At 43.9% G+C, this 137168-nt stretch overlaps 13 protein-coding genes, 1 non-coding gene and 2 pseudogenes across 22 annotated transcripts in view; 9 read left to right on the top strand and 7 right to left on the bottom strand.

Annotated features, from left to right (window-relative positions):
- LOC143338769 (PDZ domain-containing protein 7-like) overlaps positions 1–6303 on the bottom strand; it is a 7667-nt gene extending 1364 nt beyond the window's left edge. The window contains exons 1-17 of one of the 2 annotated variants that reach the window (XM_076759423.1): positions 6169–6303; positions 5583–5663; positions 5222–5456; positions 4698–4835; positions 4431–4605; positions 4173–4349; positions 3939–4086; positions 3012–3072; positions 2711–2888; positions 2349–2575; positions 2106–2270; positions 1873–1988; positions 1707–1798; positions 1241–1332; positions 1062–1133; positions 289–888; positions 19–119 (exon numbers count right to left, since the gene is read on the bottom strand). In XM_076759423.1, the coding sequence (XP_076615538.1) occupies positions 19–119; positions 289–888; positions 1062–1133; positions 1241–1332; positions 1707–1798; positions 1873–1988; positions 2106–2270; positions 2349–2575; positions 2711–2888; positions 3012–3072; positions 3939–4086; positions 4173–4349; positions 4431–4605; positions 4698–4835; positions 5222–5393 (2514 nt within the window). In that variant the 5' untranslated portion in view covers positions 5394–5456; positions 5583–5663; positions 6169–6303. The remainder of the gene's footprint in view (positions 1–18; positions 120–288; positions 889–1061; positions 1134–1240; positions 1333–1706; positions 1799–1872; positions 1989–2105; positions 2271–2348; positions 2576–2710; positions 2889–3011; positions 3073–3938; positions 4087–4172; positions 4350–4430; positions 4606–4697; positions 4836–5221; positions 5457–5582; positions 5664–6168) is intronic. The other variant, XM_076759424.1, reaches the window with a different exon arrangement.
- Positions 6304–6554: 251 nt separating this feature from the next.
- Positions 6555–8785, bottom strand: LOC143338771 (peroxiredoxin-like 2A; annotated as a pseudogene). The gene is made up of 6 exons (XR_013079270.1): positions 8681–8785; positions 8039–8212; positions 7621–7712; positions 7151–7291; positions 6891–7058; positions 6555–6811 (listed from the first exon to the last, which is right to left on the bottom strand). The product of XR_013079270.1 is annotated as a peroxiredoxin-like 2A (transcript).
- Positions 8786–8916: 131 nt separating this feature from the next.
- Positions 8917–11228, bottom strand: LOC143338772 (peroxiredoxin-like 2A; annotated as a pseudogene). The gene is made up of 5 exons (XR_013079271.1): positions 10863–11228; positions 10650–10741; positions 9910–10050; positions 9552–9716; positions 8917–9395 (listed from the first exon to the last, which is right to left on the bottom strand). The product of XR_013079271.1 is annotated as a peroxiredoxin-like 2A (transcript).
- A 183-nt stretch (positions 11229–11411) lies between these two features.
- Positions 11412–14754, bottom strand: dydc2 (DPY30 domain containing 2). 2 transcript variants are annotated; one of them, XM_076759810.1, is made up of 8 exons: positions 14374–14754; positions 13522–13644; positions 13196–13366; positions 12826–13092; positions 12544–12696; positions 12113–12262; positions 11738–11917; positions 11412–11631 (listed from the first exon to the last, which is right to left on the bottom strand). In XM_076759810.1, the coding sequence occupies exons 1-8, from the start codon at positions 14518–14520 to the stop codon at positions 11602–11604; spliced, it is 1221 nt and encodes a 406-aa protein (XP_076615925.1). In that variant the 5' UTR covers positions 14521–14754; the 3' UTR covers positions 11412–11601. The 2 variants fall into 2 exon arrangements, with proteins under 2 accessions (XP_076615925.1, XP_076615924.1); XM_076759809.1 differs by having other exon boundaries at positions 13196–13393; positions 14374–14727.
- An 8280-nt stretch (positions 14755–23034) lies between these two features.
- scn4aa (sodium channel, voltage-gated, type IV, alpha, a) lies at positions 23035–36137 on the top strand. Its single transcript, XM_076759808.1, has 25 exons — positions 23035–23289; positions 23608–23726; positions 23876–23965; positions 24058–24186; positions 24481–24572; positions 24713–25003; positions 25096–25159; positions 25285–25426; positions 25556–25753; positions 26040–26229; positions 26381–26500; positions 27051–27289; positions 27392–27565; positions 27670–28026; positions 29964–30380; positions 31433–31565; positions 31704–31858; positions 31975–32148; positions 32279–32401; positions 32692–32973; positions 33090–33143; positions 33739–33876; positions 34032–34136; positions 34457–34727; positions 34852–36137. The coding sequence occupies exons 1-25, from the start codon at positions 23035–23037 to the stop codon at positions 36135–36137; spliced, it is 5598 nt and encodes a 1865-aa protein (XP_076615923.1).
- A 5087-nt stretch (positions 36138–41224) lies between these two features.
- On the top strand, positions 41225–47035 carry cd79b (CD79b molecule, immunoglobulin-associated beta). Its single transcript, XM_076759807.1, has 5 exons — positions 41225–41386; positions 42879–43184; positions 43335–43453; positions 45361–45414; positions 46466–47035. The coding sequence occupies exons 1-5, from the start codon at positions 41335–41337 to the stop codon at positions 46553–46555; spliced, it is 621 nt and encodes a 206-aa protein (XP_076615922.1). The 5' UTR covers positions 41225–41334; the 3' UTR covers positions 46556–47035.
- Positions 47036–49093: 2058 nt separating this feature from the next.
- ifnphi4 (interferon phi 4) lies at positions 49094–50165 on the bottom strand. Its single transcript, XM_076760298.1, has 5 exons — positions 50034–50165; positions 49830–49922; positions 49550–49699; positions 49286–49363; positions 49094–49192 (listed from the first exon to the last, which is right to left on the bottom strand). Exons 1-5 carry the CDS (start codon positions 50163–50165, stop codon positions 49094–49096), a joined length of 552 nt encoding a protein of 183 aa, XP_076616413.1.
- A 1677-nt stretch (positions 50166–51842) lies between these two features.
- On the top strand, positions 51843–52909 carry LOC143339186 (interferon a3-like). Its single transcript, XM_076760282.1, has 5 exons — positions 51843–51974; positions 52086–52178; positions 52309–52458; positions 52645–52722; positions 52811–52909. Exons 1-5 carry the CDS (start codon positions 51843–51845, stop codon positions 52907–52909), a joined length of 552 nt encoding a protein of 183 aa, XP_076616397.1.
- Positions 52910–55430: 2521 nt separating this feature from the next.
- On the top strand, positions 55431–66144 carry plekhm1 (pleckstrin homology domain containing, family M (with RUN domain) member 1). Of its 2 annotated transcripts, none has more exons than XM_076760514.1 (12): positions 55431–55652; positions 56492–56581; positions 57504–57745; positions 58018–58692; positions 59071–59617; positions 60742–60889; positions 62050–63027; positions 63455–63600; positions 63769–63962; positions 64041–64104; positions 64189–64346; positions 64446–66144. In XM_076760514.1, exons 2-12 carry the CDS (start codon positions 56528–56530, stop codon positions 64552–64554), a joined length of 3315 nt encoding a protein of 1104 aa, XP_076616629.1. In that variant the 5' UTR covers positions 55431–55652; positions 56492–56527; the 3' UTR covers positions 64555–66144. The 2 variants fall into 2 exon arrangements, with proteins under 2 accessions (XP_076616629.1, XP_076616631.1); XM_076760516.1 differs by lacking the exon at positions 55431–55652 and adding an exon at positions 56321–56399 and having other exon boundaries at positions 64446–66131.
- Positions 66145–66779: 635 nt separating this feature from the next.
- On the top strand, positions 66780–74285 carry LOC143339280 (kelch domain-containing protein 1-like). The gene is made up of 13 exons (XM_076760448.1): positions 66780–67047; positions 67709–67779; positions 67993–68110; positions 69176–69288; positions 69989–70079; positions 70281–70379; positions 70472–70546; positions 71180–71238; positions 71354–71466; positions 71898–71970; positions 72154–72238; positions 73018–73097; positions 73966–74285. Exons 1-13 carry the CDS (start codon positions 66946–66948, stop codon positions 74099–74101), a joined length of 1215 nt encoding a protein of 404 aa, XP_076616563.1. The 5' UTR covers positions 66780–66945; the 3' UTR covers positions 74102–74285.
- A 128-nt stretch (positions 74286–74413) lies between these two features.
- LOC143338588 (LIM and SH3 domain protein 1-like) lies at positions 74414–84261 on the bottom strand. Of its 2 annotated transcripts, XM_076759059.1 has the most exons (8): positions 84073–84261; positions 82753–82847; positions 81928–82012; positions 79614–79721; positions 78266–78373; positions 75893–75962; positions 75696–75781; positions 74415–75092 (listed from the first exon to the last, which is right to left on the bottom strand). In XM_076759059.1, exons 1-8 carry the CDS (start codon positions 84139–84141, stop codon positions 74919–74921), a joined length of 795 nt encoding a protein of 264 aa, XP_076615174.1. In that variant the 5' UTR covers positions 84142–84261; the 3' UTR covers positions 74415–74918. The 2 variants fall into 2 exon arrangements, with proteins under 2 accessions (XP_076615175.1, XP_076615174.1); XM_076759060.1 differs by lacking the exon at positions 79614–79721 and having other exon boundaries at positions 74414–75092.
- Positions 84262–85005: 744 nt separating this feature from the next.
- On the top strand, positions 85006–85077 carry trnac-gca (transfer RNA cysteine (anticodon GCA)). Its single transcript has one exon. It is a non-coding gene; the product is annotated as a tRNA-Cys (tRNA).
- Positions 85078–85365: 288 nt separating this feature from the next.
- On the bottom strand, positions 85366–100487 carry LOC143338896 (plexin domain-containing protein 1-like). Of its 2 annotated transcripts, none has more exons than XM_076759761.1 (13): positions 99924–100487; positions 93282–93451; positions 90658–90801; positions 90482–90551; positions 89641–89763; positions 89442–89560; positions 89199–89298; positions 88693–88788; positions 88521–88602; positions 88376–88436; positions 88167–88290; positions 87312–87472; positions 85366–87208 (listed from the first exon to the last, which is right to left on the bottom strand). In XM_076759761.1, exons 1-13 carry the CDS (start codon positions 99997–99999, stop codon positions 87155–87157), a joined length of 1380 nt encoding a protein of 459 aa, XP_076615876.1. In that variant the 5' UTR covers positions 100000–100487; the 3' UTR covers positions 85366–87154. The 2 variants fall into 2 exon arrangements, with proteins under 2 accessions (XP_076615876.1, XP_076615875.1); XM_076759760.1 differs by having other exon boundaries at positions 85366–87185.
- A 6372-nt stretch (positions 100488–106859) lies between these two features.
- LOC143338898 (dickkopf-related protein 3-like) lies at positions 106860–109554 on the top strand. The gene is made up of 3 exons (XM_076759764.1): positions 106860–108802; positions 109093–109267; positions 109349–109554. Exons 1-3 carry the CDS (start codon positions 108650–108652, stop codon positions 109552–109554), a joined length of 534 nt encoding a protein of 177 aa, XP_076615879.1. The 5' UTR covers positions 106860–108649.
- On the top strand, positions 109428–116340 carry tectb (tectorin beta). Its single transcript, XM_076759763.1, has 12 exons — positions 109428–109550; positions 110331–113080; positions 113169–113244; positions 113412–113602; positions 113733–113884; positions 113993–114065; positions 114232–114335; positions 114442–114525; positions 115148–115310; positions 115641–115719; positions 115908–115937; positions 116211–116340. The coding sequence occupies exons 3-12, from the start codon at positions 113178–113180 to the stop codon at positions 116282–116284; spliced, it is 1017 nt and encodes a 338-aa protein (XP_076615878.1). The 5' UTR covers positions 109428–109550; positions 110331–113080; positions 113169–113177; the 3' UTR covers positions 116285–116340.
- A 2008-nt stretch (positions 116341–118348) lies between these two features.
- Positions 118349–136955, top strand: acsl5 (acyl-CoA synthetase long chain family member 5). 2 transcript variants are annotated; one of them, XM_076759758.1, is made up of 23 exons: positions 118349–118441; positions 121305–121559; positions 128437–128524; positions 129215–129374; positions 129511–129622; positions 129799–129863; positions 129949–130050; positions 130167–130266; positions 130645–130823; positions 130902–130934; positions 131026–131077; positions 131535–131608; positions 131693–131770; positions 131880–132014; positions 132110–132244; positions 132332–132427; positions 132872–132944; positions 133117–133205; positions 133762–133878; positions 134520–134663; positions 134748–134849; positions 135294–135365; positions 135855–136955. In XM_076759758.1, the coding sequence occupies exons 2-23, from the start codon at positions 121367–121369 to the stop codon at positions 135990–135992; spliced, it is 2337 nt and encodes a 778-aa protein (XP_076615873.1). In that variant the 5' UTR covers positions 118349–118441; positions 121305–121366; the 3' UTR covers positions 135993–136955. The 2 variants fall into 2 exon arrangements, with proteins under 2 accessions (XP_076615873.1, XP_076615874.1); XM_076759759.1 differs by lacking the exon at positions 118349–118441 and having other exon boundaries at positions 121423–121559; positions 128432–128524.
- The last annotated feature ends 213 nt before the right edge of the window (positions 136956–137168 follow it).

Here is a 137168-nt window from a genome sequence, read left to right as displayed (position 1 = left end):
CCCGGTGACTCGTCTCACCTTGAGCACTTCGCAGGTGGAGGCAGCTCCTCCAGGAAAGATCTTCTCGATCTTCACCACCGGCTGAACCTTCGACTCCATCCCGCCGGATATACTGATGCCTGGAGCGAGGAAACAACACGAGCGGCGGTCAGTCATGGCTTTAGATTTGTGTTCCTGCAGCGCTGGTTACTGCAAACCAGCAGGTTTTGGAAAACTTTAATCCCACAGTGTTTAATGATCTTTAAATGATGACAAAGTGTAAAATCAGACCTGATCGAGCACATTTACCGAGTGACTGTTTGGTCTTGGAGATGCTGACGGTTTTGAGCTTGAACTCGTGTTCGGGCTCGGAGCCGTCCACTCCGTTCTCTGATGGAGCCTGATGTCCGTTCGTCTGCTCCGTCCCCACCTGCTCACCTGGACCTGGACCGAACACCTGCGACAACAGAGGCCGAGTCCTGCGAGCGGCACTCTGCAGCGTGAACACACCGTCTTGGCTCCTGCCTCCGCTTCTCTCCTTTTGGCTTTGGGAGTGGCCGTTCCTGAACGCCGCTCCTCCTCTGTCCGAAGCCGAGTGCAGAGAAACTTCGTCAAAGTGGACGGAGCGAATCGTGCCGATGTCCGTCCGGAGAGGAGGGCGGGGGTCATCGCTCCGGGCCAGCAGCCAGTTGGGGAGCGCGGCGCTGGCGGAGGGGGGCCTGAGGTCTCTGGACTCCGCGTTATAGCCGTCCACCGGTATGTCCAGCAGTGGGGTGAAGGAGGAGGAGGTGTGGAGCCTCGTCCGGGACCCCCTGGGCCCTGACAGACTGAGCTTCTCCAGTTCTTCCAGTAGGTGGCTCTCCTTCTCCACCTCCTCAGCAGCGTGGAGCTCAAAGCCTCCTCTGTAATCTGGAGGGAAAACACAGGACGGATCAGCATCTTTGAACTGGTTAAAAAACAAAAACAAACAAAGCGATATGCATGATAACAATAAAAATACCCATCAGGAGTCAAAATCAACGGACAATCCCAGATCTGTTTGTCAGAGCATATTAAGGTTAAAATAACGAACAGGTACTGACCCGGGATCGGAGTGATGAGGCGCCGTTTGGGCGCTCGACCAGATGTGGGAGAGCGAAGAGGAGGAGTTCGGACTGCGGTGCAGAGGAGAGAGAGCAGAGCGTCACTACGACTGTTCAGAGCTGATTACTGTGAACATCACATCACACACACGTCGACGTTCAGCGAGCATCAGACGCACCTGAGCGATACTTGAGGATGTCGTAGGCCTCGACTTCGATGGGGGTCACCGTGTTATTGAACACGCTCAGGTCAGGAGGAGGAAGCAGCATCCTGACAAACAGGAAAACACTGATCAATAAACACTTTTAATTAGTCCTCAGTGTCTCAATATCTGGAGTTGAGATTATCCTGAAAAATACTTCATCCCCTTCTGACGGCATTTATTTGTGGTAGCACCGTTTATACCACGCAGGCAGTCCAAAGCCCAGAATTATGAAAAATAAATTAAAATGGTTAAAAGGAAAAGCAGCAAATCTTCACATTTATTAAAGCTGAAATCATAAAAAAAGACTAATGACTATCAGAGTAGTTGTCCATTAACTCGTTAATTGTTTCAGTTGTGTTTGTACATTTTCAAATGCTTCTCTGTGAACTGAGGAGGAGTAGAAGGAGAAAAAGGCCTGAGAAGAAATTGCTCTCCTGACCTGACTTCCCTCAGCAGCAGCAGCTTTTCAGGTGTGTCCAGCACGACCAGCAGGTGGCGCATCAGGTTCTCCACCGACCGCTCTGCGACGTACTGTTAGGACAAAAACAATCAACCACTCAGTGACACAGGACGGGGTAAACACTGGAAACGTCTCAGCGTCCTACCCTTCGGCACGTCTTCATCACAGCAGCCACCTCCTCCTCCGTCAGCAGCCTGCGGGCCATGTCCTCCACCACTCCCAGCATCTCTGCATGTGGCATCGCGCTGACGTGTCGTCCCTCTGAAAACAGGAGGAGGGTCAAACGATGGGTGTCCACTGGACCTTAAACACCTGTCTGTTGTGTCTGTCGTCAGGGTCGTGCAGAAAATCGCTGGATAAAACATCTTTAGCGTCTACCTTTACCAGCCTGGTCTGTGGACGGGGACTTGGAGCGCCCCCTGGAGGCGTCCCTCTTGCGTCCGCCCCTGAACAGCAGGTTGACGAGGGTCTTGGAGCGCTGCAGGGTGCTCTTCTCCTCCGCGTCCTTCCCTTTCTGCTTCTTCTCCTTCTTCTGCTTGATCTCTGTGATTGGATAGTGACAGTCGGTCACTTGTGCGGTCCGACCTGTAGATGAACTCCTCATCTCTCCTCGCCTCTCACCTGCCACGGTGACCTGACTCTGGGACCTGCTGATTGGTCGGCTCGGTCTGCCGAGGGCCAGCAGCACGGCCGTCTTGGGGGACTCCTTCCTCCCTCTGGCCTCCTCTGCACGGATGGCCGTGTCTCTGAGCAGCGTGGTCCGTCCCAGGCTGCGAGTGGTGTCTGCGCCCGTCCTCTGGGAGGGGAGGTCCGTCTGGATGGCGGTCTCGGTTCGCTGCGACTCAGACCTGGAGAGTAAACTACCACGATCATGTCTGGTCTGTGAGTGTACACACGCACCTGTTCTATCTGTGCATCTGCGAGGAAAAGTTCTACGAAAAACACCACTGTAGTATCTCTGAAGTGACGCTGAACAAGCTGACCTCTGGTCCTCGGTCGAGATGCAAACATCCACCATGTCTGAAGCGAACGGCAGGCTGGGAGGGAACATGACCTGCGACAGGCCGCTGAGAGAGCTGACCGGCGTCCCAGACGACAGAGAGGAGGCCGAGGAGTTGGACTCTGAACCCTGGGAGGAAGACTTCTGAGCGCCGTTGGCCACTGAGGAAGAGCACAAGATCGTCTCACTCAAACGCATCTGAGCTTATCAGCGAGGGTTTCGTTATTTACAGCTTCACGGACAAAAACACACGCGGAAAGGCTCACGTGACACCTGATACGTACGCTTATTGAGCCACCGGTATTCTGCCACCATCTCCTTATAAGCAGGGTATCGTCCTGCTTCCTGTCAAGATATGACCACAGATATGCAAATGAGATACAGTAGAGAGCTTGAAACTTTTATGGGATGGCTATATTTGATAAAGAGTAACCCTAGAAGAGCACAGAGCCAAAACCACACACACACACACACACACCTCTTCAAACAGAAACATGTTTCCCTTCTTGACTTTCTAGTAACCTCTGATCGCCGCGACGCTTCCTGGGGCGAAAGCGAGGCATCCTGAGGCAAAACACGGCTCTAAGCTTTGATCGGCACCTGATCCCGGCCGCCTGGTGAATAATGCACACGGCCTGGAGCGAAACCCAAGCTCCGACCGGTAAAGTGAGTGAGGAATATTACGACTGCGTGCCAGCTGTCGGCCCTGCATCACATATCCGCTGTGCGGCGACGCGACTCGGCCGGTTTGTACTCGGTTTTGTGTGTGTGAGGGAATTAAAGATGAAAGGTAGGAAACGGGTCAGAGTTAATGCACGTCAGGTCGCGAAAGATGCGACATGCTTTCTAATAAAGAGTGGATATGAAACGTGATACGAACCCTCGTCAGCATCCACACGTTCAGCTGAGCGAACACACCTTTACCTTCATGGACGCTGAGGTTTCAGTTATTTTTCTACCAGACTGGAAAAACTGGCAAAAAGAAGCCGTTTCTGTGACACCACACACGTGTCCTGGAGGCTGAAACTGGCTCATTTTAAATAAAAGAGATTTGTGTCAGCTCATGATTCCACACAAAGCTTCTTCAGATATTTAGTTACACCAAAATTCCCTAAAAACGAGGCAAATAAGGAAACTAATGGGACAATAAATCATCAGTGGGTGGTTCGAGGCCGATTCACGTCCTGCTCGCTGCTCCTCTCCGCTCTCACCTTGATGGTCAGCATGACATGCGTGTGGCTCTTCAGCACCTCCACGGCGTTACTGTGGCTGATGTCCTCGAAGCTCACTCCGTTGGCAGCCAGGATCTGGTCCCCCATCTTTATCCCATTCTGCTCAGCCAGACCGCCAGGATCCAGTCTGAAACAGGAGGACAGGATCGGTTCAGCAGCTCGATAAAAGACGTCAGAGGATCATTTATGAAGACGCGTGTTTTCTTTTCCTACTTGGAGACGTAGATGCCCAGACCAAACTCCTTTCCCCCGCGGATGTTGAAGCCCAGGCAGTAGTCGTCTGAGGTGGTGTAGAGGTGGACGATCCTTTGGAGGGCGCTGCCCGAGCTGCTCTCCGACGGCGTCTGTCCGCTCTCCTCCACCACCATCCGCCTGTGTATCAGGTCCACCCTGGAGGATTTCCCAGCTGGTCAGAGCTTGATATTTTTGTGACAACCCGAGTCAACGTCAGCGGGAATTGTTCTTTCTCACCAGGTCGTCTTCTCCTTGGAGTAGCGGATGCCGGGGACTTTGCCCACACGTCTCACCACCATCCTCAGCCTGTTGTTGCCCGTCAGGACCTTCACGGCGCTGCTCATCGTGATGCTCTCCAGGCTGATGCCGTTCACCTCCACCAGTTTATCGCCTACGAGCAGGCCGGCGTCCTCTGAGAGCAAACACACAGAACACCGTCACAGGAGCCACCGCGGTTACATCACGACACCACGTTGTTCCACAGAGTGGGACGACCACGTCTACCTGCGGTGCTGTTGTCCTCCACCTTGCTGACAAAGATGCTGAGGCCGTGCTCTGAGCCTCCGCGCACGCTGAAGCCGAGCTTTCCGTCCACGCTTTTATCCACCGTGATCGTGTGCAGGTCCTCGCTGTCATCGCCGCCTACAAACATCGCAGATGCACATATCTGAAAGAGCAAAACTTCCACAAAGGTTATCGAGGAGCAGTGATTGAGAGCAAAGCTGCAGCTACTCATCGGAGTTTAAAACACTAACTCCTGTTTAATGTATGCTTTTATTTACATTTCTCTCTCATAAAGTATCAGGTAAGATGAGGTTAGCGTGTTCATAAGACAGCAGTAGTATTTCCTATGCTGTTTCTAATGTAATCTAATGATACATTGCTTTTCTCATTGACTGTTAGAGTCTGAGACGTGCGTATAAAGATGTCGTGTGTAGGACTGAGAGCCAGCGATCGGGTCAGTAAAATGCAGCACTCATGCAGCAGACTGTAGACTGTAATATGCTCAGCAGCCGAACGCTCCTCACCATCCACGGGAGAGTTGATGAGGATGACCCGGCCCATGGGCGAGGAGGATCGGATTCCACGCCGCCGCTGCTGCTGCTGCTCCTTCTTCCGCAAGAGGTTGCGCGTAGCCGTGTGTGACCCTTGGGTCCCGGGGGTCTTCTCCCTGCGGGACGGGTCTGACGAGTGAGCCATGGAGGCTGGCAGGGTCCCCTTTCACACACGCTCCACCGGGGGCTCAGCTCCGGGTGGAGGAGCCTACGGCAGCACACAGCAGAGGGAAGGGGGAGCCCATGGCTGAGACTGGAGCACGTTCAGAGAAATGCACGTTGAACACATGCGTGCATTTTCTTTTCTTTTTTTTTTTTTAATGATCCAACTCACAGACGCAGGCAGCTCTGGGACATGACGGCCGACTCTTTGGTCCATTCCTGCCCATGTTGCATCGCTCTCACCTGTCTGAGTCTCAACACACAAACACAGCAGTGAGACACATGAAATACCAGAGCGTGCATTCAGTCTGACATCTTCTCATTCAGGACATTAGACCAGGACCAGAAGTCCAACAAATACACGGTATTTGTCTGCAGGTGAGCTTGGAAACAGGATTTAATTGGTTTATTTAGCTCGGACTTGACCCACTTAGAGTCAGGGTGTCACATGGTCTGGATGCCATGGTAACATGTCACTAAACTTAACCCGTGCTAACCGTGTGTCCTCATGTCGTCACCTCGGGGTTCCCCAAACGTCTCGCGGAGCTTCAGCGGTGCTAAAAAGTGCGCAAAGTGCGCGGCGGCGTCAAAAAGCGACATTTGACGTGTATTTATCGAAGGGTTTAAATGGCTGTTTTCGTATTTTAACTTACAGCCATTGTTCTGCTAAAATATCTGACACTCGTGTTAACACCTGTAGACTTTCAGCACAATGTGACAAAAAAAAGCACCAAAAAAAAAAAAAAAAAAAAACTTACCAAACATTTTCCGCTTCAGCGTTCAGACACGGCGGCTCTTCTCATGTGTCCTGCTCAAACACTGACAGACAACAGACACTGACAGCGAACCGACAGGTGACAGCAAAACGAGTTAAATTCATCCCATAATTTCCACGTTAATAAAACTAAGCGGGCTCGCGGGTCTACCTGAGTCCATGTTGTGCAAAACGATCCAGCGCACCTGGCTGGGACGTTTCTCTGCGGAAGAAGCCCCGCCCCTGATCCATGACGATTGGCTGGATTGTACTTAATTAGGAGTATTTGATTGGACAATAAAGATGCCAATCAACTGACAGTAAATTCAGGACAACAGTGCGACATTTCAGTGCAACACACTCATGAAAAGACAGGTGACTCCAATAAATCCGTCTTAATTAAAGCTTTTAGCGTCTTTATTGTGGTTTGAGTTGGATTTTCAGCATCAGGTCTGCATCCTCAGGGGTTTAGACACAGACCATCATGAACAAACCAGCATTACCAGCACAGCAGCAGTGAAACATCAGCTCACATCCCAATACTCTTCACTTTATTGGCTTTTATTAATTTTCCTTGCTGCCTCCAGGATGGAACAAAGGTCAGCTTTGTCTCCAAACTCCTTCTCCCTGTGCTCCAGCAGCACACCCTGACGAAGAGGGGAAGCAAATGTGGATCAGTGAAGTCATAAATGAGTATGAATTGCAAATAATGGCCTTCTGTATTACCTGTGTTTCTATTCCAATGACATACAAGCCTCCAAGAATGAAACCCTCTCCATCTTTGTTGCCCTGGTAGCCTTTCCTCTGGGCATGGACCAGGTTTTGAAGAACACCCAGACGAACAAGACCAAGACCCAGACCCATCCTTCTGTCTTTAGGGCCGTAGAAAACTCGCTGCAATGGAAGGAAAAGGGGAAGAGAGCAGAAACTGAGAGGAAACACATGTTTTCGTTTATAAATCCACGTCACACTCTGTGTACAAATACCTTGTGATCCACAAAGATCTCCCCATTGAAGTATGGCCTGAAGTTCTGGACCTCGGCGCCGACGTCCTCCTTCACCACGGCGTACAGCGGGACCCCGAGCTCGTCCAGCTGGGGCTTCAGAGAGGACAGCTCTGCAGCCTCCTGAGGAGAGATGAAAGACACCAACGCGGCGGGACTGTCAGTCGCTGCTGGTCACGCCTCATATTTCTGGTACAGACACCAAACTAGAGCAATGGCTGGCCACCATCATCAGTGACGCATCATCACTGCCGGCTGTCTGGTGTTGACAGAAAAACAATGGCCGACATTTAAGAGACAGATGTATCCTGTTTTTACTTTTCTACAGCTGCTAAAATATCCTCTATGATGCCTTTTTACTTCAAAGCACCTCAACCGACACATGAAAGTGCACTGCGTCACTGTTACCTGAACAATACTCAATATATACACATGTACAGGTACACATGTACCTCTCTGCACAAGGCTCATCCAGGACGCCTCACAGCCAGAACCACTGCTCCACGTCTCTCCCACAGAGTCCGGCCTTTCACTGTCTTCCCATCTGCAGAATCACACAAAACGCACAAAGTTTGACTCCTTTCCTTTGATGGAAATGTGAATTTTGCATGGAAAAAACAGAATAAAGGCAGAGTAAACAATCTCATCACAAGCAGCTGTTCAGTAGCTTTCCATCATGCCCCCTGGTCTCCATCAGCAGGGTGAGTTTTCCCAGTTTTTGTGTTTTTACTGAGAACTTCAAGGACGAAGCTTCACGTGTGTGAAAAGTCCTTTAAAGCGCTCAGAAAAACATAAAGTCACGGCATAAAAGCTTCCAGAACAGCTCTTGAGTGGACCATGTGGTGAAACACATATTTCCATTTCGTTCACCTCCTGTTGTTGTCTGCAGATCAGCGGCACCCAGTTCCTCCAGAGAGGCCGGGGGTGACTTAGTTAGAAATAAGTCAGTGTTGGCGAGGACCACTGCAACCAGCAGTGAGGCCACAACTGCCAGAGCCACATACCACATATTAAACAGCTCCCCCCTCAGGACGAAGGACGTCGCTGGAGAGAGCAGAGAAAATAACTTCAGTTCGGTGGCTGTTCTGTTGTTTTTAATCAGTATTCACAATGTCATACATCATATCTTTAAGTATTAAAATGAGGTGTATTAAAGGGGTTAGAACATTAAGTACATTCTCTATTTGAAGGACTACACCCTTCATGCATGGATCAACTTTATCAGCTGCATGCAGCCGTCCTCTGCGGCAACAGCACTTAGATACAAACATGCTGTATAATGAACTCAAACATTACAGGAAACAGCAGATAAATAACCTTTACTTTTCAAACTTGCTTGATAAAGAAGCTTGTCGGCAGTCACGTTCAGTAGATTTGGTTTTAAAAAAGGAAATTGAAGCAGACTTGTGGGTGAAGCAGCTGAAGCTTCAGCATAAAGTATCAACGCCATCCTGCATAAAACGCCCTGAATGAGCTTCTATTAAATACTACTTAAAGCAAAGCCACACCGACCTGTTTCATGGAAAAGCATCCAGACTGTCTGGTCCAGTCGCTGCGGTGCAAAGACAGCAGACAGAGGCTGGTTTAGTGTGGATGGGACGGAGCTTTCAGAGGTGGAAGCAGACGGGGATGTTGGCTCTGAAAAACAGCCCCACCCTCCACCCAGTGGAACTCATAACTTTCATCTCAGGACGTCCAGCATCCGAACAACTTCTTCCGAGCGAGGGAGTAAATAAAAAAAGACAAACTTCAGAGCATAACTGTGTTTTATTGGTGAAAGGTCACAGGCTCTTGGCTCCAAAGATAACAGCAGTATCACAGGGGAACACAGGAAGGTGAGCGTTACACATCAGGTCTGCTTCCTCTCTCGAGTTTAAAGACAGACCATCACTAACACACTCAGAGCCTCCCACTGCACAGTCACACTGCCAAATGCTTCAGGTTTTCCCAGAGACCAGTACACCAACAAACTCACTCATATAATGTGCTTTTACAAATCATTTTTATATCTGCACGTCATTAAACGGTTCTAAACTTCCTCCGTGCTCTGAAAGGATCATGGAGGTGATTAACTGCTCCACATTTTACAGATGTGAGATTCTGATCAGGGGCACTATTTGCCCTCTAACGGCAGAAGTTCTTGTGATATTCTTCTGGCAGCTCGGATGACGTCTCCAATGTTGACTTTATCTCCAAATTCAATCTCTCTGTGCTCCAGAAGAACTCCCTGTGGGACAATAACAACAAAGAGGGGTTTTAAAAGTACATCAAAACAGATCCAAGTGTGGTTTTTTTTTTTCCTCCTCTTCGATGTGAATTTTATTATTGCAACTGGTTGTGCCTGTTGGAATAACTGCGGCCATCTCAGCCGTAGATGTTTTACCTGCTCTCCTTGTCCAATGACGAAGACCCCGCCAAGGACAAACCCCTCTCCCAAAACGTTTCCCATGAAGCCGTTCTTAAAGGCCCTCAGGCCGTTCATCCACACCCCGACACGCAAGAACGCCAGGAGACCCATCTTCCGCTCACGGGGCCCATAAAACCGCCTCTGCAAAGCAAGCGGACAAACCAGAGGCCTCGAATCACTCATGTAGACCTAAACTGATTTCACACAGATCCTCAATGACTTCAGTGTGTTCATAAGAAGCTGAAAAACTGGCTGCATCTGGTTTGAAGATGGGAAAGACCAGTATCAGGGGGAAACTGACCACACAATACACTCATTCATTAAAGAAAACAACCTTCTCATCCAAGAAAATCTCCCCCTTGAAGTACGTTCTGAAGTTCTGGACCTCGGTGCCGACGTCCTCCTTCACCACGGCGTACAGCGGGACCCCGAGCTCGTCCAGCTGGGGCTTCAGAGAGGACAGCTCTGCAGCCTCCTGCAGCCAAAGACGACAGTCACATGAACAAAAACCTATAAATCTGCCATTGTAAAATACAAAAGGAACTGCACACGTTAACCAGTAAATCAATCCCAGGCCTAATCCAGTCAAACACTTCCAAACGTTTATGCTCTTAGTTGTAGTTTTTACATAACTGTGAAGGCTTTGTTTCGCGTGCAACAGTTATTTCTGAGGACTTAATTTCACATGCATTGCCTATTTTATTGGCCTTATGTGTAGGTGCTGCACTGTTATGCACAGACGGGCTCCTGAGCTATATTTCTGTTCTGTGGTGGCCGTATGTCTTTCATGGGACTCGACAGCCCCACAGAACTTAATACTGAACTGTAGTGGAGATCCGAGGCTTCCAAATATGCCAGGATGGATTGTGCGTGAATGTTTATACAGTGAGGATGGAGCTTGGGGTCATTGTTACAGTAGCTTCAGCACAGAATATCTATGAGACAATGTGGAAAAAGGGATGTTAAAGGGTTAAAAATCCCCTCTAATGAGGCCAGTGACTCATTTCACAGACACTCTGATTCTTAATAAGAGCGCTGATGGCTCTCTCAGACACTGGGCTGTGCTGTCATTACCTCTCTGCACAAAAATCATCCAGGTCGGCGCACTGCCATGATGACAGCTCCAGACTTCTCCCACAGAGATTTAGCTTTAAAGATCCTTGTTTCTGAGCGACGAAAGGAGGGTGAAAAAGAGGGTGAAAGAGTTGAGCAACAGCCTGAACGCAGAGCGGATTCCAGCTAAACAATAAACTCTTTCAGCGCACTCACATCCAAACTGTGACTTACCTCCCTTCAGAGTTTTCAGTTCTGTCTCCTCCAGGTGGTTGAGAGTGGCCTTCAGGGGTGGTGTCAGCAGCATATCAGTGAAAAAATTCATAACACCTGTCAAGAGGCCGCCGATGCTGGCCGCCGCGTTGGCTATGAGCTCCAGTGCCATTTCTCCTTTCTCTCTTCGCTTTAACGCATCTTAGTTTCCACCATGAGAGCAACAGCTCCTGTGACTGCACCGCGGCTACCAGCGCATTTAAAGTCCAGCCGAAGTCCCCCTGCCCTCCTCTGCACCCAGATACTGATCATACGCCTTGATCACACGCAGCTGCGTTTGATCAGCGGCGCCGTCATCCAGTCTGCAGCGAGGACACGCCTGCACACACCGAAGCGCCGAGTCCACCGCGCGGTCATGACGCGCCAGCGCGGGCCTTCCTCCTCCTCCTCCTCCTCCTCCTCCTCCAGTGCAAAGGTCACTGAGGAGCGCGACGTCATCGGCCAAAATATCAGAAACGTTGCAGGCTTACACAATGAAAACTGAAGCAAAGAGGATTTATGAGACTGAATGCATGTTGCAGGAAGTTTACTCACTGAACAGTTCAGGCACAGGATGCTGAGATAAACAGAACAAATAAACTGTTACTGGCGCTAATTGTTTATTTTCAGTTAACACTTTCATATTCTAGATTTGCACATAAGCTATCCACCAAACGTGTGTTATAAAATCCTTTAAACTTCATGTTGGATCAGTGGAGGGTCACATCTGGTCTGCCTCTTTTTCTTCTTCCTGAAAAACAACAGAGCTCAGTCACATCTGATTCACCACTGAAATGCAAATGATCTGAACTGGGATCAGTTCAGTCCGGGCTCTGCTGCCTGTGTGTCTCTCTTACTGCCGCTCGGCCTTCGGGGTCTGCCTTCTCCTGGGGGTCTTGTGTGTCAGGGGCAGAGTTTTCAGGTCCCCCTTGTGAAGCCTCTGGTCTCTCACTCGGCACTGTCTCCTCTACCGTCACATCGCTGCCAGCCGGAGCCGAGCGGTCAGGGGTCTCAGCGGCGTGCTGCCCGTCTGCCCCCTGAGACGAGGTTGTCAGGACAGTTTTGGTTAAGCATTAAACAAATCTTTGCTTTTGTTATCTCTAGATTTTCAAGTCTTCCCTCTGGCTGAACGTCTTCTGCTGCTGTTTTAGACTCAACACTGCTGCCTCCTCTGGCCTCGTTCTGACTTATCTGCTGTGTCAGTAAAGAATGAGACATAAACATTCAGCCACCTTTTCCTGATCGGGCAGAGGTGGAGAAGCTGATTTCTGCGGCTGAGTTTCAGTCGTCTGCTCTTCAGGTGAAAGCGTCTCCTCTGGTTTGAGACCTTCACTCTGTGGGGCCGAGGCTGACTCCAACTGACCGGCCTCATCTTCATCGACCTGCTTGTGAAACGGTGTGAAAGTTAGTAGATGAGATCTGCCTTCCTTCAGCTCCTGCCTGTCTGCGCTTAACCTGAACGAACTCCTGTCGTCACTCAGCCTCAAACGTTTCACCTGTCTTCAGCTCCCTTTTTAAATCCTCCTTCCTGCTCTCTTCATCTATCCATTGTCCTCTCTCTCTTTTCCCTGCACCTCTTGCATCCTCAGTCTGTACACACGGCTGCCTAAATCCTCATGCAACCTAAATCAGCTTGGTGTCAGCTGTACTTCAGCAGCATCACCTCCTCTGTGCGTTGACCGTCCGGAGAACGAGGGCTTTGTTTGTCTTGCTCCTCGTTGGTTTTGTCTGTTTTTGAGTCGTCGGCGTCTCGGTCGGGGGTCGAATGCAACGCTTCAGTCTGCTCAGAGTCGGCAGCGTCAGCTTGATCAACCACCTGCAGAGCAGTTGTGAGAGAATAAGAAGAATTTTGAACCATTTCAGCATCACAGTGAAACATAAGCAGATGTGCTGCCAGCTGCTCTCACGGTGTTTGACTTGTTCTTTTTGTGCTGAAGTGTCTCACCGCCTTGTCCTCGTCTTGGTCAACGTCCTTCTCGTCTATTTGATTGCTGCTTGCCGTCTTTTCTTCCACGTGGTCGTCGCTTGGCTCCACCTCTGTTTTCTCCCCTGCTTCATCGCCTCTCGGCTCCACTTCGGTTTTTTCCACAGGCGTGTCTGTAGACTCCTCTTTGACCTCGGCGCTGAGGGCCTCAGAGAGGGAAGAGCTGCTGGCCTCCAAAGGCTTCCCCTCTGTGGACTCTGGACTGGTTTCAGTATCTGTAACCTTCACCTGGCAGACACACCATCTCCTTAAACCATTTGAAATCATTTGATGGATGTTTCCACGCCATACGAGGAGGCAGCACCCAGATTTGAGATCTACTTCTCATCACCTCTGGTTCGGCGTCATTTCCCGGAGCTTCGGCCTGGCGCTCGTCTGTGCTCGGCTGGTTTTCAGGATCGGTGATGTTTGGTTCCTCGTCTGTCACAGCCCGGCTGTCCTCAGCAGCTCCTGCTGTGGCTGCCGTGGGCTCATCAGACCCCGCAGGCTCCTCCTCGGAGATCTGATGATGTGGTGATGCTGATATGCTCTTGAAGTATTTTACTCAAAATGTCATGTTAGGTATAAAAAAACACTTTAACACATTACTTTAACTCTTTGTAACCAGACTTGGAAGTTAAAACACACAAGCTTCAGGGATTCTGTCACACAACGTACGTTTTTACACTCTTCCAGGGCCTCACTGATCTTTCGCTCCTCCTCCTTCAGCTTCTCCCGGTGCAACGCCTCCTCTCTGGCTCTGGCCTGCTCCTGCTCCAGCACTGCCAAGCTGGCCTTTTTCTGCAGATAAAAACAAGTTCAACACAACAACAAGGCTTGTGACTGTGACTCCAAAAAAACCCGACCATACTAGGACACATTTTAAGGCTTGTGAAGGGTTTGACCCTCTGACCTTTCAGCTCTGTTAGCAGGTGACTGTGTTTCTGCTGTCACAGACAGCCTCGATTAGCTTTTTAGCTTTAAAGCACTCAGCCTGAGGAGCTTAGACTGTCTAAGTCTCTGTCATCCTTTACTGCAGTTCTCAAAGATCAGGGCTTTGAGTCAGTGGTAGTGGCAGCGCAGGTGTAGGAGGACGTAGCTTAATCTAGCACCAGTGTTTTCCAGGGGTTAGTCATCTCATTGCGGGTGGGGTCATGCTTTCCAATATCAATATCTCTACTACAGCACTGCATTCACAAGATATGCTGTAGCTAATGGGACAAAAAGGATCTGAATCCATTACTAGTAAATGTATCAATACTGCACTATAAGCAAGTGCAATGCATTCAAACTTGGCTTAAATATGTAAGCAGTATTAACAAAATATGCTTAAAATGCATTTATTGGCTTTTATGCTACTTGGAGGCAGTTGAAACAAGGAAAATCTGGATATTTGGCAGCTAAACGCTCCACTATCTTTACATCTTTTGAAGTATGCCATCGCAGTCTACGGGGTGACGCTGCACTGTAACACACGTTATTTTGTGTAATGCCGCCACCTACTGGCGTGAGCGCAGCACAGCAGCTCACCTCCGCCTCGGACTCCATGTTCGAGTTGTACTTGTGGAGCCAGTGAGCGAGGTACAGGACGGGGTTTCCAGGCCGCCGCTCGGCCACTTCAGCGAGTCCTTCCGCCAGACATTTCCCCAGATGTCTTTTCAAATACTCAGAGTCCATGTTTTCCTTTTCTGCCTTTATTACTGAAAGGCCACTTAATCAACTTTAAAGTGACGTAGGCTTCGTACGTCAGTTGGCGTTAAAAGAAACAAACGTTTCACTACACGGTGACTGTTTATTTGTACTGTGTACAGTAAGCTGAATATAACAACTAATTTAACAACAAAACTAAGTTAAAGACGCTCCCGAAACAAACCCTTTTCTCCCGGCGTCCGGATGCAGCGGTGGTGTCTCCTGGGCAACGGTGTCACGTCATTAATGCTCCCCTCTGTAAATGGTTCCGACCACCGTTGATGCTACTCTTACCATCAGTATTACTACTACTATTACTATCACTACTACTAGTGGTAGTAGTAATAATAATCACAATCATAATAAACAACGGTAGTGATGAGTGTCTGGTATTCTCATATTGCTCACTTTAGAAGAGGTACTTAAAAACACAATACTCCTCGTACTACATACATATAAAATATTACGTACATGAAATACTATATGTACGTAAATAAAAACAAAACAAATATAAATAACTAAAATGGTATTGAGACAAATAAACTTAGGAGACACGGGAGTTGAAATAAAAATGAAATACACAACTTGCACATGGAAGAAACTGAGTTTTTCAGTTATTAGACATTATTTTAAGGGCTGAATCTGAGGAGCAAACAGTAAATAATCCTACAGTCCTTAACCTGATCACAGCTCCTAAGGGGAGAAAAGACTGAATATCTTTTTGTTTTAGGTTGTATAAGGACGATTAGCGAAGACTGAGGTAATTTTACTGAAAATGAAATATTGTATCTAATAATCATAGCTGTCTTCAGTGATGTGACCAAGATTTCTTCAATATTCAATGTAATTCTACATGCAGCCTGTCCTCAAACTGGGCCAGTTTGCTTACATGGGAGAGGAGAAGGTGGGAAAATTTGCAGCGGGCTCCATTTCCAAGAAACAGATGACACCCAGTTAACATTTGTAATCACAGATATCATTTTCCTTGTATAATCATACTACGCACCTTTCAGCCAAATATAGCCTTCACGTCGACAGGAGGCCTCATCCAATCAGATGCAGTCCTGGACCTTCCACTGCATATACAGAGATTATTTGACCAAATGTAATAAAAAAGCTGCAGTTGGATCTTTGACAGACACACTCTAATGTCACTAAGTGGATTATTTCTCTGATTTCTAGTCACAACACGAGATATTAGTCCTGAAGCAGTTTTTGGCTGACTTATCTGCCCTGTGAACACGACTGCAGTCAGTCTCCACTTTAACTAATCATAGGAAGGTGTCTGAAGTACTGATATTTTAATACTGGATCCACAAAATTTTCAATATAGATATATATGTTATTCTAAATAGGAGATATCAAGATATGCGAAACAAAAACAACCAAACAAACGAGGATATGTTTGAATAAAAGGACTAAATAGAAAATGGAAAATCATTGTGCTGCCCTCTGATGGTTGAATCAGCAACTGCTTTTGGAGGGATATAAAACAATGGTTTAATGCTTTGTGTGAAGACCTTGGCTGTGGTCTAAGTTCTAGATGGACATTTTATAAACGGGCTTGTTTATCAGAAACCATCAAACACTGAAGAAACCTCTCATGAAGTCCGACACCCTTCCACACATGTCCACCTCATGTCGCTCCACTTCTTTCTGAACAACAAGAAAAGCCAAATTCATCACCTCACAACAATGGAAACTACTTCAATCCTCAGTTGCCAAACATTTTAAAAGCAGCTTCATCAGTGAGTGTCACATTTCTCTCTCTCTTTTTTTTTTTTTTTTTGGCAGTATTTTGTTCTTCTGTATCACTGGCAAACTTTTGGCATCTTATTCAATATTGTACAAACACAACAAACAAGACACCTGCACCGATGAATATTTGAATTATGCATGAATTAGTAAAGTTTCACACCTTATACACGAGTTATCAGCGATTCATGAATTAATAAACACGACTGAGCAAAGAAGTACCTCATGGAACATCATGAGCTCCGGGTCCACGCCGGGCTTCACGCTAACAGTCATTACAACAATAACAGAATTATTGCACGTATTAATCTGTGTGGTCTAATGATTTCTGAAGCAGATCTTGCAGGAATGTGCGCTCGGAGACCCGCAGCCTGCAGCGGGACCACCCCGCGGGCTGCGGCGCGGTTGGAAACGCGCTCGGCGGACGGAGACGCGCGCAGGAGCAACCAGCTGTGTGGGAACGGTGAGCGCTTCCGCTGCTGAAGTGTCAAAGGTCTGATCTGATCCTACCTGGAGCGACTCCTCCGGTTTCACTGCAGGACACCAGTGCGTCAGCAACAGCTGTCCTGCAGCCCCGCGCTGGCTGCCAGAGGGGGAGAATTACGTCCGCAGCGGAGGGCTTGACGGAGGACTTGATTTTTTTTTTTTCCCCCCCCAGTTTCTTTGAATTGTGTGGAATTATTTGCTTTACCGTGCAAGGTAACCGGCCTCCCGCTTTCTGCTGTCTTCCACGAGGCTCAAGATGAGCCGCATGAAAGTCAGAATATCAAAGTTTCCTGTCAGGCTGCAGGTTGAAGTGGTTTTACTCGCAGGTTCCGAATGGCTTTGATGATTATTGATGGTTTGGGGCTGTTTGGCCGTGAGTTTGCTTTTTATTTCCTCTTATTTTCCTTCCTCTGGATGGAGTGGACTTGTGTATAGTGGTTGAATTCCCCTTCCTCTCTCTTTTGGTGGAATTTAAACTTGCAGCTTTCTAACGTTGAACCACTCGGCTGTTTGGAGAGCAGACTTCATGTGAAGTAAAAGTAAGAAAATATGATTATGGCTACTTTATCTTTTTTTATTCTCTTGCACTGCTGGAGAAATGTAATGCAAAGACGCGTTTTAATAAGAGCGCCTTTGTCTAATAATAAACACCAACCTGTAACTGAGCTCAGGTCAAATTTGGAATTGGGAGATTTATGGCTTCTCAGCAGTGTTTTTAAATGTGTGTGCACGAGCAAGTGTGTGTGTGTTGTTGAGGTGTTGAGTGTTTTACTGCGCTGATATGCGTCAGTATCTACAGTATGAGAGGGAAGTCTGCGCATGAGCATCACCACAGCGCCATGTCCTCACCTGCCAGGTGAATTATCTCCCTCGAGGCACATGGCTGTAATGTCCAGCGTGGACGCTTCGCTGCCTTCTCCCTCCTCCCACCGGGGCCAAAGTGTTATTTTTAGTTCATGTCTTCATGGCAGATGAGCAAGATACTGTGATGCTGTGGATGCTCATACGCAAACATTTCTCTGCCGTTAATCCACGTTGCTCAAATCAGAGGTGTGGAACTACAGAGACAGCCTGGCTCCAAGCAGGCACAGCAGAGATCTGGACGTAGTGGAGCACGTAGACCTAGTGCTGGTCAGGTTAGATCCTTTCAAGGGTGGTCTGCAGCTCTTATGTAACAGGATGGGCTCCTATAGTGGAGACCCAGCAGGAGAGCCAGTGTAGTCTCAACGTGGATGAGGCTCATCAGGTGGTGTTTTTAAGTTCTTATACAGAGTTTTGTTTGCACTTTGCATCATTTGTCGTAAACATTTTGAATGGAGAATCTCGTCTGTGCTGCTTTCTCCCCAGACAATCTTTTGGTGTCGTTGCATATGCGGCCGATGGCATCAAATACGCGTTTCTGTGGCTTTCGATGTGCGTAATGTGAAAAGATGTATCTGTGGTCCTTCTCTGCCTGAGAGTGTTTGTGTGTCTCGCGTCACATGTTCTTGGACGCAGAAGGTGTTGGTTTTGAGTTTCTTTCACCAAGTGAGCCCATGTGACTGCTTGGCTTGGCCTCTGTATTTTCCAGAGTATTCAAAAGGTGAAATAAGGTTAAAGATAAGCCCAACTTTTTCCCTCAAAATGCACCATCTCATTGGTTCAGTGGAGCTGCGCTCGATGTGCAGTTCTGTTGTTTTCCCCCATCGGCATATTCTTTAGTAACTAGGTGGTTCGAACATGAGACGCTCCTCCGTGGACGTCTGTGTTTTTAAGGACTTGATTGGTGTTACGAATATGATAATAGCTCCCCCTGGTCCGTCACCAGCTGGATGGAATATTCTCCATATCGCTTCCACATGTAATCGACTCAGATTTCTGTGCAGCGAGCGCAAAGGCCAAATGGGTCAGTTTGAGATGGCAGAAACCTGTTTTGAAAGCTGCGTTAGACTACAGCAAAGATGATATTATTACCTAATTTACTTTGTTAGCCATCTGCTTGTTTAGATCCAAGACTATGTGGCTGTTTATTAGCCCCTTAAAGGCTCATATTGTGTCTTAACCTCACAGTATTGTGCTGTCATCGTCCAGGAGACCAAAGTGACTGTGCTGAAACATTTACTTGGCCTTGCTCACCCAGAGACAAATTGTTTGGCCGCATCCTCTAATAAAAGTGTGGATTTATAACTCAGTAAGCCTATATATCTCCGTTAGCCATCTGACCATCTGGCTGCATCGGGGAGATTACGCTAGGTCTTCACAGCTCCTCGGTATGCAGCAACAGAGGCATACCGCGAATGACAGCCGCTGTCCTTTTAGCAGCAACATAATGCATGTAGAGCTATAATGCAACTGAGTCTACTGTGCACACATCTGATAAAGACATGAAAGGGGCTTGACCCTGAGCAGTTAGTGAGGCCACGGACATGCTGATCATTTTCAGTCTGCTTCGACTCAGCATGCGGCGATTTTCAAGAGCAAAACTGCATCTGGTGGAAACATACAATGACATGGTGGGAAGCAGGATCAGGTGAAGAGGGCTGTTTTAATGCATATGGGGCTGGAAATACAACGTTAACTGGTGGGTGACAGGGTGTTGAAGCAAGCTGGGAGAGAGCGAAGTGCAGTGTTGCGATTTGACCCCGTGAGAAAACAGGGGGAAAAGGAGCATGGCAAATGTCAAAGGACGTGTGGATAAAAGCCCTTGTTTGCTCTGTAAATCTGTTGTTTACAACCTGACCACATTCCAGGGCTGGTAAGTGCCATATAATGAGGGAACTGAGACGTTTGAACCCTCAGCACCTTCAGGACACCAGAGTTGAGTCGAAAAGTCATTGAAATTGATTAAAACATTGGTTCCTTATAACAAGGATGACTTTAATCTAACATATAAAACGTTAAAATCACAGCTATAGAACAGGACAGCTTCCCTTTAGAGGAAAGTTTCTGCTCATCTTTAAGTTATCCAGCGAGACTCAACAAATCAGAAATCTAGCGATCCAAACTTCTTCACTGTTCATGAGGAGACAGCACAACCTCGCTCGCTGCATGAACTCACGCTGCCCTTGTGACAAAAGCCAAAAGCTGGTTCGGTTGGTTTCCGGAGGTGAATATTGGCATTCGCATTCCACGGCCGGCTAGTGTAACGAAGAGGTGTCTACATTACCCCGTCTATATCCTCGACTGGAATGTCACAGGTCACATGGCCTTCACTGACATGCAAGGTGATATATATATTACTGTCGGGGAAGGCTTCTGAAATCTAACATTGGCCCCCTCTTCCTCAGTTTGCCACCTGTCCACGCGATGACTGAACGAGCGTGGTCATGTAATGAGCTGATTGTCTTCAGATAGACTCTTAAAATCAAACCAGTGGTCGTAAGAAATGAAGTAGACTGACTCAAGACCTCTAAGTACAATTTTGAAGTACTTTACTTGAAATGGCTATACCATTTTATACTACATTTCAGAGGGAAATCTTGTACTTTTTACTGCTCTATATTTAACTGATACGGTTACAGATTAAGATCTTAAAAATACGCAATAAGATTAGAAAACACAACACACGGTGGTTCCCAACCACTTGTGCCTCCATGTTTCAGATGTCTGAGCTGTTAACAGATCCACCAAAAGACCCTTTCACACATCGATTCCTGAAACTTTCAGGAAAATTCCCTATGGAGGTGCTCAACCCATAGGTTGGAAACCACTGGACAACAGTACCTGGGTGTATCTAATGTACGTAACGTAGCTCCACTGCAACCAGCTACAGCAGTAAAATGCTGCTTACAGACTGATGCATCAGTATTAACGACGTAATGATGTCGTATTTTTGACTGATACTGAATACTGCACTCCTGCAGAAACACACACTGATAAATGTGGCTACAAAACTTAACACGGTGTCAAACTGTATTATATACCTAACTGACGTGGGCAACAAGGCAACAACCACCTCGAGAGGACTTTTTTGAGATTGGCAGGCTTTCAACTGAGGGACCGAGCGTTTTTAAAAAAGGACATTTGATGGCTTCAGCAGCAACGGCGTGATGTAATGCAATCAGGAAATGATCCCCATAAGCCACAGAGAAACACATCCATTCTCAGGATGTGTATTTTAAGGTTGGCTCATGGTTGAGGGCAGCGGGGCCCACGGCTCCCAGAATGGGGGTTTTGAAATGGGATGATGCAGAGGGGAAACTAGGGCTCACAAGGTAGTGTGAGGGGAGTAGATGTAGGGCTGAACAGGTTGGCACTGAGAAGCTGATATTGGTAATAAATGTGTGTGTGTGTGTGTGTGTGTGTGTGTGTGTGTGTGTGTGTGTGTAGGCAAAAGGAAATACTAAAAAGAGACTTTGTGCTTGTGAGTGATCAGGAATGCAGGCTTTGATGAGTGATAATGTTCAGATGGAATGACTGAAGTCGGCGTTGGACGAAAGAGGGATTTAGAGCCTCGAGTGTCATGTAGGGGGACGGTATGGGTGGCGGGGGGTTGTCTGGTGCGGGTAAGGGTGCAGAGTCGGAAGCTTAGTGTGTTTGGGGCCCTGTGTAAAATAGAAGGTAGTAGAGAGAGGAGTCAGCTTGGTAAGATAAGTTGGCATGCTGTCCTGTTTATCGGAGGGATGTGAGGCGCAGAGCGAAGGCTCGGCCAGGAAGGAATGAGCAGAGTCATCGGGCCTCTGAAACACGACGCTCCGTCTTGATTGCCCGTAGCAGCTGGGCAGCCACCGTATCTGTGCAAACATGTGCGTCTCCTCACATGTGTGTGAATGCATAATTTTCTGCTCGAATGAGGCGGTTTGAGGGGGTGTTATCCCACATTAATGCGTGTGATCAGTGTGCATCAATGTGTGTGTCTCTTGTTGGCACGTTGGTCGCTCAGTCTGACCTCTGTGTCTTCATACTGTATGTGTGAACTCAAGAACTCTTCTCTTTTTACACTCTGTTACCAGCTTGTTTGTCTGTTTTGGTGATTAATGACGTGTCTGTATTCCTTGTTCAGTCTCTGTATCTTAGTTTTAAATAATCTAGACATTATTGCAGATGGTGACGTCACAGCCAAAGTTTGATGCTTTGTAGAATTTAGTTACCTTTGACTGATTTGGGTTTGAGGGGTTTTGCTGCACAACTGTGTCTTCAAACAACTTTCCTTGAACCTATTTCTGTATATTCTCAAATGCATATCAAAGCTAATTTATTCAAATTAAACTCATGCAACATATGCAAAGTACAGAGTGATATTGTTGCTCTCTGGCAAATACAGTTTCCCTCTCAGTCTGTTTTGTGCCTACGTAATTACTGATTAACAGACCTTCAGGTTAAATGGTTATAGAATTACATAATAGTAAACAACTAAAAGTAGTGTCATGATTTGTTTTATATTTAACGTGTTTTAACTATTCCGAAACATATTTTAGTGGATTCCGCACAAAGGCTAGAAAATGTACTTTATTAAGTCACAATAGCAGAAGGCCAACCTTAGCTGCTCCACACGAAACCAGACTGCTTGCTACACACATCAAAGGATGTAAGCAAATGCCACTTGGAACTGATACGGAGCGTCTGCTAAGCTAATAAGTAATATGATGTAGACAAGTAATATCATGGTCTCTTTAGAACGGTGGGAAGGTCCAAGCTGTCGTCCTGAGTGCGTCTTTGTTTCCACCTTGACACTTACGGTGCTCGAGGTGTCGTGAGGGGTGCAGGGTCAGAGATGTAGGGCAGGGGGTGGAGGGCAGGCAGGAACGAAGGAGGGTGAGGGGAGTGGACACAGATCAAGGCAACTTATGATCATTAGCAACACGTATGGACACACACTGGCTCCCAACCTTTTATATAAAGGAGTAAGATTTATCAGATTAATGGTGGGATTTATCAGATTTATCTCAACCCATTTGAGGGTTTTCAGCTCCCAGGGTGGCAACGACTGCCTTATCACACCCGCAACACACCAATGCTCAAGGGACTCGATAAACCGATCATAAGAAAAATAATTGGTGACATTTAATCAGTCACTTAAATTGTGAATTTCTTTAAATTTTAATTGGTCGATTGATTGAAAACAACTCATGGATTAATCACTAATGAAGATAATGGTAATTGTTGATTGAACAAAATACTACATTTCATACAAATTGGATTTGGAACTGTTTCATGTGTTTTAAAGTATTCAAGTCAAATCAAAATGTTAATGATTGGATTGGATGGTCAAAGTCTGTCTCTGTCTTCTCCAGCACCCTCTAGGGAAACCCCGGTGTGGCGGTATCCCTTCGCGATGCGAAGATGGCGACCCTGTTCCCTCCCCCAGGCACCGATGCGTTCCGCCGCTTCACCCAGGAATCGCTGGCGGAGATCGAGAGGCTCAAGGAGGAAAGAAAAAAGGCTGCAGAAGTAGGGGGCCATGAGGAGGAAGAGCCAATGGCCCCAAACGCTGATCTGGAGGCGGGCAAGTGTCTGCCCTTGATCTATGGAGACCCTCCACCTGAGCTGCTCAACACACCTCTGGAGGACCTGGACCCCTTCTACAAAGCACAGAAAGTCAGTCTGAGCACTTCTTCTTCTTCTTCTTCTTCTTCTTCTCTCACATGGAAACACACTCAGCGTTTAATGATGTTGACTCTGTTCTGATGTGACCTTGAAATATGACAGGATGTATTACTTAAATTTCAGTTATTACAGCTGCATACGGTATCCCTTACGCAACGTATTCCATGTCATTTGTGGCATGCATACATTACAGTTAAATGTTAAAGTGTCGTTTCAAAGATCATCACTAAGAATTTACTGCAACGCCGGTAAGTATGTTTGGACAATACGCCAGTTTGCATTTATACAGATGATCTCTGTGTTTTTCAGACATTCATTGTGATCACCAAAGGAAACACAGTCTTCAGGTTCAATGCTGAGCCGGCTTGCTACATTCTGAGCCCCTTTAGTTTGGTTAGAAGAGGAGCCATCAAAATTCTCATACATTCATATCCTTTGTACGGCTGCTTTTCAATCATTTAGTGCATTGAGGTTTGAACCGGACATGAAGTGATGTAGACGCTGAGTGATGAGTGAAGATGGGAAATGTCTGCTTGTACTTATAACGTCCATGTTTGTTTCCTTAATCCTGAATTAAATTATTTAGCATGTTCATCATGATTACAATCCTATCGAATTGTGTGTTCATGACAATGAGCAACCCACCAGCGTGGAGTAAAACTGTTGAGTGAGTACTTCATCATTGTACTTTGGTTTTCAGTGACTCCTCTGCTACATTAAACGCTCCTTACTAACTTGTGTTGCACAATTTCTTCTTAGGTATGTTTTTACTGGTATCTATACCTTTGAGGCAACAGTCAAAGTGTTGTCTAGAGGTTTCTGTGTTGGATCTTTTACATTCCTTCGAGATCCATGGAATTGGCTGGATTTCATGGTGATCAGCATGGCGTAAGTATCTCCATGTACTTTCATCTATGTCTTTTCAGCTATGCAGTTACATTCGATATTAAAAAATGGTTACAGTGTCCATATCAATACACATTTTCCACATCTTTACATTAAATCTTCACATTAAGTCCATAAATTGCTGCTTCACAGACTAAACAGTTATCAGCTCTTATGAAAACTGATATTGCACATATTAGTATAACCTTTTTATATTTAAATAGGAAAATGAACAGATGATATATTGAGCCTTATTTGGCTATTGGCTTTGATGAACTGTATCATTTCTTTCCACAGATACATCACTGAGTTTGTTGACCTTGGCAACGTGTCAGCCCTCAGGACGTTTCGTGTACTTCGAGCCCTTAAAACAATTACTGTGATTCCTGGTATTCTTAATATTTTATTCTATTTTGAATTTTTTATTTTTTTTTGTTTGTGTGACTAAATGTATTGTTGTGCATCTGTTTTTGGTTTTCGGTATCATTCGCTGTTGAAAGCCACTGACATATCAACTGTATGTTGCCAGGTTTGAAAACCATCGTGGCCGCTTTGATCCAGTCCGTGAAGAAAATGGTGGACGTCATGATTCTGACCGTCTTTGCTCTCGCTGTTTTTGCCCTCATTGGCCTCCAACTTTTTATGGGAAATCTGCGCCAGAAATGTGTGCGATGGCCCATCACAACAAATGAAAATGCACCTGAATTCTTCAACACCACCACATTTAATGACACCGTGTCCTTCAACAACACCATGGGGGTCAACGATACAACATATTCCAACAGTACTTTCAATTTCATTGAATATATTGAAAACACAGGTACGTTGAACGGGTTAAATTTCTTATTTTAAGACAACATGGTCCTCAGTGGAAGAGATTTCACTGTTTTTCTTTTTCTTGTTTTGTCATAGAGAATCACTATTATTTGGAAGGCAGCCTAGATGCTCTACTTTGTGGAAACAGCTCAGATGCTGGGTATGTATTATCCACACAGAGACTACCACACTACTTTTTTCTGGTTAATCTGGTTTGGTGTCTTGTGTTGAGTGTGATTTGGAGGCTGGGAGAGCAACTGTAGCATGCTGACTCTTCGTTGATAGAAAGTGCCCAGAAGGATACACATGCATGAAGGCTGGGAGGAACCCCAACTATGGCTACACCAGTTTTGACTCTTTTGGCTGGTCCTTCCTGGCCCTCTTCAGGCTCATGACCCAGGACTACTGGGAGAACCTTTTCCAGCTGGTTGGCATTTCTTTCATTAGTTGCAAACAGATTTACGACCTTTGACTTAGAACATTTAATTTTAAAATCAAAGTTATGAAAAGAAATTTGTCCTTAGTTCTCGCAGCTTCTTTCTTGCTCCAAACATAGATCCTGCGGGCGGCTGGAAAGACATACATGCTGTTCTTTGTGGTGGTTATCTTTCTGGGCTCCTTCTATCTCATCAACCTCATCCTGGCTGTGGTAGCCATGGCTTATGATGAACAGAATCAGGCAACTCTGCAAGAGGCCATAGAGAAGGAGGAGGAGTTCCAGCGGCTACTGGAGCAACTCAAGAATCAGGAACAGGTAACTTTCAAAGGCAATAAAGAGACAGCTAACTATAAACCTATATTTACTTTAATCACGTCTGATCATAACTTCATGAAGAACAGAGTTTTAGATCTGTTTAAACAAGTTAAAGTGTTGAGTTTCATGGTACAGAGTTAGGATATATACTTACATAGTGATAAAATGAATTTAGAAATGTGAGGGTTGGAACTGAATTTGTTATCTGTTGAAAAATAAATCATATCGTTTGAAGTAAAACTGATTCAGCAGTTAGAAGTACTGTATTTATTACACACTGTAACAGGCTCAACTTCTTGGGAGCCGGGCCACTCTAACCAGTAAGAAGTCGCTGAGTCGTCACACCATATCTGAGTTGGCAGATGATGAACGCAGCCTTGAACATGATGAAACAGTGAAGGATTGCAATGGGAGACTCATTCCTCGTCTGCTAATCAGAGCGCCCACCATGGTCGAGGTTAGTCCGTCACCCTCTGGTCTCAGTTTATTTGCCAAGCAATTATTTGTTTATTTGCCAAAATGTCAGTCTACTGATGGACATTCTGGCAACTTATGCAGAGCTGGTTGTTGTTCCACCACAAGCTCGCAACTGACAGATTTATCTGCATGTTTTACAGTCTGCTGTAGATTATGAACTCAGAGAGAAGTCAGAAGGCTCTGTGCCCAGCATGCTTCATCTGGAGGAACCTCACCTGACACAGAGGTCTGCTAGTGCTACGACTGTGCTCACCACAGCTGCCATAGAAGGTACAGCGCCAATGGAGATAGAAACGCAATGTTGATAATGCACCGAATCCCTAAATATCAGATTTATATTCTAGCTTTGATTAAACTAAAATAAGCACATGACACAACATCACCATTATGTCTATTTCAGGGTACTGTTTTCATAAGGGTGTAAGCATCAGGAAGTGACAAGTCTCTCCAGGGAATGACGAAATACACAAGGCTTAGTTGCAGGTTGCTGGAGGAGATGCTCTAATGTGAGCTCTGATTGCTCAGATTATCAAGCAGTTGTTAACATTATACACTCAATTATCTAAGGCCAGTACAGTAGCATTGTCCTGAGCTTGCCATGGTTGGGTTAATCACATTGTGTGCCAGAGAAATCCCTGTCAACATTCAGTGTCAAGGCCCCATGGTGTTAAGCTTTGGCTATTTCAGCTCAACTATAACTTGGCACGGACAAGACATATATTTTAATGCAGCTCGTCATTGCTCTGTTGTAGATGCATCATGCGTATCGCTTAAAGACAACTCATTTGCTTAAAAAAAATAATTGCCTTTTCCTGTCTAGAGTTGGAGGAGGGTCAGAGGCCGTGCCCACCTGGCTGGTACAAGTTTGCAGACAAATTCTTGAAGTGGGACTGCTGCAACTCATGGGTGGTCTTTAAAAAGTGGGTGCACTTTGTGGTGATGGACCCTTTTGTCGACTTGGCCATCACCATCTGCATCGTGCTTAACACCCTCTTCATGGCCATGGAGCACTACCCCATGACCCCAGAGTTTGACTACATGCTCTCAGTGGGCAATCTGGTGAATATGTGCCACGTTACATTTAGCTCTCATTGCAGAAATATTCTCACATCTCAGACCTGATTTTGTCAGTGCCTCTGAAAGAAACATGCACCCCTACAGGTTTTCACTGGGATCTTCACAGCGGAAATGTTCTTCAAACTTATCGCCATGGATCCTTACTACTACTTTCAAGTTGGCTGGAACATTTTTGACAGCATCATTGTCACTCTCAGCCTGGTGGAGTTGGGGCTGGCAAATGTCCAGGGCCTGTCTGTCCTGAGGTCCTTTCGTCTGGTGAGAAATAATGATTGAACTCATTTGTGTCTTTAAAACAACGAGATTATTTCCTACGTTATCATTCACTCTATTTATCTGTGTCTGTCCTGTGTTGGAGATAGCTTCGTGTCTTCAAACTAGCCAAGTCCTGGCCAACACTCAACATGCTGATCAAGATTATTGGCAACTCAGTAGGAGCTTTAGGAAACCTGACTTTGGTGCTGGCCATCATCGTCTTTATCTTCGCTGTGGTGGGTATGCAGCTCTTTGGCAAGAGCTATAAGGACTGTGTGTGCAAGATCGCCTCAGACTGCGAGCTGCCACGCTGGCACATGAACGACTTCTTCCACTCGTTCCTCATCGTGTTCCGCATCCTGTGCGGGGAGTGGATCGAGACCATGTGGCACTGCATGGAGGTGGCTGGAGCCGGGATGTGCTTAGTTGTCTTCATGATGGTCATGGTCATTGGAAATCTGGTGGTGAGTGCAGCTACTATATTATTCATTCGCTGCTGATCATTATCTTAGACAAATAAACAAAGAAAGGGGTTGTGCTAGTGGGTGCATGTTTCTTCAGGTAGCAGAGAGACAATGAAATGCAATCCAGAGAGGCCAGTTTGAGTACTAGTTCAATTAGTCTGAAGGCTTGACAGACATCAAAACACTGCACAGCAATTTATTCTACTATGAGACAGGATCTCTCTCTCTCTCTCTAAAAGTTACTGTTGCAACAATTTGTTCACAAGATCATGAAGTAAACGGCAGAATATAGTACATTCGCATATTTTTCATTCAGATGTTTCACTCAGCGTCTGGGCAAATTTAGATGAAGATGCAGCGAGTTTGTGATGCTTAGTGAAGAACCCTGAGTGTCTGGAGCATGGAAACACTGTCCCTGACATTTTATCTTGGCCTCACAGAACAAGGACGTACATGTGATACAGATGATGTCTCTCAGACATGATTTCAGCATCATATTTAATGACTTGAGCCAAAACGATTTCCTGTTAGGTTATTCATAGAAATGGAAAGGAAATGGCTGATTGTCAAGCTGACAAAAATATTGCAATGGCTGCACGGTGCCAAAGTTATCATGTTTTTGTTGTCTCACACACATCCACCCTTACAACCAGTGTACACTCACCTCACACATACATGCACTGACACGAAGGCAAATAGTACACTTGCACGCTTCACGGGAGGGGGTTTCTATTTAAATCAAATGACTTGAGCCACCAAACAGTGGTTTTGACCTTGAGTATGTGCTAAGATCTGGCTCAAGTAAGTATGCTGCCACTGAGGGAACAAACACAGACAGCTGAGAGAGCAGAGCTCAGGTGGCAAGGGCACTGGGTGTTAAGGAAAAGTCATTTGATAGCAGGGTGAAATGTAATTGATGAAGAGGTAATCATATTGGGCCATCAGCACCACAGCAGAGTAGATATAAGGTGCATTTTCTTGTCTGCATTCGCCATTGACTTCCCTGACTGACTCAAATTCAGCTTTTAATATCATTTTCTGGCTATGACCATCACTATTAAGAAGATGAAGAATTCTTTCTCAAAACTAGAAATGCCACTATCATATCTGCCCATTAAATCTGAGGCTACAGACAACAGTTTGGTTATCTTAGCTCAGCATAAAGACAGGAGGAGGGCAAAGCAAACATGCGTTTTTCCTAAAATTTGACACTTTTCCTTTCAGATAAATTCTGATTTTCTCTTGTCATCACTATAACCGTTCTGACAATTAGAACTGGGACTATTGTTTAACGCATCACTAACACTGACACCTTTGCTACACTTGCTTTTTTTCCCCCTATCAAAAGTCATCCTGTCTGTTTCCACTGCTCCACTATCTGGCTTGTGGTTTGTGCAGCTCATCCTCTCCCCTCAGCCTTCTTTACTGATTCACAGCTCCAACACTGGCATGAGAGATCAGCCTGGCCCGTGTAACCATGATCCCCTGCTAAACCTAAGACACAGTAACCGAGAAATTGACTAACAGGTTTAGAAACTGCAGCTGTGTCTGCAACAGGAGGCAGACGACACATATTTACTGATGTGCCGTCACAGAACCAATTTGACAAGTGATGTGTCTTTGAGCTGATCCAGACTTTTGTGTTTAGTTATGCAGTGTTGGTAGACTCTGACGTAGTGTTCAGTGACGATAAGCTTTGCCACCAGAAATATTACTCAAAAAATATTTAGGATAATTTCCTTCTCATCCATTGATCACATATATAAACTGAAAAAGACTAAAGTGTGAATCTCTGGCAATGCAAAGTCTTTGATTTTCACATTAAGGTACACAAGTTTGCTATGCTTGAAATATCAGATTTACATTTCAGTGCATGATCATTATTGATTACCTCATCGGTCCCTACCTTCGTCACTCCTTCCCGTTTCTTTCATCAGGTGTTGAACCTCTTCCTGGCTTTGCTGCTCAGCTCGTTCAGTGGAGACAACCTTGCACCAGGGGACGATGACGGAGAGATGAACAATCTCCAGATCGCCATTGGCAGGATTACAAAGGGCATCGACTGGTTCAAAGCGTTCGCCATTCGAACAGCCCTGCAGATTCTTCACAGAAAGCCCAAGGAGTCTGAGGAGGCCCCTAGGGATGACAGGGACCCTAAAATGGAGGGAATTGAAATGAACCACTTGGACAACAGTCAGAACTTCAAAGTGGCAGATGGGATATCTAATTGTTTGGTTGAAGGCCGGCCCTCTGGATGTATTGTGGATGGAGAGTTGAGTCTAAATGTGCCAATCGCTCTTGGAGAGTCAGACTTTGAAAACCTGGGCGAGGATGATGAGGATGATGAAGATGATGCTGAGGACTCAGAGATTACAGATGAGAAAAATAACCAACATCTCTCAGTAAGTACAGCAGATTAAAGTTAAATTATCCCTCTTCATGAACTGGCAATACATCATCCATCTACAACATGTGTGTTTCAAACAGGCATTACTTCACCATCAGTCTCAAAATGATAGTTTTAAAAATAAGCAATGCTGCTTACAACGTAGTGTAATACGACAGTGAACAGAAGTCTTTATGCCTCTACGATGGCGACAGCTGTGGCCAGAGGGCTTGCGTTTTCAGGATGTCGTCCTATATGTACATCCCCTTCTTGTGAATGTGATATCTCAAGAACGCCTTCAGAGAGGTTCTTCAAATTGGCTATAAGCATCCACTTGGTATAAAGGATGAACTGGTTAGATTTTGGTGGCTAAAGTCAGTGTGCCCACACCAGCACAATTCAGGAACAGAAAAGGAGATTGTGACCATACTTCAGATTTTGGTCAGACATTCAATTAGTGACACTAATCTTAGGTGTCCACCTTGAAACAATGGTGTAGTGCAGAGTATGAGGGAGAAGTCAGTCAAGCATCGTCAACATATAGTCCCACACAGTCCAGAGGGAGGTCTAATCAAACAATATGAGTCAAGACACCTGGGTAGGTGTTAGGCAGAGCCTTTAAGAGTCTTGTTCACTGGGCAATAAACCCCGACCCAGATATAAACTAATAGTCCAAAGCTAATCACATTCAAAAATAAATATTTTGAGACTTATGTGCAGGAGGTTTGTCTTACCGCTGATGAATGCTTACTAAAGTTTATGCTCTATTCCTGTGCTATTTCAGGAAAATGTAGAAGATGAAAGTAGTTTGCTGGCAAGAGTCAAAGTGAGTAATTCTGTAGACCTACACGAACAAAAGAAGCCTTGTTACCAATTAAAATCTTTGTCTGTAGTATTACATATGTAAAGGTCATTACTTTATTTGGGATCCCGCCTAAAATAACTGAGGATCAGAATCAATAATGTATATATTTTGCATGGTGGCTTTGTAACTGAGCTTCAATTGTAATTCTTGACTAGCTGATGGGTGCTTTGAATGATGGGGATTCCTCAGTGTGTAGCACAGTGGACTATCAACCACCTGAACCTGAACCAGAGGAAGTGGAAGAAGAAGAGCCAGACCCAGTAGAGCCAGAGGACTGCTTCACTGAAGGTATGAACCGCCGCTGTAAAACAGAGTCACTTGACCAACAATCAAGCAGTAATCACACGTTAGTACCAGAGCTAACGCTATTGAAATTTCATCTGACACCTTTTGGATCCTGAACCTTGGTCTTTCCTGTTCATTCAGACTGTGTGAAGCGCTGGCCATGTCTCACTGTGGACATCACCCAAGGCAAAGGCAAGAAATGGTGGAACCTCCGTAGGACTTGCTTCACCATTGTGGAGCATGACTGGTTTGAAACCTTCATAATTTTCATGATCCTCCTCAGCAGTGGAGCTCTGGTGAGTGCTGTCATCAGCGGAACAAATATAGAAATGTTGACTGTTTTATGATAGTGTCATGATACTGTATTACTGTTAAAACATTTATCTAGGTATCTCATATCTTGTCTTGGCAGGCCTTTGAAGACATTAATATAGAAAGACGCCGAACCATCAAAATTATTCTGGAGTTTGCTGACAAAGTTTTCACCTACATCTTTGTCATTGAGATGCTCCTTAAATGGGTTGCATATGGCTTCAAGACCTACTTCACCAATGCCTGGTGTTGGTTAGACTTTTTCATTGTAGATGTAAGTGTTGACATCCTTTTTTTAATGCTGACCTGTATCTGTAACTATCAACAGAACATGTACAAGTGTGTTTTATGTCAGACTAAGTCTGTGGTAACACTTGAATAGGAAATCTTTGATTCTGCCACAGGTTTCCCTTATTAGTTTATGCGCCAACTGGATGGGCTACTCTGACATTGGACCAATCAAATCGCTCAGAACTCTCAGGGCACTAAGGCCCCTTCGAGCACTGTCAAGATTTGAAGGGATGAGGGTGAGTTTTTGGCTATACAACCGCATCTGAGCAACATGCATGCCTAACATTGATTTAAATGAGCTGTGATGTTTAATGCCTACTAATTTGACTGGCTGTCCCCTACAATGTGTGTTAAAAGCATGCTTACACCATGGCTGCTGTAACAGGGCTGACTTAGGTAAGAGCACTGGTAAAACCTGATGGCAATAGCAAAACTGTTGCTCGCTCTAATGAAGAAAAACTTGGAAATAATTTGATACATTTCTACGTGATTCCTTAATGCTAACAAAGTCTTCTCTTTTGGGCAGGTGGTGGTGAATGCTCTTGTTGGAGCAATTCCCTCCATCTTCAATGTGCTGCTGGTCTGTCTGATCTTCTGGCTTATCTTCAGCATCATGGGAGTTAACCTGTTTGCTGGGAAGTTCTACCGCTGCATCAACACCACCACAGCGGAGCTTTTCCCCATGTCAGAGGTCAACAACAAGAGTGACTGCATGGCCATCAAAGAAGCAACGCAGGACGCCCGCTGGGTCAACGTCAAAGTCAACTATGACAATGTCGGGAAAGGCTACCTGTCCCTGCTTCAAGTGGTGAGGATGGCTGTTTCCATGATTGTGGACCTGGAACATCTTGGGAAAAAAAAACAACTGTGATTTGTTTTTTTCAAATGTTGCGTTCACTTCCAAACAATGCTCTGTATTTTCAGGCAACATTTAAAGGCTGGATGGACATCATGTATGCTGCTGTTGACTCAAGAGAGGTAGTTATTATTTACTGTAATGTCAACATCTAAACATTACATTAGGCATTGGTGGCCCTTACATTCATATTTATCACCACTCTATACAAGGCAAACTCTTTGTTATTCTACATTCATGTATACTTTGTTTTCAGTATTAAAAAATATTTTTGAGACAAGTTGCGAGAATGGAGGACTTAAAAGAAATCCTAAATAATTCTTGAATAACTCGAGAACCATTTTTCAAGGACAACATGTAGTGTACAAAGTTTTTTATTTGGTATATGTATAGAAATACTATGAGTAACATTAAGAAACCCATCTGCTTGCCAGGACTTCATTATTATCCCCTCCCTTTCTAACACCACCCTGCACTTTAAGTTAATTGAATATATATGTAACGTATACAGCATGTGACAGATGGTGATGATGAAGTGAGTCTAGTCTTTGGATCAACAAGTGCCAGTCCTGGCCAGTATCAAATTCCAGCATAACCTTCTATCCTGTGTCTTTCTTACTTACTTGTTTTTATTTTATGTAAACATGGAGTGACAGTGAAAAGATGGCTTCCTCTTAAATTTTGAATCTTATGATTTAAATGTTTTGCTCCTTTTAGGTAGAGGAGCAACCTTCTTATGAGATCAACCTCTACATGTACATGTACTTTGTCATCTTTATCATCTTTGGCTCTTTCTTCACACTGAACCTCTTCATTGGTGTCATTATTGACAATTTCAACCAACAAAAGAAAAAGATAAGTGCCACATTTTTCTAAGAGGTAATCTGCACTAATACAAAAGCGACTGATGTTTTTCTTTAAGTTACAGCTATGCTGCATTTTAAAGCACACAAAAGTTATCACCTAATTTAAATACCCATAATGATGTTTCTTTGATGTTTTGTCTGCACTTTGGAGATAAAGACATCTTTATGACTGAGGAACAAAAAAAGTACTATGATGCCATGAAGAAACTTGGTTCCAAGAAGCCACAGAAGCCAATTCCACGTCCAACTGTATGTTATTCATTTACAATTCCATGTTTATTTCAGTGACTAGTATATAGATGCATAGTAATATTAGCAGAATGTGTTATACTGTTTGAGAGAGACTCTAAACTATTGTTTAACTAAAGTGTTTGATGCTCAAAAGTATAAACTAGGTAAGCCGAAGTAATGACACATCAGTTCGGTATTTGAGGCATGGCAATGCCATCAGTGACCCCTGTGCTGACCTTTTCTGCACAGTGCTGGTGTGAACAGACCAAACGACCCTGCTGGATTTGTGTTTCTGTTCCTCACCTTCCCAACCCTCCCCGTCTCCCTTTGACCTGCAGAACCTAATCCAGGGAATGGTGTTTGACTTCATCAGTCAGCAGTTCTTTGACATCTTCATCATGGTGCTCATCTGCCTTAATATGGTGACCATGATGGTGGAAACGGACAACCAAAGTGCAGAGAAGGAAGAGTTCCTCTTCAAAGTAAACGTGGCGTTCATTGTTGTCTTCACTGGAGAGTGTGTGTTGAAGCTTTTTGCCCTGCGACAGTACTTCTTCACCAATGGATGGAACGTTTTTGATTTTGTGGTGGTCATCTTGTCGATAGCTGGTGAGTGCCTAATACTTTATGGGCAAAGCTGTGAATTACATTACTTAGAAACTGCACTCTTTTCAAACATACAATAGGTGTTCATACATTGTCTCTGATTGTAGCTTATCTCCTTTCATTTCAGGTACCATGCTCTCAGACCTAATCGAGAAGTACTTTGTGTCACCAACTCTGTTCAGAGTGATCAGACTGGCCAGAATAGGCAGGATTCTACGTCTTATTAAAGGAGCGAAGGGCATTCGGACACTTCTCTTTGCTCTAATGATGTCCCTTCCTGCCCTTTTCAACATTGGTCTCCTGCTCTTCCTCATTATGTTCATCTTCTCCATATTTGGCATGTCAAACTTTGCCTATGTTAAAAAGGAGGCTGGGATCGATGACATATTTAATTTTGAGACATTTGGTGGCAGCATTATCTGCTTGTTTCAGATTACAACATCAGCTGGCTGGGATGGACTTTTACTTCCAATGCTGAACAAGGAGCCTCCAGACTGTGATCCAGACTTTGAGAACCCAGGCACAGATGTCAAGGGTAACTGCGGAAACCCGGGCATGGGCATGATCTTCTTCTGCAGCTACATTATCATCTCATTCTTAGTGGTGGTCAACATGTATATTGCCATCATCTTAGAGAACTTTAATGTGGCGCAGGAGGAGAGTGGCGATGCACTCTGTGAGGATGACTTTGAGATGTTCAATGAGACTTGGGAGAAGTTTGATGTAGATGGAACTCAGTTCATTGAGTATAGCCGGCTCTCAGATTTTTGTGATGCCTTGCAGGAGCCACTGAGGGTTGCTAAGCCTAACCGGCTTCGTCTGATTGAAATGGATCTGCCTCTGGTCATTGGAGACAGGATCCACTGCCTGGATGTCTTGTTGGCCGTCACACAGATGGTCTTGGGAGACACGGTGGAGATGGCGGCGATGCGGGAGAGCATTGAGGCAAAGTTCATTCTGAGCAACCCCACCTCAGACTCCTTTGCACCGATTACCACAACAGTACGCCACAAAGAAGAGCAGATGGCTTCTGTAATCATTCAGAGGGCTTACCGCAACCACCTACTGAAACGCTGCATACGCCACGCCGCTTTTATTCACCGCTGTAAGAGGCTGGGTAGAAAGGACGAAGGTGAAGACCCACCAGAAAAAGAGGGGATGCTCGCACGAAGGATGGGAGTGCTCTATGGGAGCAATGTGGACCTTGCAGAGGAGATGGAGTGTGTTGCTTTAGAACAGCCTCCCAATCCTGAGACACTGTCATATAACACAGAGGCCCAGTGTGGTCCAGAACCCCCTGAGCCAAATATCATGGTTGTACCTGTAGAAATTACTAATGAGGTTTTATTACATTCTGCCCCTACCCAACACCTCTTGACACTACAGGCAAATCTGAGAGAGTCAATTGTATAACAAACAGCAGAAGACAGTTATGTCCCCTTGTTTTTCACTAGTCAAGGAAGTAGTGTTAGCAGTTAATGCTAAGTATCACTAATGGAGCTGAATTTTCTACATTAGATGAGCTACACTAAGCAAATGAATGTTTAAATTGCAATTTTGAATTAAATGAACAATTCCTGTTTTTTCATGTGATATCTAAGCAGCCTTTTTGGTTGAAGGTGGAATTTGAGTGCATGGTTTTTTTCTGATAATAACCATATTGACATCAGCAAATATAACCACAATTAATACTAAATGGACAGGTGAATAATTAAAAAATATTGCGTGATGCTAAATTTGCTCAATTAATTTGGCTGTAAAACGAGGAAAAAATCATGTGCTAACATGTTAAATTAGCAGTTGTACATGTTTATTGCAAGTCCCATTATAGCACCCTGTTTTCTGTGCCAGTGATGCATTTTCTCTGTATATTGGTGGGGGTAAATGGTACTTTAATTGACATTTCCAAATTAAAGACACTAGCAAATGACATTTCTCAACATTTAAATACACACTGGTTTTCAGAAAACTGCAACACCTACACTTACTGCCATTGTTGGAGGGTGAAATGTAACAATGGAACAGAATCTGTGATGATAGCTCTCTAGGGAAAAAATCATCTTGAAATTACAAAATAGAGTTGTTTTGCTCACCTTGTATTTCTGAAAAATACTATACTTATTTCAATAATTTGCCAAAATTGGCCAAATGACAGAGGTCTGAATATGACGTTTTCCAGTGGATTTTAATGCACCGTATGGTTTACGCCTTAATTTAGGCCAGCAGTAACATTGCTTCTGATATGGATATTACCAGAAAACCAAACCATGCAGCCCAGTTTCTATCTAGAGTAACTTAAACAAACACACATGGCAAAACCTGAATGACCCTTTATAGGATTGTAGGATTTTATGCTGTATTTACATCACACACACAGTATGTACAAGCCTGTAGGGCTGCTTATCATTTGACTCTGCGTTACCTTACAACAAGATGTTCAGTATTTTGCTTCCTCTGATATGGCACAAACGCAGCACTATTATCCAACTCTGCAGAGCAAAATTTGAGAAAAATTAGTAAATCAGTATGCACCCCAAACTACATCATGAGAGCCACAATGAATTGTACCATTTCATGGCTGCAAATTATGAGTCACTTCAATTGTTTTCATTTTAAAAAACTTAAACAGAGGAAAATCCTATTCCTACTTACTTCAAGTCACTTTCATGTGGAATCTCATCTGTGCGAGCGCTACATGCTAATTCTTTCAATTAGACACTTTTCAATCAATTCAATTGTCAATCAAGTCAATTGTCTATGGTGGAGTTTTGTACATGTAGACATTAAAAACAGAAAAATACTGTTTAAGTCTACCAGTGAAACCCTGATCTCTCTTGTTCTTTATTAGTTAACAATAACGTGGGCCAGCTAATGCAGTTAACATCTGTCCCTGGCTCGTTCAGAAAGGCCCAGTTTATATTGCACTATTTATATCCCTTCCAGGTCAAGTAAGAGACTGTGTAAGACTGAGAGACCTTCCTATTTTCTAAGATGACTTCATCACTGATATCTGCATGTCTTATCAATGTCATGTCTATTCCGTATGTTTTTGGTCCTCTCAGGCAGATTTCAAAACTCAAAGTAAGCAGTCGCTTTCCATCGCAGCATTAAGGTTTAAACATGACTGTAAACTTAAGACGTGATATTTATAATTAACACGCTTTCATAACAGAACTGCTCAACTCCCTATGTACATTTTAACTGACGTTGTGCCTCAGGTGGATCAAGTATGCGTTTGTATTTTGACTTGATCTTAAATCAATGTTAAATTCTGAAATGTAGCACACACAGCTGAGTGCTGATTAAGTTACAACATGGCTGTGAAGTTAAAGGAATACCCCACTTATCAATGTGTAGATAATCACTTCATTCTATATTTAGAAAAAAAAAAAAAAAAACAGGGGAAAAAAGAGAAATAATCTAATGCACAGTGGATCTAGTCAGTCCTCATGGAGAAAGGTGGGCTTCACTTGCTGTGTAAGTCTTAACTGAATTAAAATGTCTTACTCTGAATATATACATGAACGACAGCACTTTTACAGTTTTCTAGTTTGTTTTTTTTACAATAGACTCTAGAGGGTTGTCTCTTCTCTTGTTCATGTGTTCATCACTGTCATAACATCAACCCTGGGGGATAAAAAATCCTGAACGCTTCCTCGACGAGGGGTCTCATTGTCTTATCCTGCTGCCACCGCATGGCAGTTATTCCGGTCAGAAGTCTGTAATGTGACCTGCAGCAATCCTATTTGAGACTGACACGCTGCTGCACCACTTAGCTGTAGTCTCTTCTGATGGTACAGTCAAATCCACAAGACACTGTCCTCCTTTTGTTTACATTTCTAATGGAGGGAGAGCCATATGGAGAGCTTTACTGGTATAGCCACAGTCGGTGTTGCCTGTATATACATTTTTTTTCTTTCTGTATTGTATATTTTTATCATTTTCTTATTGTAAAAACTGTAATTATATTGTGAGAATAAAAGACTTCTTGTAGGGAAAAGTAGGCTGTGAGTTTATGTTGTCACTAACTTTATTATGTGTTGCCTGTGAAGCCACGCCGGTTCACTGAGGCCCTCTGGTGGTTGTACGGTGAACAGGCCACACTGCTGATAAACCCTGATAAACCCCCTATTCTGTCACATTTTATTTTTAAACTTGTGGGTGCACTTGAGAAATTGGAAAACAATCATGAGTGTCCTTTTCCTCTGTACAGTCTATTTTTGTGTGAAATATTAAATGGTGGTGTTTGTTGGGGTTACCATTTGCAGCCACAAATGAATACACGTGTGGTGAGTATTTAGAGCAGCACGACGATGTATGTGGGACAGACTCAAAATAAACAGTGCCTGTTGTTCATCGTGATGGAGGAAGTATGGCTCATTGATGTGTTTTAAATCGATAAAAGATAAAAGTACATTTAAAATACATTTTTGGCACAACGGAATAATCCACATGAGGGTTCGCCTACACAGACAATACTTAGCGTGTTCATTTTGGTCATCGGGTTTGCTAACTTGCAGAAAAATACAGAATAATTGTCAGTCTTATCCTTCAGGTTGTCTGTTTTCAGCTCTATTCTGCAGTACACAGCTGGCTTCTGTGTGTGTCAACAGACTAAAATAAGCACCACCTCTTACAAGAAATAAGGAGGTGGGCTGTCTGATTTATTCACATATTTTTGTGGCTGCACACTGAGGTTACTCAAGAGGGACGTGGGCTCAGCTGGAGACTTCTCTAAAGTGTGTGTTGTCTGTTTTGCCTGCCTGGCAGAGTAGTGCCGCTTTACTCCCTGTGACTATTGAAATAACTGCAGATGAATTCTCTGTTCATGGACTCTACTTATCGCTGCAGTTCTACAATCAGTAGTTCCCTTTCATGAGTACTATGTTGACTTGAGTTAGTTTCAGAAGCCACCGCTGCTTATAAACATGAAAGACTGAAAATGAAAAAATAACAAGCCCAAAGCTTGAGACTCGTCCTCTGAGTCACCCATCATTCAAATTCTTTCAAAGGGTGGTACAGTATTTCCTGTCAGGGTTACATGGTTGGAGGCAACCGTACATCTCACACTCACACACGACAAAAACTGATCAAACTCCAGACAGTAGAATTAAGGAAATGTGATCAGCTTGGCTGACCTGAAAGCTTCACTCTTGACTGCACGTGGATGTTTCATAACAGCACTAAGCAGCTCTGTGGGGGTGCTTGAGCAAATACTGACAGTATTAACAGGCTGATGCTTTGCAGGTACAACAGTTAACATGCTCACCACTTCAGTTATTATCAGAATGCTAACATTTGCTAATTTGCACAAAACCCAAAGCTCAGCTGAGGTTGACAGGAATTTCATTAGTTTTGCAGGTTTGGTCATAAACCAAAGTAGGCTGTGGGATAAATGGAAATTTCGAGCTGATGATGTAACCATCAACGTATCATTACGTGCAGTTTGAAGTATCGGATCGGAAAAGATTGATGGAAATGGGAAAATTCAAAATAACTTCCTAAATTTCACAAAAAAGTTTTTACATTTGTTTGAGGCGGTTTTTGGCCTTTAAGAAAAGAGTTAATGTGCTTTTCAAATAAGTTCTGATGGAGTGAATGATGGACTGTTTCCACTCTGAGAGAACAGGTCGTTTCTGCAGATTAACACGTTTCCTCATCGCTCCACACATCAAGACATGAAACAAACACAAATGCCATATTTCCACTGAGTTTTCTACAGAAATCCACTGGACAGGACAGTGTTGCAGGCTTGGTTCTGAAGTCACACAATCACCATTTGTTCTCCATCTTCTCTACATGTCATTGGACCAAAACAATCTCCCTTTTGCCTGAACAGAGGTGCCACAAAACAAAAAGTCCAAATAATTATCAACCTTTTTCTAAAACAACACCCATGTCAGCAAAGAGCATTTCTTTACACTCAAACGCACGAGCTCTAGGAAGCCACTTCTGGTCCCATGCACATACAGTTGCGCAGACAAAACAATAGCCCCTGGACCACTTGTTGACCTTTTCTTCTGTTTTACTCTCTTAAATCACATATTACAGTATCTACTTACTAATCTAATTACTTTGGAATCAACACTAACATGAACCAGGGGGCGGATTCTTCCACAAGTAAACAAAGCAAAGACAATGACAACAGACAAAAGCAAAGAATAAGTATTCTTGCGGTATCATTACTGAAACTTTGGTATTGCATTTGCATAAGTATTGAAAAATGTCAAAGAATGCCAAAACACCAGACCTGATGACAATCTGGTATCACAAATGTTTGTAGTTATCATACAAATTGTGTCAAAAGTCCTCCAAAATGATCTTTCAAACCCTTCTGTTGAGGTTCACCACATTGTTTCACTCCCTAAAAATGTGTGAATGAAGTTGGACAGGTTTTTAAAGTGAAAAGTGTGGGTGTTCAAAGCCATTTTGGTTTGAAGTCACAGTATCCTTCCCCTTATTTGCCTGACATTAAAGCATGAGTAACAGACAACACACCCACTGGTGTCAACACGTCCTCACCTTGTGCACAGCATTTTCGTGACTGCGGGGAGATTTAGACATACGAGCGGACATCAGCGTTGGAAACATTTTTCTTTTGCATGCCATCATGCGCTGGTTGCTGGCTGGATACTGTGGGCTTGCTTTGATCAGTATGTCAGGTAATGTGAACTCTTCCAATACGATCAATTTAATAAGCGACTGAAAAATTAAAACGATGCAAACGACAATTAGAGACTTTGCATTGAACATTAGGGAAAAGCTGAATGTAACCACAGCAATATAATTAGCCAAAGAATTTCAAAATGCTTAATGCAGTCATTATATTGTAGTTCTATGCCTGTTTTAACGCAGCTCCACTGCATACGAGTTTTGCATGTTATTTTTGACTCCACTGTGCCATTACTTCCTGGCCATCTGGGGGGAAAGAGGAAGTTGTCTTCTGAGACAAAGACTGATGTAGTCTTGTTTATTTTTCTGTAAACACGGCATAACTAAGACCAAGTTATCCCACTCAATCACCTGACCATCAAGTCGCTTTATGGCAGTCGCAGTCTGTTGTTAAAGGAAAAGCTCATGAAGATAAATAATGTGAAGGAAAAGGTAAAAAAAAATCAGATAAAAAATAAACAGCACACACTAAAACAAACAATTACATCAGACTTGAACAATAAAATCAACACAACTTTGACGTGGTGCATGACTTCTATTATCCTCTGCCGCAGTGTTTAGAGCTCACACAATCAGTCAATTAATTTAATTATCAGTTAATTTTAATTGATGACTTTACATCAATCACTTAGTGGGTCACTTTACAAAAAAGCTTTAATTAGTCATTTATCAGGTAAGCAGTCTGTGGATGCAGGTTCTCAAATAGAAGAATTTGCTGCTTGTAAATTTTAGATCTATCTATCTAGTTTTTTTCACTTTTAGTTGGACAAAATATGAAATGTGGAACCATTGCCTTGAACTCTGGGAACACATGAAGGGCATTTCTTCCTTTTAACATTTTTTTGTACATGTTAATCGATTAAAAAATAGTCAACACACTAATCCTGAACAAAATCATGAGTTGCAAGCCCCAATCACTAATCACGACATCAACATCCTAATCGCTGCAAGCAAATATAGGAGTGTGAATACTTTTGTTTTTCAACAGGAGTGTGGGAATAAAGAAGCCTAAGATGAAAACACAATCCCATTATTTGAGTACATATGATTTTTGGATTCTAACATGTAAGCCTGAGCGCATCCTTTACAACAATGTGTTCCATCCATTGTGTCATCTGTAAAATTACCCTAAGATGTCTGATTTCACTAATTACTAACTGGGGCTTAATTCTACAGGTCACAGATTTCTGGGGACAGCAAAACAAGCTGATGCTGTTTTAGTAAAGAAGTCAGGAAATAACTGGCCTTTTTCCAGGGCTCACTCTTGAAATAGTACATTTCCGTCGAAGTACATTGCTTTTCTTGGCATTAAATGTGATGTCAAAGTCAGCCATATGTCGTGAGCATTCAGTATACCTTCAACTGCTGAAGACCAGCACTGCAGGGACAAAATACAGCCAAACAATCTGCATACATGTTTGTCTAGAGAGACAGTAACTGCTGCTGCAAAGTGTCATTGTCTCTCAACTTTCTTTTGTGCAGTGGCCCTAAATGATGCCCTGATGGTCACCCAGAAGCCCCGCGCCTTGGCTATGAGACCTCACAGCTTCCTGAACATTTTCTGTCACTCCAAGCAACACCCGAGAAACAATGTGACATGGTACAAGGCAGATGAGTACAATTCTGAACAAAGAGAAGAGATAAAGAGAGGAGACAGGATTCAAGCTTTGACTGATCCGACTCAGGGCCCCTATCTCTACATCAACGATCTACGCATGGAGGACAGAGGGGTGTACTACTGCAAGATGGAGAATAAATGGGGACCTGGGACTGCAGTTCATGTTGCCAGTAAGCACTGAGACAACATATGCTTTAGCAAAACCTACAGACATGTGAAGCATTATTACTTTGAGTATTAATTTAATGTAATCTATTGGGGTGGTCTCTACCAGTTTACTTATGAAAACACATCTACATCATGCATCTTTCCTTTCACAGGACCACTTAGCCATTCCCATGCGCTGTACAGGACCCAGATGAAGGATGCGCTCATTATTCTCCAGGGCTTGCTGTTGGCTGTTAGTATTGCTGCTATACTGCTACGCAAGCGACATGTGGTGAGGAACAAGATGACGACAACACTTCTGTGCTTTATCAGACTGTACTGCTGGTTACTGTAGGACTTGCAAAGGAATAAGATGCAATAGAACTGAGGATGAGCACACCAATATTCATATTCAGTGTGAGGATAAACTAAAATCAATGTCAAAGTAAGTGAGACAAACTTCCTCTTTATCTCATTTCCTTAAAGGAAATCTTAGCTTTTTAGACTACAATAGGCAAAAGGTCTCACAAAATGTCTCCGCTATAGAAATATGAACAGATCACAGCCAAAACACAGGCCTACCTGCATTTGGCTGGTGCTGATACTGATAATCATGAACAAGTTCCCAGAGCCAAAGACAGCAAGATAGAGAGATAGATCGATAAATCAATTGACAAACTCAGTAGAGTCTCTGAAAATAACTGATCTTGGTGGAAATAGATATAAATTACATGAACGTCATTGTCATTTACTAACAACTCAAAGTTCATAAAGGATCAAAACCACAGTTAAAAGTCGTGGTTAATTATAATATAGCGCCCCCTGCCGAACCAAGGAGGTATGGGATCAATATGAGCTGTACAGTACAGTATCTCGAGACAGTAGGAGTACAATTACTTCTGATTTCAGTCAATATCAATGACAAGTTTGACTTTATACAATGATTCACTGCAAGTCAGAGGCAGATATATACTTTTTACTCCACTATTTTATAACTTTTTCAAGTACTTTGCAGATTTGAATTAATCACAACACAAAAACAATAATAAACAAAAATAGATAATAACGTATTATTACATATTATAAGCAAATTTACAAGCTAATAAAACTGCACTACACCAGATAACAATATTGCCAATAAACATAAGCATTATGTTTAGTTATTGAGTAGGTTAGTCATTATAGATAGATAGACAGATAGATGGATGCTAGCCATGCAAGTAAGGTTGAGTCAAAATCAAACAAACAAACAAACAAAAAACCTAACAATTACTGCAATACAAAAAAAGAAACCTGGGAATAGAGACTAAACTAAAACTAGGACCCTGCTCTCCAAATTCATTAGTGCTGGTGGGAAATACACCACCACTACACCTGTAGCATTAGCTGTTAGCGTGGTATCTCCTGCATTGATTAGCTTGGCTAATAAAATCCACCGCAGTACTACCTGTTGCTGTGCTTGTAAAGTCATACATCTAACCACTACTAACTACATATTAAGTGTAGATGGTAGCCGTTTTATGCACACAAATACCGCTTTGCTCACCACACATCATATTGCCAGGACAGGTAACAGCACATAACAGCTAACGCTAGGTTAGCTAACGTAACACAGCTAGCCATAAGCGCGCCGATAATGGTAAAGAATGAATACCAGTGGCCATTACCGGCATGAGCCTTATTTAACATGACTTGTGATAATTCAACAGAGCTACCCAAGCGCGAAGACTCACCCAAATTAGCTGCACATCTGAAGGTCTTGATTTGACAGTAAAAGCACCGGCCACCATGAAGTCAGCGCTCCGCTGCGGCTTCCGCAGCAAAAGGCCTGACTGTCTGTGCGGTTAGCTAAATGATAGCCACTGACAATAAAGTAGCTTACAAACGTATTTTGTCATCCTTCCTCTTCACCTGAGGGTGTCCAACCATTTCCCCAGGCAGATTTTAACGCTGGGCCTTTGGTGCGAGGGTACGCCACTGTAAGAAGTGTCGTTACGACCTAAAACTGCACAACTTTTACCCATTTTTCAATACAGTTTGATTTAGCCCGACTAGCTAGTCTTTCTTAGCATTTAGCTAGTGAGCTAACGTTCATTCCCAACCCAGCGGCAGTCACATTTTTGTATCATATACACTGTGTTTATCAATATCAGGCGCTAACATTCATTTTAATCTTTGTCATTTCTTTTTTTTAAATAGTTTGAAAACACGGACAGCTTATATGAGGAGCCGGAAACTGATCACATCTATGAGGTTTGTCTCTTTTTTCACAGTAATAATCGTTAAAGTCAGGTCATTTCTCTTTGCTATAGCTGGTCATTTAAGTTACTGTTCACGTTTGAGAAAACATGTCACACCTGTGTTTTTACATAAAAATACAAGTGCAAGAAACAGACGGACGCGCACCACTGAGTTCTTAACCACAATTGTATCTTGGTCTGTTTTTTGCATTTATCAGCACAGCGTGTTGAGTAAAGTGGAAGTAACATCACCTCCACTTTGCCTTTTTTGTAAGAACAATTACACAATAACTGTGGAAAGTTGCATTTGTGGATTAAAAATAGATTTTATTGCTGTAGTCTTCATGTAAAAAGTACAAGACAATTACTTCAAAAGGAAGCAGACAAACCTACATACATGGTCCCATAAAGTCCAAAAGAGAGAGAGACGAGTAGACAAAGTATTTAGAACAGGTTGTTTGTCGTCACGTCGCGAAAACATGATGAGCTTTTACTGAGTACCAAATACTGTTGTTCATAAGGGTGAAAATGCAAAAAAACTGACCAAAAAACACAGGCGAAAATGGCTCGTTAACTGTCTGCGGTCCCGAGTCGGCTACCGGTGGAAATGATGTAACATTAGCGACTGTTTTAAATCTATGGTGAAGATTGTTTTCCAGAGTTTGGTCGACGTAGCTGTTTGACTTTTAGGTACAGGCGTCGTCGTTCTGTACGAGCTGTTACTGATTTCTGCACTTTTCTGGAGGTCTGAGGTCTTGCAGGGTCCAAACCTCCTGCCGAGAAAAGCATGAACAAGCTTCTGTCACACAGAGAAAATGGTCAGGACAGTCAGAACCAACAGAGACGTTAATACAAATGATGTGAAAGATCTTTAAATGTCAACTATTCTGCTGTGACATTTAGCAGCTGCATATCTTTATCTTTGAGTCATGTCTTCATCATTATGCAAATTAAAGCTACACCAATATAACCTAACACAGTCATATACTGGGATCATCAAAGCCACATGGGACCGACACATATATATGCTAACTGACTAAAAATGACTTATTTCCGTCTCTCAGGGCTTGACAATCGAGACGTGTGGAGGAGGTCTGTATGAGGAACTGTCTGTGTATGCCCAGGCTGATGGCACTGAGGCCCCGTGGGAGTGAGACTGAACTCACCTCACCTCCCCTACAACCTCACAGTAACTTCATACTTGCAGGGTCTTGACTATAAGGGTCAGAGTCGTTGTCAAGAGTCCTTCGCCGGCTCGGTCACATGTGGAGAACTGTTGTTCTCTCCCAGTTTAAGGTTTGTTTGTAAATGTGCAGCAACATGCTTATTTTAAATTGCTTGATATATGTGCTGTTGATTTTATGCTATTAGTATGATATGAAGTCCAGAGAGGACTGAACAGTTCTGCAATTCAGGCTCATCGGCTGATATTTCAGTTAACATTTTGGTGCTTTTTTTTTCTGTTAAGTGTGTTTGATTTCCAAATGACTTCTCTGACTTGACTTGATTATTTAAGAACATGCTCATCACAAATGTGTGAGAGAAAATGTGTGTCATCAGAGCCTCAACAAAGCGTGACTTGTTCCTGTTATATGTAATATTAAAGAATCTGTTCGCCTTTTTTTATGTAAAGGAAATAAAAACAAGACAAGAAAATGTCCATTTGTGAGAGAATGTCTTATTTTTACTGGCTTTTGCAGTTATCCAGTGTAGGGGAACCAGTTTATTAAACCTCTAAGATAATGTTGCATTCGTTAATGAAATATGGGGCACCAACCTTCCTCAGCTAAGAAGGATTTTATTTATCATGTCTTATAATGCTGATGTAGTGACAACGGATGAACCAACAGTAGATCAGTCTGATAATCTGAAGCGTAAATTCTCAACACTCGCTTATATCCAGCTCAAAAGGACACGGCCTGACCACGACTTGAATGAAAAGGATTATTTATTAAACACAATAATGGGAATGAATATGAATAATGGATAAGATGACAAATGATATGGATAATACCAGGTCACACAAACAACGGCAGAGAGAAACTTATGGCAAAACAATGGCAGAATGAGTTTGGCCATCGTGAGAAGTAGGTTTACAGGAAAAATGGGGACGCAAATGTAACGTTGATTTCTTGAATGGATGGTTGAGAGAATTTAAGCAAACTGGAAAAACAAATATCATAATCTCATGGACCAACTCTTATTCAAACCCGCTTAAGCATGCCTACTTTGCCAGCGACGCTCCTGTAGATGTTTGCTCTGAACTGACACGAAGAGGCTCCGCGCTGCCGTCTGCCGGACGAACCAAGCAAACCACGGTTGAGAGCCGGTGTTGGACAGGGATGTCTCAGGAGCTGAGGATCTTCGGTGTCGGCTACAGGCAAGGAACGGCTTCTGATGGTTGTTTAACCCGGACCAGCGGGTCAGTAGCTGGCTGCAGGTCTTCGGTGCAGACAGTTGTTTGGCAACCGTTTAGCAAAGCTTTTGACTACTAATAATAAGATTGAGAAACTCTTCGATGGCCGGTCGAAAATGTCGACCGGCCAAAATTCTTATTACATGACTAGACTTTAACAACAAAAATATGAATTATGCGCCTTGGCGTGGCGAGCAAAAATTAAAGTTTCAAGAAGAGAACTAGAAAAGTACGTTTTCTGCAGAATTAAATCAAGCTACTCTATGCAGCAACAAAAAGACTGAGAAAACAGACGGAGCAGAAAAATAACTGAAAAACTAAACACAAAGGTCTTAAAGAAACTCTGCGGAAAACAGATGGAAGAGACAGAAGAAAGATCAAGGCACGAACTTACTAAAACAACTCACTTGACTGAACGGAGGGTCTGCTACATGCTGCAGCTGATACACCTGTTCCAGGGCGTGTCTAATCAATAGGCCGTCACACATGTGGGATGGTTCACCTCATAGAGCGAGAATTTATTAATGATTCATACGAGGGGCTCACCTGCTTCTCACTATGGTCAATCGAATATATTTGAAATTATCAATTTTCAATAGCATTTCAACATTGTTTACAGCATGCGTCAGACACCTTGGATGACTAATGACAACATTCAACAATAAACATGATAACATTTCCTAATACTAATCCTAATAAACATGATGACTAAAGGTATGACTTTAATCTGTTTGATCAGTTACAGGCCAGTTCTGCTGCAAGTATATTCATTAATAAAGATCTATGATGTATGAGTCCTCAATCATTAGATGAATAAATAAATACATTAATAGATAAATAAATAGACTGCATGTAAGTAAATAAGTGATCACATTCAGAATGTGACAGATGACAGATGTTAGTTGGTGCTGTGCAGATCACATTGAAACCCCTCAGATTTAGATTCATCCTTTTTGTTAATATAGTAGGAATAAAAACTGTCAACACATTTCTATTTGCTGAAGAATTTTTATTGTCAGTAACATAAGAAAATGTCAAAAATGTCAAATTTTGCTCGAAGCAAATGAAAGAAAATAAGATTTATCAACACCAACAGATGAGATAGATACATAAAGGAGTCAATAATTAGATAAATACATAAATATGTCAATAAATAAATAAATGTGTAGCAATCATTGAATAAATACGCTACTCAATAATTAGATAAATAAATAAATAAATAGACTACATGTAAGTGAATAAGTGATCACATTCAGAATGTGACAGATGACAGATGTTAGTTGGTGCTGGGCAGAGATGAAATCAGCTGGTCTGCTCTCAACAGGTGTTTTTTGACCTGCTGTCTGATCAGCTCCCAGGCCTCTGCACTGTGGCCCTGCAGACACAAGAACAAGTCATTTAAACCTCACAGATACTCCACGTGGATCAATAGATGGATAAAAAAAAAAAAATAGAAAGACAAACTCACCAGTTTCTTGAGGACACTGCGTGAGAGTCTTGTGAAATACCGCTGCAGCTTCATGTTCTTGGGGTTGTGGCTCCCGATCTGAATGAATTGCAAGAAAAACTGTATTTGAAAAATACGCTTTACCTGTTTCACCTGTGATGTGTTCAAAGAAATGTTCATTCCACCGTCACTGGAGCCGTTAACCTGCACATCTGTCAGGACTTCGGTGCAACAGAGGCAGAGAGCCCAGCTCAGCGGTGTCAGTGAAAGTGAGTTTGTACTTACACAGGAGCGAAGGCCGTCAGCCTGCTGCGTTACTACATTGATGAAGGTCTCCATCGTGACCTCCTCCCATGGTGCCGAGCTGTGATCCTCCTCAAACAGGGCAGCCGTCTCGTCCAGAATCTGAACTGTGAAAGCAACTTTATCCTCAGCCTGGAAGAAGAAGAAGAAGAAGAAGAAGAAGAAGAAGAAGAAGAAGAAGAAGAAAGGGAGAACAAATCAATCTTCACTTCTTATATTTTGCAGTTACAGCTGCAGCAGACAAAAGCTGAGGATGACTCACTGCTGCTTCGGACGCCTGGTCGTACAGCTCATTAGGGAAGGCCGCGGTGTTCCCTGCTGCAGCATCCCCAGTGGAGTTGGTGGAGTTATCAGCCTGCATCACACACACAAACACACACGTCACGTGCTGAGGGAAACGCACAGTGAACTCGTTCAATGAGGAGAATTCAGCCACTTGAGACAATATCCAAAGAAGTCCACTTACCATCATGTCCAGCTGCTCCAAATAGTCTTCACTGTGCTCTTTGAATTTATGTGTCATCCATCTGCAGCTCAGCGAGGAGGCTGCGCTGAACACACTGAGAGCCAGGCACACGAAGAGGATCCTGTAGAGCATGTTGAAAAAGGCAGAAAGCGTCTTTGAATGGAGCAGATTGAGATGTGTCTTGATGTTGTACTGAGCAGACCTGCAGCGCTCATTTATGCTGCAGCAGACGCACCTATTTCACTTTCGACACGCATACAACATATATACTCCGTACATATTTCGGATCTGAACCACTGCCCGTTTGGAAAAACTTTCCCACGATAAAAACATAAACAAATTTCACAGCAAAGCTAAAAAAAAAAAAAAAAAAATCACGTCCGCTGCACAAAAGGCTGAACAACAGGCTGCTCTTCTGTTCTACCTCCAATATTTCTATACATTGACACAGATCACTGTTCATGCTGGAATAGTTTATGATAATGAATCTTTCAAACGGTGGGATTATTATATTATTGCGTGTTTTAAGGCAAAATCAGAAAATTAAAGACGGAAAAAATAATTGTTTTTGAATTTAAATCGCCGTCGTTGATAATGTTTTCAGGCTCTTTTAACATTTAATCATCGACTGAAGTGTTTCTAGTGTTTCGTGTTTCGCATATTTCTGAGGAGTCGTCATCACCTGTCACCTGCCATCGCATGAGTCACTGTTGCTGCTCTACCACTTGTTACCTGTGGATCCGTTAATAGTCTTTAATGACTGAGCAGCAGTGCGCCCGCGGTGAGTCGAGCGGGAGTTCCCAGGCGGTGAAACAGAAAGCGGCTCCGCGGCTCCGACCTCCTGCCCGACGCTCATTCACTTCAGCTGCTCGGTGACATTTCAGCTTGTTTTAACGAGAATTTGGCTTCTGCTGCGTCACGAGCACACGGCCTGTGCACGAGGGGATTCTCCTTCACCTTTGGATTAACGCATTAGGGCCCATTTTCAGCCTGAAACGAAGCAAGATGAAAATCACATTTTATTTATTATGTATATATGAGGCCTGTCCGCACACACACAGAAATGAGTAAAGATGAACAGAGAGCATAATGAATAAATAGAGGTACATAAAATAAAATGAGAAACTGTACAAAAGCAATTAAAGACAAAATTACAAGGCAAGAGAGACACTGGTGTGATTAGTAAGTCAACAAGGTGTAAACAGCGCACGCGAGAATAACAGATATTAACTAGGCAACACCTTTGTTTCTGTATTAAAATAGAAATATAATCTAGTATAATGTACTAAAACAGTATTAGCATGTCATATGGGATATAAAATGTAAAATATAAGGGCGCATAGGCCTATTTACAGCATAACATAGTACAGAGTATTAACATAATATCATATAACAACAGTATTTGCTTTCCTTCGGCTTTACTTTTTATTGTATGGTATAAACAGAGAATTTTAAATGATGATAATTAGAAGATTTAATTCAGAAAACGAATTTTCTCTGTGGTGTTAGTGAATTGCAAAACCTGGTTCGGTATTTCAGCTTCCAAGCCTCCATCACAGCCAGCATTGTGTTCCTGTGGCAAACACTCACTCAGTATATCACAAAGACACCGGTTCAAATCCCAAATGTGTGACGTTTCACGTGTGCGCAGAGGTTTAGAGCCGCGTACATGTGGTGGACATGTATGCGTGTCGAAAGTGAAACAGGTGCGCCTGCTGCAGCATAAATGAGCGCTGCAGGTCTGCTCAGTACAACATCAAGACACATCTCAATCTGCTCCATTCAAAGACGCTTTCTGCCTTTTTCAACATGCTCTACAGGATCCTCTTCGTGTGCCTGGCTCTCAGTCTGTTCAGCGCAGCCTCCTCGCTGAGCTGCAGATGGATGACACATAAATTCAAAGAGCACAGTGAAGACTATTTGGAGCAGCTGGACATGATGGTAAGTGGACTTCTTTGGATATTGTCTCAAGTGGCTGAATTCTCCTCATTGAACGAGTTCACTGTGCGTTTCCCTCAGCACGTGACGTGTGTGTTTGTGTGTGTGATGCAGGCTGATAACTCCACCAACTCCACTGGGGATGCTGCAGCAGGGAACACCGCGGCCTTCCCTAATGAGCTGTACGACCAGGCGTCCGAAGCAGCAGTGAGTCATCCTCAGCTTTTGTCTGCTGCAGCTGTAACTGCAAAATATAAGAAGTGAAGATTGATTTGTTCTCCCTTTCTTCTTCTTCTTCTTCTTCTTCTTCTTCTTCTTCTTCTTCTTCTTCTTCCAGGCTGAGGATAAAGTTGCTTTCACAGTTCAGATTCTGGACGAGACGGCTGCCCTGTTTGAGGAGGATCACAGCTCGGCACCATGGGAGGAGGTCACGATGGAGACCTTCATCAATGTAGTAACGCAGCAGGCTGACGGCCTTCGCTCCTGTGTAAGTACAAACTCACTGTCACTGACACCGCTGAGCTGGGCTCTCTGCCTCTGTTGCACCGAAGTCCTGACAGATGTGCAGGTTAACGGCTCCAGTGACGGTGGAATGAACATTTCTTTGAACACATCACAGGTGAAACAGGTAAAGCGTATTTTTCAAATACAGTTTTTCTTGCAATTCATTCAGATCGGGAGCCACAACCCCAAGAACATGAAGCTGCAGCGGTATTTCACAAGACTCTCACGCAGTGTCCTCAAGAAACTGGTGAGTTTGTCTTTCTATTTTTTTTATCCATGTATTGATCCACGTGGAGTATCTGTGAGGTTTAAATGACTTGTTCTTGTGTCTGCAGGGCCACAGTGCAGAGGCCTGGGAGCTGATCAGACAGCAGGTCAAAAAACACCTGTTGAGAGCAGACCAGCTGATTTCATCTCTGCCCAGCACCAACTAACATCTGTCATCTGTCACATTCTGAATGTGATCACTTATTCACTTACATGCAGTCTATTTATTTATTTATTTATTGAGTAGCGTATTTATTCAATGATTGCTACACATTTATTTATTTATTGACATATTTATGTATTTATCTAATTATTGACTCCTTTATGTATCTATCTCATCTGTTGGTGTTGATAAATCTTATTTTCTTTCATTTGCTTCGAGCAAAATTTGACATTTTTGACATTTTCTTATGTTACTGACAATAAAAATTCTTCAGCAAATAGAAATGTGTTGACAGTTTTTATTCCTACTATATTAACAAAAAGGATGAATCTAAATCTGAGGGGTTTCAATGTGATTAAAAGAAGAAAGAAAAACAAATACTTTCTGTCATAAAAATGTAGATTTATTTTTATGATTGTTCGCTATTTTTGTGAAATAAATTACCCTTTACCTCACATGGATTAAAAAACCTCCAAATGAAACAAGTCCCCATGTTAATATTAAAGTCATAATATGTGACAAAAGATTTTAAGTAGATATTACTTCATAAAAAACATCACCAATATGGATTCGACACATACCATCAAGTAATTCTACTGTACTCACATATATTTCACATTACATTTCACTTTACATCTGATATAACATATTTATCCTCTTTTATTATATTAGATGTTATTGTATAGATATGTATTATATTACATTAATATATTACAATGTGTATTATTTCTACTTATTACATTCTAGACTATATTCATTATGGTTTTGGTATAAATATGTATTATATGAATACAGAGAAGCACGTATAGCCTGATATATACATTTGGAAAGTATCATTAAATTATTATACTTTCATGACTTTGAAAGGAAGACGCAAAATTCGTTTTTCTTGACTGAAATCCGTCTCATTCGGATTATTTATTTATTTATTTATTTAAATCTGATAGTTTACCTGTTTTGTATTTTTAAAATTTGAGGACAAAAATTCGTTTTTAGGCCATTTATTACTGCCATTATATTATGAGGTTCGATATCATAACATTCATGATTAAAATTATAAAACTGCATACGTGACTGCAGTGTGTCCACATAGCCAATCAAAACACGAGATAAGAAGAGAAAGCGGAAGTGGCCGCCACCTGTGCTACGTCACAGTGACGTCAACGGATTGTAATGTGAAAATCACCGCTCTGGTAATCAAACACTCTGTAGGATGTTTTCTGTTTTCTGTTTTTTTCCCTTTACAAAACAAAAACCTTTCCCCCCCAAACAATATAAATGATTTCTGACCATTATTTTATCAGTCTCCCTTTTATTTCCTTAATTTGGAACAACAATTAAAGGCGAAGTAAACCTTTAAACGTGCAGAGAGAAAATTCAGGTGTTGCATCAACACCAGGACGTAATTACGCACAGATGAACAGAGAAAAAATAAATAATCAATAACATAGAACATAGTGTATAAAATACAAAGAAAAATTGAAATAAAAACCACGCAAAAGCATATAACACACTGGACTGGATGTTTTATCATGTTTACACCTGTCACTGCCCATGTTTCACCTGAGAAATTTCCTGTGTTTTTTAAGGTTTCGTCGTAACGGGTGAGAAAATTTTAGGATAGAATTAAGAGGGTCATGTTCATTGAAAAACACAAAAGTTTCAGGGGATCAAACTCAGAGATGAAATGCATAATTGGACTATGGCGCCGCCTGTTGAACAAAGACAGTATCTGAGTCGTGAACGTCAGCTGTAATTAAATCACTCATTTCCAGATTTAAGTCTTACTGGAAACGGATTGTTCTCCACAAGGTACAGCCAATTAACATGATATAATTAAAGACTTGTGTGCGTGTTTAAGTAGCCTATTGTGTAAGATTTATTTACTTTCAACTTAATGTAGTTAATAGTTTAAAAAGAAGCACAACAAGCAAACAAGTGATTAGTACTATTTTTATCAAAGTGTGTTGGTAAAGGGATGAAGTTAGGACACAAACTTTTTTGAGCTTTGTTGACATGAGCGCTCGTCCGCACAGGGAACATGAAGTCCTCACATGTCAGCAAAGAGCAACAACACCAGCACGCCTCAAAAGCCGTGATTACTTTAGGTACTACTCGGAAACTACACGACCACTCTAGTACGACGGTTACTGTTCCTACTTCTTGACCTTAGTTCAAGCAATATCGATGCAGCTCACACATTAATTTTACGATAAAGAATACACAATAGATGAGGCCCATGTTTTGTCGCTTACTCGAGTGATTTTTAATCAGATAAAAGAAGAAACAGGCAGCCACAGCAGTATTTCCGCACATGCGTTGTTACAAATGTAGAGAGATACGCTTATTTCTGCTGTAAAAATACTAAAAACGGCAGCATGCGAGCAGGTGTTTAACTGGAAAGCAAGCAGCGTGCAAGTTACAAATGTTTAATGTACGTAAAATCTCGTTTATATGCGTCCCGAACGCGCCACACCATTTTTTCAATATTTCTTATACAACACGAAGGCATCATCGGTCTAGTCAAGTTCCCATGATGCATCGCTCGTCGGCTGGACAGTGACAAGAGCGTCTCAGCCCTAAGTTAACGCAATTTTTTGTACGTGTTTGGTTGTTGGAGCAGACACGATGGAGAGCGACTGTACGGATTAACAAGGCTTTAACGAACATTTGCTGAGTTTATAATAAATTACAGAGGAAACGCCGGTGTCTTTGGATCTTAATGGCAAGTTAGCCAACCTGTTTCGGTAAGAAAGCTAGCTATGTTGCTAATACAGCTACTTAACGTTCGATGCTAATAACATTGATGCTACCTGTCAGGGTCATGTTTTACTGTTTCAGCCTACAAAATGCTATTAAAGTCGTGGTTTACACAGCGTGTTTTCGTTTTCTGTGCATACTATTACGATGTCTCCATCTTCCCTGTCGAGTTTGAATGCTCACACACGCCCAAATTAGAGGCTAACGTTAAAATTGGCGACTTCCTGCCACTAGGATTGTGGAGATTAGAAAGCTATGTTGTCAAGCCTTACTGTTTCAACCGTCAACTGTCGCCATATGCAAACAAAATGAGTGTTAAGCCTTTGTTGGGTTAATACTTAACGCCACTTGTCTGCCCAATGTATTGCTGTTAAGTGGTACTTTTGTTTGTAGCCTGGCCCTAGACGTATTTAGAGCACTCTTATCTGTGTGTGTGATCATGTCAGGGAGATGCCTGTTTCGATCCTGATTTGCTCTCGGTGCTTTTGATTAGGGAAGTCACTTGTGAGGCATTGTGTAGCCACTTCCCTGCAGACTCCCTCTTCAATCAGCGCCTCACATGACTCCGTGGTTACTCAGTGGGAAACCATGAAATCGCAGATATGTCAGAGAGCACAGTCTTGTGACGGAAAATGTAACGATAGCTCATTGGCAAAAATGCTGGTAACATGAAGTGAGGAAGAGGAAAAACTGTTTCCTCACCATCACATGTCTTGTCTTCCAGCAAAGCCGGGGTCAGTGGGGTTGTTATTGGAGGACGTTCAAGTGTTTCAAAGAGCTTCATTTTGCATCTGTCAAAGGGATTGTTTCTGTTTTCGTGTTTCAGTGTGCCATGAGGGAGTAAACCTTCCCAGGAGGTGCCATGCTAGCCACACAGATGCCAGACACACCACCCGAGGCTAAAGATGTCAAACAGGTAAAACCACAAGCGTTCCTCCATGAGCCAAGACCTTGTTACCCTGTAGTTTCTGTTCTGCCTGGTTTCTCTTACTCTCACTGTGATACCTGTGTTGGATGTGTCAGATTGGCTTTACTCGCTCCTGGGATGTTTTTTTCGTTTTTCTTTGCTAAACATTGTCTGGTTGTGTCATGGAGGTAGGATATGTTGTAATTTTACTGTTGTAACTGTGCTCAACAGTGTTCAACCTTGCACCAATTTCAACACTGATGCTGGCGATGAGTTCGCTTGCTTGCATGTCTCATTGACAGTGTCATTAGAATAGCATAGTAAATAGTAATAGTAAATCATCTTATGAATGTGAAGGGTGGACACAGCATTGGAGAATGAGTGCAGACCTTACTTAGTTTCATCGTTGGCAGAGGACTGTACTGTGTGCGTGACTGTTTTAATATGACAGCGTGGCTTTGCAGACCGTGGACAATGTGCTGTTGACTTGCTGAATTAGTGTACGTGAATCAGGAAGCTGGAGGAGCAGGCAGCGATTTGGTTCCCTGGAAATTTTTTAAAGCTGTAAGGTCCTGCCAAGTCAAGCACAGGAAAAGAAGGGTGCTTCAGTGCTCAGTGTCTAGAGCAGCCAGTTCATGGCTTTTTGTGTCAGCCGACGGTTGGTGTCATGTGACAGAAGGTAATCTGTGGACCATGTTTCATAACCACATGGCTACTGAACTCACTCTGTTCCTCATCACAGCGTTGACTGGAATGCAGAAAGTGTGCTGGCTGTATTCTGTACTGCACATTAAAATGTGCCTCTCTACGTGAACAGAGAAGTTATTGTCAGTCTGCCAACTTGCTTCAGAGACACACCTCAGTTGACTGGTGTCCAAAAAGGAAGCTGATAAATTTTCCCTCTGCCACGCATTGTGTCATTGTCCTGCAGATTAAAGAGAAGTTGGCGCAGTCGCTCAAAGCCCTGCAGAAGAAATATGTAACGTCAGATGCAGTGGTCACCAGTGATGACGGTGATGCTAACCTTCTCTGCTGTGCCCTGGAGGCCATATTCATCCACGGTATCAAGAGCAAGTATGTACGCTCTGAAGCTGGGGGCCGGGGTAGGAAGGGAGACCGAGGACCCCTCCCTCAGCCTTTCTTCTGGAGCCTCCTCAAGACCGTCACCCACCGGTAAAGCCCCATTTAGGCTGAAAGGACATAATAAGAGCTGAAATGATTAGTGGATTAAGAGATAAGTCAATAAACAGACAATTACATGGCAAATACTTTGATGATTGGTTATCCCTTCCTTCTTGATGATTTGCTGCTTTTTGTTGTCTCGTGATAGCTAGCTGAATGTTTTGGGATTTTGGATAATGAAAGTAGGTTAAAGCCGGGGATATCATGAAGTTATTCTGTGAAAACTTAGTTCACAGTGTCATAACACTCTGTTAAATCTGCAGCGATGTGATCACAGAGCTGGAGAAGATCAGCTTCGTGGGCACCGACGTGGGTCGCTGCCGAGCGTGGCTGCGGCTCGCCCTCAACCACGGCCTGCTGGAGTGCTACCTTGCATCGCTGTTTCGGGAGGACTCCAAGTTGCGGGCCCACTATCAGCCCAGTGCCTTGCTCCTGAACACTGAGGAGCGGGAAGTTCTGCTCAGCTACCTCCAGGGTCTGGCCTCGCTTACGTTCAGCCTTTCTTACAAGTCAGCTGTCCTCAATGAATGGACCACCACGCCGCTGGCTCTCGCTGGACTCTGCCCGCTGTTCCAGGCAGATGCGCTCGACCTGCCCCTCAACGGCGGCGACCTTCACACCTCCAAGCCCATGCAGAATGAATCGTGGGATACAGTGTCTCAGTCGTCAAGCTCATCAGATGCGCTGGATGTGCAGAGAGGGTGCCCAGTGGTGCTGCTGGGGAGAGGGTCAAATGTGTTACAAGGGGGCAGGACTGCACTCAACTCATCTAATTTAAGCCTGGACACCACAGGATCCTCTCAGCTCTCCTCCAGCTTGAGCTCCGACAGCCTCCTGCAGGGGCAGGACCCCCGCAGCCCGACAGGAGAACAGTGGTCTTCATGTGACCTGGACACACCCATTAATGTCAGCGTCAGCACCAAGAGGCTCCAGAAAGAGTAAGTGTGTCTGCTAGCTGTGTGTTTGGATATGCTGAAGCAGATACGAGTTAAAGGGGAAGGCTGGTGATAGTCTTTATTTTCTCATTGTCAACAACTCCCATAAAAAGACGAAAACCAACAATAAATTCAACCTAAAATCAAGTATTGTCAGTGTGGCCAAGTCAAGCACAGGAAAAGCAGGATGTATCTTATTTATCTGTGCCACAGAGCTCCAAACAAATGAACATTTCCTCCTGTTTAAGTAGCATTTGCTGAAAATGACATAGCTCAGCTGTTTCAGCATTAACCTTTAAGCTTAGAAATCGAAGGGGGCAATGATGAAGTGCTCTCTTGCATCGTAGCCTTGCAGTAAATTGTCATGACTTGTCTCCACAGTTCTCTGGCTGAGTTTCGAGAGAGCGGACACTGCAGTCAGGACTCCATGCGTGAAGACTCCTTTGTGTCCAGCACGGGTCCGGATCAGTTCTCCGAGACGGCCATTTACAGTGGCTCTGACAACGACACCCAGGGTCCTCCTACACCGTCACAAGACCGACCGCTGAACTCTGTGCTACCTGATTCAGAGCCACCACCACCAACGCCCCTCGAGCTGCCGTCGTCTGACGAGGACCATGTAATCTGCTCTCCCTCTGAGGGGTCCATTAGTGCCTCTTCTGGGTCACGCTTGGATGCAGAGATGCTGTCGACAGTCAGCGAGCCCGTGGAGCCCGTGGAGCCCGTGGAGCCCGTGGAGTCCGTGGAGTCCGTGGAGCCCGTGGAGCCCGTGGAGGAAGCCCATGCAGCCGGTGTTCAGGAGAGTACTGAGCCTGTCCAGGAAGAGAAAGAGGCCTCAGAGAAGAGCGCCTCGGAGCCTTCCGTACAGCAAGGCCCACGCCGCTCGACCAGCGTCCTGAGCAGGAAGCTGTCTTCAGATTCTCTCTCAGTAAGTACATTTGCAGACAAATAGCTTTTAGTTGAAACACACACAGATGAGCACAGCCACAGGCATTACCAGGCTTCTATCCATGGAGTCACATCATGTGACTTAGATCCATGTCTCACACACACACACACACACACGCACTCCCATCTGCTTGTGAAGGTTGAGCTTCTTGAGTACAACTTATGAAAGAAATTCCACGACAGTAACAAATAATGAGGATTTTACAGAAAGGGGAAATTCAGAATCGCCCTCGCTCCTGAAATGCTTTCCGGCTTTTCCCTCCTGAGGAAATGACAAACAGTATGTGTGACTCTTGATCCTGGAAACCAAGGTGGAAAATCAACACAAGCGATCCAAGAGTTCATGGAAAAAATTGTGGGCTCGAGCTGTTATTTTTATGTTTTCTGATTAGTCGTGTTATTCCTGCTCTGTTAGGAAAATGCTGCAATAGTGGTGACTGTCAGAGTACAATTGTTGGTTTAAATAGAAGATATAAAGATTGATGATTGAAACAGCTCCTGTGGCAGGATGTTGTGGATAGAATAAAGTGCAGAACGTTCCATAAAATACTCTGTGTACAAATTAAAACCTCGTACACGTGATGTCCAAGCAGGCCCCGCTCCAGGATGTGTCATAACATTTCCTCCAGATCGAGGACTTTCTGTGGTTGCCACACATCGGCCGTTTTAATCAGTCAAGACGAATTTGTACTTGTGTTTAGACGACGCTTAACAGAGACATTCTTCGTGGCTTTTTATGGTTTTCACACTACCAACCCCAAAGACACGTGATGACTGGGACAGACTGTGGTCTGTTCTCTGACTGCACTCAGCTCAGCTCTCTGTGGTTTGGCTCATTGATTAAAAAAAAAAACTCTCATCTAAATCACATTTCAGCTCATCTAACACATCCACCACATTTTTCTAGACTCTAACTTCAAACCCTCAATCCTCTTGTTTTGCTTAAGATGTTTGGTTCAGGATGAGATAAACAAGGGAAAAGCAGCGAAACCTCACATTTGAGAAGGTGGAACCAGAGAGTGGAAGCAGGCACTTCTGCTTCAACAGCGACTTTAGTTGTGGAGTTCAAAAGAGGTTAAAGAGCTTCTGCCGTTTTCTTTGCAGAATTCTCGTTCCTGGATCTCCGAGGATGACATCTACAAGCCCCACCTGGACGAGGTGTCGGACCAAGACGAGGCGCCTCCCTCTGCTCCCGCTGCTGAGCCCGAAGCCTCTCAGTCGCCTCCCAGCGTCGTCCATCGAAGACAAATAGGTATTCTGTCTCCACCATGAGAAAAACTGAAGAATCCCCTGCAACTATTATGAAGATAGTTTGTAGTTTTTGTAACTTTTTATGCAAAAATAGTGAAAAATGCCTCTGAAGTTAGAGGATTTCTTGCATTTCTGTCATACATCATTGTGAACTGAATATGATATTCGAGTTTTGTCCTTTCAAAACATTTGAAGATGTCATTTTGGACTCTTGGATGGTCATTTTTTAACCGTTTTAGACTGAAGGTGCCCTGTGGAGTTTCTTGTAAATGAAGTTCCTGTTTACATTCAGTGTGTCCTTTTGGCTGAATGCATTTCCTTCCATCTGTTTTTTTGTGGCTTCATGGCTCGTTACTGCCACCTGTAGGTCAGTGGAATAGTGACACATAAGTTCATAGCACGGCCACTGATCAAAAACTGCACCGTCAGTGTGAACACACCTGCTCAGTAAAAGCAGCCACCACAGAATCACAGTGAAAGGTAAATAATACTGAATGAGACAGTGGAAGTATCACAGCTCAAACACACCCCGAACAGTGACGATCAGCAGGTGTTTTCCATCAGCTATCAAACTGGAAAACACCTGTTGTGATATCATTTATTGGGACGTGGCCAAATTACGCTGGACTGTAATAAAATGGCATTACTTGCTGTACATCACCTCAGTGTACGCCTGTTTACTGAGAAATGTTTGTGGCCGTGCTTGTTATCAGTAAGGGCAGGATTCCAGGAACAAGCACTGTGAAGTCTCACTACAGCAGATCTACATCAACAGATCAACAGATTTACTGATGTAATCATTTCAAGATTGAAAGAGAGGTCTAAAACTGAATGGTTTTATCACAGAAATGCTTATTTAGAAGAAAGTTTTTATGGTTATTTTGTCAGAACTGATAAAAAGTTGATTCCAGGCTTCATTTTAGTGCTCCAGTTAGGCTGACCTTAGACGAGCTTATGTTTTAACTGCTGTTTCCTTTAAATGTTGTTCACATTTCTGAAGTTTTTCTCGTGATTCAAGGCCAAGTGTAGTTTCAAAAGCAGGTTTGACAAGTTAAGATTAGTCTAGCTGACACTCAGTCTCCACAATGTGAAAACAGGTCAAGTGGAATGACTTACTGACTCATTTCCTTCACTGTCGGTGTCCGTCTGTCTGTCCGTCAGGGCTGTCCAACCCGTTTCGGGGTTTGCTGAAGCTCGGTCATCTCGAGCGACGAAGCGCGATGGGCTTGTGGCGGGACTATTACTGCGAGCTGTCGCCCTTCGAGTTCCGCCTGTATCTCAACGCAGAGGAGCGGACATGCTGCGACAACTGCTCCCTGCTGCGATGCGAGGACGCTCGCATCACCTCGCCCGAGGGCCGCTTCGAGCTGGCCCTCCCCGGGAAGCGGCTGTACCTCCGGGCGGCCAATCGAGACGAGGCCGAGGACTGGGTGGACCGGATCGTGGAGGCTGTCAACAAATGCCGGCCAGCGTCTCGTTTTGACGAGCAGTGGGAGGTGCTGCAGCCCACCAGTGAGAACGGTGTGGATGTGTCGTCCCCGTCCTCCTCCCCCTCCAGCCCTGAGCGAGGTTTGTCGTCCTCTGACTCGGGGACATGTGGAGGCCAGAGCGCACCTCCTCCTCCACAGGAATTCGACTGGACTCGGACGGCTGATCTGGAAACAGACGCCATCAAAGAAGCTGTGTTGTACTTCTCCACAGACCCTGAGGCTCGGACGTGGGTGCCTCTGGTCTTCTCCCTGTCCTTGGAGGCCTTGAAAGGCTTTCGGGTACAAGATGGGCGGAAGTTGCTGCGGCAAACCCACGCTATCGAGGAAGTCCGGGACGTGGTGCCAGATGTCTCTCTGGGCGGACCGGCCTTCTTCAAACTCCTGACCGTCAGGGAGACACTTAGACTCAGGGCCGAGAACGCAGAGGAGGCTCGCTCTTGGAGGGTTTTAATCCGTGGAGCTCTGGACTCCTACCTGGAGAGCGGGGAGGACGGGGGCTCTGGGGAGCCCGCTGTGGTGCACCCAGGGGGGGCTGGAAATCTCCACAGACTGGTGCAGCACCGGCTAAAAGCAGATGGAACGCTTCTGGTTCACCTGTGCGCCGTGCCCTCGGAGAAGGGGCTGGACGCTCAGAGCTTCAAATGTGCAGGTTGAGTTCCTACATAATGATGAAATGTTATGATTTTTAATTAATAATAAGACAGCTGATCAGTGCAGGCTGGTTCAGGTGTGTGTGGTGGTCAAACATTTTTGATATTAACAACTGGAATCAGGAATTTATGAAGGAGTGAGCACAGCGAGCGTACAGCAGACAGTACGAGTATTTTATCATCCTTCCACTGTAGCCTTTAAAGTCTGTGTTGCCATCATCTGTCTCATTCAAATTTAGCATTCTCCTGTGTGTTACTTTCCCTTTTTTTGCAGCATGAATGAGCAAAGCAGACTTTTTTATTAGTCCACCTATTGGTTCAGTTTGTGCTCCTTTCCTGTGCGTCCTGCTGCAGTGATGTTCAGTGTTGTGCCGTATGTGCGAGCCTGAGTGGATCTGAGCTTTGTTCGCTGCGTCTCGCCCTCAGGGTGTCCTCAGCAGATTGGCCCGTCCCTGGGCAGAGCCAGGCTGTGTGAGTTCTCGGGCCAGTACTACTGCGACTCCTGTCATCACGGCGACACCACCGTCATCCCCTCGCGCATGGTGCACAACTGGGACCTGACGCAACGAGAGGTGGGTGCAGCACACGCAGGTCACTTTTGAACTGCGTACATACAGTATGCACAGATACAGATGCTGTTAGCAGGTGAAAGGCCGCTTGAGGCTAGCAGGTCGACGCTACACGGGCCGTCAGCAATCGAGTTGCGACCCGCTCGGTGTGACCCGCGTGTGTCTGTCCAGGTGTCTAAGAAGGCCCTGCAGCTGCTGGCTCAGGTCGAGCAGGAGCCGCTGCTAAACCTGGAGCAGCTGAACCCCGACTTGGTGATGCACGCCGACGCCATGGCTCAGGCCCACAACCTGCGCCAGAGGCTGCGCCTGCTGGGCGACTACCTGCTCACCTGCCGCAGCGGAGCCTGCAAGAAAATCCAAGCCAGGTGTGTGCATGCATGAGCGCTTCACATTTCATCACATTTCACTGCAGCTTCTTACCGAACGGCTTTTTTCTCTGTCAGAATGGAGCAGCGGACGTACCTGCTGGAGTCGAGCCATCTGTACAGTGTCATGGACCTCCGACAGGTATCCTCATGAGTGGATTTTGTTACTGCACCAATCACCCGCCACCTTCAGACATGTTCATATGTGCGTGTTTGTTTTTTTTAGATTGCAGAGGGTGAATATATAACCTACCTGACGATGTTGCTGAAGTACGCCTCCAACCACGTGTTCCACTGCGACCTGTGCACTCAGCGTGGATTCATTTGTCAGATCTGCCACGCTGACGACATCATCTTCCCCTTCCAGTTCGACAGCACCACCAGGTACATTGTCCTTTATTCTAAATGTAGCACAGAACTTGTATTTCTCTCGAAATTGCCATCACATCGCTTTGAAATGCTCGTCTTTTGTCTCCGATCCAGGTGTAAAGATTGTAAGACGGTGTTTCACCTGACCTGCAAGTCTCCCGGGGACTCGTGTCCTCGCTGCCAGCGAATGAGGAAATACCTGGAGAGGGATCTGCAGGACTGAGCGCGGCGAAACCTTTTTTCAGGAAGACAGAAGACGGCCGATGAAGAGAAAAAATACTGAAAACAAAATGTAGCTTTTACCTGAAATAACCTCAAGTGCAATTATGAGTGAGATCTGCCAGCCGAACTGACCTTAATACTGAAGAGGAAGGGCAGAGCCACAGTGCTGCAGCAGCTGACTCCTTTGCACTAATACAGAGGCGCATCGAGCCTCGTGAAGCTGACATAATGCAGCCATAACTGACCAGTGACTTTAATACCTCTCTCATCTCTGATTCAGCCACGGCATCAAGCAAAGGTCTGGACGACGGCGAACGCTGGGTTTTACTCTGTTTGTCTTATAGCTAGTCCACACGTGCACGGGTGTGTTTTAAAAATGTTTTTTTCCTCATTTGTGCTCTAAGAAAGTCTCATCCGCTCAAGCTTCACACACCTCATTCATATGCAGACACAAAAACACGAGCGAAGCGCTGTCAAGCATGCCACCAGCAAGCTGTGCTGGCCAATCAGAAGCCTGGAAAAAAACGCTGTTACCGCTAGAGGTCCGATCCTGCTATGGCAAAAAAGAAAAAAAATAAATAAATAAGGACCTAAGAAGCCCAAAACTTCATTCTCCCTCTCAACACGCCAACACTGCAAACAGCTTCTGAATATCTTCAGGAGACGTTTTCCTAAAGCTTCAGTGACCTAAAATACAAAAAGCCAAAACCCAGAGAAGCGGCTACCTTTGAGAAACACGTGTGTGCTTGTAGACTAGGCGTCACTGTGTGGACGACGTCGTTCTTAACCATCATGTTTACCAAACGTGCTCTGTTGGTCTCAGACGCACGTGTTTAATCACAGCACAGCAGTGAGGTTTGGGTACTGAACATGCAAACTATCAAAAGCAGCACTTGAAATGTTCTAATTAACAGATTGTGACTGTGCCTTTGTTTTAAAAAATAGTTCTTTTTCCTCTTGGTGTGTCTTTGATTCGGGGCCAAAAGCATCGCGTAGGCTGTTTGAGCTCCCATGAGGTGAAATAACATCGCTGCGGCAGATTAGTAAAAACCAGTCGCGGAGACTGTGGAATGTTTTTCTCTCCTGTTTCTGAATCTCACCGGCCGGCTTTGATGTGCGCGTGCTCGGAGCGGAGTTTTGAAGAACACGCACCATCGGACATTTGCATCCGCACAGCTGGCGAAGGAAACAAATCAGAAATGTGCAGCGGAAACATTCTGAAAACATTTCTGGGGGAAATGATTGAAGTCAAAACACATTTTGCACATTTGCACTTAGCTCTGACTGTTAAACTCATATTTCAGTTGGAACTCGTCCAGCTGATGGAACGACCCAGAAACTAACAGACAGGCCCGCATCGCTCACAAAATATCACGAGCTCACAGAAATAAGATGGAACTTTTTCTTTCTGCAGAATCCGCAGAGAGCACGAAGCAGTGAAGGTTTACTGATCAGATCCATGTTCAGATATGCAGACAGATACTGCAGTACTGTTATTCCTGTTTTTTTTTTTATGGTCGTCTCACCTCTGATGTGCGATGTACAAATGACCTTTCTGAAATAAATGTCCGTGTGTTTCGTTTTGAATCTCTTCTGTTTTTGGCGCAGCTGATTTACGGATCGTTAGACTGAATTTTATGGGTGTTTTTCCAATTTCTTTAACTTTCTTATTGTGTGAATCATCAGTGTACTTTATATGAATCTGGTCCATGTGGTTTCCAGCTCAGCCAAGAGGCTTTTTCAAGAGTTTATTTAGCTGAAGAAGGAGAATTTTCTCAGGTCATAAAGAAAAACTTCTCATCAGTTTATCACAAACCTGGAGACGCGTGCGGGTCACTGCACAGGGAGGCTATGAAACACTGTACAAGTACCATCACTTTGTACTTGAGTAGAAGTACTGAGCTGCGTTTCTCCTGGTTTGACCTGATTCAGAGAGGAAACCTCAGGTGCCTCCAATCACTTAATTAATAATTAACTTAATTAGTCACACCCGCGTCCCTCTTTAACTCTCAACTTCACTAATAGTTCACATTAATCACGTTGGCTTTTAACATATTTCACTTTATGAGACGCAACCTGCAGCGGTGATGCGTAAACTAGAGGAAAAACATGGATGAACTCGAGAACTTGAGCGCACCGTGGAAGTGAACTTGCACAACAACAGCAGCTGATGGGAGGAGTGAGTGATGACAGCGAGCCTGTAAAACACGTTCCGCAAACCCGCCGATCCAGTCGGCTTTTGTCCCTGCAGCCGGAGCCGCAGATCAGGTGTCTGCTCCGCGTTCCGCCGCCGCCTCCGCCGCATTCCTCCCCGCCTCTGGGAACAGTTTCAGTCGGGTTTCACTCCAGCGGCGAGTCGCTGCTCAGCGGGCGGAGAAGCGGAGAGCTCGGGATGGATGCTGCTGAGGGAAGCGCCCCGGTGAGCCGGCTGGAGAGGAGCAGCCACACGGCGTTCATAGACAACAACACGCTGTACGTGTGGGGAGGTTACCAGGTGAGATACGTGTACCTGCGCAGGTAGATCCGCGAGGGGATAAACAAGTCTCCATGGCTTTTTTTCTTATGTGTCCTCAGTTACTCCACTACTCTCTCTAATGACATGCTGAAATGAGCTTTTACTCATTTTTTAAAATAAATTCTTCCTTCATAAATGTTAGTTTTTGTTGGAACTTCAACAGAGACTTTGTTTTACGATCATTTTGATGGATGTGCTGTTTTATAATGATGTGCTTCTGATTTTTATTTTTTACCATTATTGTTAAAAGACAACATAATTCATCAGTAAGTACAGCCTCTAAAATGACACCTTTTTAAACCGGGCGTATGTCTGCACGCAGAAAGGTGGTGACCTGAAAAACACTCAGAAATGTTCTCAAAAGCAGCTTGATGACAACCGAGCTGTCTCCGCGTGAGCATGTTTGAACAGGAAAACATTTTTCAGCCACATCTTGTTGCATCCTGACTGTTGTTATGGGGACAATCTCAGCACAGTCTGCAGTGGAGCAGAACATGTCAAACTGGACCAATCCGGTTAGATGTTGATGGATTTGAACTTAAAATCCAGAGGCTGCATCTTTGGTGGCTTCACTCAGCAGATAAGGCCTCAAGAACGCCATGTTTTCAGACATGACTTTATCTCCTCTGTCTCCTCACAGGTGGTTGCTGCAGAGGACGTCATGTTGCCCAGTGATGAGATATGGCTCTGTGATTTGGACAGCGGGACGTGGTGAGATAGAAAGAAGGCTGTTTTATCGGCTGATATGAGCACTGTGTCAACTTGACACTGAGGCGGTGGATGTCAGCTGAGAGCATGTTTGCTTGATAAAAGTTTGAAAATGGAAAACGGCTCAAAGTCAAGTCTCACCATGTTACATTTACGTGTGTGTGTGTGTGTGTGTTCAGCTTGTTTCCTCTTCCTCGGTGTGTGTTTCTGTGACAGGGAGCGGAGGGAAATCACTGGAGACAAACCGCCAGACTTATCAGACTTCTGCGGCTCCCACGTTAACGGCACACTCTACATCTTTGCAGGATGCGACAGCCTCGGGTACACCAACAAGGTGAGCCGCCGTGGACGAGCACCAGCCGGGGCCCCTGGCTGCTGGTCAAAGCAGTGGGCTTCAACTCGGTCTGTGCCTCTAATGTCCCATCAGCCCGTTTGGGTCTCCAAGCTGAGCACTGGTTTTTCTGAAAGACAAAAACACACAAACTTCTGTCTTGAAGGCATTTAAAAATCTCCAGAGACACTTCCAAATCTGTCTGCTGCACCATAAACACTGGTTTGCAAGTTGAGACCAAGTTCCTGTCACAGTAAAGATACTGGAAGGGAAACCATACGATGTTGCACAACTTACACTTGTCTCTGTTATGATGAAGCATTCAGAGGTGTATTTTTCTTTTGTGTTGCATAAAACAAGTAAGAAAATGCTCCAAGCTGAAATGTTTCAACAATTATTGGACACATTGACATGAAATTTCATTCATGTTTGCGCCTCAGGATGAATAATAGCTTCGGTGATCATTAACTTTGAATCCAGCCCCGTCCTTCATCAGGTAAAAAAACTTAGATTCGTCAAATGATTTGGTTCACGACCTGGAAAAACGGATGACATTCCCCGCTTCCACCTGGATTTTGTGTTTGGTGATAATTGGCAATGCTAGCATGCTAACTCGCCAAACAAAGATGGTGAACATCAGCGTGCAGCACTGTCATTGTGAGCATGCTAGCTGACTTAGTATTTAGCTCAAAGCGCTGCTGTGCCTGACTACGGAGCTGTTAGCGTGGCTGAAGTGTGTACAGCACGTTCAGAATAGGCGCCTCTCAGCCTCTTGCCTTTCAGTCCTGTGTGTTAGCTAACAGTCCTTTTATCTGTTTAACCAGGAAGTCTCTTGAAGTACAGTGAGTAAAGGGGAGAGATTGCAGCATTCAAATGCCTGATCTGAAGGTGGTGCCCAGGGTGTGAACTGTAAAAATGCAGTTTTTCCAAGCTCATACCAGACAGGGAAGATTATCCAGTTTGATCATCATCGGACAAGAATGGCTTTAAAGATGAGACAGTATTTTCAGTGTGATTCAGTGATTTGTCATTTGCTGAGCCTGACTGATCTCAACTTCTTTTTCGCAGATGTTCAGCGTTGATCTCACGGAGCAGCGCTACTCATGGAAGACGGTGACCGACACCAAGGGAACGACACCGTCACCGCGGAACAAACACTCCTGCTGGGTGCACAGAGACAGGTCAGTCCCATCTGAGCAGAGACAGGTCAGCCCCATCTGAGCAGAGACAGGTCAGCCCCGCCTGAGCAGAGACAGGTCAGCCTCACCTGAGCAGAGACAGGTCAGCCCCGCCTGAGCAGAGACAGGGTCAGCCCCGCCTGAGCAGAGACAGCTCAGCCCCGCCTGAGCAGAGACAGGTCAGCCTCACCTGAGCAGAGACAGGTCAGTCCCATCTGAGCAGAGACAGGTCAGCCTCACCTGAGCAGAGACAGGTCAGCCTCACCTGAGCAGAGACAGGTCAGCCCCGCCTGAGCAGAGACAGGTCAGTCCCATCTGAGCAGAGACAGGTCAGCCTCACCTGAGCAGAGACAGGTCAGCCTCACCTGAGCAGAGACAGGTCAGTCCCATCTGAGCAGAGACAGGTCAGCCTCACCTGAGCAGAGACAGGTCAGCCTCACCTGAGCAGAGACAGGTCAGTCCCGCCTGAGCAGAGACAGGTCAGCCCCGCCTGAGCAGAGACAGGTCAGCCTCGCCTGAGCAGAGACAGGTCAGCCTCGCCTGAGCAGAGACAGGTCAGCCTCACCTGAGCAGAGACAGGTCAGTCCCGCCTGAGCAGAGACAGGGTCAGCCCCGCCTGAGCAGAGACAGGTCAGCCCCGCCTGAGCAGAGACAGGTCAGCCTCACCTGAGCAGAGACTTTTTTTCTTCCTTTCTTGCTGCAGATTAATCTACTTTGGTGGATACGGATGTAAGACTGTCGGGGAGGTTCGAAACACGTCGTCGACAAGCTTCATCGTAGAAGAGATGTCCTGGGTAAATGATAATAAAAATAAAATAACATCACAACAGCAGCTCATTATCAGAGAAAATGCTTTTAATTGTCTCACAGGAGCTTAATTAACTGATGTTGTGACTCCTCGGTTTTGTGGATGTTGTTCTTTTCTCTCCCTCGTCACCTGTTTTTGTGATAATCCCTTGTTGTTCGCTGACGTGTGGTTACCGTCTGTCTTCTAGACAACAATTGGGAATGCTTTATTACGGTGCTGGGGCTGGAACAATGAAGTCAACGTTTTCGACACGCATACCGCAACCTGGAGCATGCCGAAGACTCAGGTGAGCAGGGCGGCACGATTTGACTTTCTCAAACAAATGGAGGGATGATTGTTGCAAGGCGATGCTTAGACTGTTGTTTTTGTTCTGTCCAGGGTCTTGTTCCGTCCCCCAGAGGCTGCCATGCCAGCGCCCTTCTGGGGAACAAAGGTTACATCTCTGGTGGCGTGGTGAGTCGACTCGACGTCTCTGAGCAGCTTGTATATTAATATAAACAGCATATAGCCAAAATATGTGGACACCCCTGTGCTCATGCTGTTGTGAACGTGTGGTCTGGTTTGTCCTCTCGCTTCCAGTAAAGTTAAAATTTTAATCATTCCAGCATACTAAGATATTCCAGACAATAGTGTGCTTCTAACTTTGTGGTAACAGTTTGGGGAAGGTCCTTTCCTGTTTCAACATCCTTTTCCTGTTGTGACGTGACCATGCACGCACGCACAAAGCCTGATCTCTAAAGAATTGGGTTTGTGCTCAGCCCCGTCCCACCGCTTTGGGATGAACTGGGACACCGACTGTGAGCCAGGCGTGATCACCCAGCATCAGCAGGCCTCCCAAATCAGGTGCAAAGCCTGGAACCAGAAGAATGGAGGCTGTTACAGAAGCCGATTGATGCCCATAGATTTGTAAAGAGATGTTCAGCAATCACACACACGGGTGAAATGTTCGGGTGTCTACATACTTTTGGCCATAAAGTGTGTCTGCGTAGCAGCCTTTTGATTGACGGCACACACTCGGGGTATTTTAATGAGTGAACACGTGAGATGAACCGCTTGTAGGACTTAAAAACGAGCGTATGTTTGCAGGAAACTGCAGAGTTGGACCTGTTCTGCTTGGACCTGGAGACCTGGACCTGGACTCAAATGTAAGACTGCCTTCACTCCGTCACTCACACAGCAGGAACTTCTTCATTATTGGTTTGATTTGTACAGCTTTTCACTCCAATCATTTACTGACCGCTGCGCTCCACTTTCCTCCAGTGACCTCTCCCAGTCCTGCACACCTCTGGGTCGCTCTATGTTCACCATGACGGCCATATCAGATGACGCACTCTTCATATACGGAGGACTCGGCACAGACGGAAACACTCTGAGTAAGTCTCAGCCACAGAAGAAGCAGCAGTGTCTCCATCCATGGGTGGATTCAGAGACAGCTGTGCAGAGATGACCACAAAGAGGAGCTGGAGGGGGCTCCAAAGAGACACAAAATGACCACAAAACGATTCATTTTCTGTGTCTTTGTGCTTGTTTTGTGTCTTTCTGTGTTCGCTTTGCATCACTTTGTAGTCATCTTGCACCTTGCTTCTCTTTGTATTGGCTTCATTTACTGTCCAACAAGAAATATTAAGTCACTTCAAACAAAACTTGTTGAAGCTATCAGGAAAAACATTTTGTACATATACATGTATACTGTCATAATCTGCCCAGTTTTCTTGAATATGACTCTAAAAACAGAAGTCGCCTCTGTTGCTCAAGTGGTTTGTGCAGCTTTTTGTGGCTTTAATCTTTAATCTCTTTCTGTTAGATGATGCCTGGCAGTTTAACACTCAGAGGAGAGAGTGGACCAAGATGGCACATCCACACACGGACAAGCCCAGGTAGTTCAAAAACACTAAAATGACAGATTTTTTTTATCCCTAGAAATTCTTCGCTAGTTTAAATAAGTTGTATTCCTGTTGAAGTGTCTCATCACATTCAGCTCTGACAGTCTGGTGTGTCAGAGGTGATTGTGGCTCATAGTGAAATCGGAGTGTCATTACTTCCTTGTTCGTCCTCCTCAGGGTGTGTCACACAGCCTGCCTGGGAAGAGACAATGATGTCGTTGTGTTCGGAGGAAGCAGCAACATGCGAATCCTCATGGACTCGGTACGTGATGGGAAAACATTTTCATGAAATTCTCGTTTTTCCTGACTGTACTCGTAATAGTTAAAGCTGTCATTCTGAAAGCTTTATTTTTAGCTCCACACCAACGTCTTAGTGAGTAAAACATAATGCAGCATAATCTTTTCCCTTTCGGATTGTGCCGACGTCAGCAAAGCACTGCAGCGCCTTTAAAGCCCTCATTCCTTCTGTGATATTTATCTTATGCAATTTGTTGAGGGAACCAATTATAGCTCAGTGATTAAGTGAGCATGTTGCATAAAGAAAGCTTAAGTGGTTTAAAGAATCAAAGCGTGGAAAAAAGAAACTGCACAGAAAACTGTATTTTTATGTCTTGAAGTTCAGAGCAGGATCAGATTAGTGAAAATGCTCGAACCTTGAGAAAACACTGCAATAATCTGCTCAGCGAATTGTACAGAAATGCTAACATGCTTATGTTTAGCATGTTCTTGGCTTCGCCTGTTAGCATTTGCTAATTATCAAAACAAAAACGCACAGACGGCCTTTGTGGCTGAAACACGCCGGCATGTTCTTACCTGTATTTTAGTGGAACAGTCGTTCTTCACTGAAGCTTTATTTTCATTCATCACCTCAGACTTCACATTGAAAACACACACACGTGAAGAACACCTGAGGCTGAGAGCAACGTCACTGTGCAACGTCAGTGAATGCTTTGGCAGAAGAAATCAGAGTGAAATGGGAATAATAATAATACCAGTATCTGACCTGTCGTCCATGCTCATGTGATTGTCGATCCTCACCAGTTAACGGTCCTGAGGGCTCCGTCGCAGCATCACTGCAGGGACGTGTTGATCTTTCAGAGCCAGCCGTACTCCCTCTTCAGGTGTGTTCCCATGTTTGTCTGACGATGACCTAGAGTTCATTATGCACCATTTGACATGTTAATTTTGTGCTTTCTGCTGCGTTAGCGGTGGATCACGTGCATCTCTTGTTAGCACGCTGCATTACGTACGGCGGGGCAGCACGTGAGAGCGTGTTTGCATGTTTTTGTTCACACACGATTAAGCAGTTTTAATTAAGTCTACAGAGATCCTTTAATGACTTGGAGCTATTTACACTCACACTGTTGGACCTGTGAGCTGAGGCCACGGTGTTCCAGTGAGCTTTACATTATTATGTATATGTAGGAAGGTGATAGGCAGTAGCATGTTTGTATATGAAAGATTAAAATGACACCTTTCAGGATTAAGATGTTAGTGAGCTGCATTGTGTTCATTTGACCCTGAGAGCACTTGGTGATATGAAAGTTAATTTTCTGACAAACCAATGGAGTAAACGTGTTGGTGGTTCATTCAGTTCTTGATTAAAAAGTCATTTAAAAGGAAAGAATTGCTTCTACTGTGGTGAATGTGCTGCACCATACATAGCGGAAAGCTAACCTGCAGCCGTTCTAGCCGAGCAGCTCTGAGAGTCTGCACTTACACTTTGAGCTAAATGCTAACATCAGCATGCTAACAGCCTCACAAAGACAATGCTTTTTTTTAGCATGTTAGCATGCTAATACTTGCTAACTAGTGCTAAACAAAGAAGGTTGTTGGAAATACCACAGATTCTGCAGCTGTTTGGTACTAAACGTTGGACAAAGTGAACTTTTGGCGTGATGATGTCGTTAGAGGATTGTGAACCCAAGTCCAACTTGAGATGCTTGAAGATTAGCCTCTGAGCAATCTGTGTGTTTCTTTGCTGTGCAGATTGTGTGAGGACGCCATAGGAAGAAACCCGGAGCAGTTTGGGAAGCAGCTGAACTGGCTGCCATCAAAGCTTCGTACTAAAATCGATAAACGAGTGGCCTTTTTCTCTGCGGCGACGCCTGTTCTTACCGCTTGAAGAGGACACATTTTAGACCACAAAGCTTCTGAGCCAGTCCATTATTACAACCTTCTTTGTGTTGTGAATGTCTGATTTTGTGTTTAACGATTTTTAAAAAAAACATGGTGCTAAAGTTTCATTTCAAGTTTCAAAATGTCATTTGTAAATAAAGATTTTGGCCTTATTTTAAATATCCAGTTAAGATTAGCTGAAATTTTACTCCATAGAGTGATTTGATGATGTGCAATCTGTTTTTGAATAAAGGTATTGATATATTGTACTGTGGTGTTTATCATTTCATAAATGAAAGAAAAAAAACCCACACAAAGCTGAATATTCCGTTTTTAATCAAATCCGCTTACATGATGCACAATATTCCCTCTCAATATAATAAACTAGTGTTGAGGTTTTAGAAAATGTCAACTCATGAATGCTTTGGTTCAACTGCAGGAAAAAAAAAATCACAATTTACACTTCAATGCATCTGTTTGTGTCAGGGCTGCACCTGCTGGACGACGTGTATGAAAAGGTAAATGTTACCTGAGAAAGATAAAAAATTACATGTGAATTACTGTAAACTGCAGATTTATTCAATGTTCTCTCTGCTTTCCTTTCTTTTTGTGGGTTTCTGTTAGACTTTCAGAAACCTTTAGCATCATTGTTTAATTCTTCAACAAACCATAAACAACTGACAAAAAGGCAAAGCAGAACCTGTCGGGGGGAAATGAAAAACTTTTCCATTTGCAAGATTTTGATAAGAAGCCTGATTGTGGTTGGTGTCAGCAGATTCACAGGGCAGCTGGTGCTGGAGGTGAGACCCACAGGTGTGCTGGCTTCACACAGGTCGGACGTAGTTAGCAGGCAGCAGACCTCGCTGCCCCGTGCGCTGGTTGCATCCGAACATCCATCCCTCGTCTATCTGCTCCACGTCAAAGATCAGATCGCCTTCCTGGAGAGAGACCTCATCCCCCTCTGCTGCCGTGTAGCTGTACACAGCCTGGTACCGTTTCTGTGGGGGCGAATCAAACGCACACACCTGAACATGCACTGTAACATAAACGCCGCAGATAGTCCAAACTGCTTCATTTGCATTGAATTACCCTACTGAGTGAGGCACACACACACACACACACACACACTTTGGGCATCATTAAAGGACCAGTGTGGAGGATTTAAGGACATCTAGTGGTGACATTGCAGATTGCAACCAATGAGCACCCCTCGCGTTCCGAGCATGTAGGAGAACCTACAGTGGACTGGAGTCAGTGTTTGATTTGTCCGCTCTGGGCTCCTGTAGAAATATGATGGTGCACCTGCTCCCTCTGTAGACATAAAGAGCTCATTCTACGGTACAACAGTTCTTATATTCATGTGATTGTACACTAATGAAAACATGCTTAGGAATATTTCTGCCAATAGAGGCCCTAAACCCCACATGAAACCCTAAATGACCACAACAAAGCCGGACCCTCTCACCGGTATCAGAGGCTGTCAGAGCAGCACATTAACACCCATTGTTTCAGAATGACATGCCTGACAGTCGCATTGTATTTAATGTGCAGGTGTCCACATACTTTTGGCCATATAGTGCATACTTATGCATTGCCCTTACCAGTCCACCAGGTGGTGCCACAGCTGCAGGACGCATCTGTCCGACCGGCTGACTGAATGTCTGAGGGCTGGACGGTTGGCCTTCATCTACACACAAACACACACACACACACACACACACACACACACACAGTTAAAACACATATATACAGTTAAATGTGATTTTTTTTTTAGAGCAGTATGAATGAGCCTTGTCACCTTGTCTATTTTCAGGAGGAGGCGCGTCACTTCGAATCCTGCTCTTCTCAAATTCTTCATGGTATTTTATCTGCACACATAAGCAGCAACACACACACACACACGTTAGTCAAGCCAAGTGTGAGAAGCAGCTCACCATTTTAGGAGGTGCTGAGAGGTGGTGCTTCCTGAGGTGCTTATTTCTGGTGCAACGGCAACAGTTTTAGTAGAGTGGAAACCTCCAACCATCAAAGAGCTGAAGACCTCGAGATCTGCTCTGTTTCCTCTTCTTACAGTCACACTTAACAGAAGCACAAAGCTCAAATGTACCAATAAAAATGGGTTTACTTTCACACTTTCAGCTTGAATATGCAGAGTTTTGCTTGCAAATGTTGTCTAGACTGTTACTGTTTTTGTCTTTTTATGGCATTCACACACACACACACACACACACACACACACACACACACACACACACACAGAGGCAAATCCACCCCAAAAGAAGTCCATGCAAAACTGCATGTTGAAGAAGGAAAAGAAGGAGCAGCCCTCTGTGTCCTCAACAGACCTCAGGAAGAGAAAACAGGAAGAGACTGATGGGAGAAAGACAGGAGGGACTAAAAACAAAAAGAGGATGGGAGAAAGAGAGGAGGGAAAGAAGAAGGAAAGGAGGAGAGAGGGAGGAAGGGAGGAAGAAAGGAAGGAGGGAGAGAGGGAGGACTAGAGAAAGAAAGAAAGAAATGAAGGTAAGAAAGGAGAAAGAAAGTATGTAAGAAAGAAAGAAAGAAAGAAAGAAAGAAAGAAAGAAAGAAAGAAAGAAAGGAAGGAAGGAAGGAAGGAGGGAAGGAGGGGGAGATGGAGGAAGAAAGGAAGCAAGAAAGAAACAAACAGGAGATGGGAAATGAAAGTAAGAATGAAAGGAAAGAGGGAGGGATGGGGAGATGAGGAAGGAGGAAGACAGAAAGAAACAAATGAAAACAAACAAATAAATAGAAAGAAAGAGACTAACAAACAAACAAACAAATAAAAAGAAACAAACAAATAAAAAAGAAAGACAGCGAGGAGTGAGGGATAAAGACATAAAACCACCAGTGGAAAATCAGGTTACTGAATTTTGCTCTTTTGACATGCAGCTTATCACCCGTCATTCCTTCATGCAACCAGCGCTCCCACGAGAGAAGAAAGAGCTGCTGTCTGTGTGTGTGTGTGTGTGTGTGTGTGTGTGTGCGTGTGTGTGTGTGTGCGTGTGTGTGTGCGTGTGTGTGTGCAGCAGAGCTGTCCACAGCTGAGAGACTTTGACCATATAGGGCAGCTGCTCGTCGGTGGACGGGGAGAAATGTCTGAAATGTGCTGTGTGTCTCTGCAGGGCTGCACTCTGACATCCTTCACTGCTGCGTGGACCAGTTTGTTCTCTCTGCTCGCGTCTCAGTTTGTGGAGCGAGTCGGTCCTCAAATCCGCCGCCCTGCCCTGAAATGGCTCCTGTTGTTGGACCGTGGTGTCTTCCCGCTGTGTCTCGGGGAAATGTCTCGACTCGCTGCGAGCATCTGGCCCTGTCATGCTTGTTTTTTTGTCGCTTATGGAAAAAAACACTGTGCTCCATAATTTGTGGAACACTTAAACTGCTATTGCAGTGAGATCGACCAGATGTTTCACTGCAAAGACAGATTATTCAGACTTTCAGGCTGAAGTAGAGATGTCCACACGGTCAATTAGAGGAATTGTTCGATATTTTGGGAAATATGCTTTATTCGCCTCCTTGTCGAGTTAGATCGTGTCTGTATGTTAAATATGAAACTACAACCAGCAGCTGGTTAGCTTAGCTCAACACAACAGCTGGATTTAAAGGGACACAGCTAGCATCCCAAGCCAGAGCCAGAAAACGAAAATTATTCATGTTTGTAGCAACCACTACTGCAGCTTAAGTATAAATACCAAAACCACAATGTAGAAATACTCCATTACATGTAAAAGTACATATTATAAGTATTAATAACATCAATGTGCAAGCAGCATTTTACTGTTGTAGCTGCTGGAGGTGGAGCCAGTTTTAGCGACTTTATATACAGCACAGTTAGTTTAATCCAGAGGTTCCCAAACTATGGGTGGCGCCCCTCCAAGGGGTCACTGGGTAAATCTGAGCGGTCATGAGATTAATAAACAGGAAAAAGAAAAAGAAAATTCAGCAACATGATAAACACAAGTTAAAAATACTTATGAACTGAAACATGTTGAAATAGAAATAGTAACATAAAATGGAAAAACTCAAGGAAAGTACAAGTATTTCAAAATTGTACTTAAGGTCTTGGTTACTTTCCATATGTCACTCGCTAGTGGTTGGTCATATTTTGGTTGAACTGACCCTTTCAGGTGTTTTTCAGGGGGACTGCACTCACATTACTGATCTGGTCTTGCGTCTTCTTCACTCTCTGCATCTCTGGAGTGTCGACCACGAAGCTGAAACCTTTGCCCTTGTTCTTTTCAAAGTCCTCCTTGTAAAGAGCCTGAAATGGAAGATCAATTAGAACATAAAAATAAAATCCTTTTCGGGGAAACAGAATTTATTCGCTTCCTTGTTGAGTTAGCTTTTATGTTAAGTATAAAACTACAACCAGTGGTTGGTTAGCTTAGCTTAACAAAACAACTGAGAACAGGAGCAAAGAGCTAACCTGGCCATCGGTGACTCCATGAAGTAACTGTGCCTATCCAAGAAATAGTCCGACCCCCCATAACTCCACAACTGTCATTCTTACAATTAGGTTTTTCTATGGGAAATGAGATATAGCTCAAGCTTTAGAGGTGCTAGCAGGCAGATTTTGTTTCCATTAGCCAGAGCCAGGCTAGCTGTTTCTTTATGCTAAGCTAAGCTAACCGTCTGCTGCCTCTCAGCTAACTCTCAGCAAGAAGGCGAATAAGCTTATACTCCCATAATTCTTTTGAGACCTCTGACATGAATTTGAAGTTAAATGGCACAACTGCAGCGAAACGGTTTCATTAGGTTTGTTATGTTTTGAATTCATGCACATTTTCATCCTACAGCTACAAAACATGGACTTCTACGCTGCATTCATGGTGTGTTGGTATCTCACTGTTGCAAAACGCGAAGCAACAGACACACTGGTGACTGGAAAAATACTCATGTCCTGCCTGTAATTCCCACCAGGACAGTGATTTCCAAACTTCCTTACTTGTGACCCCACCATTTGTCTACTTGCAACCTACTTGTACAGAATACTCATTTATGAATTGCGTGCTGTTTCATTTAAATCATTTTTAGAGACCTAAAGAGGTCAAACTACGTGATATTTCACAAAAACAAACAAAACATAGAGAGTAAATCTGAAAAATGTCCATAATTTACTGCAAAAATGGACATTTTTTGTATTTGTGGGACTTGTTTTGCAGGTTGGGAACAGGTGCACTTCTTGTCTCGGGTGAGTCAGCGACGTTAAATGAAACCTGACCTGAATGCAGCATGGGATCAAAAACACATAGGAGTAATTTAGCAAGCAAGTTAACATGTTAAGAGACAGATTTCTATATAAGTGCATGCAGACATGCAGACACATACATAAACATGAATACAGCGAGAGGTTGGAAAGACGTCACACCTAAAACTCTAAAAATGAAGAAGAAGAAGGTCAATCAATGAGCTGTTATGACTGTAGACGTAACGAAGGACTGAAGATTTAGTGCTATTAGATGATTCGATGCTCAGCGGTTTCGGAGGCGAACCGGACATACGTGACTGATCTGGTCTTGCGTCTTCTTCACTCTCTGCATCTCCGGAGTGTCGGCCACCACGCTGAAACCTTTGCCCTTGTTCTTTTCAAAGTCCTCCTTATAGAGCGCCTGTAAATTTGTAATTCATCAGGATTTAAGAAACTCAGCGTTTGACATCAGACAGAAAGACCCCTGAGAGGCTGCATCGGTCGAGATGTCAGTGGCGAGACAATGAGGTCAGATTTTATGAGTCTGCACGGACACTTTAGCTAAATGTGAACATACACTAACACACACATTCTGCATTTTTAACAGCTGTTTGTCAAATTTCCATGTAAGTTTAGGCCCGCGCGGAACAGTTGCAACACTAAACAAAGCCGAAATGTTTACTTGAAAGTAAATCTGAGATCCATGCACATTTCACACACACACACACACACACACACACACGCACACACACACACAAGTGAGTCATGTTCTTGCTATGAGGAATATGCAGCCTCGGTGAGAGAGCCTGACTGGCGAGACTTTTATGGTTATAAACAATGAACTGGGTTGGTTGGATGAGACGAGAGGAAAGGACAGAGAGGAGGAAACAGCTTTCGGTGTAAGTTAGATGATGGTGTTTGTATCATAACAGTCGTGCAGCATAATAACATAGTTATTTTACATGAGAGTTTAAAAGAGTTTCGACCAAAAATGGAGCCGGTCTCGCCTTGTGTGTGTGGTTACATCAGCTTCTTCTTTCAGACATCAGAGTCTCGTTTAAGAGTTTTTTAACACTGGTTCGTTTATTCTGCTGCATCACTTTTTACATCCCGTGTTTCACAAAACTCATTTGCTGCCTTAAATACTCTTAATTCAGGTTGATGTTGCTGTATTTTCGCCTGTGAAGAGCGCTCTGTGGTTGCTGGACGGGTAGATGTGTGTCACTTCTGTGGTTCCCACCAAACAGTCGTGCTAATATTTAACATGTGTGGTTTGTTTGCTGAGCGCGCGCTGACACACAATTGTTGAAAAATAGGACGATGGTGATGGATTTTCAAGAGAAAGTGAGACTGACGGAAACTGAACGGTGCACAATAAGATGCTCGTTAACTGACTGGTTCACACAAATTACAGTCAGTTTGTTTTTGGCTTAATGTGTGCAGGTGTTGAGATGCCTCTCCCTCAGATTTCTCCCCCCACTATAATACAATGGGAGTGAATGGATTATAGTTTGTGGGGCTCACAGCATTGAAAAATGACATTAAAAAAAATTAAACATCAACCAGAAACCCAACATCAACCAACAGACAGCCTGCAAGGCAAAGGTCAGGGTCACAGTGCAGAATTTGTCAGTAGGCTACTTTCTTGTAGCCTTGTTAGCTTGACTCTTGCTTGTTGGCAAGACAAAGCATGTGACTGATTAGCTTGCTAGCAATAATGCTAACTCGGCTACCTCCCATCAGTGATGTGACCCTCGCCAAGCAGGTCGTAATGGTCAGTCGGGCGTCAGCGAGATAGAAACCAGGAGTCGATTATCTTAAGCGTAAAGCTAGGCTAATCAATTAGCCTAGCTTAAGCATATGACTAGAGGCAGGGGGAAACACCTAGCCTCAATCTCCAAAATTCAACAATCTGGGTACCAACACCAGGCCAAGCAACACATTTGTGACTTTTATTGTGGACATTTCAACAGTGCTGTGCTGTATTTTACCAAAAAAAAAAAAAAAAACCCCAAAAAAACTGCAGCATTAAGAGCACAAACTGATGATCTGAGTTTTAGAAACTGTTTCAGACTGAAAACTTTTCTCTCTTTTGCAGGACGGAGAAAAGCTTCGCCTCCAAACGTTGAGTGACAAGACAATCCCTGAAGTTAAATTAAAACTGCAAAGGAATCTCTTTAATTTTGCGTGACTTGGATGGCTCATCCCTTTGATCAGGTTAAATTGCCGACTTGAACAGTGTGATTAGATTAAGAGATTAAGAGCAGCGAAGGCCGTCAGGGAGGCCGAGTTGAGCCGCTGCCACATGAAAGGCTGAAAGAAAGGAGATTTTTTCAAAGTACTGCACCTCATGAAGCTCAGATTTATTTTGAGGCTCAAATCTTTATATCAAAGTCAAGCTAGCGTGTGCTAATTTTAGCATTTGGGTCCATTTGATTCAATTGTAGGAATCTAATTGTCATGAGAGGTGTGTCCCGGTCCATGCCATGACAGCTGAGAGGAGACAGACAGAAAGACAACCACGGTGACGCAACAAGATTATGACGAGCGTCTCCGCCAGCGACAGAGAGCACAGAGCGAGCAGGGGGGACGGCGGGGACAGAGACGAGGGTCTGCGGGGGTCTCACCTGGCTGTTGAGCATGCTCTGTTGTTTGAGACGCAGATTCTCGGGGGTGTCGGTCACGATGGTGAAGGACGTTTTGGGGTAATGCCTGAAAGAAAAGACATCTTTTAAACGCCATGACAGTTTACAGATCATGATTTCACTGTTTGCAAAGAAATATATTTTAGTATCTTGGGAGGAAATGTCTCATTGGCTCCTTTAGAAAACTGATCTTATTCCAGGTTACATTCACTTTTTGGACATTTTTCTTCATGTTGTGCTCTTTAAAGTCAACCTAACTGATGTTCTGAATATCAGCTTTATGTCGGCCTACTTTAGATTTTATCAGATATTTTTCATGTATATCGTTCATTCTTCGTCTCTTCTCATTTTCTACCAAAATATAGGAATAAAAAAATAATTAAATTGTATTTACAAATTCTACAAAAGGTTTAGGAGGACGGAAATTAGGAAAGTACATATTAAACAATTGTTATGACTGGAAAAACAAAAAATTGTGGGTTTATTCTTACATCAATGGATGTATTAGTCAAGCTGCTGGTGATGCAATCTGTTTTTTTTCGTCCCTTATTAACATATGAAGGATAAAATAGGTGAGTTATTCATGAATAAATCAAAGTAAGGACAGACAGACAGTGAAGAGCCAGCCCTGCTGTCTGGTCATGAGAGTCAAAAATGTGCAAATATTTGCAGAAATGAGGTATTTTCTGGCATCTGATGCACACTGCAGCTTCCTCTGCTCATCTGTGTGTCTCAGCCACATTGGAAATAAATGTTTTTTGGTGTCATCTGAACCATCGGGATGATCGGTGTGGCGCAAACACTCACATACTGCAGTAAGGTTTCTTCTCAAAGCCTTTGTAGGTCGTCATGCTCAGCGCCATCTTGCATACCTCGCAGCTGAAACAACCTTTGTGCCAATACTCGAGAGAGGAGCAGAGCAGAAAGTCAGAGATAAAGTGCAAAATGCTCAGTGCTTCAAGAGCATGAGGACCTCTCCGCTGAAGTAAAAACATCCTTAAATTGTGAAAAATATCTCTGAATTCTTCAATTCAGGCTTGCTGATTGGACTTGGCATCAGCTAAAATAAGAAACTTTAGTGTAACTTGCAGTGACAGAGTGGGAACATTCCTCCACTGAGAGCACAGCTGTTCCTCTGTTTCTCATCTCTGCACTGAGCGAGAGCCAATAAGAGATTTTTACAGTGCAGAGGCGCCACATGAGAATGAATATTGTTTGTTTAGATGCATATTAACACCTGTCAACTGCCCAATTAAAGTATGGATCAAGGTGGTTTGAAGTACTCTAACTCCCCCAGCGGCTTCTTCTTCACATGATTTATGTGATCGGGTTGATGTCCTAAAACATGTGTGGAAACATCTTGGTGGCAAATTAAAAAACAAAAAGTTTTTGAAACGCTGGTGAATAATCGAGCTCGCCAGACAATTGCACTGACTGTGTCTTTAAATTAATCAAATTAAACCAGACTGTTGTCTTTATCTGGTTACAGTCACATTATGAGAGTGCAGCTTAACAAGCTGACACACGATGAAGGACACATGCACACACACACATATGCACTCTGTCCTTTTCTTAACAATTAGAGGATTGTGGGCAATGTTTATCTACCGGATGTGTTTTTTTCAACTCATCACTGCCTTAATGTGTGTTGGTGTGTGTCTATTTTTGTGTATATGCAGTATATGTGCATTTTTTGTGCATACGTGTTAATTATGTGTGTCACTTATGATAATTCCACACAGTGGTAAAACATCACAGAGGTGATACTATGATATGAAGTGTACAAAAACACAACATTTTGGGTTAAAATTACATATTTTAACAACAATTACAATTTGCCTTACAAAACAGTTGGAAATAAACATCACAAAGGAAAAAAAGGACTTCTGCATCTCTGCTATGGACCATTTTTGGACTTTTTTGAAAAGCATCTGATAACTTTTGAGAATGAATATTAAGGAATTCTGCTCACTCTAATGAGAATTGTAGTCAAAAGTCAGTCAGGAAAAAGAAGAATTTATAGTAACCTATCTTAAAATTAAAGGGATGTGCATACTACAAATGCATCAAAGTTATCATACAGGAATATTAGTGTTAGTGAATGGGATTAGTCTTCTATCACCTTACCTTATCAAGGCAGTTTATTTTTTCTGTGGGGTAAACTGGTTTATTGCATCTTCCACAGGGCGGATTCATGATGGCGAAGTGATTCCCCTCACCTCCAAAAATAAATCTCACTGATCCAGTAGAAAGTGTTCGGAGGTGAAGTACAGGCTGTGATGAGACAGACCGTCCTCCACTTCGCCTGCAGGCATTTCAATTAATATACGAAGGAGACCTCAAGGCGAGGAGGAGTCAAGCTTGAGCCGTGAAGCCCTCACGGTACCTTAAAACACCGTCGGATATATGACTTTCACTTAGTGTTTGTGGGTAATAAGTTACCAGACATGCGTTGAAATAGCGTGTCCAAATGTCAAGTTATCCAGAATAAGATGTTTTCTAATCAGCAATTTCAATTCCGTCTGATCTTTCTCATATTTTAAGATTAACAGTGCTAAATCACAAAAACGCAGCGCAGACAGCTGTTGTCATATCCCACCACATCTTGTGAATGACGGGCTTTAGCGGCGCACCTGAAGGCAGCATCAAACGCATCAAGGGAAATCCGTAATAACCTTAAAAGGAGCAGCAACTTAATCTGAATATTAGACAAATACAATATCGTAGAATTATGCCGTAACGCTTAAAATACTTTAAGAACAGACTCTAGCCACATATATGACGGCAAAACTATTATAGATCAGCGGGAAACAGTAAATGAGAAAACATTTGATGGCCAAAAGAGAGTCCAAAGGATCAGCTAAAGTTGGCTACCTCTGCCGGCCAATGGCAGTAATTACAACCGCATGAACCGTCTTGCTTTAACAGTGAATCTTATCTACAAGCTACATGTTTGTACCGTGGCTCACTGCGCTAACACATGTCACAGTGAAAATTACAGACAACCCGTTACACGCTCTTATAAATAAATACAAAAGACTCACTCCTTCGGTCGTCATCGGGGGTATAGCTCAGTGGTAGAGCATTTGACTGCAGATCAAGAGGTCCCCGGTTCAAATCCGGGTGCCCCCTCTTTTCTTTTCCCTTCATCATATATCTTATTGGGTTTAACCAAAAGGAAATACCAGTCCATAGCGCACGCTTACCAGTAAAATAAGGGTATTTACCAGTAAACCGCTATCTTAAAATCCCCACCTGCGCCATGTTGTATATAATCATATTGTTCTTTACATAAATAAGACCTCATAGGTATTGTTATCATCACTCACTTTTATTTTCTTTAAGTATTTCACTGTTTTACCATCCTTTAAAGTATTATGTGCATAATATTCACATTACTTGGACTAGTCCACCCTCCTCTTCAGAATGGTATGTTCCAAGTCTACTTCTTGGCTGCTCACAGTTATTTGGGAAATGTAGTTTAAAAGCTTTATGTTTCCCATTTAAGGTCCCAGTACAGGTGTTATTAAAGTTACCTACGCTTTAATGTCCGCCCACCGAATTGTAAGTCATATATCAACATAATTACATGTTTGTTCGTTATTTGCTAGGATAACTGAACTCCTTTTTTGTGTGTGCTGCTAGCATGTCATCCTAATTAGAACAAATTAGGCGCAACTGACAGCAGTGTTAGCATTTAAGCTATGCAGCGGCTGCGTTCGTCATCTTTCAGCCTTAATTTGTCATCGTTAGTCATTTGGAAAGTCTGTAATATAATTAGTTACAAGCAGTTACCATGCTGGTGTGTTAATTTAGCTGTACTGTAACCTTAGTTTTTGTTTCTACCAAACACTACGTACACACCTGTCTTGACTTGTTACACGATGCTAGCTTGCTAGCTTGTAGAGCTTCTGTGGTTGAAGCCTTGTTGGTAGCAGTGGGCTTTAGATTTGGGGTCGATCAGTAACCAGTAATCAATGGGTGGCTTCTTGACTTTCTTGTGGTCTTATGGCTCCATCGTGTGGCAGTGCTATGTATTGTTTGTCATCGATCCTCAGCTGGTGACTGAATCTGTTTGTGTCGTGTTTTTCTGGTGTATTATAAAATTGCTGTTTTTAGGTAGATATAAGAAAAACAAACAAGGGTATCACAAAGGATATTACAATGCATACCATTCAGGATTAGATTAATATGTTTAAATGCAATAATCATAAAATTAGATGCTTAAATTAGATGCAATAATGTTGCACTTTCCAACAAGTTTTAATGAATGAATGTATTTTGAACTCCTTCACCCAATTATTACAATTTAATATCAGCGCGTAAATAAAACAGTTTGTTAACTGCACTCACCTGATAGTGACTGGTATATTTCCATCTTACCAATTTTTCCTCAGTGATCAATATGCCTGGTCTAAGTATACAGTAGGTCCATACCATTTGCTTTCAACCCTTCACAAAGCATATGATTAATATCAACACTCACCACCAGCTTTTATTAGAAGACATTTAAACAGAAAAGTTCAAAGAGAACTCTTGTAACTTGACGTGTCTAAAGTTCATCCAAACAATATTTCTCCAGACGAGTTCAAGATGATCATTATAATCACTATCAGTTATATAGCTAAATATCTGTTATAGTGAAGTCCACAGAGATATAACACTTTACGAACCAATCATTGGTCGCGTGGAAAGGAAAATAACTCCATAAACTGAATGAAAACAAAAACACAGAGTTAAGTTGAGCTGTACATTGGTTTGCAGTATGAAGGCTAGTTCGATTCATTCCCTGACATCCCCTTGCATTGATGGGTTTCGTACAGTTACACGTTTGCATCTCATCATTTCTGTACAGTCGGCTTCCTCTCAGACCCTCCAACCCTTGGATAATATGGCAAATCCCCTGTGTGATGGCAAAGAGCGAAAGACACAGAGAAAGCTGGCAAGAGCTACAAGAGCAGTTACAGTAAACACTGTCCAGCCGCCAAGGTTGGAGTGAGGACGTCCTGCGTCGATGGTCGGCCCGATCGTCCATGTTCATCCTTGTAATACTTTCGCAGTCCTCAAGATGGTGTCCTTTCTTCTTCTGACTGAGCCCTGCAAGTCCAGGACCCTTAGCAGCACTGCTCAGCTTCAATGAAACCTTCCTTTTCATGACCCCCAAGCTCAACTTCAGCGTAACTAGAGTGACAGCCCTGGTTGCGGAACTTCATGGAGGGCCAGTAGTTATTGGTGCGTCGCTACGAACAACAGACAGTAGTTGCTAAAGACCAGGCAGCAGACAAACATGAGTGTGTGTGTGGGATATCTTTAAACAGCACATTAAACTGCTGACTATACAGAACGCATGAATTTGTTTTTCTCACCTGCATGAGGTAGAATGGTGGAGCCACCGTGGGGTGTGTGTTGATGTAGTACACAGCCAGTAAGGTCAGAGCTACGAGCAGAACTAGCGCAGCCACTACACCTGCTATGATGGCTGTGTTCTCTGTTATCCCCTTGTGGTTTGGAGGACCCGTCTGTAAATCTGAAAGGAAATTGTTAAATCAATGCTTTGTGTGGAAGTGGTTGTACCTTGGATGTCTAACTTAGTGGGTTACTGTTGGTACAAGAGTTGACGGCAGAAACTGACTACAAGAGGTCTGATTGTACTTGACAACTAATGTGAGTGAGTGTAAATATATATAGGATATTATATATACAGGTATTATAAGCTACAACACATTGCTAAATGCTTCTATACATGCCCAGGAAAACATTATCTTCACTCAGCTGAGCTTTATAAAAACAGCACTTTCCACACATCGTACTTCAAGCAAGAGAAAAACAGAACCAAAGACCAGGGAGGAACACAGAAAAGAAAATGATCTGTGTTGCATTACCTGCATGCCCAGTAAAACTCTGACAAACAGCACAACTGCAGCACAGTCAGTCAACCAGTGAACTGACAAACAGCCCTCAGCTAGCTTGTGAAAAACCATTTACACGGTTTCAAGGATAATTGCAGTTTATTACAACCTGGAATTTATTTTCATAGCTTCAGCAGAGGACAACTGCACAACTTCTGCAAGTACGATTGGTCAAACTAGAACCAGGAAGTCAGTCTGGATATTTAAAAGCAATAATTTGGATAATAATTATAAAAAAGTATCTTTGACGAACCTGAACGTTTGTTTAAAAGCTGTCTGATTGCTTGTGTTTCTTGCTACAGAGAAACGTACCTCTGGTGACAGGCTGGTCTTCGGGCACTGCTGAAGAAGGTGTCGGACCTGGGGAGGAGTTGTTGAAGGAGCTCATAGATGCCTCAGGTAGTACCGGGTTGTAGTCCTCGCATGTGCCTTTTGCCTGAGAGAACGTCCACAGGAATGACTCGAGAAAGAATGAAACAGCTGCTCATTTCACAGTCGTATGAATGGGAAATGTATCTCACCTCTTCAGGGCAGTTATAATCTAACCACTCCTGTCTATGCCGGTCGATACCGTCAGAGCACCTGAAACTCAGTGAGGACAAAATGAGGGGAACTAGACTCTCTACGGCTTCGTTACAAGATAAATCGCTCAGAATTTCATCCTACCGTTGAAGTGTGTTGCACCAGCCGCAGCCCGTCGTAAGGTTGGATGTTAGGCAGAGATCACAGGATGTGTGCTGAAGACAAGCTGGAGGAATCGGATACAGTGCTCTGAGGTTAAAGAGGTGAATAATGAGGCGAGGCTGTCACGCAAAGGTCAGATTGTAAGGATACTTACTGGGCAGAGGCATGAACTCAAAAGCAGATCCGCTCACGATCTTTGTGGTGTCAATCTCAACACGATGATACTCGTAGATCGTACGGCGCCTCGAGTCTTCAAGACAAATAGAAAATGTTTGTTTGTTTGGATGTTCCTGCTTTGTGTGTTTAAAACCAAGCATTGCTGCTAGACTGGGCTGTTACAGGTAAACCTTAAAGCCCTGGAAACTTAAAACTTTCTGTATAAGATTAAGTCTTGAGGTTCAGAAGAAATAAACATCATTATTAGAGGTTAATACTCAAAAACTCAGGCAATCAGTTTCATCAGGGCATCAAACTCACAGCTGTCATCAAATCTGACTCAAGTGTCGCTGATGAAGTCTGATTGGTGCTCAGAAATGCGAGACATTTCCAACCACTTGAAAAGAGAAATGTCACATGTAGACGTAACAAAAACTGTCTGGTAGAAAATTGTGGGAATACGTCTCCTCACATTTTAAAGTAAGTTGTGTAAAAAGAACTGACCTGAGGGCGGCGAGGCAGGGAGGAACGCCATGAACGCGTCAGACAGTCCCACTTTCACCGGATGCTCGGTGGAATTAATCTTGACCACTGGCACAGGAACCTGAAGAATGACAGCAGTGTTTGTCTGAACATGGCTGACACACAATCTTCGGATCGTTCCCTCCACAAATGCTAAATGCATTCATAACCTGTGTAACCAAAACTGTATAATGGCGAAGAAAACAGTTGAAATCCATAACTCACATCTCTGTAGTTGAAAGCAATGATCCCATTCCTGTGGAGGGCTGCCTGGAAAGTAAAAGATCCTTCAGCCTCTCGGTCCTTTAGCCGCACATTGTCCCACTGCACCACAAATAGATTACCTGAGCAGGGCAGGAAGCACAGGCTAAGAAAACCAGGAGCTCCCACACGTGACCGACTTCACCGAGGAGCTCCTGCTTACCGTTGTCCGAGTACCTCACTGTGGAGTTTTTGGAGAAGCTGGGGTCAAAGTTGGCCATGAGGGGAGCGACGTACTGTGTGGCAGTCAGCATTCGATGAGTGATCTCCCCCATGAAGATGAACCCTGGGGGGAGGTGGCAGCAGTTGAAAACCAATCATCACAGTGCATGTTCTTCCAAATTGGTGCTTAATATATATTAATATTTATAATATGATATAATATTATAACAGACTCCAGAGAGTAGCCTCAGTTTTATGATCTACAATATGTAACAAGTCTGTATTAAAGACAGAATGAGCAGGTTTGGTGGTTGCAGTTGCAGGAAGAGGAAAATAAGTACCTCTACATGTGACTGGAGGGTCTTATTTTGCTCGTTTGACAGCAGAGACAAGCATGTAACATGATGAACGACCACAATGCTCCATGTTTTTACAACATCACCACATGATGGAAGACTAACGTGGATAAAAGACCAATTATTAATCTAATTTAGTTTAAGTGAATATTAGTTTTCATTCCCATCCCCTGCACATTCACAAGCATAGGAGCGTTTTTGTAGAGCTGAGGCAGGAATGTTGAATATAACAAATAACTCTCCCATGACCATGTCTGTGGGTTAAAAATGTAGGACATGCACAGCAAGGCTTTAAGCAATTAAAACCATCAGAAAATGAAGGCATTTACAATTAACCAGATTTATTATAGCCTGGTATGCTTGGAATACTTCCCCAGGGTAGGACAGAGTCTCCTTCAGTACACTAGTAGACGCTCGATCCCCTGATTGGATGAGCAAAGCAGATGAGAGCCGCTAGGATATCGAGTAACGACGAGTGAAACTCACCGCCAGTCGCTACGATGATTTGTCTCAAGTAGTGTCCATAGAACGGGAAATCAAAAGAAAGCGCTACCCTCTGTGGAGAAGAACACATCTCAGACATGGCAGGGTGTTAAATCAGATGTGTGTGTGTGTGTGTGTGTGTGTGTGCGTGCGTGTGTGTGCGTGCGCGCTCATCTCACAGCTGCCTGTCGGTGTGTATTGGACAGAATCCCGTGGATCTGGACTTGGCTCTTGTGCAGGGTGTTCAGATCCACCCACAGCTCTTGAGTCCGCCTGTCTTTTGGACCAAAGCTCTGCCATCTGTAGTACCTCTGGGAGTCCTCCTGAGAGAAAGAGGGCGCTCATTGCAGGAGTGAAGTTTTCACAAAACATAATTCTTGGAGAGTTCAGAGCAGGTTTAACAGCCACGGATCGGATTTTGTCTCATATTTCATATCACATTTCTCTGTCATGTGAAAGTAAAATGAACATTTTTGCATTTTCAGCTGTTGGTTGAATAAAAGAAGTGATTTGAATTCATCTTTTTAGGCTGTGAGAAATTATTACAGGTATTTTCACAACTTTCTCCCATTTTTTTCAATGAAACAATCAATTAGTTAACCAATAAGATAATCTGCAGATGAATCAATAATGAAAATAATCATTAGTTGTTAATATTTCATCCAGATCTCATCATCTAATAGATAAAAAAACCTCTGCATATGTCTGTCTGTATCAAGCGTCATTCATAATCACATCCTCATCAGCCTGAAATGCGTTGATTTAACATTAATAATACCTCGACTCCAACATTTAATTTATTGTTTGCTTTGTTTGTTTGTTTGTTGTTCAGCCATTTTGCCATGTAGTTCCTGTGACGGTGAATCAGAGAGGATCACCAGGACACCAGGACAGTGGTTTACAAGCTGGGGGTCGCAGGAGGAGGAGTCGCAGGATGAACTGAAGAAGTCATGAGGTAAAGAAAGTATCTGCTACACAAAGTACTGCACTTTTTTCTGGACTTTTCCCGACGTTTTGCTTTTTTCATTCTTGAAATATTCCCACAGACTGAGAGGGGAAAATCACAGATCAGAGACATACAACCAGTCAGAAGTGGTTATGAGAGGAGATTGCTGTGTGTTAAAAAAGTTGGTTTGGGAACCACCGCGGCAGACATCTGGGATTTATCTCTATTTCTGTCCATACGCTTCCACTTGGGGGAGCTGTTTACACATCGCACATGGCGCTTTGACAAGCAGGGCCTGCATCTTGGTACACATCTCCCGTCTTGATGGCATTATTAATGTATGCCACAGTTCAAGGTGACAGAGAGCAATGGTTCTGGGGTTTAGCGCGGGCTCAGAAAGTAGAGCAGTTAAATGCAGCGCGCTCTCACTGCCTCTCCGCCTGCTCCATATACAGCAAGTGACCCACTTCTTTCTCCCATCTCCACTGCCTGACACCAGCCTGTGTCTTCTAGAGGTGTGTGTGAGATTTCTAGGTGAGGAGAAGGAAGGGGACAATTATATGTTTCCCTCACAGCTGACTGATTTATTGAAAAGATTCCCATTGGACAAGAGGTGGAGGGCCCCCCCCCCCCCCCCAAAAAAAAAGGCAACAGCAGCAGTACAACAGGGCTTCTTGTGATCTTGTCCAAGTGAGTCATCCACGAGCACGCACACGTGCACGCTCGTACGCGCGCGCCGCCACGCTTAAACAAACACTGTAAGTTGGCAGGACGAGTCTGTCGTCTGTTTTCAATTTGAATTGTAGAGAGAGGGAAAAAAATGTACAACACAGTTTATTTGGGTTGAATTTTACTGAGGCTGATTCAAGTGAAAGAGGAGCCTGGGACATAAGACAGGAATAAAACCGCCTCATACACACTCAAACAGACACACACGCGTAGATGTAAGGGATGCAATGAATGGAAAATAGCACAGGACAAGTCCACCTGAACTCCAATAACTGCACTCAGAGCTTCTCTAGCTTGGCCTCGATTGACCTTTCAGCACAGTATCATTGCAGTAACGCAGGTTAAAGCGTCCGCAGCTGAGGTGAATAAGCCCCTGCTTTTATATACCTGTTAATAATAACCCATTAGCTTCAGTTCATTCATTCAGCCTGACCTTTGTGTTTGCCGATATCCTGTTGGAAGGGTGTTGTTTTTCCCAAAATAATCAGGAACAAGTGACGTATCCGTCATGCCGACAACATTCTCAGTCAAAACAAAGGCTCCAGCAGCAGTTGCTAGGAGCAGTACACAAAATATTTTTCACAAAGATCTAAGACTCATGTCAGCTCTCATGTCCGTAAGTAAAGTTACAACAAGCATTTTTTCTCTTGCGAATTTCCATTGATGCATTTAGGTCGCTAGCTGGCTTCGCAGGACGATGACCTCCCCAAGAGTTCAGGCTAGCCCTGTTTGGGGATGTCTCATCCGCTGAGTGCAAGACAGTCCTGAATGGTTCCATAATAAAAGCTCAGGGACGTGGCTAAACGCTGCTCTTTAACAGAGCTGGGGCGGTTAACCAGGCGTACGTTTGCCAAACCAATGCTAATGTTAACATCCCTTTAGAAGAGTTGAGGAACTCCAGCCAGACTTGTCACCCAAGCATTATGTTCGCCAAACAAACCCTCAAGGCCTTGTCTCTGAAAATACAAGCAATAAAGCAAAAATCTAACCGCTGTGTTGATGTCCAAGACCTATTTTTCACTAGTAATCATCAGAAAACTGAAGTACTCGAGCTGACTGGCTAGCGTGATGTTATTTCCATGCCTTGAAAGGTGGCACTTAGTGAAGGATCAGTTGTTTGAGTCTCACCACTATGCGGGTCATGTTGTCAGGCAGGGTACTGATATCAAGACCTCCTCCTCCTTCAGCCTGCACGTTACGGGCTTCTCTGTGTCTGTGTGGGCTCTGCTGGTCCCTCCTGGTTCTGTGGAAACCGGACGGATCCCCATCCGTCCGCAGAGGAGTGCCGCTCGGCGCATCTAGAACAAGACAGGCATTATGGTGACTGAGCAGAGTCAACACACACCTGCACGTAGAGACATCCTGGAGGACTGAATGCGTGAACAAACAGATTTCTGTTGGACTCTGCAGGGTCAAGATGTTTTTTCTTGCTGTAGAAATTCTTCACTTGTTGTTGAGCATCAAATGGACACACACCGTCAGTTCCTCAGCGAATAAAGCACCAAATTCTAGAGTCCAGACTTTTGAGCTCTCCTCTCAATTTCAAAATGCAAAAAGGCTCTGACATGATCTAATAAATTACATCTGCTCTTTATTGGTTGCCATAATGTGGATCATTAACAGGCAGACCTGTCAACAGAATATGAAGTTCATGGTTAGACGATTCCAAAGAGAGAAAAATCCTCACAAAACTGAGGAAAAAAAAGACTAATGAGTGTATTTTCTTTACATCTGCCATGCAGAAATAGTGCTCTTTTTAATTTCAAACTCATAATGTTGCATGTGTGTTTTGGCTGGACCGTAACTGGTTATTAACAAGCTGTGAAGCATAAACTGGCTGCTTTTTTATCGCGGTTTTCTCATCTACTGACCAGTCGAAGCACTTAAAACACATGCTGCTTTCACGCACACACAGCAATTCAACATCTCGCCCGAAAACCTGCGACAGGAGCCGGGGACTGAACCCCCAACCCTCTGATTAGTGGACATCCTGCTGTACCTCCTGAGCCACAGCACAACCCTCAGCTTGGCCAAGTACTTCCTGCACATGTATGTGTGTGTGCGTGTGGGACATAAATGTGTTTACACAGTCACACTGTGGGGACTTGCCTTCCTTATGGGGACAAAATGCAGGTCCCCATAATGTAAATCACTAAATCTTAGGGTGAAGACTTGGGTTAAGGTTTGGGTTAAGCAAGCAGTGGTTATGGTTAGACTCCAGGAAATGAATGTAAGTCTATGTAATGTCCTCTAAAGTGATGGAAACACGACTGTGTGTGTGCGTGCAAGCACTTTCACATCTCTGCTGACGGCCTACATTTGCGTGGGTCACCTGCTGAACAGATCAGGGATGGATGTTTATATTTTTCACATTAACTTTTCTGGAGGAATGTATTCCTTTTCTTCTTGGACGGTAAACCGATCCATGACTCACTGCCCCGGCAGAGTCGTGAGATCAGCACAACTCGCTGGTCGAGTGAAGCTTTCTGCCGTTCGGTTGCTGAAGAACAAGTTGAGGGATTAAATCCAGTTTGCTGTCGAGATTTTATGTGAGCTGTTAATTCACTAAACTGAGCGGCTAAATAACAGCATGTTCTGATCATCTCGACGGAGGAATGAGAAGAGCCAGCCTGAGGTTCAGACCCCCCTCTCAGCCTCTTTCTTTTTAAATTGTGTTTACAACATATGATCACAAGTATGTGGACTCCCTGGATCCGCTCCACATACTTTCTTGTAGTTTTTGTCTGGAGCTGTTTTTCTTGGTTTGGCTTGCTCTGTTTGTTCCAATTAAAATCTTAATGCTGCAGCATTCAGTGTTAAATTAGACAATAGTTTGCTTCCAGCTTTGTGGCAACATTTTCCTCTTTGAACATGACAGTGCCCCCCTGCCCAAAGCCAGGTCACATTAACTTTTGGTCCATAAGGAAGCGGTTTTCCCAGTCTGCTGTGGAAGAGCTTGACTGGCCTGCACGGAGCCCTGACCTGAACCCCGTCCAGCACCTTTGGGATGATCGCAGACTGCGAGCCAGGCCTTATCACCCAGCATCAGTGTTGGATCTCAGTAATGCTCTTGTGGCTGAATGGGAACAAATCCCTGCAACCAGGTTCCAAAATCTTGTTGGAGACTGAGAACAGAAGAGCGGAGGCTGTAGCAGCTGCAGATTAATGCCCATAGTTTTGGTATGAGATGTTAAACAAACACATAAGGTTGTGTGCACGCTTTTGACCTACGTGGTCGGTGCTGAAACATAAATAGGTGAGATGGCATCTAAATTTTGCCACAGCTTCTTGGATATTTGTAAAAGGACTTGTTGTGGTGGTTATGTTAGGGACCGTTTCTGGGCCGGGTGCAGTGACTTCCTGCCTTTTAGGCTGTAAGATACTGAAAGATTTTACCATCAGAATCAAAGTTATTTTTAGGCTCACCGAAAGCTATGGGCTACCTCGTTGCATAAGGATTGAAAATTGCAAATGTCTGTTGTCAGAGAAGTTAAACACAACGACAAAGAAGACAATGAAAAACAGCCCTGAGAAACAAAATGGGACAAGGGACAGAAACATAGAGAGGTTATCACACACACAGGGGAGACGCCTCTAATGAGGAATCCAGTTTGATTATGGTGCAGTGGAAGCTATTTCCACAGCTTCGGAACAAGAGGCTCCTAATTGGGTCAGATTGGCAGCGCTCGTCATCGTCACAAAACAGCTGAGGAGGCGTCAAACAGCAGGGGGAAGAGCAGAGGAAGAGAATTGAGGAGGAGGAAGAGGCAGATCAGGGACTATGCATTACAGATTCTGTAAAGTCCTGTCCGAGTGCAGACATCCTGTATATGATCGTGCAGATTTTGTGTTACAAACTTGTGTTGAGCTCGTCCTCTTTCCTGGAAGGTTTCTAACCCTGGCTGCATGTGGACCTTGATGAGCTTCCAGCCAAAAACGGACTAAAAAGAGATCCAGAGTGGGTTGGGCTTTGCATTAAAACTTGAGTCCTGACCTCAGTAGCATCAGGTCTGGCGGACAGATGTGTATGTGAAACCTGCGCTGGGAATGTGCAACCTGGAGCAGAAAAAATGGCGGATGTGACAGATTTACTGGTGAATACCAGATGGTTGAACTGTAAATGTACACTATGATGCCCTTCTATTAGAACTAAATCCAATGCATGCAAATTGTCCTGACAGTCCTCTAAATTTGTCCCGTTATCTGCCAATTTACATCCGCAGAATGCCACATTTCCTGCTGTTTAATCCAACATATCTCGCAGTGCCAGGAGCGCCGACTCCTGTGGGCTTATTTTAAACGATTAACAAATATAAAGCAGCTGTTTTGAGACGACGGCACCTGCGTGGCAGCAGCGTCCGCCGTATCTGTGTCTTCAGATGGGTCTGCATTGCAGCAAGCACCTCTAGTGGGTGCTGGGAGCACACTGAATTAGGACACATATACAATGGGCTGTGGAAACACACAGTGTGTTCAGTCATCCCGTTACACTCTCCCACGTGCCTCTTTCACATTCCCCTGATCTCTCGCTCTGTGTCTTTTTCCAGAAACGTACAGTACCTCTGTGACGTTCTTCCATTCTTTGCTTTTTATATCTTTAGCTGAACTCGCACAGTCTGTTGTCAGCATTTCCTTAATCATTTGCCGTCGATGACAGACATTATAGGTCACATTTTTACTGTTTGACAGCAGCTTTTGAAGGCGAGACAGCAACCGAGGACTAGGCCGAACCAAGTTCCTCATCTGAGACAAAGGCTAAATGTTCTTTCAGTCTGTTCAACTGGAGGAAGTCCAGGGATGAAAAATAAATTTCCTCTGCAAATAACCTCTCTCTGGGTAAATGCACAACACTTTGAAGTCCAAGTCGAAACGAGGATACAACGAGGGCACAAAAGGAAAGAGAATTATCTGCAGGCCCACCAAAAGAGAACAAAAGGCCAACATCTTTGCTCCAGAGACTGATACACAGAAGAGAGCGAGCCATTATGTGCCGTCCAAACACAGCAGATGATTTAATCTCACGGTACGGAGTCTTGACCCTGTAGCAGTCAGGTTGCGAGTGCTGTTAGTGTGGCGTTAGTGTCAGGACGGGGATTAAAGCACCTGCAGTCTTCTGGCAAAAGAACCATCAGCGGAAGAGCGATCACCATGTGGGGTCACTGCTATGTATGTCAGCGTGTGTCATCGCAGTTGAGCACCGCCGTTTCATTGCGGTTGGATTTTAAAAGGGCGATCTGTGTTCAAACCAGCCTGGAGCTTATGGCGTGGGAGGAAGCCTTTTGGCACCTTGCACTCAGGAACAGCAGTAACCATAACACACAATCACAAACACTGGCAGCTGGACTGATAAGGACACGAAAAGGAAAGAGAAAATGCTGCTTTTCGATAAATACGGGCCGATGGATCAGAGTAGAAAACCTTTGATTCACTGTCATCAAGTTGGGTTTTGTCACAATTTGGAACTTGTTTTCCATTTTTAGTGTAGCTGACGTGCAGTTCCAGTGTGCAGATGGTGTTGGCCAGTTGTAATTCACCGTCTGCTTTTTCAGTGCTGCGGTATTTATAGTTTTCACAATAGGAGATTATGTTACAGTAAGAAACGTACAGTAGTAGTGGCAGTAATCTGAATCCCTTCAGAATAAAACACATTTAACTGCGGTTCAGATTTAGGTTTTGATGTGACGTTCATGATACTGTACTGCAGGAAGTAAGGCTGCAGACTGACTTCAATCCTCTTTGGCTAAAATAATAACACTGAAGATTTTGTCTCGGTGCCAACCTAGAAAAACTTCATGAGAATATATTGGTGTTATGGCGTTTTTAGCTCATTCAGGTCATTTGTCTGGAGGCCCACCTAGACTATTGATCAGTGCTGCCTGTCAGATTTAGATCAGCATTGTCCATAACTACCATCCAGTTTGAAACCTGTTCATGGCTGTATCAGAGAATCAGTGTGAATCCAGGCTTCTTCATGCTGTTCCTTAACGTAGCTCCTCCTCCTTTTCACGCCATAATTTGGACTTCAGCACCTTCTTTTAAAACCAGTGTAGACAGCAGGTGTTGTCCGGTGACTCGTGCACTTTGACAGGAATCTATGTAAGATGTAGACCCATATGGCCATTAGCACTGGCAGAATCAGCCATGCTGAGTAAGCTTCATGTCGTTAGTAGAGATCTGAACAGCAGAGGTCATGCAGCTGGAGTAGTGGGATGTTTTAGGTGGGGGGACCTGTACTGTACGCTCCTCCTTCGATCCCCTGACTTTCATTTAGGTCAACATTTCACTTTGTACCAGCACTTTGGTTCATGACCAAATACCTCCTTGATGACGACATTCCCATCAGGCTCAGCTGTACTTTGTGTTTTGTGTGAACTGGTAAATGTTAGCATGCCGGCATGGTGAAAATGATACCTGCTAATCATCAGCATGTTAGCATTGCCATTGCGACTCGTGTTGCTTTTATAAGCTGCCGACCCAGCCTGTGTTTGCACATGAATGACACATTACATTCAGCTTTTCAGACGGATTTCAACTCACGATTTGATATCCTACATGCAGCTAACAGGTGTAAAGGCCTTTTCACGCCAGTATTTATAACAACCAAATTTCAGAAGTAAACCTGCATGAAACTTTTGTTCTGACACTGGAATTTGTGTCGTTGCTCTGTTGCAGACAGACCTTTGATAGAATGGGAACAGCCATGCATATCATTTTGTGAAGCTGCTTGAGTATTAGCTGATGCACAAAAGACATGCGGCACGGTCTGCAGCCTCCAGCACCACCGACTTCACCGAGAGCTGCTCTGGTGCACGCTGCACAGCTCGAACTGGGTTTTTAGCGGATTTTAGCGGTGAAGATGAGCGCGGACATTTTTCCGGATTTTAAATTGTCTTATGTCTGAGGGATGTGTCTCTCTGGTCTGTCGGGTTGTCCTCTGCAGCGCTGGGCCCCTGATCAGAGGAACTGGGACCACAGGAGAGGCCAGAGAAACTGGAGCACCGCTGATTGTCGGAGGAGGAGCGGCAGCGGATGAACGGGGGCTGGCTAAAAATAATGTATCTCCAAGGAGAACCAAAATACATACATGCGCATACACACATACAGACACACACACAGGAAGGTAGAGGAGTATACATTATAAATACACTACAAAGCACGCAGTATTCTGGGTGATTAGACAGTTTGAGCTGAGATAAAGCGACACAGAAAAGTGTTCTCGGCTCAGCTGCAGCTCTCATTGACTTTTTCTACTTTTCTAAAACGCCTGCTGGAGGGGAAACACCAGTCGTAATTGAAATCACTGGTCAACCTCAAACATTTATCCGCTAAAATGCAGGATTTACGACGGCATGATTCGTACGTTTCGAGCAAATGAACACCAGACACTTGGTTTTTCAAACGGGAAATACGGACGTTTTGGAACGGCATCCTAAGAAAATCCATTTCATGTGCTTCCTGTGACTGGCAGAGAGAAACGTCAAGGGACCTGTTAGCTTCGCGCACCCACACACACACACACACACACACACACACACACATACACGCAAATCCACCCCAGAAGAAGTGCAAAAAACTGTTCTCTTCTTGCCAGAGTTGGCAAGAATTCGGGTCAGATAATATTTATGGTAACCTGAAGTCCCATATTTTTTGAAGCTGTCTTGCAGCTCTTGCCAGTTTGCTCTGCAGAAAAGCATCAGAATGGTGTTAATATCAGAGCACATGTGCATACCTGTGTGTATGTGCGGGTGGCATTGAAGAACGGGGGCTTACCTTCGTGCTCTTGAGCCCAGACTCTCCCCAGCTCAGCCTGGGAGAGACAGATGAGGAGAACAGCACAAAGCCTCATGTCCAGCTGACTCTTCTCCCTCCTTCCCCAACTCTTTATCACTCCTCTCTTCTTCCTCTTCTTCTTCTTCTTCTTCTTCTTCTTCTTTTTCCCCCGTTTCCACTCTCACTTCGCTGGAAGAACGGGGCGCCTCTCGCCTCTACTCCCCCGCCTGTCGTTGCTCTCTCTTCGCCTCTGCTCTCCCACACGACAGCTTTTTCCTCACCTCAGCCAAGGTTTGCTGCTGTTCTCCCTCCTCTGTCTGTCTCCGCTCTGCTTTACGTCCTCGCTCGGCCCTCAGAGTAACTTCAGGGATGACGGATCCATGGCAGGGAAAGATTGACAAACAGCTGAAGTGTTTCAGAGTGAGGTGCTTTCTCTTTGCTCGACCTTGACTCCAGTCTCATTATTTTCTACTCCTGTTCACTCCCTCCTCTCTCTGTCTCTCTCTCTGTCTCTAACAGAGCTCTGGCTTTTTGTAAGACTTCCACAAAGAGGAAATATTTATGTATTTCTACATTTTTCTTTCCTTCCAAACCAAAAAAGGGGGCTGGAGTTGGGAGGAGCATGTCTCCCCCATGTGGAAGCACGTAGAACCAAAACAAACCTGATGTTGTGAAGTTCTTCGGTTTGAGGACATATTACATGGATTAGTACAATTTGTTTGCAAGTTTTTTCTTCTTTTTTTTGTAACGGCTGAACAGGTTTACTGAGAGCAGGTTTCTCTGATCTCCACAGCTGTTAAAATGATGCATGTACGGACTGTTTTAGTTGCTGTTGGTGGTGCTGTTGGCTGGTCATGGTCTGTTCTTTAGAGCTCAGGATACAGTAGAGTGTGGAGAAAAAGATTCATTTCTTTCTGTTCGTATAAATTAAATTAATTAAACATTAGAAGACCTCTGAGTGTCTTGAGATATGTTTGATGAAGGCTGGTTCTGACTGGATTTTGTTGTTTGAGAAGACATAGAGCAGAGCAGAATAAAGCAATGTCACTTTATTGTATTGTTCATTCAAGACGTGCAACAAGATCCGAAGCTTTACCTACTTGGAGAAACATTTGTTGGTCTGATCGGAGTCTTAGCAGACTGTCCAGTCATAAATTAGACGACCTCAGGGTGTCTCAGTTTCTTGAGTTACAGTTCTGGCTGAATTTTGTTGTTGAAGGAAACAGGATGGCTAAGGAGGGCCATACACGCCCCTCTTTATGACCTTGTCCTCATGGCATGCTGAAGACAGGGGTTATCAAGCAGACCCTTTGCAGCCTTGGATGTGGACTGGTTTCCTGTCACCTGTGAGATGAGTGCATTCATTTAATTTCAATGGAGACTGAGCAGAGAGTGTTTCTTTATTCGTCAGTGCATTGATTTCACACCTAGCTTTTACTTTTTCTAAAATACTTCTGTATTGCCAACAAAATACTATTAAAAGACCAGAACCCACAGTTTGTTTCTCACTCTCTCAACAGAGTCCAGCTTTTCCAGGACCTTTCTGTGGCACTCAGCCCTGAGACCATTTGTTCCTACTCATGACATAAATCTTCGTCTTTTCACAAAAGGCTCAACAATTTCCGAAAACAGCTGGTCGATGTAGTTTTTATGAAAGATGACTGAAACAGGAGCAGTGCTGTGTGATACTTCTTTTATTTACGCTGATTGACCTCCTGTTTGTAGGATCAGGTCACCTTTGCTTTTGGTCTTTGCATGGGATTTTAAAATTTGTGGCTTGCTGCTGCTTTGTAATTGATTATTATTCTCTGCATACACAGAAGATATTATGGCGCACACGTAAGAGGAAATGATGTGCAAACAGCGCAGGTGTTCCTTCATTGGCTTCTTTCTTCCTCATGAGGTGCTCCACCTTCTATTGCTATGCCATAAATTCAGGTTCACGTCAATGGGAATTAATTAATTTGTCTTTGTGTTAAGCCTCATGACAAAAACTCATTCATCAGCAGCGCTTATTCATGGAGAGTCAGTTGGAAAAGGCTCGCAACTCAATGTCTGAGTTTAAACTTTGATCGTTGGCCGCCTAAGATAAAACATGTGTGGATGTGTGATTCTGTATTGCCAATCTGAATGAAGAAAACTGCATTTTAACAAGCGAGATTAAAGCAGATTTTGCCACCATAAAATCATCTTAATCCAATAAATAAATTCTACAGATCTACAAAATCATTTCAGCTCCTTAGACTTGGGTAAAGGTCAGATGAATTTAGCTTGATGGTGAAAAAACAGGTTGCAGACTTGAAAATCCGATAAATGAGTGCATTTGTTGATCAAATGGAACAAACAGTTTGATGGAGATGATCTGCTGGTTCTGATCGGACATAATCCAACGCACACCAGCCGAAATAGGCTCTGTCCTGTGATTCCTCATAAACTTACATAATGTTTGTTTTCCGGCACAAACACAATGACTTCAGTGTGGGGAGCGAAACAGTTTTTATGAGTCCGGTAAAATTGTTCCAAATGACTAGACTTTTTCCGCCCCCCGCTTTCCAGACTGTTTAGTTTGCCGATTGATGTGAGAAGTTCATTAAAAGTACATACACTCATTTTCTTGCAACACCCAACAGCTTTGCCAAATCTCAGAATTTCTCCTGAGTCAGCACTGAAGTTTTGAAACTGTGTAAAAAATCCAGATGTTTGGGGATTTTTGGGGAGGAACTGTCACAAAATCAGGGCGTACATCTAACTTTAATACAATAAGAAGCTTTAATGGCTTTAATTTAAACCGGATTTTGCTGTCTGTACACTTGGATGCACTTGGAGTTAAGATGACAAAACAAGCTCTTATTAGTTTGTGTCAGCATCTGTATGAGTAATAGAGTCCGACGATTCAGTTCACCTGGGCCAGTTTCAAGGCTCGCTTATTGCCTGTCCCACATTGACTTTGACAGCGGATTCAACTCTGTAAACTCATTCATAAACTGTGGATGTCCACGTGACGTCTGAGCAAACACTCCTGGATGTGGGCAGAAACCAAAACTTACATGGTGAAGACCCTGATACAAATACCCAGAATGGAGTAACGTCAGCCGTATTTTTGAACGACAAATTAAGGGAAAAACAGACCCTGATGCTGCTGTACAGGTCACAGGGGGTCACTGGATGGTTTTAAAATGATGTTAATCATCATGCCGTGGCCTTCGGTAACCAGATCTGACTACAGTTGAACACCTATTTGGAGCCCCTCTCCACCATCTTCATCCAGAGATCTAGATCTTATGCCAGTGTGCTGAAGCTGCTCTGGAGACCTTACCAAGATGATTCACGCTGATGGATCCTTAAATTTGTTGCCCATGTGTAGTTAGAACAGGCCTCAGATACAGAGGTTTTGGAAAACAACAATAGAGGCAACACAAAGCTGTTGCCATTGCTGATTCATCTACACTGGAAAAAAAGGGTCAAATGAAATGAAAGATAGGGAGAATGCTAATTCATGAGGGGTTGAAGTGCCAAAAGACTGGAGACGTAACAAACATCTAGGACTGCTTCAAGTACCACGGGGTTCCCCGGTCGCACAGGAACCGTGATGAGGAAAGCCAGAACGACGGGGAAACAAACGAGGAAAGGAATCCCCCTCTTTCCACTCCAGAGCTTGTGTACTTGTCAGGTTGTTTTTTGTGATTTTGAAATGATAATAATGGGGATACGGCTAATTAATGCCAACTGGCCACGGGTGACCCTCGCTCCAGATTCTCCGCTTGCCCTCTTCTTCTGTTCCCTTTTTTAAAACCTGGCACAATGAAGACACGAGGCTGTTTCCCATTACGGAGGGAGTAACACTCCGCTGTGTTGTTCCAATTGGAAACAGCTTATAGAGAACATTATTTAAACCTTAGCGTTCAAACATCTGAAGACAGGTTTGATTTATTTGAGATTACATTTAATGATGAGTTACGGCTATTTGTTTTGCCTGTGGATCCAGAACAATGACCATATTTTATGATAATGGATTTCAGCACAACACGTCCCTGTCAAAACGTGTCTTTGAAAGGTTTCTGCCACCGTCTAAACGATCGTAAAGGACAGGCGTGGAGTTGGATACGAGTCAGGGTTATTACCGTTATTGGAAACTGACAGGCCGTTATGTTTAGCGCTGAGTGTTTGGGCTGGGCACTCAGTGTACTCGTCCAATCCACAATGAATCAATTTCAAGACCTTTGTTGCAAGGCATCCTTGTACTTTTTCACAGTTTCCTGCTTTAAATTGCTCCACACACTTTCCTTTTCTTTCTTTTTTAATTCAAAAAAGACTTTACGGCCTCTGCCAAGTCGTCACATCTCTAAACAGCAATGACTGACGATAGGCGTCATTAACGTTACCTGAGTTAACATCTGTCTGACCAACAATAAAGATACCTCACTTTTAGGATAATCCACTGTTAATGAGAATAGACATTACTTCATCATTCCAGACAGATGGGGTCTAAAGAACTGGCAGCAAAACAGTCTTAAAATTAGTGTAATGGTCCTTTTTAGTAGCTGTAGTTGATCATCATCATCATCCTAATTTTGCAGCACCAGTATGCACAACATGACAAACCATGGACTCTATTTAGCATTTAAAATTAAGTATTACTGTTTGGCTCAACACATGTATCACTCGCTTTTGTTTTTAGACACGTTATCATTAAAGGATGCTTGATTTGTTCTGAAAACATTTCACAGCCAAATAACAGAAGTTTAGTTAAAAGTCAAATGTAAGCAGTTTTTTAGTTTTCAGAGTGTAATATCAAACTTTTTATGGGAAAGTTTTGTTTGTGTTAACATTTACTGGCTTCATTTCACCCCTCGCTTCACTTCACGAGCAGTGATATAAAACCTCGGTCCCGTCTGAGGAAGCAGAGGAATGTCTGCCCGCTAACACTGAGAAATGCCTCTGAGGCGTTTCTAGCACATCGTCTTCAAATGCGACCAAATGTTAGAACACTCTGTGCTCGCACGTGGACGTTCACATCCCCGGGCGCATCGAGGGACGATTAAAGGAGGACGAGTCAGAGCTGCTTGTCGGATGACCGAACGGCTTCGGAAATTTGAAGTTGTTAAACGCATCATTGGTCAGAGCTCCTATAAAGTGCTTATGTTTAGAGATGGGTATTTCTGTCTGTCTGTCAGCCTGGTCCACTTGAAAACACTTTGGTCCACAGTGAAATGTTTGGACAATTAATGGATGGCTCGCCATGAAATTTGGTAGAGGCCGTCCTGTTCTCCTCAGGCACAACATTCCCATCGGTCCCAGCTGTACTGTGTTTACTGCTAATTAGCACATTTAGCAAGCTGACACGCTAAACTAAGATGGTGACCATGTAAACATTAGCATGTCAACATTGTCACTGTGAGCTTGTTAACATGATAATGGCGGCCATCTTTACATTTTCATTCTTCACCGTGACAGGCAGGGATCAATTAGACGTCTTCTTTTAACATTTAAAGTGTCAAGAATTGTGTTTTGGGCCATTTGTGGGCAGCTGGACGAGCTGTAAAGACAACAGTGACATACTGCTGTCTTATGAAGTTGTTATGGTGAACACATCCAGCAGACGTGGAGCAACACTTTCATTCATTTCGAGGTGTCTTTCAGGAGGAATGTGAGTCCAGTAAGTCCTCTCCAGTTTTGTTTGGTCTTTAAAGACTCCTGAGAAAAACATCTGGCTCCAGGTAGCTAAATGCTCCGCTGTGTCCACCCAGCTGGTCGCTTCCTTTGTCTGCTATTATGCTTGGCGGAAAGTGTTTCTGGACACAACACGGACAAGAGTGGTGAGACTGAACCACAAGTTTATATATACCTAATCTGAACGGCCACAGTCGAAGGTGGGGTGACAATCCAGAAGACTCATTTCCTCTCACATAAAATCTACTCACTGTTTCAGTGTGCGCTAACAGAGTTCCCTCTTCTTTAATAAAACATGCTGCACCATAGCAGAACAAACAGTTCAATCTTCATAACACTGCTTGCCTTTAATCCCTTTACCCTCTCCTATCTATAGACATTCATCAGCTTGAGTACCTGCTGTCCTCTGTCCAGAAATATAACACCATTCAGTGTTGTTTTTTATCGGAGTAATACTGAAACAACATATTGAATCATGAAGAAATAACATTTACCTCATTGTCCTCCGATTCCCTGAATACACATTCCCTCTGTGTGGCTCGTTGCCGGTCATCCATCCGTTGCTGCACAATATGTTGTTTTGGTGGTGGGAAGGCAGACTCCTCATGCCCTCCGCCATTCAGAGCTCCCTGTGGGGGGTCAAGGTCCGTTACAATGGGCAAACATCACCCTGCCCGTTGTTTTTGTTAGTCCCTAATTGCAAGACCCTCAGCAATGTTGATTGTGGCAGTGAGCACATTCATTACGAACGTCATTAGCAGAGTCATTAACACTGGGGGAGCATGTTAAGAAGTGTTTGGAGACAGTTATCTGCTGTTGGCATTGGGTAAATAAGGGGGGGGGGGGGTGTCTTCTACGGATGTAGAACAAGAATACGTGTTTGGAGGAGCTTAACAAGGAAAGCGAGTGGCTGCTGTGGTTTGTGTTGCAACATACAGCACTGGGAGAAAATCCCAAGTTCGTCATCAAGACAGGAGAAGAATTTTTCTGTAAGTGACCGGCTTCACATTTACAGCTGATTAGTTACAACACAAAGGCAGGCTGAGTTGCCAAATACATCCAGTCTGACTGATGATGAATCTGCAAACGTTCAAGTCTCTGTGACAGTACATCCCTTACCGTAACACCAAGTGCTCAATACACATGAACCAGAACAGTTAAACTGCTCTGCTGCAGAATCACGATACAGTACTTATTTACATATTGCTAATTGATCCAGTTGCTGCCATTGTGCCTACTAATTGACCGCCAATTACGTCATTAGTCTGTGTTAGCCTGTTTTGATAAGGATTTAAGTACCTGGAGCTGAGATATCTGCGTTACCAATCTGTGCTGTCTGCCTCTAAGAATATGTAAATTACAAACAATTATCCAGGCATCTAAGTCTGAGAGAAAATACTGAATGCTAATGAGACAATGAATGCTAATGCTGGGTAAAGCTGTTCATACAGGCTGAGATATCATTACTGACATTACAGTTCGTCTCTGTTGTACAGTCTTAGTTGGAGACACATCTCCAGTGTGATCAGCATAGCTTGGTAAAGACCATTGAGAAGGGTAGCCTGCAGGCGTGTGATCCCATCTGAATGAAGCACAGCGCTCACGGAGCCTTGGAGTGGCCACAGGAGACGACATGTAACGGACACGAGGTGCTATTAGCCTGCACTTCACTCGTGTTTTTGTTTATACATTTTTTATAGTTGATTAAAAGTTGCTTGTCATCAATCAGTCAACCAGAAGTTGAACTTTTGTCCTTGCGACCATACGGGTGAAAACAACCACGCAGCTGTGATGATTCTGTCACAACCGATGAGTTCAGCCGAAAGAAGGTCGTCGTTTTGCTTTGTTGATCGGAGTTGATGCTGTGGCAACATTTGCATGTTTGACAGAAATATGAACATGATTCAAGTAGCATGCAGTCCAATATTAAACTTGGATGTGTGGTGTGGAAAAATGTAGCTGTGAAGTGGACAAAAAAATGTAGCCTCCTTCCTCGTTTCTCCAACAGAGAGCAGACATTGGAACAGTGGAGCATTATCTCACAGCGCAGAGACAATCCAGTGCGTTAAAATGGACTTTCCTGGTAGATTTCTTCATAATGTGAGGGTAGGGTGAGCTCCTGGAAATCCTGGAAAATCCTGTCTCAGCGGCTGAAATTCAGACCAGGAGATGCTGTCATACATATGAAAGATGAACGTGTTGTTATTGTCAAGCTTGAAAGTTGTGTCATCTGATTCCTTTTTGTCAAGTAAAAAGAAAGGAGAAGTTATTTTTAAAAAGTCCAAAAATGAATGTTTGTTCCCCTCAAGCAACTTGTCCGCCCTCCACTCGCTCCCCCTCTCCCCCCCGGGAACTAATGACTGATGGTAATTACATTTAATGAGATCATGGGGTCGTCTGCAGGGTGCACTTGTGCAAATTGCTCTCAGCGTGGGGTCTGGAGTGGGATAGGGTAGGGGCCACCGGGGCAGTCGAGGTCGGGGCCAGGAGTGTTTGCCCAGATTTGGGGGGGGGGGCGGGACCCTCTGTGGCTTTACCTGTCACTCAGGGAGTAGTGAAACATGTCATCCATTCGTCTGCCTTTGTCCTCATTTGTTTGTCTGGCAGAGGTAACCACGCAGAGGTGGCGGCGGTCTCGCCTCTATTGTGTTCAGCCCGTCACGTCCGCCCTGGCCCCTTCTCCCCTCTTTCCCCTCTGTCTCCCTGCGCCGCGACTGGTCATTTTGCCACTATTTTCTGGCTGCGGGGGGTGACCCGGGCAATTTAGTTAATCCATTAACAACTAATTGTCTCCTCCTACCCTGTTGCTCGGACAAACAGCCTGGTGGGGGGAAGTGAAGCCCCCTGACCTATAAAAGTCATGCTGATAGAGGAGGCACCCACTGTCACAGTCCTCACTCACTGCACTTTTACTGGGACTTTTAAGCTTTGGATTCATATTCGGTGTGGAGGCACTGATCAGTGGCTCATTTCTTCCTTCTCTTTGAGTCACCCTGCCTTGAGTTCATAGTTTTCAGCCTCTCTTGCTCTCATTTGTTTTTCGCTGGTCGGTGGAAATGTTGGGGAATCTGTGGATGCTCTGCCTCTGTCTCTGCCTCTCCTGGGCCGAAGCTCGCATATGGGCCTGGATGCTCAACATGCCCCACAGCCCTCCCAAAGAAGGAGCGAAGGCACTTAGAGAAAGCGCCCCTGTCACCAAAGCAACTACGGTAAGATACTACTGTGCATGAATATAACGCTTTTCATGAATGAATTCAAACCTTTATTTAATCTTTCAAGAAATCATCAGAGCAAGTAGTAAAATATTTCTTCTTACGCTTAGAAAATTAGCGTTTACGGGAAATAGTTACACCCTGATGCAGTGTTTCTTGTGCATACTTCAACAAAAATGTGCTTTTGCAATACAGTTTAGTCTTTACATAACTCTGTGTCCAAATTTGGGTTACTTTTTGAAGAACAGTGTTTCTAAAGCTTTAACGTGCCCCCTCTTTCTTCCCAGGCTGTGTGCGACCATGACAGGACCTGTGGGAGGGGCTTCTCCTGTGATCGACACTTTGGTCTCTGTGTTCCTCTGAGAGGGGAGGGCCACTACTGTCGGAGGGATGCCCAGTGTGTCCGCGGACTCAGCTGCATGTTTGGGAAGTGCCACCGCAGCATCCCCAACGGACAGGAGGGTAAGAGTGCGACGGCAAACACGTTAAAACCTTGTTTATTCAGAGTCAGTGTGGAGATAACCCAGTGTTCCCTTCATCCAGGTGCTAGGTGTAAAGTTGACAGGGACTGTGGGGCATCCATGTGCTGCGCTCGACACCACGGCGAGCAGGTGTGCAAGAGGCGCCTGGTCCGCGGCGAGAGCTGCTATGTTCCCGACGGTGGGCTGGCATTCAGCATTAACCAGATTTGTCCGTGTGATGAGGGGCTGCTGTGCCGTGAAAGCAGCGCAGCACATCCGAGAGAGTGAGTACGGCATCAAAAGATCAGGCTGGATTACCGGCATGTGACTGACTGTGTGTTTGTTTGGGAATTTGCACCATTTATGTACAACATCAAGTCAAATCCATACAACACACTAAATCAAAGCAGGTTTTCAGTTTGGAGTGTGCTCGTCCTGGCAGTGAAACATGTTCTTTATGTTCACTGCTGTCCCACAGCGCTTTACAGGAAGGAAACAGAGGAGCGACTCACAGCTGGAGAAAATTAAAACAAATTATGGACGTCGGTCAAACGGCTCAGAAAGCCAAAGAATCCTTGGAAAAACATTTCGATGTCCATTTGTGAAGTTTAATTGGCGGCGACATTCCGAAGTCCCGATTTTATTTGACACGCGTTGGCACATGGAATTTATCATTTCCTGTTTGTATAAATCAGTCAGCTATGTTTTTGTACACAAGTCTATGCTGCCAAACTCGATCGGGGTGAGGGGTAATCAGAGGACGAGGTCCAGCGGTCATGGTTCTGTTTAATAAAGCTAAACCGAGTGACACACAGCAAACCTGCTTGGGTTCTGGTTTTGATTTGTATGTTTGCATTCTATAATAGACATACAGTCTCTGCAGCTGTGGAGGCTTGAAGACCCTTTTCTTTCATCCAACAGGTCGTACAACATGTAATAACTCGTAGAACCTCTGCAGGATCTCTGTAACATGTTTTTAAAATATGCTTCGCGATGTTGAACGCATGTATTAGTTGTGGTGATAAATGGCGTGATGGCCTAACCTGAGTTTGTTTGTCTTGCAGGAGAGATTTCATTTACCAGCAAGAACGACCAAGCTGGACCTGCCAAGTGCCCAAAACTTGATGCCAGCCTCCACGTCAAAGCTATTTATTATGTAAATATGTCGTATATGATTGTATATTAAAAAAAAGGTACGTAAGAAAGCACTACTGTTGAGCTGGGATCTTTAGTATCTCTACTGTATCTTCCTCAATGCATTTAGTGATCTTTGATTCTATCAATAAATGTCTATGTCCCCTTCAATTTTAAGAATAAAAAAGAAATATTTTCCCAAAGCAACGACTGAGCCAAGATCATTCCTTATTGATAATAAAGTACATATGAGCAACACGGTGTTCAGGACATGTGTTTTTGCTGCTGTCTTGTGGTGAACATATAGAGGATGATGCAAAGCTTTCTAATGAGTGTGCACACACAGAAAACCCCAATCCAAAGCGTTGAACCTTTTCGGTGTCTGCAGTGAGGATTTCAAGCTCAAAATGTGAATTTTGGGTGGAGTATGAGCCGATGTTACTGCGATGTCTGAACTTCCCTTCGTGCAGAAACCTCCCTTTAATTAAACGACACATTAGAAATGAGACAAAGTCCAGTTTATCCGCAGAGAATTTGAGCCGCACTTTCTACTCCAACAAAAACACACAATGTGTTTGATACTTATCAATCAAACAGATGGACAATGGAGACGTGACTTACTGGAGAACTCCCATACTTTGCTTCTCGCAGTCAGAATCCACTGGTTGCTGAATTCCACTATGACCTTTGTCTTTGCATGAAGGAGCAATGGCAAACCTTTTCCAGACACCTTTCGCGTCTTGGTGGAAACGTTTCATGCTCAAAAGGCAGATTTGGGGTGCTGTATCGCTCTAAAGCTCAGAGCGGACCGTGCAGACACTTTTCTTGGCTGGCGGGTTGTGGTTGTGTAACATGGTGGAATCTCGCGGCTCCTGATTGTCAGCATCACCAGATGCTGTAACGCTAGCTGTCCCCTGACCCATTCTTAGATTGGTATCTTCCTCGGACTACTCCTTACAAATTCCCCAGTCGCTCCATTCAGATGCTAATCGTCTGCAGTTTGCCCCTTCAATTGCTGGGTGACTTGAATTGTTCTGTGAAGGACATTAGTGTCTAACCTCTTTGCTATCGTTTTACAGCTCTCATCATTAAGTCCTTGCAAGGAGGTTTTCGAGTGTGTGAATGTTAAAACGAAAGATTTTTTTGTTGTAGCTTTGCTGATTTTGACTTGATGCTGTGCCTTTTTCTCTTGCGCAACATCGGTTTTCCTGCCATTTTAATTTCTTAAGAAGTTTGATTTAGAGCAGGGAAATATGACAAACTGTCAGCTGAAGAGACATCAGAAGAAAACTAAAGCTACCGAGGCTTTAGGCAACACGATATAAACCAATAAAAAAGGAGCAAACAGGCCAATGAGAACACGTTTCTCACACAAACGAAAGGCTGACGAGACAAAAGCGATATCTAATAGCACAAGACTGTGAGAAACCTTATATTACTGAATGCTGCCTATCATCTCCACTTTAGAACACTAGTTGCTTGTGTATGCCAGCTCTTATCCGAGCTGCCATCACATTTTGAAGGCATCCATACATGTCTGTTTTCACTCTTTAGCTCCTTAAATGGTTTTCTGTTCCGGGACATTTTGACCTCTCTTTATTTCAGTCGGACAGAGAAAAGAAACAGGACTGTCTGCCTCAGCTCCTGAGACATTACCTGACGTGCTGTTACACTTTCAGATATGTTTTGTGTTTTTCTCAAGATATTTATTGGTTAAAGCAGTAGTTTGGCATTTTAGGAAATCTGCTTATTCACCTATTTGTAGAGAGTTAGATGAGAACATTGATACCACATGTCTGTCCATTAAATTTAAGGGTACAGCAAGCAGCCGGTTAGCTTAGCTTAGCATAAAGACTTGAAAGAGGGGAAACTGCTAGCCTGGCTCTGCCCAGAGGTTAAAAGTCCGCATACAAGCATCATTTGTGCTCATTAATTAACACTTTACATCTTTAATTAACAATATGAGATTGATATGGATCGCCTCGTAACTCATTGACTGTATAAGATAGTGGATGCAGCCGCTGTGACGTCACCTGTTGGTTTGTGGACTCCCGTTTTTAAGCCTCAACTTTGGCATCACGGCTGTCGCCATCTTGGTTTTTTGGAGCCAGAAGTGAAAATATTTGGACGAGAGGGTGGAGCTGCCATACATACACACAGCCATGTCCTAAAGCACACCCTGCTTTATCATGTGTTTATCATACGTGGGACCATAATTTACAAAATGAGGAGACTCGTGTCCGTAAACTCATTAGGAAAATGTTTGCTGAGGTATTAAATCAAGTGTGACTTGACACAGATTTACGTCCTCCAGGTCTTAAATGTTCTGCATTCATTGTATAAAACTGACAAATTTCCTGTATGCTCATCTCTAGAAAAGGTGACTTGAGCAGCCTGAGTGCTAATCCCGCGAGGCGCCGTTTCATTTGAAAGTCAATGTCTGAGCAGCACAGAGAGCTTTTGTGAGCAGCCCCACAATGGAGCTCTTAAGCCAACCCTGCCAGGGGGAAAGTGGAGCTGGGAGAATGGGGGAAAGGTGATTAACCTCACCTGCGACAGTATAAAATGCCTCCTCGGGCTGTCAAGATGTTAGCCGTGGAGTCGCTGGTGCTGGTAACGTGTTGAAGAGCCATGAGGATCCTCTGACATCAGACTGTTCAAAGGTGTTTCCTCCCTACAGGTGAGTCTTTTCACGTGATGGTAGGATTTGCATCATTATGTGTTTTATTAAGTCATTGCTGAGGTGGAATGCTTAACTCTCTCTGCAGCATCGCAGCATGGCTTCTGTCGGTGCGTTGCTAATGTTTCTGCCTGTTGCATGGGCGTGCCCCCCCCAGAAAGCAGGTAACACTGCTATGCACCAAAGATTAGCTGGTACTTGTTTGTGAGGTTTGACAAATGCAAGATGTAATTCCAAATACTTCTAAAGTCAGAACGCAGTAAAGTGACAATATGAAGTGAACATGAGGGCAAAATGTGAAAATCTTTCTAAAGTTTATCTCTTCTTTCAGACTACGTTATGGTGTCCTGTTTCCCAAACGCCATCATTGCCAACGTCCCGGAGTGTCCTTACGGCTGGGAGATTGAACAGCTGTCCCTGGGTGGAGTCTGTTACTCTGGGATCCACAGTCCGGGCTACTACCGCTTCATCATCTCAGACCTGACGCCCAAAAACCACTCGTACTGCGGCACGCAGTCCGAGGTGAGACCCCACCATCACTGCAGCACCATGCAGAGAGTTTTTGATTCATCCGCCCAGGTTTAGCCACGTCCCAACACCTCGGTGTAATGGACGAGTGGGGCATTAAGTCCATCTCCATTGTTCCCCACAGTACATGCCGGGCAAAGACCCCAAGTACATCTTCTATAACTCCATCGTGTCCAACGACACCTCGCTCACGGTCAGAAACCAGCCGGTCAACTACACCTTCAGCTGCATGTACCGAGCAGCCTACCTGGTGAACAACGCGGTGTTCAGCCAAAGGTAAGCATCCATCCGGGGCGCGACGCGACCGCGGTTACCGTGTGGAAGATGTGTGCATTCTGACCCAATGACTTGCAGCGTTTTTACTAAACCCTCTGCTTTTTCCAGAGTGGCTACAGTTTATGTCAACAACGGGAGTTTAGGCACTTTTAGATCACAGTTGTCTATGAATGTGTTCACGGTGAGTAGCCGCTCACAGATCCAGTTTCTCCAGTGGAAGCCTTGTTCAAAGCTAACTTTAGACGTCCTATTTAATGAAAAGCTGGCTGGAAAAATAAAGAGTTCACAGCTGTTCGGTGCATGAGCACAGCTTGAGGGACGATTGAAAACCATCATTTATTTTGTAGAATTCAAAGTTCCTGTACGCCAAGGACGCTCCTTATGTGATCGACACCTCTGAGATCGGCTCTGAAGTCTTCATCGGCATCGAGGCGAAAGGACTCAGCAACAGGTGAGTCAGCACATTTGTCATGTGCGTTTTTTTTTTTTTTTTAAACATATGAGTCTCTCGATCTCCAACACGTCTTTTTATTGTCGTTCACTGTACCACCTCTTAGATTCAAGGTTGTAATAAACAACTGCTGGGCCACTCCTACACCTTACTCCACAGACAAGAAGAGGTGGAGTCTCATCATTAACAGGTACAGAGCGAAACACATCGAGCGGCTCGCCTTAAAAACACAAGTGCCACCTTAAAAATGATTGAACCAACAATTTATTGACAGCCAACATCTCTCAATATCTGGAGGCTTCTGGGCTCGACGCGTTCGTTCATTGGTGCTTGTTAGCCTGTTAGCATATGGATGTTGTTGCTGGCTGCAGTATGATCGATGGTTTGACTTTAAACTTTTAGTGCTTTCGTCATCTCCAGGTAATTTGTTGATAACATACACATATTTGTACCCTTTATGTGACCTACAGCTTGATATTTTGGGGGGATAATAAAGCATAAATTGCTTCACTTCCACTTGAAATCTTCATATCACACGAGTGTGTCCTGCCCTCTAGTGGCCTGAAACACTTGAATAGTTGAAATCCTCATTGTATGTTTAGAGGTCCAGTATGTCGAGGCAGCGTAACAGCAATAGTTCCAGATTTATCTTTGATTTAGCTTTTCTGAAGGGTCTGTTCTTCGTTTGCCACAAAAACTTCACACGAGGCTGAATTATAGCTTGTTGAGCTTTAACATTAGCTGTAATGCTAATGTTGCTTTAGCATTAATTAATGATAAAAGTTGGTAAAACAGGTTTCGTCTCCCAACAGCTGCTCCTCCGACAGCACCGTGACCATTTTCGAGAACGGCAAAGACAGCCGCTCCATGTTCAAGTTCAACTCTTTCCGCTTCCAGCGGCTGGAGAAGGTGTCCACGGTCTGGCTTCACTGCGAGGTCCAGGTCTGTGATGGAGACCGGCTCGTCTGTCAGCCGGTGAGTGAACGCTTCCGTGTGATGTCAAACGATGTCGACTTCACTACATTTCAGAGGGAAATTTTGTAGTTTCTCATTTGTTTATTTTGGTCCAAAGCGTCTCACAAATGAGGCACAATCTGAATCTTCAGGTCGTTAAACTTCAGATTAAAATTATCAAGGTTTATTCCAGCTTGTGACTGGCGGCTCCTGCGGGGCGGGTGGAGATATTTAAACCAAAATGGTCATAAAGGGTGGGAGGGAGGAGGTGATAGGGAGCAGAGTATGCTCCTGTTGCGCTCCTTTGGATCCAGATGCAACCCGTGTGTCCTCCTCGTGTCTGTCCTCCAGGGTCCCTGCTCGTACCGGAGTCTGTCCTCAGAGGCAGAACCAAGCGGGGGGATCCTCACTGCCGAGTTTCACCTCAGAGGTACAGCACGCATGCATGCTGCCGTGTAAGGTGTCCGTCAGTATCAAACGCCTCCTCCCCCTTGTTATTTCCTCCTCTTTCAAATTAAGAGACTGTTAAATTCAAGGCAAATCAGTATGAGGTACTTTGTTTATTTCACTGCATTAGCTTTTATTTTGTGTGATGATATGTTGTCTCTCTCTCAACAGGTGGGTCCTCCAATAATGGACACATAAAAGGTAAATAACTTTGTTTGAAATGTGTTTGTTCTGTATTCTGTTAAATGTTTTAATTATTGTATATTTTACTTCCCTGTGTGATGATTTGGATGCTGCTTCAAAGCCTTTTTTTTTACACCAGAAATCAAATTCTTGGGTCATGATTTTTTGGCCTAAAAGTCAAAAATGTTTAAATCAAACTTAAATATGTTGAACCTAAAAATACTGAAATCAGCCCATGAGAGCGTGAAGCTGTTTCTCCGTCATGAACGTTTGCTGTGTTTTCCACCTCAGGCACCTCGCTCTTCATCCTGCTGCTGGTGCTCACGAGCTCATGTTGGGATTTCGTCAATGGATCAAAACTGTAGTAAAAACGTTTTTACTCACATCATTCACGTCCATAAACACACACACTCACACAGGGGAGTGTCACCAGGACTCAGGGAGCGTATGAATAAATCCTCCCCCACCTTCACATCAATGACCTTCTCCTCTTGTCACAAATATGACTCGTAATCAGCACATTTATTGAGATTTTCACATCCTCTTGTGAATGGATTTTCTTTGAAATGTCACATTGCTTTCTCCAATAAAGATTAATTGAAAAAAAAAGAAAGATCCTCTTTAAAAATTCTTCCTCACAATGTTAATAAATAAATAATCTTTTTATTCAGTGCAGAAATTAAAATCAGACTCTCGACATGACAACAACAAAATAAACATAAATCAGATGGATAAACATGCTCTCATATTTCTTCTGTGTGGGACAATAGTCTTGATGGATTTATTCTAATACATAAATAACCGCTTTGATTGCGGACAGCTGTGTTGAATCTCTGATCTGACCTCTCTGTGTCTTATAAGAAAGCCTTCTTCTCTCCTCAGGCCGAGCTGCGATTAGAAGCAGTCGTCATTTGTTGTTCGTTGCCGCAGCGCTAAATAAAAACACATTATAAATTGCTTTAAAAGTAACCAGATGCACAGATTTTCATTCGTTTTTACAGATTTAAGTGTTTGTGTTTTAAAATAGTCTTTCTGCTCATTGACTTTCATACAAAATGACTTTCCAGGTAAGTTAAAGGGAGGTAAGTGCAGTGTTATGTGATTCTTCTGATTCTGTGTTATTCATTTATTTCTCATTATGTGTTACATTTACTCACATTTTTATATCAAAAGTTTATTTTGCTGGCAAAAATATTTAGGATGACTCTTCTCGAACTCAGGGCAGGTGCATAAATTCAGCCAATCAAATGTGATTTTGGACTTGTGGTGGAAAGTAACTAAGTACTCAAGTAAAATTTGAGGCACTTTACTTCAAGTATTTACATTTTCAGCTACTTTATACTTCAACTCTGTCACATTTTAGAAGCAAATATTGTAGTTTTTACTCCACAACATTTCTTTGATACCTTTAGTCACTTTACAGATTCAGATTAATTATACAAAATATAAAGAACAAACGAATACACCATGATCTGTTATTATAATTAAGACTTTATCCCCTTTATTTAGGGGAAAACTCACGTATATCAAGTAACTAAACAATCTCCATTGTTACCAGATGATCCACGTGAATTAATCATTCTGAAATGAGCATAATGAAGGTCTGAAGTTGTTCAAGTTGGTTTCTATTTTTAGACTTTTTAAATAAATTTGGCTCTCTGGTGCTTGTTCAGTCACATGACACAGTTGTAAATTTAACTCCATTCATTTATCCTTTGTTGGGTCTCTTTAGGTATCATGCTTCCCAAACTGTGCACAGATTAATGTTATGATAAGATTCAACATTACAGCTGCAAGATTAAATTGAAATTACACGACTGTAACATAAAACAAACGCATCTGTAGTTCTTATGTTAGCATAGATCAAATCATCCTGTGTGAAAATCACAAGATTAAAAGTATTTTCAGTGTTGTAGTCCAGGCTCTCAGCTGTGTTTGCTTCCCATGAGCGCAGATATTCCCGTTAATTTATCCAAAATGAGGCGAGAGTGTCACTTATTCTTTAAATGTGCACTGTAGTCATCACGCCGTCGGTCATGTGGGCTTTGGTTTTATGGGCCTTTTTCACAGCAGCCCTGGCCAGGCCTAGTTTCTTGAGCGGAGACAAACACAAACGCAGGTCAAAAGACAACACTGGAGATGCTGACTGTGCTTGACTGGACGTGGTCCTTAATCAAAAAGTGAGCGTGATGTGTGTTAACTGTACCTCCGTTTGTGGTTTGAGACTGTCATCTGGTGGGCTGTTAGCAGTAAGGGGAGGATTAAATCCCTGTTTGCTGAGCAGCCAGTAGGTCTTATGACACCCTTTACCCTGTCATGGACACAAAGACACTGGTCAGAAACACAGGTTGTTCGTCTTATTGGAAAAAAGCACCCATGCAGACTCTGAACTCACCTTCATTTCGATTTCCCCTCTTTCCTCCAGCTCAAACGATCCAGCCTGGACAAGAATGTCAGCAGTGTTCTGAGATATGTGGATCTTCAGGGCTGAGTTACAGAACAGAGTACCAAACAGTTTAAAGGTAAACTTTTGTGATTTTACATTTAGAAACTTAAGTTCCAAGTCAAAGATCTGTTTGCATTCAATGAATAACAAAACTCTGCAGCTAGCAGCTCTGTGAGGCTGCACTGGGACACAACAGTGCTTTGAGCTAAATGCTAAAGTCAGCATGCTAACAGAGGCAGTGCTAGCATTCTGAAGTTTAGCTACTAGGTTCAACATCATAGTTTGGCCTGTTAGCATGCTAATATTTGCTCATTTGCATTAAACAAAGGCCAGCTGTGGTTGAGGAAAATGCAAATATTTGGTAATAAAGCAAAAAAAACTGTTATGTTTAACTGATGATGCTGCAGGAGGGAAATTCAGGGGATCACGAAAATCATTAGCGTTAATCCTTTTGTTACCCTGAATGTGTGGACAAAGGTGTCATTTCAGTTCACTCACGTAAGCTGTTGCTTTCCATGCGAGAGGCCATGTTCACCGTGTCACCAAAGAGACAGTAGCGAGGCATAGTGGTGCCGACCACTCCTGCAACCACCGGACCTACAAAACCCAAAACATACTGAAGGTATACAACTTCAGAACCTCAGTTAAGTTCTTGTACACCAAGAAGTCTTAATGACAAATATAGAAAAACAAAGGCCTCTCACCAGAGTGTATCCCAATGCGTATTGCGAGGCTCTCAGTAGGCATATGGTGGATTCTGAAGACCTTGATGGCGCTAATGAAGTGCAGAGCCATTATAGAGATCTCCAGAGCGTGCTGATTGCCGTTGCTGATCGGCAGACCGCTGGCTACCATGTATGCATCTCCAATTGTTTCCACCTAGTCAAGATGACAAAGATGAAAGCTTGACTGACAGTTTTCACAGTAATAATGAGAAGCTTTTCTATACTTAACAGTACAACTTGGAGAAAACTACCGCAAAATGAGTAACATGCTGTTAAATGGAAAATCTCTACATTTTAAAGGAATATTTTTTTTTCCGGAAATACGCTTGTTTGTTTTCTTGCCAAGAGTCAGATGAGGGGAGCAGTGTGACTGTCATGTGTGGTAAATATGAAGTAGCAGCCAGTTAGCTTAGCTTGGCACAAAGACTTCAAACAAGGGGAAACATCTATAGAACATGCTAAATACTTAGCTTTAGAGGTGCTGGTAGGTGGACACCTTTGGACAGAGCCAGGCCAGCTCTATCCCCCTGTTTCCAGACTTTGTGCTAAGCTAGGCTAACCAGCTTCATTTGTCCTGCACAAACATGAGAGTGGCAGCAATCTTCTCATGTAAGTCTCAGCAATTAAAGCTGATCAGTGCATTTCACAAATGACAAATATTTGTTTAAGAAATACAGAATCTTCTAGCCTAAAAGATTTATTCTAAGTTGACTGAGAGACGAAAAGCGTTGCGCATGACGTACTTTGTAGACATCATATATCTTGATGATGTCATCGAAGAGGCTGTAGAGGTCGTTGAGGAACGTCACCACCTCCATCGCAGAGCTGATGGCACACATGGAGGTGAAGCCCACAATGTCAGAGAAGAAGATGGTCACCATGTCGTAGCTTTGCGGCTCCACTGATTTCCCTGCCATCAGCTGATCTGCGATGTACCTACAATCACATTGGTTAGAGATTGCTGTTTCAGTTTCACTTTTCATAATTGCCACGCCATAAGGGAAAAGTATAATATTGACTGTTTTGATGCTGTTACATCTGCTACCTTGGTAACATGCTGGAGAGAAGCTTGTCCGCACGGGTCTTCTCTGCTGTCAGCTGACTGGTCCTCTCCTCCACCACCTCCTCCAAGTGATTTGCATATTTCTCCAGCTTTTCCACCATATTGTCCAGTATATTTGCGTGACTACAGTACAGAAAATCATACTCGTGCTCATTAAGGTCTTTACGTTTTCACTCTGGTCTGACGGTTCACTTGCAGGATGTCTCAAAATGTTAAACAGATTCAGTGGCATCAAGGAACAAGTGATTCATTTTAGGACCATTTTTGGAGAACAAATGTGTTTTGAAGTAAGACAAAAGAAATGTCAGAGGCCTGACCTGTCCGGGCTGGTGTTCCTCAGCTGTCTCCTGATAGACGCGAATGGCGGTCGGTGGTCGGGGTTTTCGCTCCAGCAGGCCCTCAGCAGTGAGTTGATTTTCTCATCACACAGCTGCTCACACAGCACTGGTCGTAGGGGTTCCCCTTGGAAAGGTGTCCTCAACTGCATAATGATCTCTGGAGGAAACATGGAGGAATCATTGAGATTTGGTTTGAGATGTTTTTCTAGCTGAGTGGCTCTAGTTTGCCAATTTTTCCCCAGACTGAAATGACTCATCAACTATTGGATGGATTGCCATGAAATTTGGTGCAGATATTCATGGTTCCTCGACAAAGAATCTCTCTGACTTTGATGGTCCAAAATTTTAATTTGACCAATGAGTCTCAGCTGATTAGTGCTGATTAGCAAATGTTAGCATGCTAACATTAGTGGAGTCACTCAGGACTGAAATCCGTGGATGTGAATGGGAAACAAACACTATTCCAGTCAATCAGCAGCAGGTGGCGTTCATGTTCCTGAAGGGGGGATAATCACATTGTGATGGAGAGATGGCAATATCGGCAATCTTTCTGTAGACTGACCCCACCATTAAATTATACCTGCTAAACAGCAGCATTCTAGCACTGTGAGCATGTTAGCATTTAGCTCAAAGTATCTTTTTATTTGATATTTTCAGTTTATGTTAGTTTAGCTTAGTTTCATTCTGTGTGCCATTCGTGTGTCTTTGTTTGCTGGAGTTTCAGTATGTCAGTAAGGTTGATTGGACACTAACTGAATGTAAATGCGACAGACTGATGACTCGTCTCGATTATGTCTTCCTCTCCATTCTCAGCACTGCAGTATTTCCAGCCTCTGCCTCTGAGTGGGTTAAGAAACGAACAAAGGCTTTGCATCATGCTAACCTTTGGGCTCCAGGTTGATGTCTTGATATGGGCTCGTCTTGGAGTTGTACATGAGTTCCCACATGATGATGGCAAAGCTGTAGACGTCACCTTTGGGCGTTCCATTGACCAGGTGGCCGACTTGTCTCAGAAGCTCGGGGGCTGTCCAGTACATCTCTACAACCAGCCAGCCAAAGAAACGCTAAGTAAGCAACAGTTGCATCACCTCACTTCTCCTTCATGCTGTGATAAACATGAACGCAAACATACTGAAGATGACTAAACACCCACTGACCCTCGTAATTGAGGCTTTCTGGTGAGACTGTCCTGTTCTTCCTCCCATGTTTAAACTCCCACAGTCCAAAGCCAGAGAGCTTTATCTGCAGGCGGCTGTCTACCAGACATGTGCTCGGCTTCAGGTTCCCATGAAACTTCAGGCTACTTTTGTGAATGAACTCCATTCCCTAAAACACAAATGAACACGAATCAAACATCAGCCCTGCACTAGCAGTTGAGTGCAGACGGCTTTAAAACACCATTCAGACCTCAGCGTTGGAAATAAAACGTAAATACAATTCACTAAATAAAGGAAATATGAAAAGTCTAAATTTTGGGGGATGTGTCGGGTGGAGTTGGACACAGTATTTTGTATTTTGTACATTTGATTTTCTATTTTCCTGTGTATTTTTATTTATGTTTTTATGAGTATTTCCTCATCTCCAAATCTTTGCCATCTATGTCAACGCGCTGCATAAATGAATGGACTCACACTGACAATGTCATAAGCAAAGGAAATCTTAAACATCGCGTCCAGCTCGATGTCTGACGCCCTCAGAACATCCTGAAGAAAAAAAATAACAACATCAAAGAGTGAACAACAACTTCAAACAAGTTCAATATTTAATCATTTAATATGTTTGGGTCTACATAGCAAAGATGCTCAGCTCTACAGTATGAAGAAAATGTGTGTGTGTGTAGTCCAGGCTGGCACAGTGACCTTCAGACTGCCTTTCCTGCAGTACTGGATGACCAAACAGACATTCGGTGGCTCGAGGCAAACGCCAAAGAACTGCACCAAGTTCTCATGTTTCATCTCTTTCATCTGTCTTAAGGAGAGGAAGGTGGTCATATACAACAAACAAAAACAGATGAACCAAAAGAAATCCAAATGTTTGTTTCACTGTAGAAGAACATGAGGGACTTTACCAAATTGAACTCTGTGATAACTGAAGGTTTCTGGTAGTTATTGATTACAGGGGTCTTCATGTACTTGATGGCCACTTGATTTCCCTGAATGGGATAAAAAAGAAAAGCACAGATCCTGACGTGGAAACAAATTCTGCAAAGTTACAGACACAAAGATCATTCGTATAGGAGGCATTCGTCATGCCTGATGAAGAAACTAAAGAGTCAAAATATGAAATGTCTTAAAGTAAGACTTAAAGTAAGTCTTGGTATGACCAGTAGCCATGTGGGCTAACGTTAGCTTATTGTTAGCAAACTCCAGATAGATGTGCTGTGGTTTTGGCATTGTGGAGACTGACTTTTTTGGGACATTTCTACTACAGGAACTTAACGATACGTAACCTGAAGGCTCCTGAAAGCGCTGATTTTCACCCCTTTTCCCACGGTGAATTTGAACTTGGATTTAGCGCCCTCTCCTGAGCGGCGGGTTCAGGAAGTGGAATGTGACCCTCTTTCCTCCATTAATCTGTAATTGCTGTGGTACCTGGTAAAGACCGATGGTGGTGAAGACCTGTTCTTTCCCGGCCTTGTCCCTCAGACCATAGCTGTTGGTGGAGAAATTGGACTGGGAGCCAGCGCTCCCGCTCTGACTGGCTGTGGTGCTCAGAGATAAAGTCTGAATTCCCTGGAGGACACACCGAACAAGCCTGTGAACACACACATACTGCACATATACAGACGCACATCTAATCCTGGTGGTTTGGTGGCCATACTGAGGATTCCCTGATGATGGTGATGTCGCTGTAGTTGATCAGCCACCAGCAGGAGTCGTCGAGCCTGTTCTGGAGCCGCAGCTTCTGCAGAATGAGGACCCCGATGCACAAAACCGCCAGCACACCGACGAGGGGGAAGGTCACAAGCAGAGCCAGCAGGGCGATGTCTGTGTCCCATCAAGACAAATTATGAAGGCGGTTAGCTTGGCCTGAGAGTCAGGTTTAAATCAGGTTTTATGATCGGTCTAAAAGGAAACATGGCGTATTTAGTGGTTGCATAAGAGCTGGTCTGTGTTACTGTACCATTAATCAGCCATTCACAGAGTTCGTTGTTGAAACCACATTCTGGTTTATCAGAAGGGGGTCTTCCTTTGGGCCAGACCACAGAAGCAAACATGGACGTTGGCCTGAAATGACATTTCTTGTGTGATTTCCCGAAATGTTTTTATCACAAACTGCTGGATTCTTTGAGCGTGTGAGAGCGTTTGTTACCTGACAGCTTTGGTGTGACTGTCAAAATGGAGGATGGGTACGAACTTGGTGATATCTCGTGCACGCTGCAGTTTATAAATGGAATAGTCCAGATTTCTCTCCCCCTCTTCATCAAAGTGGACTAGTCCAGAGGCACCTGCAAAGATACGCCGCCTCTGCATCAAACTGTCTGAAAATGATGTGCCAACCCGGCGCTGTAGTGCTCTGATAAGGCTGCGATGATGATGAAGTATGATTCTTTGCCCTACAATGCATTCATTAAACCAACCATAAAATCGAATGCCGTTTTTATTTCTTAATCTCTGCAGCAGCTGCCGTCCATCATGAGGGTCTTTTCCATCTTTGAGGACTTCCTTCAGTCCCATCGCGTAAAGCAGCACTGCATCGTGCAGATGTGCAGAGTAAGGACTAACCTAAAAAAAAAAAAACAGAGGATAGAACGATTGGGATTTTCCTTTTCAGCAGATTGATTATCTTTCAGCTCTCATCATGGGTGCTTACCTCTCTTTCGGAGGTCAGGTTGCTGTGGAATGGGTGTCCTTTGAGTCTTTCAAAAACCTGCTCGAAGAAGTCATAGTACTCATAACCTTCGTAGGATTTCTGGCCAATGACAAAGGCCATGTCAAAAGCTCTGAAGATGTCTTGGTCAATTTTGGTCTTCAGGCCATATTTCCACAAGTTGTCCTGCGCAGGAAAAAGACGTACATGTAAAACTTAGAAAAGAGCAAAGTTTGATCATTTGATAAGCGCCAACTTCAGGCCTTACATGTATATGATACAGTGAAGTGATTACAAGCCGACTAATTATCATTTTCCTCTTTTTCAAGTCGGCTGGAAACATTAAAAAGCCTGCTGGAGATGGCCTTTTCAACACCTCCTTGCACCAGCGTTAGCTTCATTAGCTCGCCGGCTGCAGTGTACAACTGTTCATGCGCGTTAACGGTTTTACTCACCATGCTGCCACTGACCTCAAAATGCTGCACCAGGAAGAAAACGTAGTTGCCGTTCATCAGACCCTGTCGCTCAGCCTCTAGCAGCAGAGCCAGAGAGTCCTCTTTGTTTGTGAGCACCACGATCACTGCAGGACGAACATTTGGGAGAGAGACAGGAGCCAAATTAAGGTTATGTGTGGTTTTAAAGAGCCAAAATAATTGTACTTTCCTCACCTCTGGCGACTGTGGAGATGTACTTCATATTGCGATAAACGAGCTCAGGATTGCTGGTATCAAACTTGACCGAGGCAGCCAGTTTGAACTTGGCTTTCAGTGGATTCTCCACAGTTTTCCACAAAGCGTCAACTTTGTCCCAAGTGTTTGACTCCAGTCCCCCTCCAATCATCGCTACGTAACTCCACCCGAAGAACTCCAGCGTCTTCACCAGGACCTCCGAGCTTCTTTTAAGGGGGGGCACAATTTTGATGTAGGAATCGTAGATTTCGCTGTTGTCCATTTTGGAGGATTGTCCCACAAAGCCGAACATGGGGATGCTCCATGCGGATGCAATGAGACCGGTGACCTGGAAGGCAGGTTCGGTTGCACACCAAGTTATTTTCTAGCACCTTAAGATTTCGGTTAGGCAGCCGTTTGTAGCTATAGTTAAGTTTAATGTTAGCAAGTTGAACCAAATGATCAGATCTCTACATGTTTAGTTTCTTGAGAACAGTGAGGAGATCATAGTGAGGCTTAATTATCATAGACGCTGCTCGTTTAATAGTAAAATGTAACAATAAATGTGACGATATGATGAAATAATAAACTATGTCCAGCATAGAATGGTACATATTATAGATAAAGTCTTACTTGTGGACCAGTTTGAAACCCTCTGGAGATGAAAATCTTAAATCTAAATGAAGTAAACCATCAGAAGATCATCTGATGTGACCAAAAGCTCCAGAACATCCACCAAATGACTGCGATGGTGTTCTCAGCATAAAGGGGGCTTAGCCATCTTTAGCTGACCCCACTGATGTAAATGGGGTGGACAAAATAATAGAAACACCGGATAACGAGATACAATTCAACAGCATGAAAAACTCATCATAAAGTTAATTCATCACCTCTTTGAAGCTGCTCCATCAATTATAGCCTTCATGAAGGGAGGGTTTATTGTTTATTGTATTTTCCTGCATTAGTTTCAGCGAGGTGGAATAACAGTATTCCTTTTGCATGATTTGTAAGCTGAAGCAGCATGGTTTGAAACTGTAGGCTCACCATGTAGCATGCAGTAGTTTTGATGAGGTGTACCTAATAAACTGGCAACTTAGTGCCCAGTCATTCGTACATAAACTGGAGAGAGATGAACCAGAAACAAGTCTAATGCACCAATGGCGTGAGTCATACCTCAGCTTCTTCAGGACACGCTGGACCAAACAGCGCGGACATGTTCTCCTTCCACACCTGGTGGATGAATCCTCTCAGGGACACTTTGGGATTACAGTCTGTGTCTATGAACACAACATCCAGACTGTAGTTCCCCAGCAAGGAGGGATTGGTGTTCACCTTCTCCACGGCAATCTGAATGGCCGAGCCCAGCCGCAGGGCGCTGAAGGGGAAGGACATATTCCAGGGAGCCTGGAAGCCGATGATCAGCTTGTGAGGTTGAGACCCATTGGTGCTGATATTGATGGAAGCGGCAGCAGGTAGCAGCAGCGTGAAGTGAAGCACCAACATGTGCCTCACAGAAGAATACACCGCCCTCGACATCGCTCTTGTCCTATTAGTTGCTTCATGTTACAGGGCTTAAATACCTGACGTCCCCGGTGGTGCCGGACCGCTGGTTAGGGAGGAGAAAATGTAAATATGGGGATGAGAGTGGGAGGAACGGAGAAGCATTAAATCCATCATTTTCTGTTCTTGTCTGTAATATTTTATTAGAGCGTAACACTAGATTATCGCCATCATAGAAGCTCCAATACTTCAGTTTCATTGAGTGGAAGTCTTCAAAGCAATCAAGGAGGAATTCTTTTCAAAGCATTACTGGTCATAAATGATGATCAGATTACTCCACAGAAAGAAATAACACCTGTAACTCTCGTCTGATAGCGTTAAAGGCAGATTTAGGCGTGATGATCCCTGATCGGATTTTATCAACTGTAGATCAGTAAAGATCCAAAGGTGCCACATCCGGCCCGCCTTTAGTCATCGCTGACGTTCATAAATCTGTGTCAAAGTTCATCATCTATCTGCAGCGTTGACACACATCTGCTACATGCTAACACACACACACACACACACACACACACACACGCACACACACACACAGGTGAGGGGCGTGGAAAATGGCTTTATTTTAAGAATGTGAGCTAATTTAATTAAGAAAACTAAAAAACTGGCAAAACCCAGGTGAAGCCTGCCGTAGATCTCCTGGGAGCGTTGCCTCCTCGTGCAGGGCAGCAGAGACCACATGAAGCAGGTTGAGCCTTGCCTGTTGCAGAGAGGCTGTCACACCTGTGTGCAGTTTAAGGTGCTAATGACCACAGGTGGGCAGATTGTACATTAGTGGTGTTGCTGGCTTTGGCTGCTTTTCCCCAAGGGGATCCCTGCTCAGCCTGGCCCCAAACTACCTCTGCTAATCCCACCAGGTAACCTTTCAAAGCTTCTCCTAATGAACCTGTCCAGCAGACATCGCAAGAAAGCATGTTAGCTGTCGAGCTTTGTTTGTTCTTTGCTGAGTTGTTTTAAAGTTCGACCCTTGCTTGGTCTCATATGACTGGTGGCTAATGTTGGCAAACACTGCTGACATTATTGCTGAGCTTGTTCATCTGGTTGACTCTCATACTTCTACCACTGTTACATATATCTTAGCATTTGCTGTTAAATGATATATGTTTGCTGTCAGAACATTTTATCCAATGTGAAGTGCACTCTATGACACCCCTCACGGTTATTTAATGAGCACATACTGTACATTTTCAAGGGATGGTTTTCCGGTTTGATGTGTTTTCAGCCTCTGTCGTGTCAGAACTTTGACCCTGATAAACTGGAGATAAGACTGTTGACCTTTCATCAGCTGCAGCATCTTGGCCTTTCTCTGATTTTGTCTCCTTTTGAAGTTTATCTGTCTGGATTAAAATCAAACCCCTTTATTGGTTTCTTAAAGAAAATCACTGTGAAGCGGCTTCATGAACTGCCGAACCTGCTTCTAGAAATAACGTTTACATATGTGTTAAGTGGTGTTAAGTTTAGGGAAAGATCCTGATTGCTGATCTCTCCCCACCAACCGAATGCTGTCAGTGCATAAACATAAAAAAAGTTGATAATAATTGTAAGATGGCTGATTGTGGTGGAAAGCAAATTTAAATATGTTGTCAGTAAACGTTCAATATCAACATTTTTTGCAGGTGCGCTAATCAACAAACTGTCCCCGTGATGTCAAAATGTAATTCAGTCGGCTTATGTTTCCTTCAAAAAGTATTCACTCTTGCTATTTAGTTGTATGTAAACGTGATTTCAAGGAGACGGGCTCTAAATTGCACAATACACCCTTTAATATTACGACCTACAGCTGTTTCTCCATCTGCGCTCGTGGCATTTTTTTTATCAGTGGAAGCGACGGTGGCCAAGGTTCAAAGGTTCCTCTTAGATCTGTCAGACTGTTTATATGAGTTCTCATTCTGTATCACACGTCAGAGCAGAGGAAGAGGATCTGCTGTCCACACACACACCTGCCTGCCCGTCAGTCAGCTGGGAGCTGAGTGAAACACCTGAGAGGACCAGCAGCAGGTAGGAGCACCTCAATGACCTTGTGTCTGTTCATACAGACTAATAATGCATTTGTCGAATGAGTGTGACTCACTTGTATACTTTTAGTTTTAATTATGATTTTTACCACTAGGTGCATGTTGATTGACACTCGGAATAAGCAAAACCTTTTTATTTTTATTACAATGTTAGCTTGAAATGCTGCTAATGGCTGCAGAAATGCCGTAAAATGTTTCTTCCCAAAAAGACTCTTGACGTGTTCTTATAAAATAATTAACCTTGACTTCATTGTTGCTTGATGCACAACCCAATAGGTGTCAAAGGGCAAGAAAAAGTCACTTTATGCTTTATTAAAAGGGAAATAAATGCATTTGCACCACCGTCAGCCATGTCTTTAATCTGTTTAACAGCTGTTCCAGTGAAGGCCAATGGATGCAAATCCTCACAGGTTGATAAACCTGCTATCGCTGCATGTGTCCTCAGCCTTCATGTGTGAACTCTATCCTTGAGTGATTGTTGCACAAGTCGTGTTGACTTTGACCTCAAGTTGTTTATGGAGACGATATCAAAAGCAGTGTCAAGGAGCTCAGAGTTGCACAACAGGGCTCTTTGAATATGCGTTTTAGGCTGATCTTTGTCGTTTGTAATCAGTGAGCCTGCGTCAAAGTGATAAATCTTATTTTTAAAAGATCAACATTTTTTGCATCCCAGCACCATGGACTTCCTTTTCCAGTTGCTGTTCTCCCCTCTCCCGACCCCGGCCATCATCTCGCTGCTCGCCGTGGCGGCTGCGACCCTGTTTTACCTCAACACACGACCCAACCCCGTCCGGTCCCCCGTTGACCTCAAGTGTCAATCTCTGGGCATCAAGGTAAAGGACGCCGAGTGTTTGAGTATAGATGAGCATGTTTATGGAGGCTCAGGATACTGTATGATCAGTGAAACATACAGTACTGAACAGTTTATCAGTGGAGTGCATTCTTAATGATTCTTCTTCACGTCCTCAGGATGGAGCGAGGAGGACTCCGTTGCTTGAGGATAACAACAACCTGGTATCGTATTGCTGCAGTGAGGTCAAGACCCTCTATGAGGTTTTTCAGAAGGGTCTGAAAGTGTCAGGTGAGGAAAACTTTCTTCAGTTAGCATTTCTCTGGTATGCTAGTAGTTTATGACATCTTTCCTTTTATTGTATGCTAAGCTAACTGGCACCTGGCTGCACAGACATGAGTTGGAGGCAAGAATGTGGTGATTTCCACTTTTTAAATGGTATTCCTGTTGGTCCATCTCATGTGCAGGTAATGGACCATGTCTGGGCTACAGAAAACCAGGAAGGCCATACCAGTGGCTCAAGTACAGACAGGTAAAACCGCTTGCAACCATTCAACATTGTAAAAACAAGGTGAGGTGAACCGCTGTGAACTTAACTCCACTTCCTCTTCATGAAGGTGTCTGACAGAGCGGAGCACCTGGGCTCAGGGCTTCTCCATAAGGGTCTGAAGCCAAATACGGAAACTTTTCTTGGTATCTTTGCTCAGAATAGACCTGAGGTAAGTATGGACATTGCTAAGGGGCTAACTGGGCGAAGTCTTGGTGTTTATAAAGTGGAAGTTCTGTGGTTTAAGCAACATGTAAATGCTGCCTCTGTTTCACGGGTCACTCGCAGTGGATTATTGCCGAACTGGCCTGTTACACCTACTCCATGGTAGCGGCTCCCCTGTACGACACCCTGGGTCCTGAGGCGGTGGTGTTCATTATCAACCAAGGTAATTGGAGCTTCTCTTGCACCACAGTGCCGCTAATTACAGAGCCGGGGTCTGAGTCCAGTAGCTCTCTGGTCCCCACAGGGATCAGTGTCGAGTGTGCTCTAATCTCTTCTCACTTATTTATCACACCCGCTCCTTCAATCTGTGCTTTATTTTACTTTTGATTATCTGGGTGTGACTCTTGCAGCAGGTCTGCTGCCCTCAACACTGCTAGTTTTGCCTCATAAATACTGTTTTTTACTCTGAATTAACTGATAAATACAACAACAACGGTATCAGCAAATGGAGCTTAATCAGATGCAGCTGCTTGCTTCATAAAACCAACAGCATTGTGCTGTGTGTTTCACTGGTAATACATGTTGAGTTTTCCTCTTTCAGCGGACATCTCCACAGTACTTTGTGACAATCAAAACAAAGCAGAAGTTCTGCTGCAGAACCGGGAGAAAGGCCTGACTCCAGTTCTCAAAACTATCGTCATCATGGACCCTTTCAAGCCCGAGCTGGTCGAGAGAGGAGCCAAGTGTGGGGTGGACGTCGTGTCCATGCAGGATGTGGAGGTATGCATGCTGACAGAATAATACTGGAAGAGGAAGCACAGACATGATTGACAACCTGATGTTTTTTTTGTTCTTCAGGCTCTGGGGAAAAGTAATCCTCATCAGCCAGTTGTAAGTTTCTGACACTCATGATCACTTTCAACCTTTCTGAGATTTAAGAAACTGCCTGCAGTTCTGATGTCACGGTTTCATGTCCCAACAGCCACCAAAGCCAGAGGACCTCAGTGTTGTTTGCTTCACCAGTGGCACTACAGGTGATCAATTTGCTCTTTATGGGATTTATTTCACCTGCAGGGAACCTAGACATGCTAGGTTAGCATGGCAGTGTTGGCAGGTCGGTCCACTGCTTTGACTGCAGCATTGAGGTGTTTCGGCCCTGACGGCACTACATTAATATGAGGGAAAGATCAGGGTCTGTTTTGATACAGAAGAGGTCAGCAGCAGTCACCATCTTCCCCTAATCTCAACCAAAGTGCTTCTATGGTCTAAACCTGACCACAGTCTGGATGTGAACGCTGGATTCTGGTGTCACAGCCCAGTATTCACCAAAAGATTCTGATCATAATCCGTTGTGCTAATTAGCATGCTAACTAAGACGGTTAATATTGTGAACATTGTAACATTTAGTTCACAGCCGCATAGAACTGCTAGCATGGCTGTAGCCGTGATGCTACTAAGGTGTCACCTGAAATATAATTGATCTTTTTAAAGGGAATCCGAAGGGAGCGATGCTGACTCATGAGAACGTGGTCTCCAACGCTGCAGGTGTCCTCAAAAGCTTTGAGGTAGGGATAAATAACCATTAGATGTCATTTTAAATGTAACGTGACGCAGACCTCTTGCTAACGGAGCGTCTGTGCGTCCCACAGATGGCCATCCCGCTAACGACCCAGGATGTCACCATTTCATTCCTGCCTTTAGCACACATGTTGGAGAGAGTCGTACAGGTGAGCGCCGGACTCCACTGATATCAGATCATTTTGTTTTGAACTGAGGATATCTTGATGTGGTGTTTTTTTTTTTTTCTTTTATCACTTTTTCATCTGTGTCTTGTAGACGGTGGTTTACGGTGCCGGGGCGAGGGTGGGATTCTTCCAGGGTGACATCAGACTGCTGCCAGATGACATGAAAACCCTGCAGCCCACCCTTTTCCCAGTAGTCCCTCGACTTCTCAACCGTATCTATGACAGAGTTAGTGATTTTTCATCAGCTGCCCCCTCTTTCCTCTCACTCTGCTTTAAACATCAGCTTCTTCAGCTGCTCTAATCAAACATCCTGCCTCACAGGTTCAGAGCGGAGCCAATACGCCTTTCAAGAAATGGCTGCTGAACTTTGCTGTGGCGAGGAAATGCGCTGAGTTGAATGAGGGCATCATCAGGAAGAACAGCATATGGGACAAACTCCTCTTCCACAGAGTGCAGGTAGGACGTCTGACGGACCAGACGCACATCATGTGATCCAAACAGGAAGTCGCTGAAGGTAAACCTGCTGAATCTCGCCTCTCGTAGGAGTCTCTGGGGGGACGAGTGCGGTTGATGGTGACGGGAGCAGCACCCATATCGCCCTCTGTTCTCAGCTTCCTCAGGGCTGCTCTGGGTTGCCAGGTAATAAACGTTTATCCCCCTCTCTGTTGTGTGCCTGTAAATACAAATACTTCAAATCCAGGTGACCTCTTGACTTGGAAATGTGGTATTAGCGGGTGGTGTTTGTTTGACCTTGAATCAGGAAATGTTTTTGAAAGATGTCAGTTTGATACTCGTCCTCAGAATGACCCCATGAAGAAGCTGAAGTCGGCTCTAGATCTAATCTGTTCCTGGCTCTAATTCAGCTTCTTTGTACATAATTTGGCTTGAGAGAAGATGATGTTGACCCAGTTTCTGAAGCACAATGTTTGAACCTTTTTTAACTCTGATACAGTAACGCTTCTCTTTCGGGCAGCAGAGATTTCACAACCGTGTCCAGCTGGTATTGATCGCTTCGTGTTATCGTGATAACCTGGTCACGCTGCTCTTGTTCTGCTCTATTTTTGATCTAACTGGTCCTCTTAGATCTTTGAGGGCTATGGCCAGACAGAGTGCACAGCCGGCTGCACCTTAACCACGCCAGGAGATGCCACCGTGGGTATGTAGTCCAGCCTCAACTGTCCCACATTTGCTGCTTCGGTACAGAGAAGGACCTGCCCCATATTACTTTAGATACCAAGGCAACACACTTTTTAAATGGAGGTTACTTGCAGTTTTGATGAATGTTGCATCTAATTAAGAGTTCCTCTATACGTGATGTTCTTCCACAGGGCACGTCGGGCCGCCGCTGCCTTGTAATATTGTGAAGCTGGTGGATGTTGAAGAAATGAACTACTTTACTTCAAACGGCGAAGGGGAGGTAAGAGGAAAACTGGAAAGGTGAGGTGGGGTATAATACGACAGAGGTACCTGTGCAGGGAAAGGTTAAAGAGAAGGGTCAAACACAGGTGGAGGGGTCACATCTCCACATATCAGCAAAACAGTTTGTCACCAAACGAATTGGAAGTTATTTTGTTGATAATTATGCTGTTATTTAACTACACTTCCCATGATTTGAAAGCTCTAAACAGCAAGTATAATGTTGCCATGAAGACGATTGGCTATTTTTTTTTTTTTTTTTTTCTGGTATGTGTGTGTGTATACATGTTTGTTTTTATCATCATACTGTCAGTGATAATTATTGTGCTGCTTAGTTTTAGTAGTTTTATTACTCATTTATCTTTTGATTGCCTTGTGAAGCACGTTGTAACATCTTTAAAGTGATGATAATAAATATTAGGCTGTCAGTATAGATTTATTTTATTATAGAATATCAGTGTATGACCACTTTTAACAGCTGTAGGAATATTTAGTTTTCATAAGATTTTAAATGTATTTATGGGTCTGATATCGCTTTGTATCGTGGTCTTTTCCAGGTCTGTATCAAGGGTAACAATGTGTTCAAGGGGTACTTGAAGGACCCAGAGAAGACTGCCGAGGCCTTGGATAAAGACGGTTGGCTCCACACCGGAGACATCGGAAAATGGCTTCCAGTAAGAACCGAAACCCAGAAAAAAAGTCACATTTCCTCCCAGCACATGCAAATGAGTCGAGGGACTGGTTCAGCCTTTACCGCAGAATAAATAAGTACAACCACAAGTTCTGTTTTGTGGATGGAGGCCTCAGGTCATACTGGCAGATTTTACACTAAGTTCAGTGTTTGAAGAAAGGAGGGATCGCAGAGTTTCATAACTGAGAGGTTTTGAGAAAGAGGGTCGTTGCCTCTCGCTTTGGGAGTCAATAGTTTGACAGGAACTAAGAACTTCTCGAATGAAATGCTGCAGCTTTGCTTGATGTGAGTTAGACTGTCTGAGACACGACCATCCTGTAAACCAACAGCTCGTCATTTTCACTGCGGTTTTGTATGAATTTAATGAGATATAAAGGTAATTGGTGAGCTGTAGAGGAGCTGATGTTACCTCTGGACAGACCCAGGCTAGCTGTTTCCCTCTGTTTCCAGTCATTATGCTAAGCTAACCAGCTGCTGGCTCAGTCTAGAAAGTGCTGATCTATTGCTTAAGGACGACACTCATTGGATTCTAGGTCTAAACTAAAACACGGTGAAACCACAGCTCTTCTTCGAAGACTCGCTGCTCCCCACAGTTATTTCTCCCATCTGCCTGTTTGTGATTAGAGCGGAGTTCTGAAGATTATTGACCGGAAGAAGAACATCTTCAAGCTGGCTCAAGGGGAGTACATCGCACCAGAGAAGATCGAGAATGTGTATGTACGCAGTGGACCTGTGGCCCAGGTATTCGTGCATGGAGACAGTCTACAGGTATGTTAAATCCTGCATCTTTGCAGTTTGTGCATGTACAGTCTGGTACAGACAGTCTCAATCCTCTGTCCTCTGTGTCTGCAGTCCTGCCTGATTGCCATTGTAGTCCCTGACCCGGATGTCCTGCCAGGTTTTGCAAAGGATCTGGGGTTCCAAGGCTCCATTGAAGAACTCTGCAAAAACACCGTAATAATGATAATAAAGTTTATTTGTATAGAGCCTTTTGTACAAGAAATGCAGCTCAAAGTGCTTTACAGCAACGACATCACATGCTTCACATAAAAGTGCTTCACATAAAACCTTTCTGTCAGAGTTTCTGCCTGGTCCCCTCTCATCTGTGTGAAGGAGGACTTTCTCTCAAACTGCAGAAAACAAACTAAGATCCTGCAGATAGTCTGTGGTCACTGTAATACAGTTCAGCCTGAGCCCCGGCAGAGACGGTCTGCAGTAAACATGATCATTAACGCTGACAGAAGCCAGCTGGACCAGTGCTCCGTGCACGCTGTAAAACTCATAAGATGTCTGCAAATCAAATTGAATATTAGCAGCAGAGTAGCGTTAATTTGATTTCAGATTTATTTATTTTTTAATGGAGTTCCTCTAACGGTGGTGACCTCTTTCTGTTTACAGGAAATTAAGAAAGCCATTCTTTCTGACATGACCAAACTGGGCAAAGAAGCAGGACTCAAGTCCTTTGAGCAGGTAACAGCTTGACCTTCATTCTCTAAATGAATCAACTCTGTAATCGAACTATCAGGTATTGATAAATGTACTTCAATCCAAATTTCTAGTTTAAACAAACTCTGCAGCGTCTGCTCTCTTAGAACTGATTCTTACAAAAAGGAGGAATTGTTTTGAAAACGTAAACCAACATTTAAATTAACTTTTGATCCTCTGATGCTGCACGTCTCACAAAACTTGGCTCAGTTCACCCTCTAGTGGTGAAAATGAGCATTTTTTTTTTTTTTTGTCTTCAAAGAAACATGCAGAGGCTGTGCAGATTTCCAGCACTCAACTCATTTCCTCCCATCACAAACCCCAGATCCCCCTTCTGTCCTCTTTATGCCCACTGTCTCATTAGCCCAGCTGGTTAAAATGAAGCTCTTTATTCCGCTTGCATCTTGAACAGAATCGTCTCCAAACACTTCTAACCGTCTGCACTTTCCTCCCGTCTCCTCCTTCCTGATGCAGGTGAAAGACCTCTACCTCCACCCAGAGCTGTTCACCGTCGAGAACGGCCTCTTAACTCCAACCCTCAAGGCCAAGAGGGCCGAAATCAAAACTCTGTTCCAAACCCAGATCGACAGACTGTACGCTAACCTCAATTAAATGGAACGGCCCTACAACAACAGCTCCTCTGCTTTGGTCCCAATCTTTTGATTTCCTTGATTAAAACGTGGTCACTTCACCTCTCGTGCTTTAACCTTTGTGAACGACCACGAGACGGATAAAAACACTTGAGCTCTGCTATGTGTTTTGGCTTCAGAGGCCTGAGTCACCTGAGACAATGAGATGCTGTTAAACTCATCTTCCTGCAGAACAAATAAGTGCAGGCTGGGGGTTGGCTGGACAGACTCCTCGGCTGCAGCCTGAGCGAATCATCCTCTTACAGCTCCAGCTGAAGAGTCGGGTGCATCAGGTCCGCTTCACAAAGGCTTTGACTGTTAATTTCAATGCTGTAAAATATTAGTAAATTACTGCATTGCGCTTCTGAGAGAACCTGACGTTTTAAGGTTCGGTCACATTTCCATTCAATGAAGCCCCAGAAATGAACCTCATGTCTCTGATGTGGGTGACAAACATTGATCTGCTGCTTTGCTCAAAGGTGAACTGACCAGCGAGTCCAGCTGGAAACACGCTTGGGTTTGTCTGTTATGTGGGCTTCAGTAGTAGCCAATGGGAGAGCATTGAATATCAGTAGTAGGATGGAAATGTGATGTGGTCGTAAGTTTAGACCAAGCTCCAAAACACCTAATCCTGCAGTTCCCACAGTGCAACTCGATAGAATCAGCAGTCCAATCAGAGATGAACCTCGTGACATGTTTATTTCCTCAGATGCAATAAAGTTCCATTCAAAGCCACAGACCAAATTACTCTTTGTGTGTGTGTGTGTGTGTGTGTGTGTGCAACCAAGCCAGCAAAAGCAGTATTTTATCAAACCTGAATGTGGAAGTTTTCAGGAAGGAAACAAAAACTGCTGCTGAGACTGTTAAAAGGGTAAAAAGTCTGCAAGAAAACAGGTTTGCTGATCATCGGTGACATAACGAGCAGGACTTTGGCTGTCCGCTGAATGTAGATGCCGGCTAAATTTGCCACATTATTAGGTCCACGTGTCCAATGCAATCTAGTGCAACAGCTCTGGATTGCTCTCTTATTTTCTGTCCTCCCTATTTACACATGAGGGAAGAATATTAGCCTCAGACTTCAGGGCCTCAGAGGACATGAACAAACAACTGCTCTCACATGCTTGAGCCCTAGTGACAAATATTCATATATAAAAGCAGT

Source organism: Chaetodon auriga, chromosome 20, assembly GCF_051107435.1.
Source record: "Chaetodon auriga isolate fChaAug3 chromosome 20, fChaAug3.hap1, whole genome shotgun sequence".
NCBI classification, from domain to species: domain Eukaryota; kingdom Metazoa; phylum Chordata; class Actinopteri; order Chaetodontiformes; family Chaetodontidae; genus Chaetodon; species Chaetodon auriga.
Note: the sequence above shows the minus strand (reverse complement) of the source record. Positions and strands in the feature narration are given on the sequence as shown.

Coding starts and splice junctions, on each gene's coding strand:
- dydc2 (XM_076759809.1), bottom strand. CDS start 14,520: ATGGACTCTGAGTATTTGAAAAGACATCTGGGGAAATGTCTGGCGGAA. Junction 13,645..14,373: donor ACATGGAGTCCGAGGCGGAG/GTGAGCTGCTGT, acceptor TTTTATCTGCAG/AAAAAGGCCAGCTTGGCAGT. Junction 13,093..13,195: donor GAAATGACGCCGAACCAGAG/GTGATGAGAAGT, acceptor TGTGTCTGCCAG/GTGAAGGTTACAGATACTGA.
- scn4aa (XM_076759808.1), top strand. CDS start 23,035: ATGGCGACCCTGTTCCCTCCCCCAGGCACCGATGCGTTCCGCCGCTTC. Junction 25,160..25,284: donor GGAAACAGCTCAGATGCTGG/GTATGTATTATC, acceptor CTTCGTTGATAG/AAAGTGCCCAGAAGGATACA. Junction 31,566..31,703: donor AGAGGACTGCTTCACTGAAG/GTATGAACCGCC, acceptor CTGTTCATTCAG/ACTGTGTGAAGCGCTGGCCA.
- cd79b (XM_076759807.1), top strand. CDS start 41,335: ATGCGCTGGTTGCTGGCTGGATACTGTGGGCTTGCTTTGATCAGTATG. Junction 43,185..43,334: donor GACTGCAGTTCATGTTGCCA/GTAAGCACTGAG, acceptor TTCCTTTCACAG/GACCACTTAGCCATTCCCAT. Junction 45,415..46,465: donor AAACTGATCACATCTATGAG/GTTTGTCTCTTT, acceptor TCCGTCTCTCAG/GGCTTGACAATCGAGACGTG.
- ifnphi4 (XM_076760298.1), bottom strand. CDS start 50,165: ATGCTCTACAGGATCCTCTTCGTGTGCCTGGCTCTCAGTGTGTTCAGC. Junction 49,923..50,033: donor TGGAGCAGCTGGACATGATG/GTAAGTGGACTT, acceptor TGTGTGATGCAG/GCTGATAACTCCACCAACTC. Junction 49,700..49,829: donor ACCAGGCGTCCGAAGCAGCA/GTGAGTCATCCT, acceptor TTCTTCTTCCAG/GCTGAGGATAAAGTTGCTTT.
- LOC143339186 (XM_076760282.1), top strand. CDS start 51,843: ATGCTCTACAGGATCCTCTTCGTGTGCCTGGCTCTCAGTCTGTTCAGC. Junction 51,975..52,085: donor TGGAGCAGCTGGACATGATG/GTAAGTGGACTT, acceptor TGTGTGATGCAG/GCTGATAACTCCACCAACTC. Junction 52,459..52,644: donor CTGACGGCCTTCGCTCCTGT/GTAAGTACAAAC, acceptor CAATTCATTCAG/ATCGGGAGCCACAACCCCAA.
- plekhm1 (XM_076760514.1), top strand. CDS start 56,528: ATGCTAGCCACACAGATGCCAGACACACCACCCGAGGCTAAAGATGTC. Junction 56,582..57,503: donor AGGCTAAAGATGTCAAACAG/GTAAAACCACAA, acceptor ATTGTCCTGCAG/ATTAAAGAGAAGTTGGCGCA. Junction 63,963..64,040: donor TGCAAGAAAATCCAAGCCAG/GTGTGTGCATGC, acceptor TTTCTCTGTCAG/AATGGAGCAGCGGACGTACC.
- LOC143339280 (XM_076760448.1), top strand. CDS start 66,946: ATGGATGCTGCTGAGGGAAGCGCCCCGGTGAGCCGGCTGGAGAGGAGC. Junction 68,111..69,175: donor GCCTCGGGTACACCAACAAG/GTGAGCCGCCGT, acceptor TCTTTTTCGCAG/ATGTTCAGCGTTGATCTCAC. Junction 71,239..71,353: donor ACCTGGACCTGGACTCAAAT/GTAAGACTGCCT, acceptor ACTTTCCTCCAG/TGACCTCTCCCAGTCCTGCA.
- LOC143338588 (XM_076759059.1), bottom strand. CDS start 84,141: ATGAATCCGCCCTGTGGAAGATGCAATAAACCAGTTTACCCCACAGAA. Junction 82,848..84,072: donor AAATAAACTGCCTTGATAAG/GTAAGGTGATAG, acceptor TCCTCTCTCGAG/TATTGGCACAAAGGTTGTTT. Junction 75,782..75,892: donor TCCTCCTGAAAATAGACAAG/GTGACAAGGCTC, acceptor GTTTGTGTGTAG/ATGAAGGCCAACCGTCCAGC.
- LOC143338896 (XM_076759760.1), bottom strand. CDS start 99,999: ATGAGGCTTTGTGCTGTTCTCCTCATCTGTCTCTCCCAGGCTGAGCTG. Junction 89,764..90,481: donor AATCATCGTAGCGACTGGCG/GTGAGTTTCACT, acceptor ACCTCCCCCCAG/GGTTCATCTTCATGGGGGAG. Junction 89,299..89,441: donor TTGCTTTCAACTACAGAGAT/GTGAGTTATGGA, acceptor GTCATTCTTCAG/GTTCCTGTGCCAGTGGTCAA.
- LOC143338898 (XM_076759764.1), top strand. CDS start 108,650: ATGTTGGGGAATCTGTGGATGCTCTGCCTCTGTCTCTGCCTCTCCTGG. Junction 108,803..109,092: donor CTGTCACCAAAGCAACTACG/GTAAGATACTAC, acceptor CTTTCTTCCCAG/GCTGTGTGCGACCATGACAG. Junction 109,268..109,348: donor CATCCCCAACGGACAGGAGG/GTAAGAGTGCGA, acceptor CCCTTCATCCAG/GTGCTAGGTGTAAAGTTGAC.
- tectb (XM_076759763.1), top strand. CDS start 113,178: ATGGCTTCTGTCGGTGCGTTGCTAATGTTTCTGCCTGTTGCATGGGCG. Junction 113,603..113,732: donor ACTGCGGCACGCAGTCCGAG/GTGAGACCCCAC, acceptor TGTTCCCCACAG/TACATGCCGGGCAAAGACCC. Junction 114,336..114,441: donor GCGAAAGGACTCAGCAACAG/GTGAGTCAGCAC, acceptor ACCACCTCTTAG/ATTCAAGGTTGTAATAAACA.
- acsl5 (XM_076759758.1), top strand. CDS start 121,367: ATGCTAACCTTTGGGCTCCAGGTTGATGTCTTGATATGGGCTCGTCTT. Junction 129,623..129,798: donor GAAGGGTCTGAAAGTGTCAG/GTGAGGAAAACT, acceptor TCTCATGTGCAG/GTAATGGACCATGTCTGGGC. Junction 134,850..135,293: donor AAGAACTCTGCAAAAACACC/GTAATAATGATA, acceptor TTCTGTTTACAG/GAAATTAAGAAAGCCATTCT.